This window comes from Puntigrus tetrazona, chromosome 24 (genome assembly GCF_018831695.1).
Source record: "Puntigrus tetrazona isolate hp1 chromosome 24, ASM1883169v1, whole genome shotgun sequence".
In the NCBI taxonomy this organism is placed as follows: domain Eukaryota; kingdom Metazoa; phylum Chordata; class Actinopteri; order Cypriniformes; family Cyprinidae; genus Puntigrus; species Puntigrus tetrazona.
Window position 1 is genome coordinate 9,341,425 of NC_056722.1, and position 123,371 is coordinate 9,464,795.

Sequence of the window (123,371 nt, forward strand, 5' to 3'; positions counted from 1 at the left end):
AACCGTTATTCGGGGCTGCGTGAGTGCAGGTTAAGGTTAATAGTTACGTAAGGCTCGTTTTTACTGTTATGTAACTCGCTGGAAAGCACGTTGTCATTTTTCGTTCTCAAGCGAGACGCTTAGGAAAATAAATACGGCTGACGATGAAACGAAGAAAATCATTGATTTGAATCGCACTTTCGCGCTTAGACTGGGTCTCAATATTAAAACCAGCTAGTCTTGATCAAATTAAACGCTAATTTTATTCTCTGCTTAACTGAAAAAGCAGCTCATTATCAAATTATTTAGTCTTCCTCACTGAGAAACTATTTTGGTTTCCGAGCAGGCGCCAGGGCCTTCGATTTATATTTAATATTTTTTATGTCTATTTTTTGTTTTGCCCCGTTCAGATTCATTTTTATATTTTTCGTAAAGCGTCATACGTGTATCGCTTGTGACAATTCATTCAAAGTTTTCACGAAAGTGTTTGTGTCCAAAACGACGCAAAAATAAAAATAAAAATATTCACGGCTTTATCGTTTTACGTTCTGTGCGCCTTTAACGTGACGCTATTAGACGTGTCTAAATAGATGCCTTTTTTAAAATAGCTAGTTTGTCTTAAATTCAGTTTTGAATATTAGGGTTACCAACTGACAAAAACAGGCACTGATATCTTATTTAACGGTCGTATCCGTCAAATAATCTAACACAGCCGCGTTGTAATGGCGTTTGTCCATGGGTGTGATTGTGCTTTTATTTTCTGGAGGGAAATAGGAGTAATGAGGATAACAGGCGAGCGAAACGACTTCCTTCAGAAATGTGCATTCCATCGTACGGATCAATACATAACACTTTCTACTACTACTCTAACGGTGCATGAATGAAAATGTACCAGAACGTTTGAATAGATAGAGTGTTAAATAGAGTCGAACAATTCATTTTATTACCATCATTCACATATCTCAAAACCTAATAACCCGTGGAGGGAGAATATGAACATATTTCGAAAAAAAAAATCACCTCCGACATAATGCATTCCGCGTTCGCCCCTACTGTTTGATGTGCCAATATGTTTATATTTTCCCGAAGTCGGTATCTCCTCCTGTCGGTGGGCTATTTCTCACGCGCATGCACGCGCGCGGCGGCCCGCTCTCGCGCACACCCCCAAGAGGAACGTGTAAACACTGTGGCGTACGTCGCGTTTTCCTTTAAGCGACTGGGTCGTCGGATCGCATCTAAAAACAAAAATACATCCAAATGGCCGCGAATTAGAAACACTGCGACGCTCGATTCATTAGTTTCGTGGCCTCGGGGCGCAGTTTAAATTTGCACATGCTAATGATCTCGTGTTATCCGAGACACGCGCGCGAAAAGTTGCACGCAGGCGTAGCGGGCTACTCCTAATAGCGCGGCCCGCGCGCTTGCCCGGACCCCCCTCCTCCCAGTCCGTAGGTAGACGCTACCTTTCTCGTTCTGGAAAACTTTGCGCTTTCCGAAGCTCGGTGAAACTCGCCGCTTTTTAAACGATACGTCGTTTAGCAGGTTTTTAGCACCCAGACCGCGTCTTTAGCAGTTGGCGAAATCTGCTCTGCGAGAATCGCGCGCCGGCTATATTAAGGTCGCCCGTGATCTTGACGTGCCTAATGGGGCGATCAAGCAAGTCGCAACCGAGAACAAAAGCCCAAACAGCGACTCTCGTCTTGGCCCGAAGTCCCTTCACACTCCTACCATATACCAAGCGTAATTATATAAGGCCGTGACGAGAGTTAACTAATGCAAACTATTTAAACGAGAAGCGAATCCGTCACGATTTGACGTTGCAACGCGTTAAAACGCCACTCTGGGGGCCTAATTTTCATTCAATAACGAGAGGTACAAAGTGAAATTAAATGACTTCGAAAATAATTCGTCCTGCTGAATCAAGAGGGGCGAAATGTAAAAGCAGGCGCCGGTTTTACGCAGGGCGGAAGTGTCATTTTGATTCGCGCGATTCGCGTTTCCTCCTTTAAGCGTTAAATCCCAACTCTTGTTAACGCCGGGGGTTACCGTCGTCCTGGTTACGCCGCGGTTTAGTTTAGTCTTTCGAAATTATAAACAGGTTAACTTGTGGGGTTACCTCGTCGGGTATTTAAAGCACAGTCGAGAAATGAAGTGTTGAAGGCATTTTTGTTTTTGTTGTACGTTTAATTCTTTAATGTTGTACGAAAAGTAACCAAACATTATTTTGTAAACTAAATTTTACATACCCTACGAACGCATTTTCCATAAATACCGATTATCTCTAACATGTGTTACCGGTCCTTTACATGCGGATAAATATGGAAAATTGAGTTATATACAAGTAATAATTTCTTGCAGTTGCCAATGCAGCAGACAGATAGTTTTATATTTTATCACTTACATAAACAAGATTGACACGGAGCTTCAGGCTTTCACTACACGGTTTATCGACATGACATTAAATAACAACAACTGTGTGCTACTCAGACTGGACTGGAGACGAAATGTTGCACTGGATACAAAAGCACATTAATACTAATCGGTTAGGTAAACGTGTAGACTGTGGTAATACTGGGTAATTCACATTTGGTACACATAAACTATAACATTCTTTTCAGTCAAGACTATTCATCGCAAATATTCGTAAAACCATCTCATTTTCCATATATCTAGGGACCACGTTTTTTCACAAATTCCCTTAAACTGTATTATGACTATTTACAAAATAAAATATTACATTTTGAACTAGGCGAATCTTTATGTACAAAAAGAAGAAGGAGGAGAGAGAAAAAAAAAACAAAAAAAAAAAAAAAACAGGCTGTGACCTGCTGGTATAGCATGCAATTGGAGTTCTGTGCAGTCTTCCGAAAATATGAAGGGGAGAAAAAAAAAAAAAACAGAAAGAAGAAAATAAAATTAAAAATTAAAAAAGCTGTCGGGAGCGTCGCACACCCAGTCCATGCGCAGCTCTCTGCGGGTTTGAGAAAACCTTTTCAGATTCTTCACATTGTGTGTGTATGTAGGTCCACGCGAGAATAGGCTGACTTTTTTTTGAGTCTTGGTTCCAAAGCAGTCTTAATTCTGCAGTCTTTTTGAAAATATTTACACGTACCATTCGTTAAAATTTGACGAAAGGGTGCTGTGGCTGCTCGTGTGGTGAACTGTGGACGACGCTGGTGATATGGAACTGCTGCTCTGGTTTTCTGTGGAAGGGGACACGATGGTGGGCGGCGTGGAGGACTCGTAGCCGGAGCTGGCTGCCGGGGAGGGTTGGGATCCTTGAGACGACGACTCGTGAACCTGAGTCCAAGGCGAACATAAATCAGTGGAGGTAAAAAAAAAAAAAAAAAAACTGTAATATCACACACGCGCTTCGTAAACGCCATCGCCGATATTCCGCCAGGCTGCGTTTAGACGCGCGCTTGGATCACGGCGATGCTTTTTAAGATCAAAATCGCGTTTGGTTTTTTTCGCGCGTGCAACTTCATTCTTCAGGAAATTAAAATGAGAGGCAGCAAATGAGAGCGTTTTTAAATTAACAAGAGCAACAAAAAAAAATTGCAAAGGTAAAATAAACAATTTAAAAAATGTAAGTGGGATAAATAGTGCGTTGTGATTGTTACCTTCATGTGTTTCCGGAGGGAGCTGGGATGTGTGTAGGATTTATCACACATTTTGCAGAGGTACGGTTTGTCTGAAGTATGGACGTGCATGTGTTTCTTGCGGTCGCTGCTGTTCGCAAAGCGTCTGTCACAGCCTTCAAACTCACACTTGAAAGGTTTTTCACCTAACAGAAACAGAGCAAACATCTCTCAAAACACGCATTTTAGGAGGCCAGCGCGTTTACTGTTATTAGCGGGGTTTTTTTGAGATGCATAAACACAGCAAATGAATGCGATTAATATAAACGCGTATATAAAAAAAACCCCGGGCTCACAAAAACATCTCTTTAAATTTCGCCCGATTGTTTACGTTGCTTTGCTGTACTTTTACATGTTTGATCAGCCGGGTGTTATATAACACACATCGAATGCGAATAATAATAATAACACTCGACAATTATCGATAGGGCAAAGAAGCATATAAGGAAACAATTGCCAAATAATATTAGCGTTGTTTGCTTACCGTTTCGAGTCCCATAATTTCTACACGCAAACGCAAAATGTTATCGGTAATGGATATGCGTGGGGAATGCTTTTCTTACCGGTGTGTGTTCTTTTATGGATTTTCAGATTTTCCGATCTGGCAAATACTTTTCCACAGCCGGGGAACGGACACGGAAACGGTTTCTCTCCGGTGTGCACTCTGATGTGATTCACGAGTTTGTACTTCGCTTTAAACGGTTTCCCTTCCCGGGAACATTCTTCCCAAAAGCAAATGTGATTCGACTGCTCCGTTCCCCCGACGTGCTCCACGGTCAGGTGGGTCACGAGCTCGTGCATGGTGCTGAAAGTTTTGTTGCAGGACTTTTTCGGATTCGTCAGCTGCTCCGGTTCGACCCATTTGCAGATGAGCTCTTGCTTTATGGGCTGTCTCATGTAGCGAAAGAAGGCCCCTGCCCCGTGATGGGCAGCCATGTTCATGTTCATGGGGCCGTAGCCGTGCAGCTGCGTCGAGGCGTAGTGCTCGGACCTGGGGCTCGCGACGTGACCGTATTGCTCGGCCCTGCCGTACATGTCCCCGGAAAAGCCCAGGCGCATCTGACCGTTCACCACGTTGGAGGACGCGTGCGTGGCCGCTTGCTCGTGCAGTCCCGGGAAGAGCAGGTGCCCGGCGGCGTCGGAGTGTCCATGCGGTCCGGCGAAACTTCCAGCGGCGGAGGCGAACAGGCTGTGCTGCGCGCTCGTGGCGTCTCCGAAGCCTCGATTGCGAAAGAGAAAGTCCCGAGTGGAGTTGAAAGCGGCGGTGGAGTACGAGCTGACATGAGTGGGGTGATGATGGTGTCCCAGGGCAGCGGCGGCGGCGTAGCCCGGCGCTTGCGAGGAAAACGCCGTTTGCCCGGAGCCGAGGTCGTGGGAGCTGTGGTTGATTTTAAAAGCGCCCATACCGTCGGCGAACGGATTGATACCCAAAGCCACTTCTCTATCTGTAACTTCGCCTGTTGAGTGATGTCTGGTGGAGCCGAAAGTAGTCACTCCAATGGTGGGATACTGTGGTCCTGCGTCCAAGAGCATCTTCAGTCTGCAGCGGAGGAGACTGAGAGAGGAAGAATCTCTAGCAACTGTCTCTGCTTGCTATTTCTCTGACTCGAGTCTGTGCGAGGCGAGGCGAACTCCGATCCCCTATTCCTATTTACTTTTAGTGGAGAGGAATTTCCCTCTCCTGCTCATCCGATGCGCACGCAAATCATGTGCAATATTGTCTTTTGCGGTTTATCTTCCTGTGGCGCAACTTTCACCTCCTCAGTCAGGCGGTGAGCTTCAGACTGATAGTCGCAATCATTCCTGCAGATAAATGAATTGAAAAGACAACACAGTCCACCCCTGATGAATGGGGAAGGAGGGGGGCAGCACGTGACCCCGTGCTTGGACCATCATTGGAGAGGGCGCACTCCCCCTACTAACATTCACTCACCAAATAACAGCCCGCCATGCCTCAGCATCAGTGCGATTGGTCGGTTTACATCATCAATCTATGGGATTGTCGGGAGGCTGCTGACTGTGATTTTGCTCTGGATGTTGAAATTCAGAAAACAGAGTTTAGTGAATGCATGGCCGAATAATAGCTTTTGTCCTTAGACGGAGTGCTTCCACGTTTGGCCTACTTACGTGGAAGCCTGATGCTCTGAGAAGAACCTGGCGCGCATCTAGTAAACACCGGCTGAAATGTGATGCGCAGCCCGTTCTTGGAGGTGTGGAACTCGTGCGTTTCCTCCCGAAAAACGTGATTTTACCGTAAACGCGTGCGATTAAAAAAAAACACACCTCAAGTTGAAGTCGCTGGCTTTTAGTAAAACGCACGCACAAAATCGCCAACGCTACAAAATATCAAACATACAGATATTTATAAAGATGCTAAATGCAACGGATGCATGATGGCCATTTCACGTTTGGTTGACTTTCTTTGCATGCATCGCTTTAATGAAGTTAAAACGCAAAACGCTTGTATCCTACTGTCGTTGGAATGTAATAATTGCTTTGACATTCGCATTAAATATTTTAAACGAGAACCTCACTGCCTTCCAAGTATTTTTTTCTTCTTCTACTTCTTTCTTTCAAACTCGCCGCACGCTTTGCGCGCTCAGTAGGCCTTCCGCAGATGCCTTCAAACTTCAAATAATAGATTCAAACCTGCGAACGAGGTGTCTCTTTCCGTTATTCATATTTTTAACCTATGTTTTTGAAAGATTAAGGCCGTAATGTATCACCCTTGTGTGTGTAAAAGTTGTGGGTTGTGGAAGTTGTGAAGTGGGATTTCTCTCTGCAGGAAACTCCGGCGGCTGGAGTTCAAAGCCGCATGAACAGACGAACCATTAAAATATCATCCAGACTGCAGCCTTCAGCTCTATACACTCCCAAACTCCTTCCAGAGAGAGAAAGAGAGAGAGAGAGAGAGAGAGAGAGAGAGAGAGAGAGCCAGGCGAAGCTGTTGAGTTGCATGTTTGGTCTGAAGGACGTTATCTTTATAAAAGAAATCTGGACGGTATCTTCAACAGGTGAAAAACGGTAAGAAGACTCGTAGCGCGGGGACGAAATAAGTTTTGGAGGCTGGAATCGTTGGAAAATATTTACTGAGCAGCATAAAAAAAACTAGCAATGTTTTGGCTTTGTTCATAAACAACAATTAATACCTTAAAAACTGGACACATTTGAAAGGGTTGGTGTAATGTGGAATAACGCATTGTTTTTTATTCATTTAAAACTTACTTGCTCATTAAGTGGCATTATGTTTAATTAAAGCAATTCAGTTATATTTACTAAAACTCTCACAATGGCAAGCAATTCCCCCCAAGATCGTTTAAAATAATTATTGTTAAGTTAACAGTTGGAGTTGCCGACATTTCTTAGAATTTTGCTGCATTGGAATTTTTAATCAATACAGTGATTTGGAACTTTTATATATATATTTATATTCCATCGCCTTTCTTGTAAAATCAAACTCGCTTTATATCTCGTAACACGTTTTCCCCTCCACCCAGCAAAAAAAAGTAGCTGAAAATAAACTTTTCGTTAGGCGCTTAAGAAACGCCTGAAGAACGCGACATGGACCCTGAGCCCCAGCCGCCTGACTAACGTCTTCGCTATTTGTCATAGTTTACGCGGTGTTTACTTATTTATGACACGGGTGGTGTGGTTTTGTCACTAGAGGTCTGACAGATCAATTCATGGCCTTTCTCGAGGGAATACCGGTTTATTTGCATCGATAATTGAATGCATCTCGACCCCGATTAAAACAAAGCCGCCTAAAGTTGAGGGAACGTCCGAGGTCGCGCGCTTTTATTAATTTAATAGACTGCAGTTGTGGATTTTCAGAATAAGTTGGCGCGTTATAGCAATGCGTGGACATAAGACGATCAACAGTGGCCTTCAGATGAAGTTGTGTTCCCGTGAAATGCGATTTAGGAGTCTTGCAATCCAAAAAAAAAAACTTTTATGTTATGTCACGTATGTCTTTCTGCGCTCCCATGCCGTATCCGTCCGCGTAAAACGCACTATATACCTTTAAATGAAGTTACTAAACAAAGTGAGCTGGGGGAGGGGGTGTTAACAGTTTCCATTTTTCATCCAGACATATGTGCACCAATATAGTCTAAATGTTGCCTCACGTATAATCCAACGAAGATCAAACTGATGATTTCTGACATATATCCTATACTAACCTGCCTGACCTTTTTTTTGGTAATCTCACCCAACACTTCCTATTTGCGTCCGGCCGCTCTGATTGCGATAAAGCTTCGAACTGTTGCAATTAAGCTAATAATTCCGTATTCGAATCCTGCATTTAAGCGCCTTTTGTGCAAAGGAGGAAACGTTCCATTCACCAAAAACTTCTTTCACCTCCTCGCCGTGATTTAAACCGCTGTGACACAGAGCCTGTTTGGGGCTTAATTCGCTGCATATTGGAAAAATACGTTCAATGCCACGCAAAGAAACAAACAATAGCCTTAAACTTTTATTTACAAGGTCAAGCGGTTTTAAGTAACATGCTATGCTACTTTTTTGATTACTTTATAAAAATAAAAAAAAGTTTCAGCTTCCAACATGCACACACACACATATATACATTATATATATATATATATATATATATATATATATATATATATATATATATATATATATATATATATATAACCATGATTGTGGAAGATAAACATATTAAACCGCACACTTTATTAGATGTAATTATAAATAGATAGCTTGCATGTTGTTGTGAAGCACCGCACTAAACTTTTAACTTATGTTAGACCTTGTGGAAATATGATTTACATTCACCGGCCATATATGATAATCCAGTTTCTTTTCTCGTAAGATTAGCATCCGCGCGCAATGCCTCCTTCTATGCAAAAGTTCAAAGAATGTTACTAAAACTCTTGAGCCTGTTTTCACGAGGTGGCCACTGTCCATTTGCTTTCAACCTTTCCACACAAGACAAACGCAACAGCCGGTCGCGCTTTATTTATAACAGGTGCACCGTCGAACAGCGCGTTTATTAAAAATCGGTAGGTAATCTGCCGCGATCAGCTTTTTACGCACGGGGAAAAGACCGGATTAGATCCGCATTGAGATTTTTTTTTATTCAGCAGCTACTCTAGCTATTTTGCCAAGACTTCTCCGCTGCCCCGTACACTTTTGATGAAGCACCACCTCCTGCGTGCCTGATCCGCCGCCGCCGAACAACCGAGGCCGAAAATTACCCCCGATCATAACAACAGGTCTTTTGCGTTTTTTTTTTTTTTTTTTTTTGCCTCTCCGGACAATAGGCGACCTTCGCGCTTTTCACAAGACACCGATCCCATGACGACGCAGAAGCGGCGTTAGAGGGGAAAAAAAGGAGGTGTGAAAACTTTTTTTTTTTTTTTTTCTCGACAAAAGGGTTAAACGCAGAGAAAACGGAGCCCGGGCGAGGCGCGTGAAACTCGCGAGCTTCAACTTCGCACTGACCGCCGTTTCGGACGTTTTTGTTGCGGAGCTTCTTCGCGCGCTCTCTGTAACGGACCGCCAGACTGAGCTCGCGTCGCATTTTATTTTTATTTTTTTTGCGTGAAAGGCCATTGTTGCGGTAAGCTGCTAAGAGCTCGCTCGCCGGTTTTCCACAGCTGTAATATAAAGAAAGGTTACTTTGCTTCGATGTAACTTCGAGATTGCAGTTAAAAGTACAATAACCTTTGCATAACAAAAACATTTTTTTTCATCCGCTGCCTGAGGCTCGGCGCATGCGCGCTCTCTGTTTGCTGTCACTAAAACATTTTTCTTCGCATTGGAAACTGTCACGAGTGACGTCAATCACGGAGCTCTGACCAATTAGAGCGCTCGGTGATTGTTTGGCTCCACGGGCTGCAGCGCCTACCATGAATCTCTATTCAGTATATCAAAGCGTCCTGCTGCTGCCTCTCAACCGAATGGGATTCCACGTAGGCACTGAGATAGCGACTAAACTTTAGGGGAAGTTTAATTTTTTTTTCCGTCTTCTGTATTCTTCAAAGCGATTAAAATATATTTGTCATCATCATTATTATTATTTTGCCTGCTGTCAAGTTATTCTAAAATTAGGAGTAATGAGCGTGGATGCTTTGGGAAGCCCTGTGATGGACCCCGCGTTTTCCAAACGGAACACGACGCTGAGATTAGTTGACTTGGCAGGGGCTCACCACCATCACCATCATCACCACCATACCCCTCAGAGCGTGACAGGCTTCCCGGGGTTCAGCAGCCATCCACACTCAATGGCTCACTCGCACCCTGGGGAGATGACTGCGGAACCCCGCCTGGGGCCGAGTCCATTCGGGCCAGAACACATGGGGCACTCCGCGGCCCTCAAAATCAGCCCAACCCATCATTATCCCCACCACCATCACCACCACAATCATCATATTGCAGGCCACAGTGAAGTGGTCTCCAGTCAAACGGGAGCTTTTGGCCCGGTGCAGGCGGCAACGGTCCCGTACTCTATGTCTCACACGGCCCAGGCGCTATCCGCAGGTAGGGACTTCCTCATTCGCCGAGATTTGACAGCTCAAGCCATGCCCGTGCTGACCGATCAGACTTCTGGTTCAGCCTCTCACCACGGAATGTTTGTCTCAACAACAGGTAGCTATCCGGGACACTATGGTCATCACCCCGACCCTGGGAACCATACGCTCTTCCCTGGACTTCATCACGAGCAACCGTCTACCGGAGCACCAGGTGGCCAAGCCTTGAACGGACAAATAAGGTTAGGAATACCTGCCGAAATGTACGTTCGGTCTGATCATTTGAGTCAAGTAGCGAGCTCCAGGGCAGACCCGTTCGCCGCTTCTCCTCTGCACGGATACGGCGGGCTCAACCTGAACATGAATCTCAGCGCGCACCACCACCACCACCACCACCACGGAGCCGGCGCTTTTTTCCGATACATGAGGCAGCCGATCAAGCAAGAGCTCATCTGCAAGTGGCTGGAGCCGGAGCACTCGGCGAAAAAACTTTGCTCCAAAACTTACAGCACCATGCACGAGCTGGTGACGCATGTGACCGTGGAGCACGTCGGAGGACCGGAACAAGCGAACCACATCTGTTTTTGGGAAGAGTGTCCGCGAGAGGGAAAGCCGTTCAAAGCGAAGTACAAACTCGTGAATCACATCAGAGTGCACACCGGAGAGAAACCGTTCCCGTGTCCGTTCCCCGGCTGTGGAAAAGTATTTGCCAGATCGGAAAACTTGAAAATACACAAGAGGACGCACACAGGTCAGTGGCTTGATTTCCAGTCCCTTAGGACTGTTCGGTTAAACGCTCGTAAAACTCCTCCGTCACTAAAGACGTACTGCAAAAGAAGCTGAATCGATGCACGGCAACTGGTTTATTAAAATACGCTTTTGAGATTGACTTAAAAATAATACGTATATATGTATATATGCCCATAAAGGATTTTCGCAGAACAGCGTCTGCATTATCACCGCTGTCAAATGTCATTTGATGAATTTGAGTATTCGTTTACGCCAACAGAATATGATTTCAACCGTTTAAAAAAAAAAAAAGAACATACACAGGTGGAGCACCGCGTTACCGTTTCTGGTTTACTTGCTTTTTTTTTTTTTTTAATCAGGCGTGTTGTAAAAATAACGCACCCCTCACTTCGTCGGATCGCTTACAGCTTTGCGACACATCCACGCGTTTTGGGGCCTACCGGGTCCGGTTTGGTCGCCTGACCAAAATAATAACGCTGTAATGATAAATAAAAGACGTAGCGGCGGGGTGCTGCTGCCTTACGGTAAAAAAAACAAACTCTGAATTATTTCTATTCCGCGTTAAATCGTTTATGGACGTCATCTGTTTATATTACAATTACTCTTGAGTTGTACGCAAGCATTTATGGTCACGTTGCAAAGTGCTATAAGCTACTCCTTTGCTACGTTTTGGAAACCGCAAACACTCGTTAAAAAAACTACAGCAAAACAGCACGTTTGTTCAAGTACTCGGTTATCCCTTCGGAACGATCTACAGGGGTATGGTAGCATTTTAGGCAGGCTAGTGTCTTGTTTTGCTTACACTGCAGCTTTGTGTGTGTGTGTGTGTGTGTGTGTGTGTGTGTGTGTTAGCCAGTTAGCCTACCCTTGCTGACTAGCCTTTCCCTTCCTAAAGCTGGATTTAGAAAGAAACCGTCCAAAACGACTGTCGTTAATTGCACCGAGGGACATCAGACGTGCAGTCTTTCGCGTGCATTTCCGAACTGCAAGGAAGCATAGAGCGCTGGCAAAACTTGCAGATGCAACAAGTCGGCATCAAAGTTCTGAAAGAGCAAATCAAACGTGACTTAAAACGCGCGTGTGGCACTATATGCAACATACGACTGAAATGCATTAGGTTTCGTATTATATTGTTATTAATATTTATGCTTTGTGGGCAGCTACGCGCGACTGGGAGACTTATTATTACTTTTTATTCATTTCAGGTTTGGCATTTGTTTATTTATTTTTTTTTTGCATAGAAAGTAACGCCGCTACGTGTAACGTTTCGCTAGAAGCTACATCCAGGAGAACGGTTTCTCTCGGATTCTATGCGTAGCCAGGGTTGTGTGTTATTATTTCCGTGCTACATTCCCCAGGGCAGCCGGGTTATTTTCTTGCTTGGGCGGTATTTGAATCTTTGGTTATGGATATGGTTTCCCAAGGGTCTCTTCCTCGCTGCTTTCTTGTAGTACACTAATATTCTTGATTGGCTTTCTCGGCCCAACAGCTGAAGGTCAAATTGATATTCAGCAAGCAACTGTAATTAGACAGCAGCAATTACGCAGTCTTATAAACTCCTGGAGCTTATGTCCTTCGGAAATAAGCGTGATGTGATTAAATGTAATTAATTCAAACATTTCTATTGCCTGGCTGCCTTCTCCGGCAGCTATTATGGTTACGGAGGGACAGGCCTAATGGCGGTTTAGACGGTGGATCAGATGTATTTTATGAGATCTTTCCGCTCCACATTCCAAAGGTAAATGAAACTACTAGGAGAGCGCGCGGCCTTTAAAGAAAGGACGGCCAATAATCTGTAATTGTGAAAAGAAATCATCGCCGTCTGAGAGTCCCGGTCGCGAGGGGCCTGCCACGAGAGCAGACAGAGCAGTAAAAAAGATAATCGCGATATCATGGGGCCCTCGTGACCCGGTTTAGCCTGTACAGTCGAACCGACGAGAAGGGCGTTTCACTAACCCGCACTGATCACTGTCACAAATGTTTTGTTGTTTTAGGTGAAAAGCCTTTCAAATGCGAGTTCGACGGCTGCGACAGACGGTTCGCCAACAGCAGCGACCGGAAAAAGCACTCCCACGTACACACCAGCGACAAGCCGTACAACTGCAAAGTCAGAGGTTGTGACAAATCGTACACGCATCCCAGCTCTCTGAGAAAACACATGAAGGTGCACTGCAAGTCTCCACCTCCGAGTTCGGGTTACGAATCGTCGACTCCGTCCCTCGTGTCTCCTTCATCGGACTTGGGACGAGAGCCAGCTCCCTCCGCGCTCTCCGAGCCCCTCTCGTCGTCGTCCCAGCCGGCCAATTTAAGCGAATGGTACGTGTGTCACAGCTCGGGAGCCAGCGGCCCTCAGACCCCACCCAGCGGCTCATCCACGCCGGGCCATACGGAGGGGCCAACGTACGGCAATCCCGAACGGAGGGACGCCTTCTAGCAAAATGTAACGTCCTTTTGGCAAAGTGACTAAAAATGACATCTTATCTCGTTTGGACGGTCCGCTTCGGACGCCTGTGGAACTCGGTTCTAGAGTAGGCTTGTTCACTTTTTACTGCCTTACTGAAGGATGCACTGGCCCTTTGACAGCTAATGTCACTGCCCCCAACCACCAATCGATATAAAACACGTCCCGAGTGTCTATGTTTCCCAATAGTGTACCTCACCGTACGCATGTCACTGTATTATTTTTGTAAATCCCGCTTTGATTTCAATATCTTTTTAATTTATTTTTCAATCGGTAAAGAATTTCCTTTTTTGTATCATTGAACCAAAGTGCTTAATTATTAAACCTGTACAGCTGTAAATGACGACGTTTTAATGTCCACGTGTGAACAGTAATTTTTTTGTAAGGTTTTGTCTTTCGGCGATTTTTAAATGTTTGCTACTATACTTTGTACAAAATTAATATTCGGATTTCATAACGACGCAGACTCTTTCCTCTTTTTGCGCTTTCGCCAGCCAAGCCGATTCGACGGAAACAGCGTTATTGTATTTGATATGACGGTTCATTTATGATTGGTCATTAATCAATGTGGTTATTTTGTGATTTTGTAAAACCTGTCAGCAATCCGTTTTTATGAAAAAATATGAATTATCAGAAGAGACCTTAAAATGTGTACCGAAATGCCTTGTAAGTTGTCAGTATTTTGAATAAACTGTGTATGATGCAAAGCTAAAAGATCTCCTACATTACACTTAAGTAAAAAAAAAAAATTATTTAATTCAATTACGTTATATTTAAATTAAAACGCATAAATTATCAGAATATGCACGTTCCTAAAACGACTTAACAGTAAAAGCAAATGCCATGATAGCAAACGCCAGCCAACTTAAAATGATTTTAATTCTCTTAGCGAATCCCTCAGCGATAACTTGTTTTATATCCTTTTGTATCGCTTATACACACAAATATACTCCAGCTTTACACTCCAATTACATGGGCAGCAATTGATGAAAGAGTTGCATATTTTCACACAGACTTCAAAGGGGCTTTTATACAAAGAGACATTTTTTTTCGCGACGGTGAATCTTCATGGTGAGTTAAGGTTTCTATAGCAGAAGCCGAGTCAGATTTAAATAGTATGGGCTTCGGGGCTGTAGATTCCGTTTTGTCAGAAAGAACGTAATATTTCCTCAGAAGAAAGAAAACTACGAAAACGCGCCTTGACTTAATTTAAACGGACATTTATTTGTTTTTATTTTCTTGGTTTGACAAACATCGAGAGACCTTGTGGAAATAATTGTCAACAATTGTTAATTTTTTTAACTTTTACAGTAAACTAACAACTTGTGACCGGTGCGTATCGTATTATTAGTCAGGCGAATGCGGGAATCTACTATATCGAGCAGCCTCATAACTTTATTTGTATCGTTACGTTCTCTGCCGGCTTTAAAACGTCACGAGTCGTATTTGCTCAAGTGTGTGTGTGTGTGTGTGTGTGTGTGTGTGTGTGTGTGTGACTGGACGTAGCGCGTTTAGCTTTTAAACTTCTTTGTTGTATATAGCGTAAAATAAATAGAGCGGGAAAGCGGGAGAAAGGGATAGCTCGGTCTCAATTGAAGCAAGGACCTTTTGAAGTGTTTTTTATTATCAGGGGGATTCTTGCGTGTCGTCTAAACGACGCCGATGACATGGAAAGGCCTCTCCGCGTCACCGTCTCGATCGCGCGATCTTTTCAAACGCGTTTCGACTTTTTCATCCCTTTCAGCGGAACGAGAAGAGACGAGTTTGACCAGAATCAAGTGCTTCCAAGCGATATAAACCGTCGACGGGCCGCCTCTCTCGAGCCTGGAGGGCGCGCGCGCTCGTCCGCGTGCCGAGCTCGCAATTAAAGGGGACAGGACAATGTATGTTTCTTTTTCAATAGTTCCTCTCTTTTTTTGGAATAGTATCGAATCCGCTTTCCGTGTTCTCTTTCCGGTTAGCCAACCGCTCTGTAGTTAGTGGGCCTATAAACATTTGCATCCAGCAGCGTTGAACTGTTTTGGAAAACACGATTACACATGAGGAATTAATCATTTCGAAAAAACAGCCTTAAAGTAGCTAGTTATAGCGCAAACAGTTTTCTTGTTATTCTTATTATTAATAATAATAATAATAATAATAATAATAATAATAATAATAATAATAATAAACAGGCTGTTGCTGCTGCTAATAATAATAATACAAACGAAACACTTAGAAGTGTGTATTGAAACCACTGAAACACAAGACGCTTTCGTTTAACTAAAAAAAAAACTTCAAACTAAAAGTTCAACTATAGTTTATTCACTTTTCACAACATGGCCTAACTATGAATTCACATTCTGATTACATCAAGCAACAGCCTGCCTCTGTAAAGGAAGTTAAAAAAACTTCTTTGTTAAATGCAAGCCAGGGCTCATTTGAGTGTGAAATATAATTTCTTTGTGAAATAATTGAGGCGATAATCACACTTCCGGAAACTGTCCTGCATTATTTAACAAAGCTCTTTTAATAGGGGATTAGCGGTTCTCTCCACACCATTCAACGCTCTATTTAATGTCATAATTACATGACAAGGGCTGACTGGAATTCGCATGCGAAATGACAGGACAGGTGCAATGACAAATAAATAAATATATAAATTAGCCGATAACACAAAGCAGGTTAAAATAGAATAGGCTACTTTTAGACCTCTTTGCCCGCCCCCCCGCGCAACCTCCAGCTCACTTACACTAACTAACCCGGAGCTGGTTTTAGAGACTTGAACGAGACTTGAACGAACGAACGCTTGCTGGCGTTCAATAAATAAATAAATAAATAATGCGCGTTTTGTAAGGCTCGGCTTTCACGGTTTTGATTTCTCGAGTGAGGGTCGCGAGGATTCGGTTTTGGCGAAATAACAAGAAACAAGCAAAGCCAAGACAGGCATGGTTCGTGACGTGCCTTATACACGAACACGGAGAGCATTTTAAACGTTCAGTTTCGATTGTGCGTACGAATTATTAAATATTATATAGAATGAACGTTTTTTAAAAAGTGCTAGGACGCCCCGTTTATTTATTTATTTATTTAGTCGTGGCGCATTTTTTAAAATGCAAAGGCACGGTATAATTATTACGCGTAATTACATAGTAACTACGCGTGTATATGCTGATTATAACACAGCTACTCTGCTAAACTACCCAACAGGAGCCTCCTTTAAAAGAAGCATCAAACATAAAGTTTCAGCACCTGTAAAAAATGATTCCATATCGTTTCGATCCGTCCCAAACTTGAACTTAAGGCATCATGACATCACTTCCTGCACCATTACGCTCGGAGGTGGAACGGAGCGGAGAAACGCTACCGGACTAAATGAAAAGAAATAGCGAGAAATTACTAATAAATTGGGTAGCCTGATTGAATGCGCTCCTAAATAGTCAGATTACCACAGCCTTCTATTCGGCGGCGCTGAGTTATTGTACTTTCATGGATGAAGGACTTTTTTCTCCAGTGAGAATCAGCCCCTATAGTTAGCAGAGTGAACACTGATCTCTAACAACCTTCAGATAATGTAGCAGAATGTACCGCACTACTTCGCACCTGCGCTCTGAATGGGAACCTTCTTTCAATGTAAGATACGCTTGTTGGCCTTGAATCTCAAAGCAGCTGCTTGAATGAGCCGAGCGACCCGTGCTTATTTCGCTTCCTTTGATCTCTGATCTCTCTCTCTCTAATTTGTTCGTATAGTCTGCAACAAGGACTTTCTATTTGCTATTAAAACATTAGAGTCTATAAGGGCCGCGCGAACGGGATAGACGCCGCGCAAAGCAGCGCGCCACGCGGGGAGCATCCTTCGCTTCTACCCAAAAAAAAAAGAAAAAAAAAATGATTTCGTGCATTAGTCGGTTTCATTGCAGTTTTATTTAACGTCAAAGAGAACACGCGCTCCCTAAACATTAAAGCCAACGAAAAGCTGATCATTTGCAAACCCCACCTGACTGCTGATATAAGAGAAAAGTCGCGCTTTTCTCCCCAAAAAACACTTTAGCTCCTTTAAGTCAGATGCCACGCTTTACCTGTTTTTTGCTTGCTGGTATTTGCTCCAGCATTTTCACGCGCCCAAAAACGCAAAGTGTTTTGCTTCGCGTTTGCCTAGTTACGGATGTTTTACTGGACATTCGAAAAGAAAATATTTCCAATATTGCTATTCCGAAGGGAACGCCTCTATATGGCAAACGCTGTTAACTCGGTTGGGTTTCCGCGTATATTACAGTTTAATTCAACGCGCTGCGTTCGGAGGGGGCGCGAACCGACGCAGAAACGCAAACAAAAGTAACCAAATTAAGCGAATTTCCATATTTTCAGGGCTCCCCCGCGGACGGTCCACCTTGATCTCCAGATGCCTCGACTGAACGGTCAAAACTGTGCTGGCAGCAGGCCGCGCGGTCTCCGAACACGACGACGCGAGAGGCATCAATCAACGCAAGCGCTCCGGCGTTACGCGATAGGGTAATGACGATAATGAAAAGTAAAAATAATGAAATCGTTTTTATGGGAGTATCAGATTTGTTTAAGTGGGCCATACATCATCACCATGGGCAAATGATAATGAATTGCAGAACGTGCCCTTCAGCGATTAAGTATTTCTGAAATATAATCTATCATCTCGGGGTTCATATTTCATATCGCGAGCGACTTATGAGGCGGTTTTGCAGGGGAAGGGAAAAGGGTAATAAAGTTTTGAAGGCGGAGGAGGAAAGCGTCCTCTCCAAATACGCGTAAAACGGGGAGTTCGAACAGCAAACGTTTATTAACCAAAGCAGGCTTTTCCTCATCTGGTTTTAACTCATCTAAACGGGCAGGAGAACGCTTCGGTAAAGACAAGCCGCCACAGGTTTCACTAAGCGCGCGTTAACCTTTCGGAAACAAATTATGTTATTATGATTATTATTACTCTTTCCCTTCCGTTTGAGCCGCCTCGGCAACAGGTTGTAAAATGGTTTCGGATCGTGCAACTTTCCGCAGGTGTCAGGTTTCAGGCGTCTGAGAGTAACAGTGGAGATTGACCTCTGGTCACCTGAACGGGGCGCGAGGAAGAGCCTCGCGCGGGAACTCTGACACCCGCCACGGAACAGATCAATTTACATCTGAGGTAAAGCAGTGCACGGGGGGCGGCAGCCAGCTGACCGGAATGGGAAAAAAAAGTGGAATATGGAACAGAACAGTGTAGGATCATATTTATAACGCCACGCAGAGACGTCAGAAAGCGCGCGTCACTGTAACGCGTTTCAGACATGCAAATGCGCATCCGCCGGCGTGACGTTTTAAGTCATTGCTTTACGTGCACTATTTCACACGACGTCTCGGAGATGGCGAAGGCACAGTTTGAGCAGGGGGGGATAGCTCGTGTGATCACTCTAGCAGCAACACAGACTTTGGGTCATTTCTTCGTCTCCCGCAGAAAAGACATTACGCCTCTCGTATTTACATACCCTGTAATATTTGTCAAACATTCATAAATTAGAAATTAATGAAATGTTCCGCGGCCCTCCGAGATCACTCTAATGAACATATGGAGCGTTATGTGAATTTCTGACACGTCTCTGTTAAGTTTAATGTCTTCTGCATCATCACGGTCTATTAAACAGACTTATATCTGTGCTGTCAGTGACTATATGACCTGCTGAAGGTAACAGCGCACGATGAAACCAATGACCCACAGCCTGACAGGAACAAAGAGCTGCACGACCTGCTTTACTTATTTAGTGATGTTTTTGTAAAATAAAACGAAGCTATTTTATACCTTAATATCTGTGCTTCTTAGAAGTTTTTAATTTAGTTGTTTTTACTCATTAAGGTATATATATATATATATATATATATATATATATATATATATATATATATATATATATATATATAATTTTATATATATTTTATACCTTAATATCTTATATATATATATATATATATATATATATATATATATATATATATATATATATATATATATGTGTTTTTTAATTTTCACATATATGAATATGTTGTTTTTACTCATTAAGGTATATATATATATATATATATATATATATATATATATATATATATATATATATATATATATATACCTTAATATTTTATATATATTTTATATTTTATACCTGAATATCTGTGCTTCAAGTTTTTAAGTTTCTGTGCATATGTTGTTCTTTACTCATTAAGGTATATATATATATATATATATATATATATATATATATATATATATATATATATATATATATATATATATATATATATAATTTTTTTCTCAATATAACGTATACGTTTATTGCCTTTCATTTTATTGCAATCAAGCGTCTTTTGCTTATTAATAATTCGCGCGCTGTTTTTATTTATTTATTTCCTCAGCACATTTCCTCCGGACTTTTCGGAGGTGAGGCTCGGAGTGAAATGTCAGCAGCCACCTGCGTGTTGTTAAAGCGCGTCTCTTGAAGGGGGTGTGGATCAATATTAATCACCGGCGAGTAAAGTGTCATTCAAGCGCGGTTCATTTCCGCTCCGGCATTCTTTCTCTCCTCCTTTCTTTCTCAGAGCTACAGACGCGTGGCTGGGCTTCCAACATCGACTTTTCCAATTAGACACACACAAGACAAGTTATCTCGATATATGCACTCCCGCGCTTGACAAATGACACGTTTTCAAGGAAATTTAAAGGTGCGGATAAAAGAAAAAAAAAAAACTTTTTCCGATGCAGGCTACTCATCGCGATGTTTTTTGTTTTTATCAATATGACAACTTTTTTCTTTCTTACTCATTTTTTTGGCAGCAGCCACATTTTATTAAAATAAAATGACATAAAAAGTGCATTTAAAAAGTCATTTTAAACATCATTAATATTATTATTTTAATATATGACATCCGTAAACATTTTTGATTTTTTTACTCAAATCTAGTTTTAATCGTGCATTTCAGAAACATTTCCGCTAGCACACGCTGCATCTAAACGTCTTGATCCCGACACAAAAGCCGATGATCTTTCTTTTTTTTGAGTCTAAAATCGTCATAAAAAGGGCAGAATTATGTCTAAGCGAGACTTTTCCCGTCGTGCACGAGTTAATTCATCAAAAGGAAAGTTTCTATAAGATTTTTTTTTTTCTCCCCATATAATGAAAGATTTAAATAATAAGTCGACCACTGTGACATTCTTTGGACTTGGGCTATTTTTCATAATACTCTTTTGTGTTTGCCGAGGAAACTCCGCAGACGAGGACCGGGGAATAGTCTGAGTTTTTCCCCCATTATTTGCACAGATTCAGTGTTAACAGCTAGTTAAAATGTGTAGTTTCAGACGCTGGCCGTACCAAAGAAAATCCTTTTTTGACATAAAAATGTCTTGAGAGACAAGGTAAGAGCTGCTTTATTTATTTATATACATAAAAAAAAACTAAGATCGCAAACATGGCTGGCTGATGACAGAAAACGCGCGAGACTCGAGGCAAAGCAGAGACTAATACGAGCGTTCTTGTGACGGACCGAGATGATTTCCTTTTGAACATAATTAACTATATGCTTAAAATCAATTGTTTCCCGAGCCCAGTGAGGGTCCGTGGCTGCAAGCAGAGAGAGGCCTATTTTTGCACGTGTGAAAGCAGGAAGTAGCTCTACCTGTCATTCATTAAGACGACACAAACTCAATAGAGAGAGGGGAAGCTAGATTGGACCTCCTCGTTATACCTGCCGCGCAATTAGTGTTACTTGTTTCTTTAATCCGTCTGTCTCCTCACAGTTATAATTGAACTTGCGGAACGAAAGGGAGGAACGTAACTATCAGAAACAGATACTGCTAATGCAATGCAGGGCATATTTGATTCATATTTTACTAGACTATAAAAGAGGGTACTATATCATGCAGTTCATATACATATACATATATATATATATATATATATATATATATATATATATATATATATATATATATATATATATATATATATATATATGCAATGCAGGGCATATTTGGTTCATATTTTACTAGACTATAAAATAGGGTACTATATCAGGCAGTATATATATATATATATATATATATATATATATATATATATATATATATATATATATATATATATATATATATAAACGCCAAGATCGATCTTGATTTTTGTAAATAATAAGATATAGACTCCATAAACTCTTCTTTTCTACTGGACGCAGAGTACAGTTGCTTGGTCATTGCTTTCTTCTTCCTCGTCGTTAGCGGTCAGACAGGCAGATAGGTGTACTTTATTCATCAACTTTCAGTTTAATTTCCTCCTTTTCCAGCGCCATGCTTCAAACGTTACACTACGAGAGATAATAAAGCGGTGCCCCGTCGACCCGTAGGTGAATCAGCACACACTTGAACTGGAAAGGGACTTGACCTTTGCCTTTATGTTGTGCTCCAGTGTTTGTCTAAATGACAATCGGTCTTTATAAAGGACGCGCGCAGTCCTGACACCTCCTTTTCATCAGATGGATGTTCGCACTGAGAATGAATCCCGCGGATGTGAATGGCTCCTAGATGTTTGTAAACGTTTTTGTGTCTGGTCTCTGTTTTCAATCAATATTAAGACAGTGTGTGCTCATCGACGGGGATTTTTTTTTTTTTTTGGCTGCAGGGTTGTTTGATACACGTGTTTAAAATGCTTATAAAAATAGCAAACATAGCAGATTACAGCTGATGTACGAAGACATAAAAAAGAGCAATGGCTCAAAATGCTAAACCCATATATACGGTGATTATGATTATTATTATATGCATTTATAGCAAAAAAAAGCGTGCGCTTATTTAGTGTGGTGTCCCCTTTAAATGGGAGTGGACCGAAGAGTTCCTCTAACGTTCTAAAACGAAAACGAAGCACGAGGTGGGTTCTAAAACAACAGATTCGTAAAACACGATAAACTCGCGCGCGTTTATGTAAGTCCAGTCATTATTTGTCGTTTTTGAAGAGCACAGATAAAGTATAACAGCTGAGGATCAAAAAAAAATCTTAATTTAATAAGCAGCATATTTTGCATCGGGAATATTTGCAGAATGTTTGAATAGCGCGATTAGACTCTGCGTTCCTTTTTGGAAAGAAGTTCAGCAGCAAGTCATTAATAAGATCTGTACATAAAAGTAATATTTGCAGATTTGTTCAGAAGTTCAATTGCGACAACGTAAACGTTTAAAACGTTTTTAATGATTAATACGTTTTTTTTTCAACGTTTCGTATTGTTTTAAAGAGATGCTGGGTTTAATAACGCATGTTTAAAAGATAGAGAGATGGAAAGAGAGAGAGAGAGAGAGAGAGAGAGAGAGAGAGAGGTGGTGGAGGAAGGGAGGTTACTTGATGATTGCTCATGTAATTCAAACGGAGAGCCATGAAAGTTGACACTAGACACATAAAAGCCGCATCTCGAAATTAATGCACGGTCCATATTAAACAAGCTGGCCGACGGGGACCAGAAGAAAACCTCTGGATTTCGGGATCCAATCAAGCCATAATAAAAGTTCATTTTGACATTACGATTGCTTTTACGTGTCCGCGCTTCATCTTAGATGCGCATAATAACTATTCTATAAAAAATTCTTAAAACTGTATGACATCAATCATCAATTATCTGGTTTTCCGCATTGTCCGGTAATATTAAGAACATCTAAAAGCCGGAACACAAAAGCCTCCTTCTCTCCATAACTTTGTTCTTTTCACTTGGTAGATCAAAGAGCTCCAAAATTGGTGTCCAGGAGATGAACATTGTTGGGGTGACACGATGACAATGGGGAGTGAAAGTGTGCTGGAGCAGATATGTCAATGCTGGAAAGAAAGAAGCCGGGAAAGGGCTCTTTTTTTAATTCACGGAGCATATGAATTTGCCGTGGATTACTGAAGGAAATTAAGCGTTCCGCTCGCGCGCGATTCCCCAACACACCGACGATATAGACGAAACATTTAGCCCGCTATGGAAAATTAACGATTTTTATGACGTGCTTACGTATAGATTTCCAAAGGAAAGAAAGGAAAGGGAGAAAGAAAGAGGCCTCCTTCAAGTCCACATTCTCTCCAGTGTACAGAACCTGCTGCTCCAACAAAGAGTCGAAACGTTGAAAAGCAGCTGAAGTGACTAGAACGTGGACATCAACAGAATAAACAATATTTGTATTCATTTGAGAAACGAGGGGTTTTGAACAACAAGACAAAACCGGGACAAAGGCAAAAAAGCGACCATGAATGCTGCCATTGTCCGGGGCTTTGAGATTCTGATTCACCATATCATAACCCCCGCGACGAAGAAAACATCAATATTCCCAGGGAAAGGAGATGTTTCTATGGAAAACCGAAGAATTTTTTAGCGCGTAACAGATCTGGTGTAGAAACAGGAGGGAGAGGAAAAAAAATAATAATAAAATGAAAGAGATCAAAGGGTGAGCTCTCGGGAGCGTGGATGCGTCTGTGAATCAAAGATAGACGATGTTGACTTTTAAGTACTTGGCAAGAATTGGAAAGGCGCCTGAGCCCCGTTTCCAGGACATTCTCCAAAGAACAGCCAAAGCAGTCATAGACCCTCAATGGAGAAAGTGTGAGGGGAAGAGAGAGAGAGTAGTGCAACTGTATACAGATTTAAAACTAAAACACATTTTCGGGTAACGCGCTAAATGCCGTCGCGTAATATATAGTGTCATTTTAATCTAAATATAAAAAATAGGCCGAACCTGCAAGTGGCTAATTTAGCAAATCTTATGTTATTTAATCGATTTAATTCGTCGAACTCAACCAGCGTGGCGATTTTTTTTTCCTCCAAGGCGCAGATAAAGGGTTTGCGACACATGCGTCTTTAATTCGTTGCTAAGTAAACAGCGCCGAACCTTTTGTCGGACCACAACAGCTGCCCGGCCCACCATTGTACCGAGATAGACTGACCGCGGCCAGCTCAGTGCACAAGAACAGAGAGGGATGTTCAGCCTTCACCTCCTCCGGTGAAGAGACTGTCAGCGGCGTTCACAATGTCTTAGTAAGACAGCCCTCCGGGAGAACCGAGGCGACGGAGGACCGAGAGTTAGAGCGCGCGCGAAAGAGCGGCCCGTGTTAAACGCCCGGTCCGAGTCGACACGGTTTGCGTGAAAAGTCAGTGAGTTATTGGGAAAAATGTTAGAGGGAGCATTTAAAATATGCTTAGAAACCAAAAAAAAGTATGTGGGCTCGATCCTTTATGTTTAAATAATAATTAATATTTTTTTATAGCTATTGCATATAATAATGACTTTTAATTAAGCTTAGATTTTAAGGAGGAAATCAATTTTAGTTATTACACAAAATACCGATCCTCTTATAGCCGAATAAAATGTGCTGCAACGCATATATATCCTCGTTTTCTCGGGACTTTGCGCTAATGCTTGATGAGGTACGAGAACACTCGGTAATGCGGTTCGGTGAAAACAAACGCCAACAAACAAACACAAAGTATTTTCCATGCTCAATTTAACTGCCTGACACGGTTTCAAGAGTTTCACGGGGAGATAAAAGGACGGAGTGAAATCCTCAGCTGCATTCAGCATGAAATATACTGAAAACCGGCCAGCTTTGGGAAGCTGCATGTTTTTTGCCGGCTTAAAATCTGTTCAATGTGATCAGATGAGATAATAATGACGCTGTACCTTATTTCAAATAAACCACAAGGTGTAATGAGAATGACAACAATAATCTTAATTAATTACCCGGGGTGTCTGTACATAATTAACCCTGTTATGGAGACGTATTTGTGCCCAAAAGCGAGTTTAAACTTAAGCTTAAGCTTAAGTCTCCAAAAACCTCCCTTTGCGGTATTAAAATGTGTAAATCTGGTATAAAAATAAAATAAAGTTTTTTATAACTGTAAAAAAAAAATCCTTAGCTTACAAAAATGACTATTATGTGTAAATAAAACCAATACAAATCTACAGTAAAGTCTCCATTTAGATATCTAGGCAAACTTTTTGGAATAAGCTGTAACTTGTTTCCACTTATGCGTGAACCTATCAAATTATACTTTTAAATGGACTTTTAAAACAGTCGTCTAATTTTCTCTTCTGAAATAAAATTATAATAATGTCATCAAAAAAAAAAAAAAAAAAAAAGCATGCAGTCAGTCTACCACAGAGTGCCTTCGTGGCAGTGGTGGGCGTAGGAGCTGGTGGGTGTTCGAGACTTGTGGGCACAATGAATAGCAACAATCGTGCGCTCCCTGAACAGCAGTGACAGGTATACTAAAGCTGTGATGACTTGTTGAACGTTGTTGTGCGGGTTTTAGAATTTACGCTGATGGAGAAGACGTGTGGTGCCTGGTTCCGTATGGCACTCCTCAGGCGCGCCCCGCTCCAGCCAGGCCTGGAATGGTGCCCCATGCAGGGACTGGAGGTCCACGCACGACAGGGGAAGAATACGACCCTGTTGTTTCAGAATGGCCTCTTGATTTATGCTCGTCACAGTTTAAAGGGCTTGTCATGTCAGCAGACACATAGGTGTTGACAGCCATACTGAACTGACTTGCGCCCATACTGTTATAGTACTGTTATTCTATAGTAATGCTCATTGCAGGGTGTTGCTCAAGTCCAGTCTAATTCCCAGAAGGCAACTTATTCAAAACAACACACCGTCTAATGGAAAAGAGTGAGGTTGAGCTGCCAACTTTTCGTCACACGAAGCGCTTTTGTTCTTTGAATGCAATGCGATTTTTATAATTTCGCTGGAGATATCGTTATGTTGTGAACGGCGTGACCATTTGACTGCCTCTAGAATGGAGACATGCACGAAACCGAATTTCTCGCAGAAATATCTTGCCATCTCTGTTGACTGTGCATTCCAAAGGTCGTAGTCCAAGAAAGCTCACAGCATTCGGAGCTGCTGTCTCAGCCAAGTCAGCGTTTTTCTGAGACATTCAGTTGCCCCAAGATGCACATGCTACTCCTGAAACTAATGGATAAATACGAAAGTGAGATTTCCAGTAACGGATTGCAAAACCGCGGAAGCGAAGTTGGGCATGTAAGCAGAAGAGAAATAATCTTAGATGATCACATGTGTGCGTGCCAAGCTTCATGGATGGCATCTCATGTAGCGAATGAACTGCTGACTTCACGCATTCAGATTTTGTTGCACTGATGTACAATTTTGTAATTATATTTTATATTTAAAAACGGGTTAACGCTGAATTAAAAACAGTTTGTTAATACCACACATTTGAAACTATTTAAATTACAGTCTTATTATCTGGCCAAAATATTGTAAGTGCTGTATGCGAGAACACCTACCACACGCCTTTACAGCTCTGAGCTCATGTGAGCTTAAAGAATCTGAATGGTGTTATACAATTCCATGCATTTATAGCCCAGGTCATGTTGGCATTGTGTCATTATGACACTGTCAATCCGGCTGTAAAAGTATGCACCCTGAGGTGGACAGTATATCAAAGTGCTATGTTTGACATTTACAGAGCAAGGTAGTATAATCGGGCCTTATGCGATTATGAGCCCCAGTATTTATGCAGATGTATAATGCCTCATATAACCTGGACAAGTCGGGCTTGCAAATAATGCTTTACTGTTTGATCCGGCAGAGATGGCAATGAAAACGTAAGGGAATTACAGACCCTTCTGTTTGTAGGGACACAAATCGTAGAAAGTTTATCCCGAATCAATGATTTGCACAAACACAACACGTGTTTCAGTGTTTTGCCAGACAAAACAGCTCTTCTAGCCAAGAAAATCGATTCTTCAGTCTAAATTTCGTTGTTACACTCTTAGTCGTGTAAGAGGCCCACACTATTAGGTTTTCATTGATTTTGCTTTCACTTCCCAATGCCTCCTGAAGTCAGTAAGCGCTTTTTGGCATATGAAGCACGAGATATGTAGTTTGTAAAGAGGGACTTGGGGGATGGGAGTTGGGCTGGTTTGTATGGATGAGTGGTGAACACATGAGGGGGTCAGTAGGGGCCAGTCCTTCCTGCCCTCTTCTTTTCCCGCTCAAGGGCCCCCCTCGCTGGTGGGAACAGCATGATGGGTATGCATGGCTGCCATGCGTGGGCCCCTGCATCTCACACATGTAAACCAACAGGCCGTGGACCGAAGCCTGAGAGAGGTTTGCTTTATACGTGGTGCGCCAAACATGTGTTGCGGCCAAAGTTGCATCAAAGGTCAGGGAGCTATGCTTTGAACACTTCAAAGCCTTAGGATGGGACTGTAGCTTTTAAGTTTTATGGCAGGTGTAAGCAGGGGTTGCTGACCAGCCCAGGGTGGTCCGTGCCCTGGTCTGGAGGAGTCAGAATGGAGGGGTAGGGGGGGTCTGAAGCCTGGTTGAGCAGACTGTCCGAAACATCTCTGTGCGACAGGGCACATTTGGAGTGTCAGAAAGGCTGGAAGACATTGTGGACTGGCTGGACAGTGCAGACGTTCACTTCAACAGTCTCTGGTTTCAAAAAGTCCCAGCAGGGTACAGCCAAGGCCTGTGCCTGTCCCGCTCTGAAAGAGATACATTAGGCTCAGGGCAAGCCCCGCTGCTCTTCTCTCGCACTGGCTCCAGTACTGTCGGCACACAGCTAGACTCCGGCGAGTTCACCAAATTCGGCATTCCCTGACACTTCCTCTTGTTTTGTGCCATCTAGAGTGAAGAAACGTTAAAGGCTAACGTCGAAACGAGGGGTAAATGCTAAAACACGTATGCCAGTTTGATCCCTATATTTCATACCGTAGATTTTAAGTCAGTTCTTAAATTGGTTATTGAATGGGTTAAGTCTCTCAGAATGCTTTTTCAGCTGACCGAAGCTTCTCTGGACATGGTGAAAAAGCATTCAGAGCAGGTGTGACTGAGGCCTTTCACAGATGGTGCGGAATTCAGTTTAGTGGCTAAGATTCCAAAATCGTAATTCAATTTCACAATCCACATCTAAAAATATAAGCTATTGATATTTGTTAAATAGCCCCACACTTATTTATTTACTTTATTCCTGCACACCATAACTACCTCAGCACTATCAGAGATACTTTAGCTGTCATGCTTTAAAATCACCATACTAAACACGGCCAGTTTTTGCAACATAAGAGATATTATCTTTCTCAGATGCAATGGTGTTTTTTTTCACTCATCTGTTGTGACATGAAAAGTATAATGTCACATGGAGATGATTAAAAGAACATTACCTGAGCCCTGTGATTCCCTGAATGAACAGCTCTTTGCTAAATTGGTTGTTTTCTGTTCTTGATTAATTGAACTTCCAGAGTCACATTTCAGCTTGTTTTTTTTTGTCCCCAGTCATCTCTTATTATTAAAGAGAAATTCTGAATCTCTCTCTTGGAGTCCAATTAAGGATTTGCATTGTGACTATATTTTTCACTTTAATTACTGAATATAAAGTGGAGCGTTGACTTATTTCCTTATTTATCAAGCAAGTGGAGAATAAAAGAGTATTCATCAAGTAAATAGATGGCCGCACCTGTAATTGCTTGCGACAACACAAAGGAAATATGAACATCTAAACGTCTTTATGGACAGTGTAATAAACATTAAAGTAATTAAATTTAGCACAAACGACTCAGATGTCAAATATTGGGAGAAGCAAGGTGCGCTTATTCCAACGTAGCTGTTCGATATTGGACAACATCAAAATTTGGAGAGTATAAAGGAGCTAGAACAAAGAGCAATCATAATAAGCCCCCACACACTTAATCTGAAAAGGGCCATTGTTATCCAGATTGTCATGCAAACTAGCTGGCTGGAGCAATCGCAAAGTCAGTGTTCGGTATCATTAGATTCTCGCAGCCAGTAAATCTTCCCCTCCGAACCCTTAGCATTACACTGCGGAGTTATAAAAATCTGCAAGGCCTCATGGGAATTCCCGGCAAATGCGCAGTCGACGTTATTAATTCCATTATACCCCACGTTGGGAAAACAGTAGGACTCGCTTTATAGTCATGGTGGCAATGTAAAATGGCTCTTTGTTGGGCTTGCCAGAGAGAGTGTTGAAAATGTGGTTTACAATGATTCCTTGTGATAAATGCCTTGCGTGGCTTAGTAGGATCTAAACCGGACCAGGCCTCAAAGATTCCAGACAGAGAAGCAGTGTAATGCTGTTAAATCTTAATGGCCTGAAATTGTTACAATTTCCTCCGAGGCTCTCATTACTCTTGCATTCCCTCTTGTTCCCTTTCTCAGAGTCGCTGAATGCACAACAACCCAAAAGGGGTCTTCTACGGGTCCATGGCATAAGGTAAATACTAGGAAAACAGCTACGAGACCCATCCCCTAGCCGAGCGATTGTTGATGGAATGGGGAGCTCGTTTGGCTGATGACAGCAGATGAGGATGGCCTGCAGAATTTAGTTGCTCGGCTTCCTGCTGTACGCCCGATTTTCTTTGCCACTCCACACCAACTCCTTTGTGTGACCCTGCAAATATCCTCTGGGCCTGCTCATTACTCTATGCAGCCAGCACAGATCAGCACTCCGCTTAATTTGGCACCCCTGGATCTGGTCTCTTCAAAACGGGACTGTGGATGAATAAGGGAAGGCAAACTCCCTGGTGCTTATAATCACACAGTCTCCAATACATGCCATTGTGCGTGAGAGCATATTGTTCTCGATTTCCGTGTCCGGCTTGTGCGTTTTGAGGATTAGGAAGTGGCTTGTTGGTGTTGATGAGCTGATCACGTAACACTCTGGATTGCGAGGACTGGAGCAGATTGCCACAAATATGGCCTGTTTGGCTCAGCGTTTGCTAGTTCAGTTGACCAGAACAACCAACCGATGGGTACGATGAAACCCCAAATGCACTGAAAATCATTGGCTCGTTCTCTTGCTCTGGGAATCCCAACTTTTTCAAACTAATTTTAAATATTATACTACGCCTACTCCATGTGGGTCCTTGCTGCCGAACTTCGCTTTTTGTGAGTAGTCATGGGCACTGTGCCCTGGCCTCTCTGCTGGTGGCTGGCATGATGAGTCTGGGTGTGACATGTGCCTCCATCTGAAAGAGCGCAGCAGTGGCATCGCTAGACAAGAGGTGTCCATTCACGCCATTGAAAATGGAGAACCCTGCAGAGTCACTGCTCTCTTCCTGGCATCGGTCGTGGCACCAATCACTGCTGATGGCGTGGCAAGTCACTTCGGAGAACAAAGCTTTATGGGTTGAGATTTGAAAGAGAGAGCAGAGATGGGTTGATTAATAAAATGTTAAAAGCTCTATTTTTGATTTCTCTTGCTTCGTGAATATCCAGTCAGAGTGATGTCAAAAGAGTTATGTGTCTTTGTCTTCACTTGGACGAACACATTGCAGGTGGACTTCATCAGAATCAATTCCATCGCTAAAGGATAAAGATGCAACCATAAATGTAAGGAATTTCCAGAGTGGTCTTCAAAGAAAAACTCAAATCACAGAGCATTTCTTTTCTGCTTCCTGTAATGCGTCGCTCTGTAATTTTCTCGGTTATACCCGCTGTTTCTGGGTTTACATCAAGGAGCGGATCCCATACGAAACAATTAGGGAATGAATCCCAAAAAATGAATATGTCTTGAATAATCGCGAGTGGGTATTTAAAGCGCATTTGTAAATTTCCAATTGGTCGCACTCAATGGGAGACTGTGTCATTTTTTGTTGAAATGAACAGATTCACATTCTCTCTATGAGAGAGAGAGCGAGAGACAGAGAGTGAGACACATTAAAAACATGTTGATGTGACCCAACGTGTCAGATATAATTTTGGGCTTTCTGGCGTAGCTTACTCTCTGCATGATATGGTCTATTTTTGCTGGAGGTGGGCCAAATCTGTCTGTTCACTGGAAAAGTTGCAGGGATTGGGATTCTCTCCAGACTCCCTGGAGGAAGTAATCTACATTGCAGAGTCCTGGGAGTGCATGAGCTTTAGAGGAGAGGGACGTGGGTGTACATTCCTCCTTGACTGTGCTTACTCAAATGTCACAGCGCAGCCAACAAGTTTACGGAAACTGGAATTGAAATGCTGATGTTTTAATTAATAGGCAACAGGATCGTGCTGGTTTCAAAGTCATTGTTTCAACGTCAACCTTTTATAAAACCTTGCAATAAAATGTGTTAACAGCACTGGTCTAAGAAGGAAGCAGTACTAACTTGCACAATGACAGGTGTGAAGAAGGCTGACCTCTTGGCAGGATCTTGACCGATTCTTACCATCAACGCTTTCCAAATGAGTCCACTCCCAATATGCCTAGGGTATCTGGCCAAGTGCAGGTTGACCTCTGCTAACAAACAATCCTCGATAGGATGTCATTGTGCACGCTCTGACTCATGATGATATTAGTCGTAGAGCGGGATACATTAGGTTGCTGTCCACTTGAGGGTAATGAACCTTACATCGCATCTACAGGCTTGGGTTAGTGGAGCAGATTGCTCATTTAGGACTCATATAAAGCATTGCTCATTATGTTAGCTGCTAGACTCCCACAGCAAGGCAAAGATAGCTGGATGTTAACTCTTGAACAACACAGAGACGTTCATTACACAGACAAATAAGAGGTAAAAGAGCGTCAAGTTTCCTCCAAGTCGTTTCCATCAGGTCGGATGGCGGAGTGTAACTTTTTAAACTGACCATTTTTCTTGCTCAGTGCTCTGAGACGCGGGGGGTTGGGGGTTTAATCGTCAGAGTGAAATCATAGGTCTACAGATGTTTTCAAGATGTTTTTCTGTCAGTAGCAGATTATCCCCTGTAGCAAAATCTCATTAAACTGCAATTTACGGAGCTGTGCTGATGTTGCCATCAACCAAAATTAAAGGCATTAATTTTTCAAAAAGAAGTTTGCAGAAGTCCTTGCAATAAATGATATAACACTTCGAAAGACTGATTTGCCCAGGCATTATTTGTAAAAAATTAACCGGCATTAACAGAGTGAGGGAATTGGGTGTGAGTGGCTCAGAAAATGTGCAAATCCGTCCATTTAGTTGGAGAGGCGCTGCACGGAGATGTGTGTATTAGGGCTCCCATGCTGGGCCAGATGAGGGAGGAGAGGAATATGACACCCTGGCCTGGGTTATGACACAGACACATGCAGAAATGAGTCCCCATGCATTACTTTCCCCTCCATAACCAGGGGAGAGCAGCACTTTGCAGACTGCCACTAAAACTAATGTAGCACAAGATGGTATGGCGAAATGTAGACTACATTTCCAAGCCAAGGTTAATGAGGAAACTATTCAAATATGTCCTGCTTTAGCCTTATCTTTAACTAATTATGCTCTCATTCATCTACTATACCTGCGAATTTAAGTAAATGCTCACTAAACTTTACTGTTATTAACTGTAACATGTTCCCGTTACTAACTGAGCTCTTAAATGTTTACCAGCTAAAAAAAAAAAAAAACTTTTTTATCAGGTCTGTTGGCCAGATGAACTGATTGCAAGTGAAATCAATTTAATAAAAAATTGCATAGACAGACAGACAGATAGACAGACAGATATATAGATAGATAGATAGATAGATAGATAGATAGATAGATAGATAGATAGATTTTTTTTACATCATGTATGCATTTAATTATTATTATTAATATTATTAAAAAACATGTATTTTTAACTTAATAAAAATAATAATAAAAACTAAGATGATTATATGAAAAACGTAAGGCAAATAGGACAGATTAGAGTTTGTAAAATAATAATTACAAAATTATAATAACAAATCTTAAAATTATTTGAACATGAATATATATATATATATATATATATATATATATATATATATATATATATATATATATATATATATGATTGCATCAGACACATTTTTAGATATATTATTATTACATTAAATAATTAAAAGATTAAATGCTTAAGCATTATTACAGTTTTATGTTATAAAATAATGTTATAAAAATATAGAGCAATATCATGTTCATAGAAAAAAAAAATCATTATAATATCAATGTAGTAATTATTATACAAAAAAAAAAAAAAAAAACTGTTACCATTCAGCTACTCTTATAATAAAAATGGAAAAACGCAAGAGATTACTGGCACAAAGTAAAGTTAAATACACAGCGCTAGAAGTGCATAAAATAACTTGAACTGTGATGTCTTTAAACGCTTGATAATTTCAAACTGCTCCTGGCTTTCAGTAAGGCACGGGGTCCTAATCTTCACCACAGAGCAGGAAGCTCCCGGGAAGTAAGTACATGATTTATTGGGAAGGAGAGCTACTGCAGACCACGTTAGGAACGTAAAAATACAGGCAGAGTATTGTTATACATAGCCGTGATTTATACGCGCATTTATGATAGGGAAACGGCGCAATTAACATTCAAAGACTCCGGGTCTAATAAACGCACACGTGCACGCTTTTCACTTACACGGACATAACGTTCATGTTTATATCAAATAATTGCGAATTTGCGACCTTTTTCCCCATAACGCGGTGCGTTAAAATGTACAGCAAACTGGGGTCGACTCTACAGAGAAATAAATAATTCATACGTTACGATTAACGCGTGTCCTCTAAAAACATATTTGCATGAATTAACTAAATCAAAAAATAATAAACGTATAAAAATAAACATTAATATTAACCTCAATAAAAATATCAATTGTGTCCCATTTAGCCATTAAATATTTTATTATTAAGATTGCATAACGAATGCGTAACGCAATGCGATAAATATAAATTTGTATTGCTATTAAAATAGCAGTTATATTATTAGTAAAATAATAAGAGCTTGTGGGGATGTGTTAGCAGTACAGTACAAGACTGCCCAGGGTTTTTTTTTTTTTTTTCTAGCAAGTTGATGTAAATAACAGCGTTTTACGCTTGAGGGACTGTTTGGAGACGGTTAACAAAAGCTAAACTGGTAAAGAATATGAGAACGGTCTCGGGTGGATATATGTTTAATTAAGTTAACTGATGAAAAAGATGGCACAGCATGGTGCTGGAGAACTCGCGCAAGCCTCTCTTAAAGCGATGGCTCTTCTGGATTCCGCGGGCCCTTTTCGCCGGGGCGTTACGCCAAACGCGATCAGCCAAATATGAATCTTTTCCGCTTTTATTTCGTTTTTTTTCCTCCGTTTCTCCCACTCTCCTTTCCAGCAACCACCTGCTGACGAGGGTTAACTTCTCCCGATCCCTCTTCTCTCAGGAGCTCTCAGGAGCGCGCGCGCGCATCCCGAACCGGAGCCCGGCGACGGCGTCGTCGTCGTGTTTGTTTCATCCTCAAAACGGAAATCATTTGCAAAGAAAATTACAGGCCTCAAGAGAGCGGCTCTTTTGCATACTAATTTTGTTAGACTTATCTCCCGTGGACCCGAGTATACGGGGAAACCATTAGGGAGTGCGTGCGCATTCATTTGTTCCTTTTGTTCGTGAAGAACGAGCGGCCCCTGTCTCGTCTCACCTTGACGGGCCCTCCGGAGAACAATGGACGAGCCGTCTTACCCGTGAAAAGTCGTCAGTTTAAATAAACACGTTCTTTTATCAATTAGGGCCGCAGTCGGTCCGCGGTGCGTAATTCGTTTCGATGTACATTTTTATATGGCGACCGTATGGCTGATCCGGCTCGCGAGAAATATGCAGACCCCACATTCAATTTGAACAAGAGGTACACAGACACATATTTTTTTTTTTTTTGGCGGACCATTGTCTGGTTTGAGCCCCCCTTTTGCACCGCTGAGGGCACTAATGCCACCTCCACCAGTCTGGGACCACCGCTCACCAGCATGGAGTCCAGGCAGCTGTAGCCCTTTAAAAAGATCAAGCCTAATCTCGCTTTTAAAAATCTTATTATTATGGTGGGAAATTTGGAGAGCGACGGCTCGCAAAAATTATTTTCTAAAAAAGCAGAAGCCCGCAAAATGAATGCAAGTTATGGTGTTATGACAAGCCGCTAACCAAAATATGTTTTTAAAATGACATTTTTAACGAATTATATATATATATATATATATATATATATATATATATATATATATATATATATATATATATATATATATATATATTGCAGTGATATAAATTAATCATTTCATGTACTTGTATTCCCTGCAGAAAACCAAAAGAACAAAAGAATTCACATTATCAGTAAAATGAGATCATTTATATACACATAATAAAAACAACCATTCCAGTTAACTTTTTCACAATAATTTCTACTATTTTTTATTTCGTCAGGGGTTTTATTTAAAAAAAAATAAAAATAATAACAAGTCATTTTATTCAGCTAGGAACTGCATTAATTCGAACGAAGAAAAATGAAATACGGTCATTTTGATGAATTAAATTTTACCTCGAAATGCAGGCTAAGCTAAAGTGAACCGCGTTTGTTTCTTTGCTAATTCTTTACAGCGGCGAGGAAGTCCAATCAGGTGTCAGGATGCAAATAAATCAAGAAAGAGGACCAATCGAAATTAATTCACTGTGCAAATGTCGCGAGAGGTCACTGCGACGGTCGGAAAGGTGAACGTTTGCCAACGTAAGTTACGTTACATTTCCACATTTCGATTAATAGTATAATCGTCTAACATGCAAAACAGAAAGCACATAACACTTTTTTTTTTTTTTTTTTTTTTTTTTTTTATTTTGCTTTTATGTCTGTACGCTTAGCGCTTAGGTCTGTACTAATTGTTTTGCAAACACTGTAAATATCTTAATAGCGCGTGTGCGATGAGCCACTGATATTTAAATTCGCTATTTACAGTAAAACCTCTTATTTGCATTGCATTAGTTGATTTGCAGTGTGCACAAGAAATAAAACGGATGCATTTCCTTTCACAACGGTTTCTGTACTGAGGCTGTTGATGGTAAATTCAGAGAGAGAGAGAGAGAGAGAGAGAGAGAGAGAGAGAGAGAGAGAGAGAGAGAGGCGGCTGGGGGTGTTTTTTAAGTGGCCACACAGGGGGAGAAATCAAAAGAGATTACCAGCAGGTGGCGGCAGCATAACGTTCCAGCTGCCCCACCCCTTCTGCCTTCCAGACCGCTGAAAGCTCATGGCATTTTCCAATGATTTATCATATTTACCTATCCAAATTATTCACATTTCATTGTTTAACATCTCCGTAGCAAAATCAAAAGCAGCCATGGCTAATTTGTGCTCTTACGCCATCAGAAACCGATGGTGTAAGCTATCGAAACATCATTTCACCGGTCGGGCCAAATCAGACACTATATATATATATAGACAACATGTCACTATATGCCGGGTTATGTACCCCCAGACATTTAGTAGGTTTAAATGCACAGAGGAGCAATTCAGCAGTCATTGTCTTCTGACCTCTGCTGCGACTTTCCCGTAGTTACGGCGGTCCTGATGCTGCGCTCAGGATGCGTCTCATCTCCATCAGCCGGGCCAGCTCTCTGCAGGTCCGGCGTGCACGGGATGGCCAACCCACAGCAGGTAAACGGTGTGGCATTTAAGACGTGATGTATGAGGGTAATTAACAAGACAGGGCAAGAGGGAACTCAGGTCACTGCGCATTTTAGAGAAAAGCGTGGAGAATCTGTGACATTGGGTTCTTTCACTTTCTCCGATCAGGCACGTGGGCACGTTTTTGTTTCCCAGACTGCGCTGGTTTGAGTGTTGGTAGTACTACACGTCTCTCTCCCACACACTCAAGATTCCTGCAAATCTTTATTTGACATATGTGCTGCTTATCAACACGTTTACAGACAACGCGTCGAATCACACGTCTATTTCAGTTTTTGGTCCCTTGATTAGTTGCAGGAGATATTAAACATATGTTATCGCTCTCCTCACCCTGACATGGTGTAACAACAGTAGAAGGTTGGGGTTAATTATGGAGGTATGGTGTAATAACGAGTTCGTGGTCCTTTTGTTTCAGCGCCTTCTGATGGATTGACAGGAAAGGTTGTCCTCATTCCGGCTCCTTTTTTAGTATTACTGTACAATATCCGTTCCATCTCCAGAGATCAATTATCTGTAGACTAGCTGTACATCTCGTACGGAGCCCCGAGGTTGAAAGCTCACCATATGTGGCCTGACAGTTAGGTTTTATGTCACAATATTTTCAAGATCGCAGATTTAAACAGATCGGAGCGAACGAAGGTGAGAGTGCAAATATTGCGGCGAGGACGGTACAAAAGAGCAGTTTATTGAAAATTAAGCAAAAGCCTAATTGCGTCGAAAGCCTGTTCGCTTCCCGCATCCCTGATGGACCGAGAGGACAGTGTGTCAAGAAGATTAAAAATGGAGAGTGAAGGAAAGAGTGGAAATGGGGGTGCCAAATGAAAGGAAATAACCCAAAATTTAATAATGTGCCGGACCACCTCTTGCGCGAGTACAAGCGTAGCATCTGTGTCAGATGTTGTTAATTAACGTCAGTATGTTCCTCACCGGCGCTCGGCTTCCTGTCGTCCGCGCGGGGCCGAGCCCGGTGTCGCGGCGCACTCGCACAGGGGTGATGTGTATGTGTGTGTTGGGGATAGGGGGGTGCTCTGGTAATCCCACTCATTAGAATTCCAATCTGTGACTCGTCGAGGGACCGCTTCTGTTGGGGACCACCACAGCAACTTATCAATATGTATTTTCTCTCCGTACCCCTCCTTGCAAGGCCACGATGCGAATGATGTGTGTTTTGCTGTTTGTGCAATTACAGCTCCAACCCATGGCCATCAGAAGGATGACACAAGATGAAGAGTGTAAATTTAGGGTCAGTGTCTTGGTAGTTGGTGTGAGCCATGTCTGTCGTTTCATTTAAATTTACATTCTGCTGTTTTGGTCTTTACAGTTTGGTACTGACATTTTGGGTTAACTGTATGTATATATATACATATACATATAACAATAGTAATACAAAAACTATGTTGTCCATTGACAAGGTTATTCAGCCAATGAGGCACATTGATTAGAAATGTCAAAACATCTTAAACTACAACAACAAACCAAATTTAGTATCATTTAACCCATTGCGTAAATGCATTTTATTCCATTATTTGATTGAAAGCCTACACAAAGACACTTTCATTTTGCTTTAAAATGAGACAAGCGCCATCACTTATTGCCATATTTATCATGCCACTCATATAAAAGTACTGACACTTGTATCATTTTTGCTAATACTGATTGATAACTTCTCATGCTGAGCCAAAGACAGTCAGTTATGAATTATTACTTCTGAACAAGTCAAACAGGTTTTGATGAAGCAAGAGTTTTCAGCTAACTCTAAAACAACATAATTTATCCTGTCAGTCATTGCGATCAAATAAGAGACATTAGCCATGACAACACGCTCTTGATTGATCTATTTCAGAAGTTTATAAACCCTGATAATTCCCTCGCATTTGCAATCGCTACGAATTTTAAGTCAGCCTCAATGATTGATCGCTCGTTTTAGGATCAAGAAAACAGCTAGATGCGCCTTTCAAAGTAAGATTACAGGCTCGGAGACACTTTGCAGTCAGGTGAAGAAGTTTCTTATTTCATCTTGAGCGTTACAGCCGTACTCGAAGTCGCTAACGTGCACCTCAGCTGGCGGTTTACTCCTTAAGTGTTTCTGGGTACAAATCAGGAGTTGAAAGTCAGTAAATTATCTTTAATGCTGGCAAAAAAGCAAGAAAAACGAATAGGCTATTTTCTAAATGATGTGGTGCGCAGTCCTGCGATCATCAGGATGTTGTAGTCGCCTCCCTGTTGATCTGATAATTTGCCGAGCTGTGCACCTGGTGAGTCTTATAGAACGGCAGACTCTGGAGGCAGCGCTAAGCTATGTTATATGCATGAGACGGAACATCTAAAGACCTGCCGCTGACAGTGTTTGCATTAACATTCCATTTAGAGCGGAATAAAATCAGCGTGGAAATGGATCGAGGATGGTACAGGACCAAGATGGCTTCACTGTACCGTCAGCCGTGGGCAGACCGTGCTTTAAAATGGATACACTCACGATGTGATGCTTCTGAATGGACTACTGTAGTTCCTCCTCGAGGGGCCTGTAACCCTCAGCCTGGGACTGATGATAAAAGCCGAATGGTTGTGGCTAGCAGATGGTGGATGGGTTCGAAACAGAGACGAGAGCGAAGGGCCCCCAAAGCACATAAACGCGACTGCAAACTGGGTGCTTACGAGTCAGAGCTTTCCTTCTGTTTATTGTCGACGCTTTTTTTTTTTCCACACGTCTGTCTCGTGTTGGTATACAGTCATGGCGGAGGTGATCTCTTTTTTGGGGGGGTGGTTTTGATACGGCTTGCCAAATGGATGTCTGTCAAGGCAAGCCTGGAATGCGTTTCGGAGCTACGCACCTCAGCACTAATTTTAGGGTTGGGGACCACAGAGTGCGAGCGTGCTGTTGCCATGGCAACGGACGACTAACCGCGCGGTGCTCTCTGCACTGTTGGCCCCTCCCGATCATTAGCCAGACCGCCGCCGGTTCATACCGTATCTCTGTAATCCCCATCATGAGTGCCATCAACCTAATTGTACACTAAAAGTGATGCACTTATTTATGTCTAATTGCCGAGCTCGCCACGCTTTCGTAATAAATAAAAGTTCAAGGTAAATGTACAATACTATTAATATCCTTTCCAGCCGCATAATTTCAGCTCATCAGCGCACCTTCCCCTTGGGAGAAATGTTTTTTTTTCTTTTTTGGACGGAGGAAAATCCAGATTTACCGCTGTTGGACGCCAAGTTGAGTCGTGGTCGAAAATTCGTCATTTAATTTAACAATGCGAAGTAAATTAGCGCTTTAATGTGAAAATATGTTTTTAAGATCGTGCATAAACCCTACAAGGAGCAAAGGAAAGCAGCTTTGAACGAAAAGAAACAGATTCTTCCATTAGAAGCCAGTCATTTCGCAAGCAGCCCTAGTGATATTAGCAGTCAGGCTGCAGATAACCGCCTGACTCTGCTCCCCATCATTCTCCTTTTGTATTTTTAGACGCTCCTTTATGTGAGAACAATGGCTTCCATATCAAACATTTTAAATGATGCTTGAAATACCAGTCACTTGACTTTGATGTCACAGGCAATTAAATCCGACCTTCCCCTTCCCTGTTAATAACAGCAATCTCGCCCAGTCTAGTACCTAATTAATATGTGCTATTTGTCACTTTGCAGTGACACGTGTATTTCAAAAAGAGAGAGCCGTGGAAGGATAGTGCTGTTGGAAGGGACCTTCTCTGTTATTAGAAGAAAGATGTCACTCGCTCTTGTCTTTCTTCGTGATCTGCGCAGTCTTTCCTTCTGTCTTGGGCTGCCATTTTGTGGGAGAATGCCACAAGACAAGCGTGTGGGCACGGATGTGTGACACATGATGTCTTCAGCCATTTCTTATGTCTGGTGTGTGTGTTCTACAGTGTTTGTAAACACGTTTAAAAAAAAATGCTATCCATTCAGTTACATTTGATCTTAGTTCACGCTAAGGCTTTTATTCTGCTGATAACAATAAAATATTAAGAAGTATTCTTGGTTAAATGCTACTTAACCTCTGCTGAATAGTTTCAACTGTACAATACTGTACAGAGTCGCGCTCACAATAGAATTCTCTGGGCCCTAAAATTATTAGCTCACAATAGTTAAAGGATAATTGGTGATGTCATACTACTTGTAAAGAACTCAAGGCATTCTTATTATAATTTAGTAATTTAAATGAGTCAGTGGGAAATAGTTTAAAATTCCTAGAGATGTATTTACTCTTTGTATTCATTTTAAAAAAATTTAAGTTTCAAGAAAATCACGATTTGAAAAATGTTTTTTCTGCATTTTTCAAGATAAGGGAGATTTTCAAATGTTTCTGTGAAGTTGCACCACTTGACGTGTTATGAAAAACTTGAAATCACGGCAAAAAGGTCAAACTGTAACGTTTAGAGAGTTATTAACTGGGAAAAAAGAAGTTTTGTCTGAAGATGCATTTAGTAGTTAGCATTAGCATCTGTTCTCAATGTATTTTAAAGCCGGCATAACACCCCAAATATAAGTTTCACCTAATCTCACGTTAATCTTGAGTACCTATAGAGTAGTACTGCATCCTTCACATCTCCAAAAAGTTTTAGTTTTATCATATTTAGAAAAGAAAGATGCAGCTTTACGATTCTCTCTGAAAAAAGCAGAGCTCCTGGAGGTGTGCCGTGTGGGCGGAGCTAGAGAGTGACGAGCACTGGCGCCAATTGCCAACAAAACAAAGACATTCGATGCCGACTTTCAATTTGCAGTTCTGAGTCATTACGTGATCTTTTATAGTTGGGACCAACATTGTTTTTAAAACTTTGTCCATGTGTAGCATGAGAACAAGAAACTTTTTAACAATGTAAGCAACTCTAAATGTGCAAAAATGCATGTTACCCCACCTTTAACTATGGATACCACAATAGTGCAAGATGCTTCACTGCCATATATCAACATGGTTCAGCGTATAATCATAAGTTTAACTATGCTGATACTAGTGTGCTTAAAAGACGGTTTACACAACAATTCCCTTATCTGCCCAACCCCAACACATCACCACCCAGGGTTTTCTCCATCATCAAACTTTCACTTTGTGAATCTTCTTGCTTCAGACCTTTTTCTGCTTCTTTGTTCATCCAGGTACTCGTGCCTGCTGGTAAAACACAATACATAAATATGTTTTGTCATCTAATTTTAATTATGCACAGTAACAAACAGCACTATGCTAGCGTGTCTGAAAGGAGCCAACCGATAAGCGTGGATTCTCTACTGTGTTTGGTTGCACTAATGTCAAATCATCATATAATTAGAACACTGTTTTTAAGTACCCTTATGAAAATCAACCATGGTTTTAAAAGTGTAGTAGCCATGCATTGAATCTTATTTGTATAACCGCAGTTTTACAAGAAATCACGGTTAATTGCAGTCACCGTGGTTTAACTTTATCGACAACCGTGTTTTTTTGCTTTTTGGAGTAAAACGAAGATTAATTTCTGCGAGGGTAGCTACAGCCTTATTAGTACAACCAAGATTAATTTCCATAAGGGTAGCTATAGCCGTACTATTAAATAACACACATTTTCTTCATCAGGACAGCTGTACCAGACTCACATGTTTAACTTTTAACCCTCGAAATATCAACATGCTCAAACATTCGTACAACCTCACTCAAAGAATGTATATCGTTTTTGGTAAATTCATATTCATTTGTATGGATGCCATACACATAACCCCACACCTAAACCAACCCATCACTCAAAGGTCGTACAAAAAACGTATATATTAATAGAACGAAACAATGAGTCACATCAGTTTTTACAAAACGCATTATCTTAGCCCCATGAAAATTACTATGGCTTATTTAGGTTTTAACATAGCCATTTTGGCTATGCATTAATATTAAACTTTACAACTCTAGACAACCTAAACATGATACTCATGTGCAATATCTTTCTTCGGAGAATGATCTGTCCTGCCTTTGATCATAACAGACATGAATTCAGAGGTCCATAGCAAAGGATTTGTGTAAATTAAGTTGATATAAGCCCCTAGATGTATGGACAATTAGCATAATCCACTCATGTGACAAGGTCTATCACGATCGAGGGAAGTCAGACGCAGTAATGTGAAAAGCACGCTTGACATTCATTGGACTGTCTCTTTAATTAGAGCCACGTAGCGTGTGCGCGAGCGCGTTTGTGTGCGTGTGTTGACAATAGCAATTTCGGCAGCAACGCAGCAGGTGGTAAAGCAACATTGTGGACAAAATCAGTGATACTCCGTCTCGGAGATGTGACCAATAGACTCCCACAAGTCCTCGCTTGAGCGGATCAAAAAAAGAGACATTATAGTTGGACACAGGGCTTTGAGATGATCAGTTTGAGGCAACAGTAGAATTTCAATGAGCAACACTTGTACAGCTTCCATACCAGATGTCATTGTGGTCACGGTCAAGAGAGTGTCTCATCTGTTCTAGCCTTTTCCCACTCACTTTTTCTCACTATTTCTATCTCTTTTTGTCTCTTTCTTCCTTTGCCCATCCCCGCTCACACATGCGACTTGCCCCATGCCGCTTTCCGCCAGAAACGGGCTGCAAAATGCTGCCAGACTCTCACATCTGTGCTGCAAATGAATAGTTTCCCTGAGCACTGTGACTCAAGGATTCACTTGTAAAGAATGCGGTTTTTATTGGATGAACCGACTAATGTACCATGCAGTGTAGTAGCACTAGCATTTTATGCCACATTGGTAGAGCCAATTAATTTGCATAATTTGGTGTGCGGTTGCCATGACTCTAAGGAAGTCACGTCTGCTCCACGTGTTCTGATCGATTCATCATTCCCCGCCATTCAATTAATTACATTTATGACAAACTGAAGCCTCTGCCCACCCGTAGGCCTCCGCGGTCGTCCTGTGATATTGCAGCTTCGCCGGAGCCCTCTGATTTACGAAGCACCTTCGCGCTGCTCCACGCCTTAGGCTGAATAAAATTAATATTTTGTTTCCCATCTGGAGGACTCGGTAAAATTAATGAGGGAAGGAGGCCCGTAGCTAGAGCAGGACCCGGGATCAATCTATCCGTGCATGTGCTTCTCGATGTGTGTCTGTCTACAACGGTTCTCTGTGTACTGGCGTTTTGGACTTTTTCACTCTGAAGAACCTTGTTTCTTTCTTGCGTTTGATTGCGCGCAGACACAATCGTTGAAATAGAAAATGGAGATAACCCAACATCTGGAGTTCACAGGGTAGGTATTTAGGTCTGAACACTGTTAGCATTCAGGGCCACTTCATTCTCTTTTTTTGTACTCCCGACAGTTGCAGAAAGAAAAGATTCCAAAATAAAATGGAAATTTTTAACCGGTTTAGCTTCGGGACCCAGATTTTAAATTGGGAATCACGTGGTGACCCAACACAGTATCAAAGGTTTTACCATAGATGCTAATTTGTTTGTTATCTAAAAATATCCAATGGTTTCTTGCTCTTGGTAGTCAATAATTCATACACTGTAGTCAAGACAACCATTGTTGGCGGTTTTTAAGGACAAGTCTGAAACTGTTGGCATCTACCTAATCCAGCTAGGTTTAACCAACAGATGATTTTGTGCCAAAACACTGTTGAACAGTTGAATTGATTTAACCGGGCCCTTCACTGTTTCCCTGCTGTACGTCACATTATTGGACCCACTGATTTTAAGTGCATAAAATAGACTTTTATGTAATAAATCTGAAAAATCTGGAATGTGACTGGACGAAAGTTGTATATATTCACACCTGTGACCAGAAATCATTTATACAAGTCTGAGGTATTGCATACCAATAAGATATAAATGTAAAACTGATAAACTAAATGTCTTGGTGGAAGAACTGTTTATAATAATTATTAATTTTAATTGAATCTTTTGTCATATTGCGGTTGCAGGTGTTTTAGAACAGCTTTAGCGTTGGCGCCCAACAACACCCACTGACTGTAGTAAAATCACTGAAACACATGGCCTCTCGTGGCTTATTGCTGCTGGTGATCAACGTCATTTATTGATTTGAGCTTTTGTGTTTGACCGGGCCTCTGTGTGAAACGGCATGTTAAAAAGCTCTCTATATGCTAAACTCCTCTGTAAATCAGTGTCTGTAATGTTTTTGACACTTTGTATTGACCTCATTTACCCATCACGTCAGTCATAATAATTAGCCTTAAATGTTGATAAATGATGATAAATTCCCCTCAGTGACATCGATGAATATTAATGAAAAGGTGTTAGGTCTTCGTTTCAACGCCAGACGTTTCTTTGTCAACACATAGTGGTGCGGCGTTACATCGTGTTCTCCGTGAGATGATCACGAAGTGCGCCCAGGCCCCATTTCAATACAGCCTGCATTATTTACAAGTTAAAACTTTTGTTTTAACGTGCAGGGAAAAGTGTCGTCATCTATATGCGTGTGGAAAATGTCATTGAAGACAGTCGTTCCACAACCAGGAAAATGACTCTCAATACACATTTGTGCAATGGTGGAAAAGAATACATTACATCAGATCATTTGATTTTATTTATCCATTTGTGGCCTCGACGCAACTTAATGTTGCATTTGTGTCACTCATTTAATGAGTGAGAGGAGATGAGAAAGAGGGACAGAGCGGGAAAAATGATGAGATGGATATGGAGAGAGCAGCTGTAGGGGAGATGAGACCTTCCCACAGAGCCGTCCCTGTCCAATCAAACGGACACACACACACACATACACACGTGCACACACAAACTGGATGCTGTCCCTCTCAAACGGTCCCCTCTTTTTCCACACACACACACACACACAGTATCTAGTGAAGGTGGTGGTCGTCGCTTTGAAGTATCACTTCAATTACGGGGTTTAACCCCGCAGGTCAGCCCTTGATTATTTACACAAAGCCGGTGTAATTCTGTTGGAAAGCGTCGCTTTCAGAGCTATTACAAAGCAGGGCCGAGCGCTGGTGGAATATGTGTCACATCTTTCCCCTTCTGCTTTTGACCTGTGTGTGATAGGGTTAGACTGCGTCTGAAAGGCTGCGTTCTCTCCACCTGCCAAAGCACACACACCAATTACACCCATAACATCTATACTTTAACAAAATAAACCTCGCAAAATTGTTGTTGACTGGCCTGAAACGTACTCCCGCAACAGTACCCGAATGAAACCGACAAGCTATGCGAGCTCGATTTCGCTGCATTTGGAAATGTGTCAAAACCCAATTTGTAAGTCGATGCAAGATGCATTTTCTGCCCGGCCCTCAAGGGGCACAATAGATAACTTAGATAGATAATCTTAAGTGTATCGTGTTATTTGATATTAAATTTTAGGTTAATATAATTTAAAAAGTACAAAATTGCAGATTCATCCTCACAAAAGTGTAATTACAAATAGCTTTAAATACATGACATTCAGCAGATTATAATATAATATTAATGTGTATTTTAGTTTATCATAAACGCTTGTCAGTACATTGGGCAGTACACTTTTTTCAAAAACAATAGAAGTAATTACGTAAAAACTTAATTTTGCACTCAAAAGGCTAGTTGGTATTTCCATAGTATGTGAGTGAAAAGGTCAGTGGTCAGCTGTTTGGTTACCAGGGGTTTATATGTTGCACAGAAACCAAAATTAATTTTACAATTGTCTGTCAAATATGCATACATGTGCGACATAAAATAAATGAATGCACAGAAAAAGCGCATACTTGTCTTTTTCAGATGTGAAATCTATAAATCGCAAATGGTCTTGAACTTGCGCACAAATGAATGGTTTCAGCTCTCTGCCTTGTAAACGAATCCTAATTAATATCATTAACATGCAAACGATCACCAGTCGTTATCCAAATTCTTTAATTGAGAACAATCGAGAAGAGCTCATATGTTCAAAACCTGCAGTACTCAAACAAGAAAAACTGCGTTCATCTGATGAGACCTTGACGTGAAGCTAGTTTTTACGAATATGAGCGTTGGCATGGATTTAAGCATACATGCACTTTTAAGATCAAATTTGAGCCTACGCTGTATTTTAATACATATTTGAACCATAACACATCGTAATTTAAATGCAATTAATAAAATTAAGCATCCGAAATCATTACAAAAGTTTTCACTTATGCAAATGTAATTTGAAAGTATATTATTTAGTTATTATACTATTATTGCATTATTATTACTGTTAGGTTAATTGACTAACAACATGTTTATGACTGAATTGGCATTCTAAACTCATGCTCTTCTTACAAAAATAATCTTACAAAGGTAGATAAATCTAAGCTAAATTATGCAAACTGTTGACGTGTTTACTTCATTTAATTCAGATTTCTCTTTTTGCACAATTGGTGGAGAAGCAAAAATTAGCTTGTTTAATAACCCGGTTGACAGTTTAATTAACCAAGCATGGTTAACTTAGTAGTTAGAGCTAAGCTAGGTTAATTAAACTTCCAACAGGTTTACAGCTAGCTACTCGGATACTGTCAAGGTGGAGAAACAGTTTGAAAAAATGTTCAATTGGATAAAGCTAAACTAATTTAATCAATCTGCCGACATGTGAAGTGCTATAGCCTAACTAGCTTAACATTTTAATGAAAATTGTTGTTTTCTACAATCAGATTTGTCTACTGACATGGCAAAGTAACAGTTTCCTAAAGCTAAGTTGTTTAAAATAGTTAATAGCTAAACACTTTATTGCAGCTTGTCTCACCAGTTGGTTTGTTTTCACTTTCTGAGGAACAGTTTGAAGAATGCTTTGCTGAGCAACTATTGAAAGGTCTATTGATAGTTTTCACATGGCATCAGACCTTTATAGCAATGCCCACCTGGCGGGTTAAACGAAGCTTTGCTCCACTGACCGCCGGTTATTTTTACGCAGATCGCATTAGTAATCGTGTTGTAAAACGCAGATATTAAAAGCCGGAATTTGTAAACACCTTATTGACGATGTATATTGCGTACAGGCAAGAAGATCAACTCATGATATAAATGCAGTAGGCAAAGTTTCTCGTTAAATGGTTTCCCATAGAAAACCATTAAAAGGAAAACACTTAACCCTCAAGTGGATTGCTTTCGTATTCCGGCCTCATCTGCTTGTCTATATGAACTATGCATTATTAATATGGTGGATACCAAATTTGATTTTTTATTATTACAGTTTTAAACATATTACAGCACTTTAAGTGTTCCTACAACGTTTTGTCGTGCTGTTTAGTGATCGAAATATTTCCGCGGGGGCTTACTATGGACTGCAAATGGCCAAAACTACAATTTTGTTCACATACCTTTGATTGTTATCTAAATATTTGCGGCCGACAGGCTAGTGATGTTTTTCCCTCCAGATCTTCGAACCGGTCAAGTGACCGAAAACTACGAGCGTACAGCTACCTGCATGATAAGTGGTTTGACGTCGCTGTCCTTTGAAGGAAAGTCTGCCACCCCCGTTGAGTCCTGGGGTTTGTCACGGTCACGGCCCGTAACAACCGTCGTGTACATCGAGTTTGCGTTCTCACTAAACATACGTTTCTGGCTTAATCCACAATAAGTGTTTTTTTTTGTTGTTGTTGTTTTTATTTTATTATCAGCGCTCTTTAAAATTGATCTAGTGCATTGGTATTGAATAATGGACCGGGCTGTGTGTACTTACCCTCTCTATGATTTCTGAACATCTCCTCACAGCTGGGGACAACCTATTCCCCACTTTTATTTTTCATGAGGACAAGAGAGAGAGAGAGCGTTGATGGCCTCTTACAATACATAAAAAAAAGAAAAAAGGAAATAAACGACTTTCTCTGTTAGTTTATTCCGTGTTAGCTCACCCGCATCAACTCGAGATGCGAGTCAAACAAATGGACGCCGTCACTGAGCGGAGGGATCCGTCTTGCTCCCTCATCTCTCCTTCTTTTTCTCTTTATCTGCCTCTCTCTTCATCTGTTCCTCTCTTTCTCTCCCTCTTGCATGCTCTCGTGGCCACGGAAGTTGTAAGTGGCAGCTCAGGTGGAAAAATGTTTTTGGAGTAAAAAATGTATTCAATAAATAGCGGGAGCAGCATGGGGTCGGCCCAAGTGTGCATGAAACGGCAGTTTGGAGATTGGAATAATGGAACGGGAAGGGTGATGGAGCATGAGTGTACATTAAACAGTGGAGCTCCACACCCGTGACAGCCAGGCATCCGCTGGGAATACAGCCACTAACTATCCTCATATTCTTTCAATTTCGAATAACGGCCTCCACTTTCATCAGGGTGCTTTTTTTCTCCCCTTGCCCTCATCTCTTTCACTTTGTTCAATTGTATTGGTGTGAATATTGAGAGAAACCTCGTTGTCATCATGAAATCGGAATGGCTCCGTGCTGCTCTGGGTTATTCATGTTTCATGACCCCTGTTACAGTGTTGCGGTGCGTTCAATGTTCTTCGGCACCGCGGAAGAAAAAAAAACACAGTTGTGAAGTCGTTAAGACTGCGAACGCGAGCAGCGCGACGCAACAAAACGAGATCGCACGCATTAAAATCAACGAAGCTATCGACGCTACAAGCGCCCTTTGCGATGTGACGCAGCTTACAGTTGAAGGATGCCATTTTCTTTCTATCTCTTTTTTTGTTTGTGCTGCCATTTTTTGACGCCACAAATGGATGAAATGAAATGGATGTGGATGATTGTGGCATACTTTGCTTCTAATCTCCTTTCTGCTTATCCACAGTTGGGGTTAATAGTTAATATTATGAGTGACAACTCTACTATCAAAAAGTTGGTCTTAACTGAACTTAACTTTTCAAAATAATAATAATTCTTGAATAAACAAAAAAACAAACTGTCCCATTATGAAATTTCTCTCTCTCTCTCTCTCTCATATATATATATATATATATATATATATATATATATATATATATATATATATAAAAATATTTAACCCTCAAAAAGCTATAAAAACAAGGTAAAAATGTCCTGAGCTGAATTCAGTTATTTTCATCAAAGAAAAAATTATGCAAAAAGTTTTCCATTTAATAGATTTCCATTTCCATGTTCAATATCCAAAGTTCAATATGCAAAAGTAGCAATAATTTGAACTAAAGTTCATATGTGTTTAGGGGAGCAATTTTAATTTGCAGAGAAAATATCTGTGATTCTTGGGATTTTCACTTTTCCATTGATGCCTTCTAAATAGATTTCACAAAAGACACTAGTATCAATTAGTCATACGCCCGGTTTCATAGACAGGGCTTAGCTTAACCCAGGATTAGGCCATAGTTCAGTTAGTTCAGGCATTTAAGCATTCATTTTTTTTTTACTTGGTCTGACAAAACAAAGACACTGACATGTTTTAAGATCAGTTAGTACAAGTTATTTCAGTTGAAACCCAAGATTTACGTTTTTGTGATGGACTTGGCTTAATCCTTGTCTGTGAAACTGAGAGATAGTCTTTTAGAGCACAAGATTTATTCAAATCATCACAACACATTTTATTGTTTTAAATAGGACTGTATTATAGGATTATTGTATTAAATTATTGTATATGATTTATTATCTATCTATCTATCTATCTATCTATCTATCTATCTATCTCTCTCTCTCTCTGTATATATATATATATATATATATATATATATATATATATATATATATATATATATATATATTTATTATTATATTATTTATAGTTTTTTTATCTGATCATTTTCTCTGAGCATGGCCTGATTCTAAAAGTGTGCAGCTTCTTCATCTTCAAACTGCAATCAGGCATACATGTATGTGTGTAGATTAAAGAAACATTGTTTCAAGCATCTCTCACTGGCTCTGACACACACACACACACACACACACACACACACACACAAGCCACATGTTCATTTAACACCTTCAAACAGAACAAATCTGCTGTCTGACCCCCTCTCACATTCTGAATGTTTATGCATAATTGAAAATCATTATGTAAAACATTTAGCATTTTCTAGAGCGCCCTTTGTATGTCACGGGGAAGAAACACTTAGACAGGCATGAGTCCTTCATTTAATCATCCGTCTCTCTGTGGTCCTCACACTCTGTAATCTGACTGACACAATAAAGGACATTTAGCCCTTACAAAGGCCTACCAGTCAGAACGCCTGCCCTGCCTCCTTATCTCTCAAGTGCAGCCATTACCACGGCCTCTTCTTATTGGATACGAGGCATCATTTCAAGAGCATAAGTGTGGGATCGTCAGGCATAAAATACTGCCTTTCCACCTTGCGAATGTCCTTTACCTCAGAGGGTCAGGAGACATCGCCACAGACCTCCTTTTGCTTCGTTGGACGTGTTTGGTGGATGCATTTATAAAACGACTCGCACGGCATTCAAGCTACAGCGGCATCCGAAGCCAATCTACCGATTGAAACTCGCCTCTACGCTAGTACAGCAAATAAAATGCTGAGTTACAAGACAAAGACACAATAGTTGCATGATGAATGGGGCCTTCCTGCTCAGAGAAACACAGCAAAGCTCTTCAATTTGCCGCATCTGCACCGTTTCAATAATTCATGGCGTTTGGTGGCATTTTAATGTTTTATAAGTAAATTGTGTACTCTTATGGAACACGGAATGGCATTTCATTCGCAGCTGTTGGGTGTTCACTTTATCTTTCATAAACAAGCTAAACACGGATGCTGCCGTAATGCGTTTCTGCACAGCCTGTTAACCCTTCGTTGTGCCTGCCTGCCTGCCTGCATCAGTCGTGTCGTTTTTTTTTTTCTTTCTTCGAACCCATTTGCTTTCACGTCCTTGCTCGGCCTCCGAAGATAACTCGCCGTTGACGTCATTCCCGACACGGGGCCACGGTGCGAGCAACTCCATGTGAATGCTACAATTAGCAACCACCGTTTTTGCAACTTATCATTTAGGATGTGGCTAAAGACGATAAAAAAAAGCACGAAAGGGCACGACGTCTGCATCTCCGTCGTCTTCGCGTTCCACCGTTCCATCATCTGCGTTTGCGTTCAGCTCTGTGACTGATTATCATTACCTTTTCTTGCAAATATCTGGCTCATTACGACTAGCTAGCTGCCAACGCGAGCGCACCAAGCCCATCTCTCTGGGAGAGGAGGAGAGATAGGCCCAGCCTAGCCTCTTGCATTTGGCTATTAAACACAATGAATGTGCTGCTTTGTTATTAACATCTGTTCATCAGGGATGGAGGCTGGATAATCACCCCTCACACCTTCTGTTTCTACACTCCAACTCCGGCAATCACGACCATCATTTGGCAGCTGGTTGAAGCCACTAATGTCTCTCTTTCCCCTACATTCTCTCATTTCTCTCTCTCTCTTTTGCTCATTTCCTACAGCTTGTTTTTCCCTCCCTAACCCTTTTATCCCGCTTTCCCGTTCTCGCTAACAATGTTTACATTCAAAGATTTTCATCAATGCAAGTTTAGTTCAATCCGAGCGCAGATTCTTAACGTATTATGTACTTGTAACACCTCTTTTTTACCTCTGGACGTTCCGTTTATATCTACAGTGGTTGCGATAGATTCATTTTCTCTTAAATATTCTCAAAAAGTTGTCACCTTCGAGTTGAAATGGAAATATCGTAACTATGAGAGTGGCCAAATATGTATTAACGTAATAAATCTTGTTATATGACTCTAGAAGACTTTTTTTTTATGTTGTCATTCAATTGGGCCTTCAGAAATCATACTGATTTGCTGCTCAGGAAACATTTCTGATTATTATCAATGTTGAACATATTTGTGCCTCTTCATAATTTCGGTCTAGTTTAAGATTAAATATATCAATACTTTTATTGAAAAAAGTGCCATTAAATTGATTCAAGTGGCAGTGAAGATATGCGTATGTATCACAGATTATTTATATTTAAAAAAAATTATATTCTTTAACTTTGGACTTATCATGAAATAAGTTAAAGTATCACGGTTTCCTCAAAAAATATCATGCAAACAAGGTTTTCAGTGTTGATAATAATAAGAACCATAAGTAATAATTGATCACAAATAACAACTGATAATAACTAAGCAATAATTAAGATCATGTGACACTGAAGACTATCTAGCATCATTCACAAAAAATAATTAGCATTTTTAAAATATATTTCATAGAAATCCACTATTTTAAGTGTATTATTTATTTCACAAACTAATGTTTTTTTATCAGTTCAGCCTTCTTTTACAAAATATATATATATATAAATAACCAAAAAGACACTTTTATTTTAAATATTTGACCACTGGTGTGTATATAAAAGAATAAATGTGAACTTTTTTTTTTACTATAATACACTACATACTGTACACGATTGACACAATTAATAATTGTCATTTGAATTCGAATTTTGAAAGATTTTTTAGTTATTTGGTTTTATTGCTCACAACATGCCCGTCCGTTGTTTTGTTCAGGATACTTCAGTGACGTGTTTCCAGCCTGAATGCGTGACACACCGCTCAACTTCTGGATGCACTTGAAGGCAGGAGAATTACGGTGAGTTGCATTTCTATTTTTTTCACTTAACATGCAATCAACTTCAAACGCTGCATTCCGCTGAGAATATCTATATACTCGTGCATTAGATAATTTGTAAAAATATTTCCGCACATGTCAAAACTGCCGTTTTAGCGTCAACGTTATCTGGGCAGCTTGAAGCCTTTTCAGAGAAATTGACTGAGTCAGCAGACTAAGAAAGTTAGACATCACAGCAAGACATCTCAGTGCGTAACTGACAAGCTTGCCTTTCTGACATACTTAAAAATAATAGGAAAAAAACGTCTTAGCAAAAGAGACAAGAGTTAGTGCTAACGTAACATATTAGCTACGAAGCCTTTCTTTACCAAATGATTACACATTTCTAGATTCAAAGTTGTCTTGCATTTATCTTTTTGCTCATTTAAACTTTGCAAAGCAGTGTGATTCCCAGAAATTCCCTTTTTTTTTATTTAAGAGCATTTCTTTATTCGTTTATTTATGTACAGTACGCTTTTTCAGTTACGATGGAAACAAACCGTTGGACCTCACCACCAAATATTTCAGAAGAGCGAACTGAAAAACAAACTTTTTTTTTATGACACATTTCCATCTCACAGATGTTTTATATCATAATTGGTGTGTTGATGTGACATCTCAATTGCTTTTTGGATCGTGCCGAGATTTGAACCGGGACATTCTTTGGCTGTAACGTCCTACATCCGCTACGCGCGCACAGTTGGCCTGACTGTAAGTAACTTGTCTTTCTGATGGCGGTGAGCCGTTAGATTTACTGATGGGGTCTGCGCGCCTCTCGCTGGGTGGTGGAGCTAAACTTGCTCCGCTGCATCAGCCGCAGATGTTGTGAAGAGCAAAGCAGCTACAAGCGTGTGCGCGGCGTTCAGAAATGGAGAGCGATTCCCTCTGAGACGCCAGATGACATTCGGGTCAATTTAGCAGTTAAATAAGAGTGAGTCCTCTGGGGGATGCTTGTTACAGTTATTTCCGAGGTACTATTCACAGCGTTTCTCCTTTAATGCCAGCTATAGCAGCAATGAGTAACCAGCCTCGAGATTGAGTCGTCATGGGTTTGTAAATGTTTTAACAATGTTTCTGAGCTGCATGAATCAGTTAACACGGGACGGAACGCGCTTCTGTGTATGTCTTTTCACGCATGTCTGTCTGTGGTGTGTGTGTGTAGCTGCGTTACGCAACTTTTTTAACGGTAAAATGCAATTGGTCAATTTGCGCATGTACGTTCGCGACTTTTTATCCATCGTTGCATTTTTTCTAATGAGGTAAAATTACATCTCCTGTAAATTAATAGAACAAAACGCATCTGTGTTTGCATTTAATGCCGTATACAAATATAATGTGGGGCGAATATAAAAAATGTCATCTATAATAAAAACGGTAATATAGCAGTTTAACATACAACACTAATACAACAGTTCAGAAGTTTTGAGATCAGTAAGACTTTGTATTGCTTTTAAAAAAAAAAAAACTTTTATGCTTAGCAAGGCTGCATTTGATTCATTAAAAATACAGTAAAAACTGTGAAATATTATAGCAATTGAAAAATGTATTTTAATATATTTTAAATTGTAATTTATTGCTGCTTATTTATTTACTGCATTTATTTGAAATACAAGACACATTGTTGATATTTTTGTCACATTTGATCGACTGAATTGCTGAATAAAAATAATTCTTTAATAGAAAATTCTTACAAACCACAATTACTTTTATTAGTAGCGTATATGTATAACTCTATATTACAAAATTATACATTAAACTATTTCCTAACCTATATTTCACATTTTGAGGACTTTACTGTTGTTTAAAATATAAATAATACAATACTAATAACCACAATATTACCAAACGTCTTTCTAAATGGTGTTTGAATATGGAGACATTTGTGGATTTACGTGTCGTGCGGCCTACTACGGTTATTTATTTATTTATTTTTTGGTATGTTCGAATTTTTCGAAAAACATACGACGCGTGTTGTGTGTTCACGCTCATGCCAGTGCGCGCAGATCGTGGGCAGATCCGAGAGTCGCCCAGCGTCAGCTCCGGCCTGGCTGCTTGGCGTTCTGCTCCTCCTTCTGTCATACACAGGAAGAGCTTGACTCCAGCATCTGTGTCTCCGTTCGTTATGTCTAAATCAGCACTCTGCGCTCTGACAGAGGACTGGAACAGAACATAATGTCTTCTCCCTTTGTGAGGGGCCGCGGCGGCCCAGCACCCCGTACGAGTGGGGGAGCGGAGGGAGGAAGCCGTTCTCCGAGGACGTTTTCAAACGGCTGTCAGATCCTTCCTCCGCCGTTCGGGAAACCTGCACCATGCACCATGCTGATTTGTCACTCAAAATGGCTGACATGGCTTGTTATTGTATGAAAGGTCGTTTTTTTTTGGGGGGGTTCTCTTTTTTGACTGTTTATTTTTTGCCGGTTTTACTTTGCACCAGTCTTGCAGAGAAAGGCAAAGAGCGCATGAATCTCATGGGTGACCATATGCAGGATGACTGCAGCGTTTTACCATATGTTCGTAGCATACATGGCGTGCGGGGGGGGGGCTAGTGTTGCATGATGGAATATGAGGCGGATCTCGCGTGTTTAATTGTACATATTCACATAAATGGTTATGTATCATGCGATGCTTTCTAAAAACTGCCTCGTGACACATGCATGTGTTTATGTATGTTGTGCGGTTAAACTAGACAAAAACAAATTTGGCTGATTTTATTGACATTTTTACAAGGTGTAACAGTATTGCAACAGACGTGTTTCATAGGCTACTGGCTTTTATTGTAAGCCTTTACAAGAATATATCATTTTAAATCTCATCAAGAAACAATAACGTCTCTTTGTGTAATAAACAAACCACTGGCATAAATCTGCTGTTAGTGTGTAAGCCTATTAAAGCAGTTAAACATACAGTAAAATTCAAGCATAAAAAGTATAATACGGTATTATTGAAGTGCTCAAATAATATATAAACTGTAAACGTTATTATGATGTAGAGATCACCTACTGGTATAACTGTATAATAAAAAAAAACATTAATCTAGTAGTTTAATGAGAGTGTATGTCAAAGTATAAGCTGTTGGATGAAAGTATATATCTAGTAAATTAAGAGTATATGTTATATTGCAGTATAGTGTAGTTGGGATACAGAAAAAAAATAAAAATGAATAAAAATAGATTGGAAGCATAATCAAAGCACACTTTTTCTAAAACAAAACGTGGGCCAGTTTAATTCCAAACAAGTATATTACAAGAAAGAGTAAAACATTCGCTGCTCTCAATTAACACAAAAACAAAACATTTTGTCACATCTGTTTTAAGTTTAGCAGAAATGTCTTTTATTTTAAAGTTTGTCATAGTCATAGCTGCATGCCATATGTCGTAATTACCATAATTCCGGCATGTCAACATGTGACGTACTTCTTGTGCATCTTACACTATCAAATGACCGATTCAGATTCATATGTGATCCTGGACCACGAAACTTAATGTCAGTTTTTTTGGCGTGCTTTAAAAATACCCGTTCTACTTACGGCTGGTTTTGTGGTCCAGGGTCACATACTTAAGAGCTACCTCCCAGGACTGGGAACAGCTCTGAGTAGAGTTGCCGGAATTGTATTAATTACGATATTTCTCGTTTTGCTGTGATTCCTTGTCCCCCCTTATATGAAATCGCCATGTGCTTCATGTGTCTTGGTGCAACTGGTTCATTGTCTTCATTACTTTCAGGTGTGTCTTGTTTAGTCATATTGCCCTAGTCATATTTAACAATAAAACTGTACATGGGTTCTCAATTCACCATCAGCGGATAAAAGCGCATTGCATGAATCCCAGCGCATGTTATATGATCAGACATCGGTTTAGAATTTAAAATACAAACACATTTTATAGATTTTGAGCTAAGCACACATTCTACAGATTACAGCAATAATTTCATGTTTATAAGTCAAAAACAACTTTTTGTGTTGCAATAGGCCATCTTTCATCTCTATCGATCCTCTTTTCTTTCTCGGAGACAGCAACAGTAAAACTTCAACTAATAAAAGCGCTTTCACAGACCAAGTTATTATTTATGCTTTTCCAGCCTTGCGTGTGCGAAACTCAGCGTTTGCATATTGTATGAATATGTGAGTATATATGTCCTACCCCCGTTGTTTGTTTGTGTTCCTTTTATAATTGAAAAATGTCGACTCAGATGGTCTCCATCTGTTTTGTGAAAAGCAGCGTGACCACAAATAACCATGACCTTTTAAAAACTGCTCATTGGCACTGAGGAGCTCAATCTGAATAGCAAATACACTTCAAAAGTTCGACAGATGCTGGAAACTAATTACGGCAAAAGAGGCTCCAGTTATAAAACAAAAAGCTGTACAATTTGTGTCTGAACAGGTAAATGAAAATAGTTCAAAATAAAATCACTGGGGTTTTGTGGTTTTTATTCTCAAGTGTGTTAGCTTTTATGCAGTCTCTCGCTTAGCCAGACTTTCAGACTGACGGCAAAAGGATCGCTTTGAATGGTCAATGCCCACCCAAGAAGCCATTAGACTAAGGCGACCGATCACGTATCGTTTTGTGCCGCGTCACGTTTAGGTACGTGGAAACGTCCCCACGATAACAGACCAGTGTGTATCTTAAAGAGTTCATGCTGCGAACTTTAAATATTTAATATACTTTCAAAATCTAGCGTTTAGTTGATCCTGATAAGCGCTCATTGTCACAGCTGTAAACATGGCGGCTTTCTTCTTTCGTTGGCGCCACCGCATCGCATTAAAGCATGTGACACGCGTTTACTGGAAATTTAGTGGAATTCGACCAATCAGATTGGTGCAAACTCCTGAAGTGTTTCCAGTTTCGCGCGCCTTACACATCAGACATTCAGCCAATGGTTTGCGGGCATGACAAACGAGGTTGAGACTAACTTATATGCCAATCAAGTCTTAATTTAGTCATCTTCATGTCATTCCAAAACCATAACACTTTGGATAAGATACTTTTCTTTGGTTAAACTATTTTAAGAAATATTTACTGAAGAGGTTTGCATCCTTCTCGGTAATACAACAAAAAAGGGTCATATTTAAATGAACTGGCTTTATTCAAGTGAAAAAAATCTACCGGCAAAACTTTTTTCTTTTCTTTTTATCCCCAAAGAGAACTTTAGACATTATAGCAGAATAGACAAGACAGAACATAATACAATACAGTAATAGTGATATTACTGTAATACAAATATTTTTGAAGAGAGAAATGGTTTTCGTTAGAAATTGCCGTTGTTGACTGTTACAATTACGTTACCACTTTAGTTTTCTTTTACAGCGTTAAGTCCTCTTCGATAACTATAAAGAATACAATAATAAAAAATCATTCTCAGAATTAAAGAATAGCAGGGAACAGAGAAACAATATAGTTTTTTTACCCATCTGATACAAACAAACATCGGCAGCCAATCAGAATCCATCCTGCTATAATGAGCTTGAGAATTTAAAGCGGCAGAAACACATACACTTAATTAAACAGAAAATATAATTTGCTGGTGCGTAGGCTATTAACTTTATCTTTATAGTTATCGTGCTTGACGTGAATGGGCCTTTAAACGTTCATTCTGATATCCATATTGGGCCACATCGCTAGTCTGGATTTAATCAATTAGGCCATGCCAATAAAATCGCAAAAAAAATTACGGAAAACTATCTTAGATACTGCAGACTTCCATATCTGTCACTGACTGCTAGCAAATAAAAAATCATGGCTTACAGCTGTGACGTAAACTAAATTCTATATATAAAAAAATAAATAAATAGGAGATGCCCATTTATAGCACCTACAATTTCAACAGGATGCTTGTCAATACAAGAATGAAAACTAAGCACTTTAAAGGGGTCTTTAATATTCTTTTATATTCAATATAAAGCAACTTTTTAACATCCTCCGTAAGTTGATTTCCACACTACTCTGCATTTCCATAAACAAGCTGTCGGTGTTTGACTTTTACCTCCAAATGACCGTTCTTCTTTTGCCATGCTTCACGAGCTTTGCATTTCCCTCCGCTTGTCCAGGCTGTAAATTAGATTGTTTAAAAGTCATTCTGCCCACCTTAATTGACATCGTTTCCCTCACATCTTGACCTAACTGCCCATGGCAATGTTCATTACCCCCGTTTCTCTCGCAGTCACTGCATTTCACGTGTATTCACCTCACATCTCCCGTCAGTCGCCCCCGAGAGAGGAAAAACCTCTCCATTACTTCTACATCTCATCTCAGACTTAATGGACAGCATTCAGCATTTCACTCTATTCTTTTTCCATAACATCAACATTTGCCTGCCTGAAATGGATGCTAAAATATAAAAATAAAGAAAACAAAAGCAGATGGTTCAATTTGCCTGTAGTGCTGCACTGAGGTGTTAAAGCAATGCCCTTATGTGCTTGGCTCCCAGTATCAAGAGGAAACACGGGCGAAGCCGTAAACACATACACCGGCGGGCCCCGTTCCTGTGTCACGTGGATAAACAGGGCCAGATGAGAGAGATGGATAACAGGGAGCAGATAGATTTACCTCAGGCACTGCAGTGGCCTGCTAAACTCAGGGGGGGTCCTAAAAGAGTGTGTCCTGTCTTCGTCCAACCTGAGAACAGCAAGGGGCTAAACATGTTCCACCTCAGCGCTTCTAGCGTGCTAAGAGAGCCATTAGAGTCAAGACACGAGCGCGAGCTAAAGAGAAAAGAGACGGGACCTCGGGCTGGCGGCGGTACAAGCCCGAACTCGCCCAGAGCGCCGCGAGAGAGAACGACGTAGAGACTAAGAGACTTCTTCGTGGCCTGTTGGAGTTGACCCCACCGCGGGAGGCCGCGTAACAGGGGGGCTGGAAGTCCAGTACATGCCATCAAAGAGAATGAGAGAAAATGAATACCTCAGCCAAGAACATTCACACTCACTCACACACACACACACACTCAGACATGTTAGGTTTTAACACACATGTTGAATGAATGTTACTGTGTGTTTGTCATGAGCGATGGCTTCCTCTTCTCAGGGATTCAGCATGGGGCCAAATTCTGTTGTCTGTTTGGATTTGATAGATGACTCCTTGCAAACAGGAAACAGGAAATAAAGCATAGTGCAGTCAGACCAATCATACCAAACACTCAGAATATACAGGGGTCATTGTGTGAAGCGGATGCCTTTTCCATTTCCAGAAGGGTATGTTTTTTAGACTGTTGAGCAAGTTAAAACTTTTCACGAAGAATGTCTTAAGAGTTTTCCAAAAGTTTAGGATTTCTGCTTTTGTTTCGATTACATTCGTTTTAACTTTTCAAATGATTGCTTTATAGTTAGAACTATTTTTGCATTTGTGATCACTCTAAAAGATATTTATTAGAAACATTTAATGCATTTCTTTCGGTATTCAAGAATGTGTATTATAGCTGAAAAACAAGCACAACTCTTTAAAAGTGGTTATTTTCCAGTATTTTTGAATTTTTTTAAATCTTCAAATATTCCATTAGACGAATTGAGTGCTACTAAATTACATTGTGCCATCTCAAAGCAAATTTAAACACATTCACAATTAAATATGAATTCAAAGGTTGACAGTTTGACAGTTGATTATACATTACTAGCTTTGTCAGTGTCATGACTAAGGTGGTTATTAGAGGTTTTAATGGTGATGTTTCTACAAATTCCAAATTTTCAATAGCTATTATTTATTTAGGTAATTCTTGTTTTGAAGTGTCCTTGTTACACGTTACGTTATTATAGTAGTAACAAACAGTAAAATACAAGCAACTACTCCTAAACCTATGTTCAACGTATCGTTTATTAATAGCATTCATTTGTGTAACTATTCTATAGCAAGAACATCTTAAAATACAGTCCAACCTTTGTTTACTATACACGTCATCTAGAGGTAAATATTAATAAACTCTTAATTTGCGACTTATTAATAGTAATAAGCAGAATAATTCATTGTTGTGTCATTTAAAAGTATTAATAAACAGCCAATATGCATGCTAATCAGGATTTAGATTATAGTGAGAACTGGCCCTAAACTGAAGTGTTACCAAAAAGCGTAACAAGCAGTTTTTGTGGTTTCATGATCTCCCTATTCAATTAGACAGGACTTGCATAACCAAAATAACTGCCTGGGGATTTACAAATATGGACGCCAAGTAAATAGACTTTCCTTAAAAGGAACTTTAGATATTGTAAAGGGCCATTTCATTTTGGGTCGTTATAGTATTGGTCTGGATTTTATTTCAAGGACGGACCAATTTAGAATCAATTATAAATCTAATGGGTTGCCAAATGAACAACATCCTCAGCTGTCTAATTAGTCAACTTGCGACCCTTTTCATTTAAACTGATTCTCTCTTGAGCCTGTGTTTTGGTTGCCTTTCGGGTCTGAGGCTCAGAGCCGACAACTTGTAAACTTTTGTACGTCATTCATTTAAAAGCCTCAATGTTTCCAATTACTCAAAACAACAGCGTAAGACTTAACCGCCCCAATGACATCTTTTTTAGATTTCCTAACCGCATACATAGTCGAAGCACAACCAACACAATGTTCTTCCGCATGAAAATAGAGAGCCAAAATTGACATTGTGTTGCTTTAAGATCATGAAAATACTAATTATTAATGTAACAGGGCTGACATTTTAAGCTGTGAAATAAGTCACAGACTGATAAATGTTCACTGGTAGCCAAAGCAGGTCACTCAAACGGTGAAGAAAAACAAAAAAGGGGTAGAAAACTAGTTTTTCAGTCACTCTCACTAGGGTCACTGTCCTGAATGTGGGGCTGTAGTGTTGACCTACCAAAGGTCAGCTTCAAAAACTCACATTAAAAAAAAAGCTCCCAAGCACAAAGACTTCCCTGATTCTGTGTTGTTGACTTTAACACACAGTGGCCCCTGGCTCCTGAACCCGCCGGCCTTGAGGGAGGAGTCCAACAATGTTTCTTGAGTGAAGTTCTCTCAGCAGGTGGAACTTCAAACAGGTCTCAGACCAGGGCCACCTCTGGAGGCCGGCCAGGGATCGGATGGCTGTTGTGGGGGCTGTCCTCGGTTTGACCCGCTGAAAAAAAATGCGGGCTTGTTCCACACAATTGCAGCTCCCTACTTTAAAATAACACCATAACGTCCGGGAGGGTGCGCCCTGAATCGTTGCCCCCTAGACACAAACGCCCCGCTTCATTGGTTCCTGCCTTTGAAAGAGAAATGCTTGAGATGAATCCGAATGTGTCGGAACATATGTAGACCAGGACAGTGTGTGAAAGTGACGTTCGTGACGTCAGAAATGAGAGATAGTGAGAATGCACCAGTGTCTTTGATCTTAAACTGTTCAATTTGGTTTATTGTTTGTGCTTAAAAATCCTAAGAGGAATATCAAATGCACTAAGTTAACGTACTTTAAGGAAGGCAAAGATGTCCATGTAGGAGATGACCATCTGTCTTTTTTAGGTATTCTGATTCATGACCCAAACTTGACCCTTCTTCTCTGACAGAGTCATCAGAATGAAAACATCCTGCAGTGGGGATGGCTGTTCAATGCCTGAAACATGCTCAGGAACAAGGCTTTCCATCTTACTGGCTCGATTTCAAAAGGCCCAGCAGAATGCAAAACATGTCTTAAATGTGCTGAGCAGACCAGGGTAGACAGAACAGCTCAGTAACTCATCACTGTATCTGCTGGATCTTCTAACTTTCATCAGAGTGTTAGTAGAGTATTAGTAGATTGGTAGGGTTAGGTTTAGAATAAGTTGACATGTCCTTAAAAAAGTTACCTATAGTCAGTAGAATGTACTTTGGGAGATCATCGCAATAAAGAGTTAGCAGCTAATAGTCTACTTATACTCTAATTACAGTTAGTTGACATGTAGGTGCAAAGTTACTTATTGTCAACAGAATTTTCATAAGAAACCTTTAAAATATAGTGTTTCTATCATCAAAATACTGCATATCTTAACTGTTAACAAAACTAATATGTTGATCTCTATTACATGAATAGTAGCTGTTGTATAAAAAATAGAGTTGACACTAATGATTAATCATGATTTCTCTGTTTAGAAATAAAATTAAACAGTAATAAGCAGTCTTCTAAATGACTCAGAAATTAGTGCATTACATATATAGAACATCTCCCCAAACAACTATTTTAAAACCCCCATTGTAGACTGTCCCAAAGTAACTGTTTATCTGATTTTCCAACCCGAAAATTTATTTTATACATAAAGCTATTTATTTTAAAGTATATATTTATTAAAAAAAATATTATTCTGAACGTGACTGTATCTATTAAACAAATATTTGCTAAAAATGCGTTTTTAATTAGTTTTCAATGTATGTAAAGCTTTGGAAAATCTATTTAAACATGAATCTTAACACTACAAGCCTATCAAAGACTGTGAATCTCTGCCATTCTGGCTTCATTTTCATTTGTGTGGAATTGTACCCTGAGTGAGGTCCATAGGTTTTTGTCAGTTTTAGTAAAAAAACAAAGAAACAAACAAACAACGAACACCCTTAACTCGATTTAAATGTGCAAATGAAAAGGCATACTTATAAGATGTAGAATCTATTACAGTGTGCGGTGTGCTGCTATGATGAAGGAAATTCCAACGAACACAACATAGCCTAATTTCTTTCTAATTCAGCCAGATCAGCCAGTGCGTCTTCCAGGGAACACAAAATCCATTTAAAAGTGCGCGGATATCAAAGGCCTTATACAAATGTTCTCATCAAAGCAGTCAGACAAAGAGAAAAAGACTCTGGCGTCCTGACTGTGATAGTGCGTTTCATCAATACAGCAAAAGAGGAAAAGAGGACGCACACGCTCATACATGCATGTTCTTTATGTTAGCAAATTGCATATTTTCTTGGAAAAAGGAATATGAAGAGAGATAATGACTGTGAAGAATAAAGACACAATAAAAGGCCATTTTATTGTGATCGACAAGGAACCCATTTGAGATGATGCAGTGAGGAAACGAGGAAAGGGAGTGAATGCTATTTGATCTGATGCTGATTATCCAGCAATTTGAATTGGTGATATGAACTCAAGATAATCTTCGGGGGGCTATTTGAAACAGGGGAGAGGGGGCGTAGTCCCGGATGAAAAATGTCTGGGTTTCAAAAAACACAGCAGGTACGTAGGTCACCCTGACTACCATCTCCGGTCCTGAAAGGCCTCGGCATTGTGAAGGACACCGGTTAGCGAGCAAAGCACTGGTCATTAGAGCCGGCCTTTCTAATCCAATCCTGGAAAACTCACCAGGCCAGCTCCAAGCCTAGGTTGTCATTTAAAGTCCCGTTTGTGCACACCAGAGGAGCTCTGAGGGCTCAATTGGCCAAAATTGCTCCTCTGGAGACTTCTGACTTCTGAACGTAGCTGATTTTGACTTCTTTTAGAGTTCCAAGGTCATTCAGCTGCGACGGGTGACTCGTTTTTAGGAAAGTTGTAAAGCAGTCTTGGCTTGAAAAAAAAAAAAAAAGGCCAGTTTAGACTGACATGAATTTATGTTGGTTTGGTGCTGGTCCACCACCATAGTCAAAGGCCTTTCTGGTTGACTTAGATGACCAAGAACAACTATCCCGTAATGTATCTGAAGATGAAACCAATCAAGGAAGAACATAACCTCAGGTGGTCAAACTCTACTTTTGTTCGGCTGCTGGTATCATGCAAATAAGGCTTCAGCGTCGTTGGATCTTATAGGTTCTGCCACCCTGGTGAGTGTTTATGGCTTTGTGGTTCTGTGGCGCTAGTTAGCTTCCAAGCTTCATCGATATCGAGTCAAGAGCAGGTGATGGTTGAAGCAGCGGCCTGATTATTTTTGCAAAGTAGATGGTGTTGAAACCAATCAAATGTGTCAGACAAAGACAGTGCTACATCCTCACCTTCCCATCCTGTCACCAGTACTGTTTTAACCAGTGGAAAAAATTGTTGAAGCACATTTTTGCGTTCAATTTAGTAGCTGAATTAAAAAAAAAAAAAAAAAAAAAAAAAATCAGCTGTCAGCCCCACATTACTTTACCCATCCATAAATTCAAGAGGCGAATTATCGCTTGATAGCGAGCATGTGGCTATTGAGGGACAGTGCTCTTTTTAATCGCCCTGCAGAACAAGCAGTCCATAAAGATGTCAAGACATTGTTAAATATTCATGGAGACAAATGAAGTAATGAATTAATGGACACATGAGTAATGGCCGGCTAATGTGATTAGAACAGACAAGTAATGCCCTTTGCCAGATCAATCTAACTCTGAGCATTAACCTGCAATATATCTTCTTCTCCCACATCACTGTGATTTAAACTGCGCTCTGTGCGCTGGAACGCCACGTTGAGAAATGATTCCACAAAACATACTATTACTTTATTTTGTAAACTTTGTAGAACAGCTGTTACGAGTTATGCATTTTAGACTTTTTTTTCTCTCTTTATGGCACAATGCACGCTGTTTTAATTGTGAGGTTGCTTTAAAAGTAAAACTGAAATAAAAGAAAGAAAGAAAGAAAGAAAAGAAAAAGAAAGAAAATATGACATTCATTTATTCATGAATAAATAAATACATACACTGAAATAACTATTTTTTATAGTCTTTGGGTGTGTGTGTGTGTGTGTGTGTGTGTTTAGTCTCCAAAGACTAAATGAGACTTTTATTTTAAGATAATTATTATTTGAATGCCGAATGAATGAAAATAAATGAATGACAATTCTATTTATAGGAATTATATTCTAATATAACATAACATATAACATAATCTAATATTTTTTAATATATTGATTTATAAAAAGAAATAAATCTACACACACACAGATAATATATATATATATATATATATATATATATATATATATATATATATATATATATATATATATATATATCCAAATAACAAGACTACAATTTTATTTAAATAGATTATTTGAATGAATGAAAGTAAATGAAAATTCTATACTAATTCAATTCCATAATATAATATTACATCATATAATCATATTTTAATATACGTTTTAAAATTAAATCTAAAAATAAATATGTGTGTATATACAAAAACAAAATTATTAATACTTCAAAACCAAGAATCCTTTCTTCCTCCCACAGGGGAATATGTGTGGAGGACCTTAGACACTCTGATCAATACACTGCTCTCAAACGCACTCTAGAGGTTAGCAGTGGTATTACAGAAGGTCTTTTTTTCCCTTGAAATGCTATCCCATAACCCCACAAAGGGGTTGGACAACGATACCCCAGAGATACTTGTGTTTATGAGTTTGCGGTGCGCTCGGGGCGCTAAAGTAAGGTGAAAGTGATGTGATACATGATGAGTGTTAGAATTACACGGAGACTGCAGAGAACGAGATAAATACGAGCAGGATGGGCAACACTGCGTTTTATTAGCGAGTGTCTACGGCTTTGATATAGTGTGTCTGCGGTCGTCTCTCGGTTTAAACCCCCGTTCCCCTGTAGCTTTATTAAGCTGGGCAGCTGAGCGCTGTCTGTTCCTCAAACAGACCTCCGCACCCCCACCTCACACACACACACACACACACACCCTGAGCAGCTGCACACACTATCTCAGTTTTGCCCCTCGCTTTGAAGTTCACTTTGTGTCCCACACCGATCAGGGCCACAGGCAAAATATCAACTCCAGTAATGACACAAGCAAACAGCGAGAGAGTTTATTTACATGGGTAAAGGGAAAGACACTTGTTTGAAGGCTTCAGAGAAAACAACATCCCTGCATTTGGACACAGCGGGGCTTCCGTCTGATTGACTGAGTGGACAAAGTTCTCGTAGTTCTCTTTTTGTTCGACGGCTTTTGAAATTCTCCCGGTCTGGGAATGGAACGCCTGTGGCAGAGGATGATAAATTAGAGGTACATACATTTCCCCACCCCAAAAAAAAAAAAATCAGTCGGCGCACGGCTCTCCGTGACGAGATTCTCCGAGATGCCGTAAAGACGGACGGCTCAGATTCATTTCCCCAAAAAATGAAGGGACAAAGAAAGTGTCACGCTCCGGAATCATACATTCATAGGCAGAACGGCACGCTATTGATATGGTTCATCATGTCTGCGTCGGCGGCGTAATATATAGCTTTATTTCACTCTGTGAGCTAATTCCGGAGAAAATAACGTTTTAAAGAAACACTTTCTCTCGTCGTAAACAATTCGAACGGCTATAATGTGTTATGCTGTCGAAAACGCAATCATACTCGATATGCATTCATTGCGGTCAGACGTCGGAACTAAATCGCGAATATTGAGTGAGAAAACGTAAATGAAAATGTGACATTATTCAAATGATGCCACTTTAATGTACTTAAATCTAAATTACCGGATTTCTGGAAAGCTGTCATCTCGATATAAATGGCTCATGAAATTCATAACACACCTCTGTGTTTATTAATGTTTATATACCTCATCTCATTTCTCCGGCTTTTATATAGGGTAAACAAATGCAAATCATTACCTTTCGTTTAATATTCTGTTTAAAATATCTCTAAATGTATTCCCGCGTTATTTTTTATGGACACCTCATTCCGCAATTGTTTTTGCAACTACGTGTCGACTAACTCTCGTTAGAGTATTACTAGACTGTTAGGTTAGGGTTGGTAGAGTAAGTTGACATGCGCTTGCAAAGTACTATCGAAATGTTGTTTATTAACCTCCTCTGGTCCCAGAACCATAAAGTGCTTGATGTCCTCTATAAACATTGTTCGAATGGCTTGTTGTAAATGGGAATGGGGGACGACACATGCTCCGAGAGCGCTCTTAACCTCCGCTTATGTGAAGTTACTTATAGAATGTCCTGAAGGTAAGTGCACAGCGGTGAAGACGAGCATCACAGTCGACTGTACCGGAGTAATCTCTGCACTCCACACCTACCACTGACAGGAGCGAGACCTCAGGAAGACCTCCGGACCTTTAGACAGCAGAGAGAAAGATAAGGTGCTTTTCACTGCGCACGTGCATAGGCGCTTATTTAAAGGGGTTTTATTAAACGCTATTTAACCTGTTCGGAAACTGCAAGTTCATTTAAGCTGCAGAGCACACACACACACACACACACACACACACACACACACACACACACAAATGAATTAGCAGAATATCTGAAATGCCCATGCCATACAAATGAACGAGGACTATGAAGCTCTAAAGAACAAAGGAAAGCAAAAGCGCTATATGAGGGCCAGTAAATGGTTTTATTATATTCTGTGTTATTTTGGGGTAAGCTATTCTATTCAAAAGGCAACATTTGTTTCTTGCCGAAAAATCAGCACGTATGAATCATTTCTGAAGTGGAACATTCAGCTTTGCCATCTTGGGAATAAATATTATTAGTATATTTTATCAAATATATATATATATATAATTTGTATATATAAATCTGTGTGTGTGTGTTTATGTATATATATATATATATATATATATATATATATATATATATATATATATATATATACACACACGTGTTTGTATTAAAATATACATTATAGATCTACACAGTACACACACATTTATTATTTATTTTACTTTTTCACTGCTTTAGACAGCACTTACTATATTATATATATATATATAAAAAGTATAATTTATAAAATAATTTTAGAATAGTGTGGGGATTGACCATTTCTGATGAATCGATGTGGATGTGCATATGGCTGTGAATATAATTTTTACAACGAGATCAGTAAGCAAACAAAAAAACTGAACTAAACAAAAATTACATTTGCGCGGTAAAGACCACTGCCATAAAAAGATACAAACAAAACTTAACTGACATGTTTTTGAAAAATACCCAGTGACTAAGTACGAAGCACGCAACTGTTGCTTTAATTGTCTCTGACTTTTAAAACCCTTCAGGAATACTCCAGAATTCAAAGAACTTCGCGAAGACGCTGCTTATGCGATCTGCTCATGTTCCTGTAGGAGCAGAAGGACAAAAGCTCTGGGAAACACCTCATCTTCAGCATTGAACTTTCAGCCCTTGCTCAAGAAATCCTCAGCCTAGGCCTAATGGCTTTTATCATAAATATCAAAGCTGGAAAGGTTATGCTTAGATGGATACTTCTTTTTGTCCTTTTTAGAGTGTGTTTGACTGATACTGCGCTCAGGCTAATAGACGTGGCCTGATGGAAGAGGTTTTGGTGCGACTGCGTTAACAAGCAGGTTACATGCGGAGGTAATGCAGCGCACATGAAATATCAATGCTCATGTAAAGGTTACTTCAATATAACTTTGCACTAATGCAGCTTTGTCTACGTGAGCAAGCGGCGAAGGAAGACACTACACATGGATTTCACGCGAACACTTTCACTTCTGGTCGACTGTTTTCATGCACTTTCACCGCTTCTGATCTATGACGCGTCATCGAAATCATTGATAATCCATTATTAAGCCTTCATCGACTTAGCATGATACCCATCAGCGTTGCCGTACCCCTGTCAAACCCATGTACATAATGACTTTATTACATAGCAATAATAAAGCAAGCCGTTCCCTCAGGGAAGCGCTCCAAATTAAATCAATACTTGACCCTGTGTCTATTACTCACCGTGACCGATCTCACGCGATTCGGACGACTGCTGCGTACGTGTCCCGAGAACCGCATTTTTTTTTTTTTACAGGCTGAATTGCCAGCGAACAAAAACAATACCTTTCCCCGGACTCCGGCTCCCAGGTGCCCATTAGCGGAGACCTTTGGGGACGTAGTAAAGTCTCCCGGGCAGGTCTTTCTGCCGCATCGAGTAAATGGGTCATTAGAGATGACACTAATGCATGATGCTGATTACCGGCCACACGCTTCCCTGCCCACCGATCCTGACCACACGACACCTGACCCCTCCGCCGCTCCGGCTGCATTAGGGGTAAATGATGAGGAAAAAGACGTGACCTTTCGGTGCGCGGCAGAGACTGACGACGTCGTGAGCGCGCTCGCCTTTCCGCACGATGAATGACTTGTTCTGAGAGTTTGTCTTGAGTTGCAACTTTAGAGGATATTTTTGCAGTGGAATAATGATATCGGCTTATATTAGAAGGCCAATTAGCAATGCGCTATTGGCATTATTGAGCAGAATGACACAAACGATGACTGCCTTCTGAAGAGTTGCATCTTTTGAACGAGAACTACTTTTTAAAGCATTAGGGTTAGGGTTGTAGAACTATTGTTTCAACAGGATAGCCAGAAATAAAGGTTTCAAAATGAGTTTTCCTTCTTTGTGATGCAAAAAACATTAAAGGGTTTTCAAAAGAAAGAAGCATTTTAATTAGCATTTGATATGTTGAACAACAGTTTTTTTTTCCACCACAAAGAACATTTCCTAGAATTGAGAGATTCCATGAGTGTTAAATGTTCAATGCTGGTAGACAGCGAAAACACTACATGAATTTTAAAATCTAAAAAGGATGGAAAAACATCACACACTCAACATCTTTTGTAGGAAAAAACTGGCCGTAACACACTGAAGGACTGAGGATCATTAACTACCAGACTTTAAAGTCATTCCAATCACAACAAACCATTCCAAATATGGCTCAAAATATCAAAAAGTAGAATTTTGAATCAAACTGTATGGAAGCGCGTCTGAAGTAAAAAAAAAATCTTTGTGTATGTGCTATATGTGACCATGGACCAAAAAATCAGTCATGAGTAAAAATACATTGTATGGGGTCAAAATGATTGATTATTCTTATTTGTCAAAAAATCATTAGCATATCAGGTAAAGATCGTGTTCCATTTCCTACCGTGAATATACTAAAACCTAATTTCTGATTATAATACGCATTGCTTAGAACTTAATCTGGACTGCTTTAAAAGTTGATTTTCAAAATAAAGTGTTACCAGGAATGTAAAATTAACGGTAACACTTTAGAATAGGAAACATTTATTCACTATTAACTATGACTTTTCCCTAAATAAACTCCTAATTTACTGCTTATTAATAGTTAGTAAGGTAGTTGTTAAGTATTGGGTAGGATTGGGGATGTAGAATATGGTCATGTAGAATAAGGCATTTATATGTTCTTAATTACTGTAATAGGTCTGTTAATAAGTGAATAATTGAGACCCTAAATTATAGTGTTACCAAATTATTAAAACTAAATCCTAAAAAAGCTAAATATTAATATTAATACCAAATACTCATAAAAATGCTCATAACATAACTGCTAAAACAAACAAAAATTTCAGTAAAATGTAAAATAGCTGATTTAATAAACCATGTATTGGTTTACTTATTGTAAGGATGAGATAATGATTGGGATGCTAACAAACAGGAATCTAGCAATGTATTTTAAATATTCCAGGATTATGAAAAAAATATATAAATAAATAAATTTGGATATTCTGGTTTAAAGTGAGGCACTTGCAGTGAAGCTGAATGGAGTAAACGTTACACTGTTTCAGCAGTGTGGCAACAACACAAACAATATGCACATTAACATGATTTTAGTGGTGAAAAATAACTTTTTCTCTGTAAATGACATCAGTGTCGTAACTTTTTTGCCACAACAATGTACTGCCCAAACGCCAAAATGACCATAAACTGTTAATAACAATACCTCAGTCATTACACAAGTTTAAACGGCGACAAAATAATACAAGCGCTTTTAAACAAATACAAACCGCATGTTCCTTTTAAACACTTATCACGCTGCAAATGCCGTCGAATGAGCTTAACTTATGTTGAACTTGAAACGGAGACACGCATCACTTTTAATCTGAAAATATAATATTTCTCTTTTTTTTGAGCGAGCGCGTTTTTGCGAAGTGTGTGAAGAGGGTTTCTGTTGATGCTTGTCACACCTACTGCGCGTCGGGCTCCTTGACCTGGCTCTGAGCGAACGTGCAAATGTGTGTTTGTGTGATCGAGAGTGTATTCGTCTGTCAGGAGAATGCAGTCCGACAGGTGATGTGGGTGAGTATTCCATTAAGCTGATACAGAATACCTTCCCAGCATGCCTCTGCCTGCGTTCCAAGATCAGGCCTGTCAAAGCCAGGGGCCGGCGTGATGGAGCGCTCCCACTATGGTGCATGCCGCCCTGGTTTTCACCCGTGCTCGACCGCTGATGCACCACCACTGGAGGCCAGCGGACCTCACAATGTAGTCCAGATGTAGAAGTGTGTACAGTAGGATCATGGGAGCACGCCGGCTTCTACCTCAGGGTCAGGGGAGTGGTTGAAAGCAGATTATGATATTATTTCCCCTCTGTCCTTGACTGACGGCCTCAGGAGATTGCGCTGTTTCCATTACAGCTACAGCACTTACGCCAATTTTTCAAGTCTGTCAGGCAGTAACATGTTGTGGCCAAAACTTCCCCAGCGGAGGCCTGGACTGACCACTCAGCATAAAGAAACATCACAGAACAAGACTTCAAATGGTTACTTAATTCTCATAGTCTGCTTTAGACATTCTACTAACTATAACTTGCTTTGTAACTACACGTCTCCGTAACTACAATTCTATAACTCTCATTAGCTTATTAGTAATAGAGTTAGGGTTAGGGAAACTATCGTTAGCCACACATCTTAAAAATAAAGCTTTTCAAAAGAAAGAAGCATTTTAATTAGCTTTTAATATGCTGAATAACTGTTTTTTTTCCCACCACAAAGAACATTTGCTAGAATCGAGAGATTCCATTAGTGTTAAATGTTCAATGCTGATAGAAAGCTAAAGGCTGGAAAACACTACACGAATTTTAAAATCTAAAAAGGATGGAAAAACATCACACACTCAACGTCTTTGTAGTAAAAACTGGCCGTAATACACCGAAGGACTGAGGATCATTAACTACCAGACTTTAAAGTCATTCCAATCACAACAAACCAGGACCTGCGAGACAAATGAAGACCGTTCCAAATATGGCTTAAAATATGAAACATTTTTGAGATACTCCAACTGTATGGAATCAGCGTCTGAAGTAAAAAAAAAAAAAATGTCTGTAACCATTCCCTATGCAATTTTCCATTAAATCTGTCAACTCAAATCTGTCAACTTTTTACAGTATTACCAGACTGGTTAGAGTTAGAGTGGAAGCAAAGCAATCAGTTAGGTTTAATATATATAACAATTAATATAACAATTTTAAGGAAAAAATGTCATGCAGCTTTTGGAGTAAAATTTTAAAAAGCTTTTTGGATCTTGCAAAACCACAGAATGTGATGTCACAGGGTTAGTTTGCTCCATCAGCAAGGGAAACAATCCAAGCTTTTTTTACTTTTTGAACGCACAAATGTTATTTTAACACATACATTTTGGTTTGCACCATTATATGGATGAATATTCAACATTGAACTGTTGAATCACTAAGTTTTGATCCTGGTAAAACAATGAAACATTGTTTTCATAAAGCAAGGCAATGTGATGTAAACAAGCAACGCTTCATACAATATCGTTCATGTTGCATCTTATTGTTATGTCATCTTATATCTTTCAGACATATTTGCATTACAATGGTTCGTTCACCAGTACCGGTGCATAACATTTTATGATCACCTATGAAAGCAACTAGCTTACCCGCTGTTAACAGGATTCTAAGTCTAATCACGTATCTGATCGAAAGTTTATCATTCTCTTGTGTTTTCAGTCTTGTCAGTTTAAACAGTGTTTTAAACCACTGAAGCGTAAGACAGCTTGAAAGAGACTCACTTGCTGTAAAAGCATTTCCGTGAACACGCACGAAAAAAGAAAGCTCAGACCACGCACAACTCTCTTTCGTGTCCCTATCAGCAGACGTGCACAAAATTATGTCAGAATGCTAATTTTGAAGAGCATCCTCATAAATGCGTTGTTTCTGACTCGCTCTTCACCCCAAACCAACGGGTTCAGGACTTCTTCCACCCATAACGGTAGTAGCTACCGTATCGGCTTGAATGCGTAAGCAGTTGGACTTATTCGGAGCCCTTTCAAAACAAACATGCGTTAAAAAAAAAGATCTGCTTATATTGCATCAATGGCCAACAAAGCAAAGCCAACCCTGTCACGTAAAGCTTACACCAAAGGTTGAAGTGGAAAGCAGTTTACCAAGTAATGTAAATGTAACCTACTATGTGTATTTCTACATTTATTTATGATTTGATTGGAACAAAATCAGAGCACGCTTGTGTTGAGGCTGAAATACGCGGTTTGCGAACTTCACAATGGCGCCACGGTGATGACAAAATGTTGAAAAATGTTATTTTCTTTGTGTACAAAAGGATCCTCGTAGCTTCGTAATGTTGAATCGCTAATGGCAGATGGGATATTTTTGATACTTGACAGTGTTCATTATGTGGCAGTCAATGGAAATTGTGTTCCGAAGACGAACAAGGCTTTTACAGGTTTGGAACGACATGGGGGGGGAAAGTGATTAATGATAAAATGTTCATTTTAGGGTGGAGTAACCCTTCAAGATAGCGTGTTGCAATGTAATTACGGTCGGCAGAACGTTTAAAATGGACTATCGAAATAAAGTGCTGCCAATTCTGCCAGAGGTAGGAAGTTTTTATCTTTCGTGCTTTTGCAAATCGCTACAGCGCTGAACGTCGACTCCAAATCGTTTTATTGAAATGCAAAGTGTATTTATCTTTTGTGAGTTTAAAAGCTCCCGAGTTTATTTTGTGCAATTATTGTGATATTAGTGCGAGCGTTTCCCTACTAAATGAGGTGGAGCAGTTTTGTTTATGCTAAGGGAGAAATATTAATCTTTAATACTTCGCGTGGGATGGGGTTGGCAGATTGACCCAGTAAGAGTCGTGTTCGGGTGGGGTTGGGGGGTCTCCATGAGAGATAGAGCTGTGCTTTCTGACAGATGTAATAGTCGAAGTGATTTAGCCGCTAAGAAGACAACATACTCATTAGAGAGCCATCCCTCGAGACCGATTAGAGCAAGAGAGACACAATAGCAACTTGGGTAATTGATACCAACTTTCAGCTATGACACTTATTTAATGATTTTCCAGACAGTCGTGAAAAAAAGAAACAGGTATCAAATGAACGGCGCAGTGAGATGTTTTTCCTCGCAGATGTTTGGAAATGAATTTTATAGAATTAATACTATCAAAGAGATTGTCTTATCAGAGGGGTGTACCCTCGGAGAATATTGCATCTTAAAAATCATATTAGCCCCATTGTTAGCCTCATATTTGCATATTGCTGATTAAATGAGGAGGAAATAGACAAGCTGTCATCTTCGGATTGTTTTATGATTTGGTAGACGTGAGTTTATCATGCATGGTCATGAGACCGAAGCGAGATCTGAAACAATTACGTCTCGATTCTCGGCAATCATTGCGTGTAATTGCTGACATGGCCTACGATAAAGTTGGAACGAGGACGTTATAAAACAGGAGGGAAGCACTTTTACTCTTATTGAACTATCAATATTTAGATGAACTCTTAGATGATTTGCTCTGTTAAAACATGCCGTAGGTAGCAAACCTTTTTGATTTGCGCTACCTCCAAGATACCTTATTTTGGTAAAAAAATCAGCAGTCATCACTTATGTTTATTAACCAGTAACTATAGTGATATAATGCAATATAATTCCAAATTAATCAACTACGTTTTTGCTTAAAAAGTGAACTTATTATGCAAATAATGTACTTTAAAAGAAAATAGTGCTACTGAATGTACTAGTTTTAAATAATTAGATGCATATTATTGTATTACATTAGTTGAACCTCATACCGCTTTTTTGATCAGCTTAGAACTTAATTATATTTCGATATGTAATTTCCTAATTACTTTTATATTATTTTAAATATGGATACATTTACTGTTGAATGTACTGAGAATATAGAAACTGAAATGTGCTTTATTTCATTATTTTATTAGTATTATTATAGACGTGCAGTTTTAAAAAAAAATTCTGTGATGAAATATCAATGGGACATCAAACTATGCGCAGTTCCACGTAGGGTTCAACTTTGCGATAAACACTACAAGGTCAAAGTAAAACGAATTAACCAATGAATTAAAAAAGTGTTCGAGCCGAGCTACTGTCATGTTCAAAACTGCGCTACTTTAGTTAACTACTTCTTAACACCGCAGGACAGATTAGCGCAACACTACGACTGTTCTTGTAAATAGGCTAATCTTTGGCTACTTTACGTCCTACCACGAACCGTTATGGTCCAGTCGAGCTTCCTTCCTGCGCCAAAAGTGAGCTCATCCTGCAGTATGTTCTCCTCAATGTAAATAAATATATTAATGCTGGCATTTTCCAAAATAAAAGCCACCCGTATTACCATGTGTTCCCCTGGCAGGGTAAGTGTTGGAGCTCATGCTTTGGGATTTGGGTTTGGTACAGTTCTCACCGCAGCGGGAGACTGTGGCAATCCGGCTGGGTGGGTAATGATATCAGATGCCTCTCTTCACAACAACAGGTGCCTTGGCATGGCCACTCTCCACCTCCACGCTGGGGTAATGACATCAGCAGCGAGCGCTGTTTAATTATAGTCCTCTAGAGCTCAACCCTACAACACCCGACAAGTGCGGCCATTTGAACTACGGTTTTAGCATGCTAAAATGTTAGCATGTCCAGATCCCGCGCGTTTAGTGCATGCTTACTGCATTTAACCTCGAAATCAGTCATTCTTTAGCTATACATTTAAATACAGGTAACTAAATTTGAATATTTAAACTACGGCTGAGGTAAACGTGATGTTATAATTACCGTAATTACTTGATGACAGCCAGACAGAATATATATTTAATTCTAGAGTGTATTTCTATAGCAACACTACAGTGGGGGAAATTGTATAGGATTTATTTTTAATAGCAATTTCTGATTGAAAATTGTCAGTTTTATAGTTGCATTATTATTATACTTTTTTTTTTTTTACAGTAGCACCCAAATGAATCAATGTAGTTTAAGAAATCAGTAGACAAATCCACAATACAACAAGTAATGCATATTACTAAATAAATAATGCATTTATAGTTTACATAGCAGGACATTGCATAATTATTCAGCTCTGTGCTATTGCTATATTAAAGGCTTAGTCCTTTAGATATTTTGGATGAAAACCAGGAGGCTTTTGACTGTCAAGGTCCAGAAAAGTATGAAAGACATCGACTGAATATTCCATCTATCATCAGTGGTTCAACCGTAAAGCTATGAAGCAACGAGAATACGGAAAAAAAGCAAAAATGATCACTAATAATTCAGCACCATAGCACCATTTTGGAGAGTGACAAACTGTTATAGGAATTAATAAACATAAATATTCCAAAATACTGCTGAGGTATTGCTTAACTACATTTTCCTGTGGAAGCCAATGCAAATACATTATAAGAAGGAGTAATTACAATAAGGTATTAACAAATAGATCCAGCTACTCTTCAAGTTACTAACAGATGACATTTTGCAACCATTTAAATGAATACAAGGTTCACGGCCTTTCCTCCAGGAAGTTTATTTCCAGAACATGCATTTCCTTTTAAATCGAATACGTGCGTCACTCAAAAACGAAAGCCTTTAAGCTACACCAGTTACTGCTATAGCTGTTCGTTTGGTTCGTTTGTGTGACTAAAACATATTTATGTCCATCTTTGGGACAAAGTGAATGCAAAATGCATTAAAAACGATAACGAGAAAATGAACACGAATTGTACGATTGTACAAACAATACAATTTCTTATAGAAACTGAAATAAATTGCTCCTGCTGTGTTTCCTACTTAAAGGCTGCACATTGATGCCTCCTGAATTTGTATTAATATTTCTAACAGCATGTGATAACAGCATTTATTAGCATTTAGTTACTAACATTTAAAATGTGTAGTTTTTCCAGGAAAATGGTGCAGCATAGCAAGTTGCAATTCACACTTTTGCTGTTAATAAGCTAATAACTATGAATTTTGCCTTGATAAACTCCTAATTTGCTGCTTATTACTAGTTAGTAAAGTAGTTTTTCATTTGAGGTATCGAGTAAGATTAGATTGCAGAATATGGTCATGCAGAAATGCGCTTAATAAGTACAAATAAACAGCCATTATGTAAATCATAGGCATTCCAATAAGCAACTAGTTTACAGTGAGAATTGGTCTTTATACTAAATAGTTACCAAATAAAGGATGACGTCTTTTTCATGTTGTTCTGATTTCCAATGTTCTCTAAAAATACCAAAACTATGGTTAATACCTTCAAATAAATCGAATGTGATTTTAATTTCCTTGACAGACCAAATATGGCCACCTTCAGTGTCGGCTATTAAATCTACAGTCTGTACCCTCTTTCCTCCCCATCTCCATTTTGTTTCAGCGTTTTCTCTCTGATATTAGCTGGAAAAGCAGGAGGTTGTTGTCCGGATGCGCAGGGGGTCGTGTGACTGTGTCTGTCTGTACGCTGATGGCTGCTAATCCCTTCAAACAGGCCGGCATGGGCCAGACATGGCTGAGGGCTACAACGGAGCCGTAATTACACACGACCTTCCATTATTGCAGCGATGCAAGCAATTACAGTAGCTGTGCCTTTTTACATGCAAAACAGCCCAAATGAGGGACACAATGACAGCGGATGAGACAGGCTAACGGCAAGGCTGGACCGCCGCCATGCCTATATACAGCTTCAAGATGTGCAGCGAATACATAGCGTGTTGAAAAAGAAAAATGAAGTAGAAGCAACTTTCACTCAGAAATTGCTGTAAATTTTACAATTACAAAAACGCAGCAAGTACCATATTGAACTGAACATCAAAATGATTTATATTATACATATACATATATATATATATATTTTTTTTTTCATATTTAATTAATTTTTTTACATTTATATAACATTTTACAATTTATATGAATCTCTAATATATATATATATATATATATATATATATATATATATATATATATATATATATATATATATATATATATATATATATATATATATATAACTAAAATAATTGTAAAAAAGTTCAAAATTATTAAAACTTTAAAATACAAGAATAAAAACCTAATTAAGTGTATTACATTATATAATAAACACCATACTTAATATTAATTTCATCGATACTGATTCTAACTGGCTGAGCATTCAACATTTATCCTGATATTAATTTTTAAAAAAAATATTTATAGAAATTGCTTTTTTAAAAATGATATTACCATACTTTTATTAAAGCAATAAGACCACATTATTCTTTACCTGTTATAAAATCGCATTAACGAACAACCTCGATTAGCTCATTAACCTCTTTTTGATTTATTCTATCCTGAAAGACCAAAGCTAATTTCCTCACTCATAAAACTGTGAGTTTACATAAAGAGGTATCACTGAGAAGCGAAATGACTTGATTTAGTAAATTTGCTGCAGCGAGGAGGGAAGTGCATGTGTCTGTGTGTGTTTATGTGAATGTGCATGTGTGCGTGTGTGTGTGTACGTCTGTGTACGTGTGTATTTAGGCGCAGCATTTGGATGACCATATGGAACTCTTCGTGGCGCCAGGAGACCATGCGGCTTGGAAACCTGATCACCATCTCCCTGGTGACAGCTGGAGTCTTTACACTATCAGAACATTTGTAGACTTCTAATTTGTCATAACCACCTCCTGTGGCAAAGAAATATGCTGCAGAATTAGGTAAGAGAGGCTGAAATTTAGAGCATAAAGCAGGGTACAGCGAAAGAAAGAAAGTTTGACAGACAGTGCGTGGTTGCACGGAAAGGGAATATAAATACGACAGAAGAAAGATATATTCTCAGTGCGTTCATTCGGATGCTCCGCTTCTGTCCGTGTCTGGGGTTTGGTTCGGATTCGTTTTTTTTGGCATATACAGCTCTGATCGATTTCATTTGTTTTGGTCTGAAGAGCAAAAGCCGTAGAAATATACGAAACCCAGTTGAAACGGGATTTGATTGTTTGGTCCGATTGGAATTCTGTTACTTTTTCCCGTTTGGAATATGGGCCGTAAAACAGTCTCAAACAGTGAACAAATGTGCGAACGAGTCAGCATTTTTGGACCTAGTGTGAATATCTAAAACGTTCTTTCTTGTGCTTTCAAGAAAAAAGAAAGAAATTCCAAAATGTTTATCCTCTCTTTCCACACTCACCGCTTAGTTAGACGGAAAAGCCATCATCTAAGCATACATAAAAGATGAATAAATAATAATATGATATGCTTTCAAAAAATATGTGAACTGTTATGTTCAATGTTAATTGCATGAGAAAGTATTACGTCAGATTGTGTTTTTATTAAATGGAATTAGCTGAACTTTATATTGCTCTTTTTACATTGAGTAAAACATTATGCAATTTAATAAATGCATATATTGTGTTTTAAATATGGTTTAATATACTGACAAGCTAGGGTAATCATGAAAGTCAACATCAAAATAAGTGAACTTCTTCCAAGCATTAATAAAACAAACAAATTATTAAAATGCAATGACTTGATGTATTTTCTTTTTCATAAGGGTTGGCACTGTGTTGCTGTTTAGATCATCACTTTAGTAATTAGTTAAAGCCAATATTAAAAGAAAAAACGGATGCGATTATGAACAGTGAGAACCTGCGGTCCTAAATATCTGGGTTTATGAGCATTGTGAACAAAGGCAAAATAACAAGCACTAAAGGATTGAATCAATTATTTAGCTATTGATAGAAACATAACAAGAAAGAAAAAATGCTCACTTGCCCGTAGTCTGAAATCTAAAGCATGTCAGCGTATGCCAAACAAAGGGCCGAGGCATGTAGTGTCCCTCAGAGAAAAGCTGTTTCTCCAGGGAAGACATGCTCACCTTTCTGCCAGCTGGAATATTTAGCCAGAAAGCAGGTCTTGGCCTGGTCCTAATTTTACCCCGTGCTTCCAAACATAACCCTCCCCCTAGCCTCTCGTCACGTACAATCACAAACTGTACGTGCACACACACACACACATGCGCGCACGCACGCACGCACTTTTCCAGGCATACGTCAATCACATGTAAGCGTTCTCCCAGTGCTCCTCAGACTGTTTTGAGATGACATGTCTGTGAGTAAATATCTGATTAATATTTCATGCGGTGATGTTTTTTTTCCCTGGCTTTTTCACGAGCGGAACATCATGTTTTTGGCTTTCCATTTGTCTGAATAGAGCGTGTAGCTCTTATGTTCATCAGAGGAAACACGTCTCCTTACTTCACGTCGCAAACTCCTGAAAGCTTGGGGACACAATGTTTTTGACATTGTTTTAAAGCTAATGTTAGAGAGGAAACTACGGAAATTGAATGCTAGCTTATTTCTGAAATAGTATGTAGTATATTATGAGCACATACTATTTTATATTACTATATATAACATTATGTATGTTCTGGTACCTACCATGTGTTGCAAATCAAAATAAAGTGTAACCAAAAATAACCCCCATATAGGCGGTTATATTTGGTTAAAATTAGTTTGATTCGTCTTTGTTACAGTGTAATTATACATTTAAACATTGATACATGTTGCTTACTATATGGTTAGGAATAGTGTTTGCTTTAGGTTAACTTGCATTTAATTAAACATGATTTTGAGCTTTTATAATAGTATATACGTGTAATGTGTAACAAAGTCACCTTAAAATAAAATGTTGCCTTTTTTCATTAGTATTAAATAAGCCAAAAAAATAAAAAGATTCACCCAAAAATGAAAATTTGCTGAACATTTACTTTCCCCCAGGCAATCCAAAATGTAGAGGTTTTTTTTTCTTTCCAGAACTACAGCAGAGAAGTTACACATTACACCACTAGCTCACCGATGAGTCCTTTAGGGTGAATGGGTGCCGTCAGAATGAGAGTCCAAACTGCTTTTTTTATCCTCCAGTTTTCAGTTTTTATTAAATTTGAACTGTTGCTTTTTGCTAAAAAAAATTTTGAAATATGCACTGATCAAGCGCTGCTTGCTTATTAAAATGGTCCAAAACATTTCTAAACAAATATTTTGCTGGATTTTACAGCAATGCTATTACAGTAAGTCAAAGTTAAACCAATTAAAAGATTTAGTTTTTTGTCTAAATGCTTCCATAAAAAATGGTTCACCTTTCTGTTTCACAAAAGGTTCTATGTGGCGAAAGGTTCTTCAGATTATAAAAAGGTAATAAAGAAATGATTCTCCTATGGCATCTATGTGAAGAACCTTTACTTTTAAGTGGTGTGGGTTACTTGTTTTTTTTTTTTTATTAGCTGTTTGGGCGCTAATTCTGCTGGCACCCATTCACTGCAGAGAATTGGTGAGCAAGTGATGTAATGCTAAATTTGTGTCACAACTAACAACAGTAGACGCTGTTTTCTTCTACACAACATCTTATATACCGAAGATCTAAAAAAAAAACAACTCGAAATGCTGGATAATGGTGGAAAACCATATAATCAACACCTAGAACTTTAATAGCGAGGACTCTGAAACATTTGCTTTAATGGACATTAGCTCCAAATGCTTCTGCTGAGGAAATGTTCTCTCTCGTTCTGTGTTCAGAGGGGAAATGGCTAAATTGCACTAGTAATGCTCTTTAATTCTGATGGCCTGAGCTCTGCGGGCAGTCCTTGTATTCTCAGGTCGACTCTTTCCTGGTATTGGTTGAATTAAGTGCTGGCGAGCTATCAGTGATGTCTGACTTACTGTGCCATTACCTCAAAGGAGGTGAGCTTTTGTGCTTTCACAAATATTCAGTTCATTCACGCATTTATTTATTACGGAAACGCACGCATAAACTGAAAGAACAGGACATAAATAGTGGTCCAAAGAGTTCCGGATTGGAAAGTGACGCGCGAGAACAATGCGGGCTGCGGAAGAAGTACCTTATGAGACATCGGAGAGGGTCCTAATAACCGCGGCATCTAGCCAAAGTGCTATGCAGAGAGAGAGATAAAGAAAGCCTCGCCGTTCGCAGGCGGTTCTCCACAGAGATAACTGACTTATTTGTGCTATTTTCTCCACAAGCCTTTCTTTCTGAACCTCAGACTCCCACGAGGCTTCAAAGCTAAAATAAGGAAAGTTAGGTACTTATGTTTTCTTCAACAGAGATAAACGCAGCAAAACCACGACAAAACGTCTTTTCATTAAAGACTCTTCGAGCACGCACGGTGGGAATTGTTCTTTTTTACATCGATTTCTCTTTTCTGCTGATTTCCAGACTGCTATTATTTCTGTGCGCAGGTATTCGTATGTAAAGTGTACATGCATGACAGATACTAAAACATATCATTACAATGTCAAAATAATAACATATATCCTTTTACAGCAATCCTCTGACAACTAAATGGATCTGAAATCACCTGAATCTCTCTGAAGGCATCGCCACAGGTGACCAGGTTCAATATTCGGATACATAAATTCTCGAATTTAACAGTAAGTGTGTCCCAAGAACACATTTCAAACGGTAACAATGTATTAACTAGATCCCTCTCTGCAGATTATGAAATCTGAACTCACAAAAACGTGTGAAATCTAACCAGCACTTGTTTAATTGGTCTAATTTATTAGAAATACAATCCTCTAAATTCAATACCGTTGAGCCTAAAAGGATCCATAATAAAGTTGTGCACGAGTATGTTATCAGTACTTATTTAGATATTCAACGTAGCGACCGATACGAACGCTGTCGAGATCGCATTGATATTTCGCAGAGGATCGTGACTTTGTGTTCTTGGTTTAATCTCTCAGACTTCAGGGAATGACTGACTCTGTTGCTGGGTAGAGTGCATTATCATAGTTTCTTAAAGAAAATGTTGGGGAGGGGGGGGGATCCAAATGCTTCACTTTAGCTGTGCCTCACAAAAGCCAGAAGGAAAAAGTATGAAAGAAAGGCTCTGAAAGGAAAACATTCGGTATTAAGGGAAAAGCCGGGCCGACTGTACCCGTGATATGTAGTAGTGTAAGAGGAGAGAAAGACAGCTATGGATTTTAATCCATTCGTCGATAAAGGTCACTACTCCAAAGGGTTTTATTTCTCTGCCACACATCAAAGTGTAAATCCGCTGATTGCCGCCGCTGAATAGGGAGACAACAAGGCCGGGTTTGTGGGTCGTTTCTATGGCGCAGTGTGTGAGGAGAGAGCCCATAATGTGCAGGTTTTCTATCAGGGGCCCCCAGATCAATGGGCAGCCTGACCTTTGCATTGTGTTCCCGGCTTTGCCCGTGATGTCATGCCATCTATCCGCCGCTTCTCTTAAAGGGCCGAGAGAAAAGGAGGCACGGTCCCACACTGTCATCCCACCACGAGATTGAAAAGATGGCCGCGAGTCATTATCTGCGAATATAACCACCTGAAACCACAGAAACGCAGATTAAATGCGCCGGATTATCGGAAAGATGAGCCCTGGCCACGTTCGTCGAAACGTTCCACCTTAACGTTATGACAAGCGTCGAGATATTAAGATGCAAAGCGCGCGTTTGAAAGCGCCTCGGCGCAAGTCGTTAATCAAATAAAGCCAATGGCCTTTTTAAGATGTTTGTCAGGGATTGATCTGCCTTTTGAGTTAATATACGGCGGAGCAGAACTTAAGAGGATAAAAGGGGTGAGCTTCTCATTGTTCCTCGCTGAAAGCTCTTCTTTGTAGTAAAGAGGGCCGATGGCAGCTGGTAGGGTCCTCTCCGCTCATTGAACATCGAGAACTTTCTCAGAGTGGCCAAGTGCATTGGAATGGAAATCTAAAGAGGTAGGCGTGAACCATTTGTTTAGTCATGTTTGTGTTTGCTGTCAACATGCCTGTCTGTTTTGTGGGGCTGCCGCTTTTGGCTTCACAAAACCAATGTGTGTGTGTCCACCCTTTTCAGTCGCGGACATAATCGAGGGGGATCCGGGCAGGGCCGTTGTGCGGAGGAAACCTCGACCGAGCCGTCCGCGACAGATGTTGTAATTGCCAGCTGATGGATGGGCCGTGGAGGAGGTCATTACGGTCGGAGATCCGGGACGAAGCGGGTGAACCGACCGCTCGGAAAAAAGGAGGGAAGGGCCTGCGACACGGCTGGACAACCAGACCCCAGACGTCTGTAGAAGATGAACGATTCGTAATGGGTTCGGGATGCCGGTCACGGGACGGAGAATGGTGCGGGATATGGTCAGCCCTCGAATTAGACACACCCTCCCCCTATTGTGTGCAGAAAACACACTACTTATGCAGCCTTTTATGTTGACGACAATTATCACGCTCGAGACTGCGGTGACTGAAAGAGTCAGTTAGTTACCCATGAAACTTAAAGAGGTGTTTTAGACACTTAAGTCACACTTAAAACTGTCTGAATGTCATTTCATTAGATACCGAACCAAGTGGTATCTACTTTGAGAACTTTACTTTTCAGAGCCATTTTTGCATTGACTTGTTGACTTGGTTCCGCGATTTTTAGTGGACTCATGAAGTCAGTTCTCCTCGGGTTCACGCAGGCATCCTAGCAGTGGAACTACGTGTGTTAATACAGTACATAATTAAGAACACGAAACTGTAACAAGTTTTGCTCATTTAAGGTCTAATAAACTATTTACTTGACAGCTCTAGTGACTAGCGATTTTATTACCACAAAAATGTATTTAGATTTTTTTTTTTTAAACAAAGCACAAAACTAGGTTACATTTAGGATATTAATAGCACAGTTACAAGATGTAAAAAACAAAAAAAAAACACAAAACCCAAAATGTTACAAACATCCGCGTAAAGTAATATCCAGATTCTTACAATGTAAAATTACTTTTATATAAAATGATTATTGGATTATTGAAGTTTTACAAAAAAAATATTACTTTTTGCTAATATTACTAGCAATTTTTAAGTGCTTTTTTCTACATCAAATATCTTCTGTGTAACTTTTTTGTCATTACAATAATCCCTTCAACCCAAAGTGATCAAATACATAAATAAATAAAAACAGAAATAATATTAATAATAAAGAATAAATTAATAATAACAGAAATAATAATAATAATAATAATAATAATAATAATAATAATAATAATAATAATAATAAGGTAAGTTTGAAGCTTCTCATTTTTGTTTTTAAATCATAAAAAAGGCCCATTTACATTCTTTGACTATTTTGGATTGAAAAAAACCCACAAAACATCAATACAGATGTCTAAGTTAATTTTTAAACCCAGAATATTCCTTGACCAAATGTTTGATGGGCCTGCATGTGTCACATGTTAGGTATAAACTAGGTATAAATATAAATACATATAAAAGTAAAAATCGGTGCAAGTTGATGCAAGAATGTATGAATGAATGAAAAACAGTGTACAGTGTAACAATCCTCTCTCCATTGTTCTGTAACAGGACGCTTTTGGAACTTTCATGTATCCGAAACGAACATTGTTCCCAATTAACGAAAAGTGCAATAAACCCAAAGCATCTGTTGTGCTCTTAACTCTACTCTTCATCTTAAAAGAGCGAGAGAGAGAGAGAGAGAGAGAGAGAGAGAGAGAGACGGGGAGGTCTATTCTCTGGGGGCACATTCAGGGTCATTTGAGTTTGTGTCACAGTTACACAGGGTGTCACTCCACACCAAAGTGAATTGTCAGTTTGTTTATACAAGCGGTGGGATTGCGTAAGATGTTTGCTCCCCCTGAACGCTCCCCAGAGGTCAATTAGGACAGATGAGCTTTTCTCCACACAAAGGAAACTGGTGGCCTTACAGCAGTTAGGGGAGGCACATAATTAACAGTTATAAAGTACTTTGGTTTGTTAATTGAATTAGTTAATCCTTTTTTCAGTGATCTTCAGCTGAAGGGGGGCATTATGGGAGCTCTCTTGTACTGTCACACACGTGGCGGCTCGTCTTCGCCCGTAAAGCTCTCCAATGAAAACAGAGGTTTCTAGAATGCCATTCAGAGAAAAAGAAAGGGAACTGAGGGAAGAGAAAGGAGATGATGGCACAGTTCTCAGCCAACCTTAGATAATTAAAAAGAAAATCCTGTTGCGCAAATGTTGATCTTTCGTAGCTCAGCAGACATAATGGAGCTATATAACACACACACACATATATATATATATATAAAAAACATTATAAATATAACATTACATGCAATGTAAATGATAGCATGAAGAGTATAGAGCAATACACTACATGAGAAATAAAAACAACTGTTCAGTATGTCTGGAGTCTGCTTGGTGGAGAGCAGGCCTTAAAAAGGATGTTTAAGGAGGCTTAAAGTTAATATATTTAGTATATTTATTTAAAAACTTTTTTTAAATGAGTTATGAAAGTCTGGGTTTAAAAGTGTAAATTGCTACATATACATTTTATATATATATATATATATATATATATATATATATATATATATATATATATATATATATATATATATATATATATATATATATATATATATTTTTTCTTAGGCAATGAAATAATTTGCCCACAGATTTTGTAGCATTATCAAGGATGTTCTTATATATATAAAATTCCTTTATTTATTTATTTTTGTAAATTACTGAATTAATAACTATATGAATGTATTATAATCAGAACTGATGCTTTAAGGTAATTAAACCAGCCTTAATGTTGGCTTGCAGTATTTGGCTTTACAATACACTTAACTGATGGACAGGAGTAAGGCCAATTACTTCTGCGTTCTACTTCAGTTTTTATTCTGATGGCACCCATTCACTGCAGAGGATCCACTGGCAGGGACGTGACATGTCAAGTAAACATATCTTTACATTGTTTAGAGCATTAAAAATAATGTGCTTTTTTTAATGATTCATAAATTATGCTATGGTATCATGACTCGATTTCTTAAACTATAAAAAGACATAAACTTTTTGGTTTTTTTACATCATCAGTACATTTTTATTACTTTTTAAAATGTTAATTGTTTTATTTATTTAGTTGTTTAACCAACATTGTATAGAGATTCATCTAGAATGTTTTGATATACAATTTTGATTCCTGCAGAATGTGTGTAAAATGGTCATAAACAGGATTTTTCTAATTTTCATATCAATGTGGGCAACATACGATAAAAAATATGTGTAATAATAGGGGTAATCATTTTGAATTTCATAATAATATATAATATTTAATGGAATATTGAAATAATTTATTCCCCTATTCAACTCCCAAAATGCCTAATAAACATTTTTTTGAAACCCCATAACATTTTCCTAAGATTTTGATTTATTACACACAATTAAACAATGTACATTTAATTGATAATTACAAAATACTGTATTCCCGTATTATTAAAAGACCAAAGAGAGATCCAATCACTGGGTATCTCTGAAAAGTCCTGAATGTGTTCTGTACAGGACTTAAAACTGTGGCACGGATAGTCCCAGAGAAATTCACTAAAATATAACGTCCTCATATGAGGCTAAGAATATGTTGCTGCTTTTAGTAATCAGATCATTTTGTTTCAAATGTTTCAACCTGTCATCGGTTACTATTTATGCATTAGATCCTACCAGTTAGAACATCCATTATTTATTTTCCACATGCGTAAAAGCTTATAAATCACTTGTGTAAAAGCATAAAACACAGAAACTATACAAAAAGCGAGTTTGCCAAGAACCCTATCAGATTTTTCCTCTCATGTCACAAAAGGAACTTTGAAGCTGTCGGGCCCTCATGTGATGCCGTGTCCTCGTCCCGACCCCCCTCGGCCCCTGTCTAGTGCACACTATCCCATCACCTCGTCTTCAAAAGCATATCTCAGCGATCCCTTGACAAATTATTCAAATGTGCCCGGCTAGCGGCGCACTTTTTTCACAGCTCCACTTGAGGCACAGGTTTGAACGAGTGCATGAAATCCTGTGTAATTTGGACGGTGGCCCGCCGGCCCCAGAACCTCAGTCGTAATCAGCATGCCACATGCTCGTACCTGGATCCCATTACACCAGCGTTCACTGTGTCCATGGAGACCTCCGTCTTCCGCCTGTCTGTCAGGTGATTTCATGGATGCCTAGGGAGGAGAGGTGCAATCTTTGAGAAAATAAATAAAATAAATCATCTGGCCTCAAAATATGCATAGTGAATAACATCTTAGGCCTCTACGGGTCAACCTCGGTCAGTCTGCGCGGCTGGGGGGGGGGTGGTTTAAACAGAATATCAACACCATTAGGGATGTCTTGCGCCGTCTTTATGCTTATGTAAATATTTGCTTGTTGTATTCTTAGCACCTTTATATTAGTTTTCGGCGCATTAAGCGCGCATCACGAGCCCAATTCACCCCGTCTGACAATTGAGTGGCAGGGGAATTTGACGTCTTCACACTTCCTGTGCTGCTACACCTCTGACAATGGCTATGATTATGAAGTGTAATTTCGGGTTAGTTCCTATCAGAGCATGTGCCGATGCCATTAGCCACGTTATTTCACTCGTCTGTGCAACATGGTGTAGGATATCCGGGCTTGCTGAGTAACATTTGAGTAACAGAATAATACGAAAGCCTGGTCGGGATTACCTTAAACAGTCAGATTACCATTACCTTTGTAATGTTGTAATGAGTCAGGCACATTCAAATCAACTTAACATTGTACATTTTTCATACTACCAGTAACTTATCAAATGATGTGACGTTGCACAGTACATTATTGCAGATAGCGGTAGTCTGACGTTGCAACGTTTTCTACTCGCCTCATGGCATAGAGACACGAAATATGTACCAACAAGTACATATCACTGGAGTTTCCAAAAGAAATGGCTGTGAAACTCATGCTGGGATATTTGAAAACTGGCGATTTTGAACGTTAGCATCACACATATCCAGCTTCATATCTATGAGTTTTCGTAGACGGTAGGTTATACGGTAGCTCACGAAATACAGAGATCTACTTCTTGAGGAGCTCTGGTTCCAATTTCATCTAGCTATGATTCAACAGCTTTTGGCAAAAGCCCATTTCGATTCTGAACCACCACGATACGTACCCATTTCAAACACGTGCCAGGGTTCATGTATTGAACCCGTGTTTTAGCACATTTCATTTTTTGAAATTGCGGTTAAATGTGCAGCAAGGTTGAACATTTTATATATCAGTTTTATATACCACAATCAATCGGTCAATAGTTAAATAGCCAAGCTGTGACGCCAAACAGGACCACAGGGAGACTAAAAAATACAAACTGGAATTGTAAGACAAACAATTAAGAGTTGCGCAAAAAGATAAACAAATAAAGCTAATTGCAATCTTTTATTTAAATGCATTTTAATTCAAATAATAAAATCAAAAATTTAATAAAATAATAAATAATTAATAAAAATTGCAATAATACTTTAAAGATAAGTATTTATTAAAATCTAGTACAACAGTAGTACGACAGTAATATCAACAATACTATTTTTCCCAACGTTAAACCATTTGAGCTTTCACTTTCTCCGTTTATCACGAAATAAATACACGCAATGATAGCTGAAGTGATATATACTATAAAATATACTTCATTAAATCACATTTGCTATTTGACTACCACATATCGATTTTATTTCATTATTGTGCAGCCTTAGTCTGCTGCATCATTCACGACAATCACAAAAATCGGAAACGCTTCTTCATATAACACTTACGATTGCAATCTGCGAATTCTGCGCATTTTCATATGCGTATGTTTTGCAATATTCGATATGTAATTAAAAGTAATTGCATTTCATTACGTTCATGCTGGGATATTACGATTAAGATTAAGATAAAGATATTAAATTTTAGCAATTAGTATTCTATAATTGGATATATTTTTAAAGAAACCATCCCATATATGTTTGCACACTTTTCCTAGAGTAATGTTCGTGGCATAAAATGTTGCAATCACCGATATTCTCCTGCATCTGCTAAACTGACGGGTTGTTTATTTGCTCAAAAAGAGTGAGAGGGGGAAAAATAGACTATTTCTGATTGCATGGTAATCATGAGATTTTTCCCGACTCTCTCCTTGGTGGAACGGGTTAATTAGGCTAAGCGTAAATCACTGGCACACCTGTTAACGTCGCTCGTGTTAATCTGGACTACACACACACACACACACACACACACGCATACATGCACACGCACTGACACATCACACGTTCCTCTAACAGGCCCAAATTAGACATCACGCAATTAAACCCACCTGTCTCGCTGCACAGAATCTGCCTTTGCGTCTTCAAATGAAAGACTCAAGAGCACTCAAGTGTCGCCTTGTTTATCAATGTCATTTTTTCTGTACACACTGTACACAGATTGTACATTAGAGATGCCCAAGTCATTACTCACTATGAATCTGTGGTAAATTTTGTTGACTTAATGCAGCTTCCGAGTGAAACAACCTATTTCTATTTCCATTTCCATTTTTAATAAGGAATGTTTTTAAATGGTTCTTTCGTTCAAAAAAACTCATTTTTGTTTATGACATCAGTCGGGTTTTCTAAGCGAATATGTGGCCGCTTTGAAATTAACTGGTAACCGTGTAGTTAACTCGAGTTTGACATATACATTAGTGTAGTTACTGAAAGGTTATTTATATGGCAATGTTGACAGTGTGAATACATGCGGCTTGACTAGTTTTTGTTGTTGTTTGTTTTTTGTACAAAGTTTTCAGTTTTTTTTTTGTTTTAGGGATATAATGTGGATTAGTGTTAGGTTATAGTATTTAACTAGTTGTATATAAACAACAGAAGTCTATAATGTTTTCCGATTTAGATAGTTAAGAACATGTGTATTTAATTGAATATGTAATATTTTTTGATGAATTTCATATTTAATATTCAAAATACATCATAAATAGTGCAAATAGACAATAACATCATCAACTTCAACAACAACAATAATTTTGTGGCAAAAATATTGGGTTAAGATTAAAAAAAGTCAATGAATTAATTAATCAATCAATAACTGCCTTAGAGGTGTCCTAGAAAAATACTAAAATGTTAGAATTTTTAAAGAAATTTTAATAATTTAAAATGTAATGATAACAATAGTAATAACAACAACTTCAGGGAAGTGTCGATTAGAAAGGTAAATCGAATTAATAATTGAATGCATGAATGGGCTTAAATGATAATCATTAAATGATCTGAAATTTATTTACAATAAAATTTTGGTAGCACCTTATTTTACAGTCCTGTTCGTCACGTACGTACTACATACCTACTGTAGTAATTACAATTACAACTAGGTATCAACCCTGAACCTACCTCTAAATCTAATACCATTATGTAGTTACCTCATGTAGTTACTTCATATTACCGGTACTTTCTTGAGGAAGTACACTGTAATTACATGTACTGTAACAAAGTGCATTTATGCATGTAAACATGGAATAAAGTTTAATGTTGAACTTCACACTTTTTAACAATTCACTTCTCCAGTGAGGTCGGGTGTCTTGTGTCAGGGATTTTTGAACCCAAATGAGATGGCATGTGAAATGAGGGCCCCTCGGTGACTCCTACTGCGCGCAAAGATGGCAGACGGCAAGAGTCCTGAAAAATGTAATTAAACGGAGATAAGATTAATACAATCAGCGTGTGGAATGACAGAAAGGTGGTGTTGTTGCAGAGGCATAGGAGGGCCCCAGGCCTGAGTGGAGCTTGGGCCCAGCGAAGGGGAGAGGGGTTTAGGGTATTGGAGGGCTGCTGGGATTGAGCGCCTTCAGGTTGAGGCAGTCCCGTGGTTTGAGGGTTTAAATTAGCGGTGAAAAGACAATCCCCATTAGGAAGGATTAGGGGCCTGCTGGCAGCTGACGGGGCCCAGGCACCAAAACTGGCAGGGGCATCTGTCGCACGGCACCCATGGCTACATGGCTAAAGTCAGTCACAGCTAGCAACCTTCTAAAGCACAAACAAACACATCAACACAAAAAAGCACCAAAAAAAAAAGAAAAATCTATGTTATTGTTACATTTTACCTTCCTCAGACCATTGGTTTTCACTACTGTTTAAAATCTGGAGATACTTCAACGCGAAATTTAGCCTTTGTCATTATTGACACTCTTTTTATTTATTCATTTATACAAAATGTCCATTTATAGTTGCTAAGAAGGAACAAAAACATGATAAATCATAGTCCATATCGGATTTGAGGGCTCTTCTTAGAATATACCTCACACGCAACTAAGAAACGTTGCCAGATAATTTGTACATCACCGTATCGTAGGACTGTTAAAAACGCCTAAATCCTGCTTGGGCTCCTTTATAGTGTGTGACAATGTCAGGAAGGTTTTGTGTGTTATTTCTTTTCGCAATGATCTGAATTGAATAATTGCACGTGAATGTCACAGCAAACCTGTCTTGTTGTAAGCAGGCTTTTAGGGAGGAACTAGCTAAAAGCAATACTGCAAACTTAGCAACATTTTTCAATAGTTTCATATTTCAATCATATTTTCAATGACTGTAACTTTTCCAATAACAGTGTAGCATGACAAAACAAATAGCTACATGGCTACATGATAATGTAATGATAGATTATTTTAACAAATTATGTTAATGGTATATATATGTGTGTGTGTGTGAATGTGAATGTGTGTGTCCCTATAATAAATAAAACTAAATAAAAAAATATATAATAGATCCAATTACTGGGTTAGGGGCTTCCTCAGAATTACTAAAATAACTATTTTTGAATTGTTAAGGAATGAGAATTATTAAATAGTTTCACAATTGCGATGACCATTTCCAAAATTTCTGATCCAAATAAACGAAAGTTGCATTTAACTTCACACTTCTCAATTGAGTTACCGATGGCAAGCTATAAATGAGGAAAACCATTCTAATATTACCAGTGTCGCAATACCAAATACAAACACAATCTTCTAGTTTTAGCAAATCATTTACATTCTATTTACATGTTTATCCAGTCCCTGTTGGATTGGTACAAATTTACGTAATACCGCTATGTATCACTGTTCTAGCAAATGAAAAGTTTATTTATTCACTTTTCATAAATCGATTTATTTAATTGAATAAAGTTTCACACTGTCGCAGCCAACTCTCACTATTAATCTGAATTACATAATGCGTTATATAACCTGCACAATTAAAAATATATTACTCGCTCAAATATTAAATTAGTTAATTTAGCTCTCTTTTTTATTATTTGTTACAGCAACGTTCTCACTAGGCTAGCTGCTCTGAATTATAAATAGCTTTTGTCTTGGCAAGTCGCGGTTCCCCCGACGCTGGTATAGACATATTGCAGTAGATTGATGCTGTGTGTTTGCTATACATTTATTTATCTATATTCTCAGTTCCCCCGCTGCTTCATTTGCCGCTTTAATTACTGTGGATGCTCCGTCGGCGAAGAGCGAACGCTAATCCACAATCCCCGCTTTATCGCGTTGTTTTAGCGAGGCTAAAAAGTTCGTTTTTCCGTTTCATCTCCTATAGGGTTCTGCTTGTCAGGGGCAACAGACAGAGGCCCACCGATTGTCATTAGGGTCCCCTCCCACCCGGCTAATTTAAAGAGACAGCGCTCGGGTCCGGAGGTGAGCGGCGGCGGGATTTTCTCGCGGGCACGACACAAGAGAAAACCGCCTGGAGTTTCTCCGACCCACCGCTAGCTTTTTGTTCCCCGGGTTCGAAAGGCAGCGGCGAACAAAAACGGCTTCAGAAAAGTGCAATCCGATTAAAACAATCTCCTTGTCTTTTGATTAACGTTTATTTGCATGATAATAAGCGCAAGACGATAAGACCGCAGAGGCCTTCTTTTTCTTCCGTGGAGATGGCGCGTTTCATATCCAGGATTTTCCTGGCTCTTTTTTTTTTTTTTTTTTTTTTTTTTTCCTTTTCGGTTTCCAGTGGCCTGTCTCTCCGTCCAGCTGTGTGGATTGTCTTAAATGTGTTGTCTCTTGCACGGTAACTCGCTAACAGGAACTTTAAGAGGCACCTCCCGCCGTAGCAGAAACCAAGATCAGCGCAGGAGGAGACGACAATATCTCCACGGAAACAGACCGATGACAGCCTCAATGTCATGGGGAGATGGCGTGGAGCATTAAAGATCACGCCGTGCATCCAGCTCCGCCGTCTACCCAACATGCATCTGTGCGCAAGAGTCCATCTCAAGCACTCTTAATGAAATGAACCAAAACCTCCACTTCATACCGTAGTTCGTTATCACCGCGGTTGCATTGTAGTGTTGCGAGTTTGTGTAGCTATCAGAACAAAGCGCTTGTGGCACATCGAGGACGTGTGTGTGTGTGTGTGTGTGTGTGTGTGTGCTGAGAGGCAAAGCGACAGGGGATTTCACCGCTTGGTATTTCTGCAAAGCTCCAGAGAGAAACATGCCTCAAGCTATCGTCATGTTACAGACAAATGAAGAAGGGGCAATGTGTGATCTCTGCAAATTTGCTCTCTCTCTCACTTTCTTTTTTCTTTCGCTCTCTTTCCTCCGCTCCCTCACCGCAATGCTTGACTCTCAAGTGGCACAGAAATCAAACAATTAGCAGGAGGGAAATAAAGGTCCTGCTTTGCCCTCTGGCACTTGTAAACATGGCAACCATGTTTGAAAATGTTGCCTTTATTACACAGGTTTTGCCTTTCTCTCGCACTCTCTCGGTTTTCTTCCTTTTGACGCTTTTCTTGTTTTTCTTTCACACAGAACTTCTTACTTTGCCGTCTTTTTCTTGTAGTCGTAATTGATTTTACTTTAAAAAAAAAAAACTGTAAGATGTGTTCTTAAAAGTATTCTTATGCTTAAGTTTGCATATGATAATGGCCAGTTTTAACCGTCCTATTTATAATTTTAAATGTTTAGTTTTCTAACTTTGTATGAATATATTTATTGCTTTATTTTATATATATATATATATATATATATATATATATATATATATATATATATATATATATATATATATATATATATTTTTAAAAAATATATAAATTTTTTTCTATTATTTTTTTTTTTTGCATTGTCCCTATAAATCTAAACTGAATAAAGTAAAAACATTACAACAAATAGCGATGAAATCTTCCAGAAAACTGCGGCTGGGCATTGGGACGGTGAATTCTGGTTATAAAGTGTTCATTGAAAGTGTACCGAAGTCTGTCTAAGTGAGTTTCTTAACTCTGGGACCCCCTCACAGCGAGGAGTTAGCGTGTACATAAAAGAGCAGGTCAGCTCTGAAACATTGCACTCGGGACTTTGAACGGGCCGCAGCTTAACGCTACACGCTGCAAAATGGACCGAGACAAATATATATATACACACATGTACAAGAGCAGACAGCGTATTTTACTTCAATTAAATTTAAGTGAAAAAGCTTTATTATTTGTTTAATTTCTGCCTATCGCTTTGAGCTCACAGGAAAGTTGATACTTTATGCATTTGTCAATTTTTTATAGAATTTTTTTTTTGTATTCATCATTAACATTAAATAAGATGCAACTGTAACCACTTTCATAAACACAAAAATAAAATATATGTTTGTAGTTTTGCAAATGCTAGTTGTTAATGTTAAATGTTAATAAAGTGTTTAAAATATAATATGTTATAAATTACTTACATTATATTATTTAAAAAATCCTTACAGCCCTCAGAGGTAAAGGGAAAAGGTAAAATGAAATATTTAATGCATATTTAAAAGCTTTGGTTTAAATTCAAGAATGACAACAAATATGCACGTCATAATACTGAAATATAAAAAAGTCTAACCAAAAAACTATATTTTAGCAATTGCATTTTCTGATAAAATACAGCAACAACAAATAAACAGTTCTATTTAATTGTTTTTAAATTTTACAAAAAAATTACCAATGTAAAAACAAAAGAGTTAAATATTTCATATTTTTAAATATTATATTGAAAATCTATTTACTTCATTTCTATTTACTTAATTTTTTTCTCTAGAATGAAATCTTTAGCCAGATATAGATCGACGGCTGCAGAATCTGACAGACTTTATATAAAGATAGATTATGTTATGCTAACTATGAAAGTTTTCTCAAGAAAGCAAAAAGGAAGGACGTTTCAGGATCACGGTGTCTCTTAATGATCCATACTAAACACATATACTGCTGAATAAAATTAGATCTGCCATTAAAACGCTGATATTATCTGACAGATTGGAGATTTCTCGCCATGGCCGTGTACGAGTAATCCAATTCCGAACAGAGATAAACTAGGCTTTATATCTCAATTTTTGACATGATAGATTATCAGCCCAATGAATATAAGGGGATTTTGGAAGCAGGTATTAGAGCAGAAAGGTGTCCTCACCCGGAACAGACTCACTGAATCATTGATCAGGGACGGCAGCGCTTTCAATCCAGTGCGTATGTGCGCGTCCGTCTGTGCGTTAGGGAGGTTTTGAGGGATTGTCTACATTACATTCCGAGCGGAGTAATAAACTGCGCGCACCTCCGCTGCGTTCGGTTCATTTTGTAATAGCTTTGATCTTTCCAAGTGCCATCGCAGAAAATACAGTTGGTCATAAAATTAGCATTTTCTGATTGCAGTTGGAGCTGCGGGAAATGCCATAAAAATGCAGATCCATCCAGCTCAAACAAAACTAAACCCTTTTTTATAAATGTCAAGGACGATTGCCGAGTTGTTTCGTAAACGTGCGTAAAAGAGGTTAGAATGTTGCACACGAAACCCACTAAACCGACTATTTCTTCGAACGAAGCCGCGATGCTAAACGCCATTTCGATTCGGTTTCGCAGACCGATTCCTCCTGCCCTGACCTCTCCGCGGTCCTCCCAGGCTTCGGCCCCGCTGTGAGCGGCCCCTAGTCAGAGCACAATGCGAAGAAAGACGCTCTGATAGATGCTCTGTGTTCTACTGCCCTCCAATGGCAGACGCTGTGCGTTTAGCCCCGTCCCGAATGCTCTGCAGCAGGACAGTTAGTTCGTTTGGCCTGGGAGAGCTGCCCGTTGGACGGCCCCGTCACCCCTTGCAGCTGGTTAGGGAGCCGAACGCAGAGCTCGATGCCAAATTCTGGGGTTCCTAACGCACGTCGACCGCGGCTGTTATGTCACCGCGTTTCCTAGAAGAGCCGTGAGTGAAAACGCGAAGCGAATGTTTGACGGACGCGAAAACCTGTGTGCTGTGGCGGTAACTGTCATAAACCCCCTCTATTCATTTAGTTACACATGCAGATACACACACACACACACATATGCTGAAACTAACGCAGACAGTATGCAGAGGCCCAGATGGCTGGTTCACAATGGCGGGGCAGGGCAGCCTTTGATAGGTTTGAGTGATTGATTTCAGGCTTGACTGGCTCTGATAGAGTCACCTCAGGAGGTGCCTGGCAACCACAGCTTCTCTCCACAACTTTCCATTGAGGGCCCGGGGCCGGCAATCACACTGGATGCCCAGCTGACTCAGAGCCGGCCCTCTTTAAACTCAAAATGTGTCCAATCCCTCAACCGCTGGTCGCAAACCTCTACTTCCTGCGCCGCATACTGCGAGGTTAGCACAAAAAGTGCCATTCACCGTAAAACTATTTATTTACTTAAAATAAATTTAAATAAAATTAATAAAAAGTGAATATGCACGCTAACAAAGCAGTACGATGGCATTTGTCACGTTAACCGTATGCGATTATTTTACGTTTTTTTAAATAAACTGTACATAAGTATGTTAATTTACTTTCATGGTATATTATCAAATTAGTCTGACAATATTATGTTTTTGAACATTGAATCATGGTATTTGCATGTTTTGTTTGTTTGTTTTGACAGAAGTACCAGTCATATCGTGGTATTCAATGAAACTTCTTCAATGAAATACTTTGGTGTCAATAATGAATAAAATGCAAAAAGTGTCTAAATATGGTAAATATACATTACCATAATATGATTGGCAAACGTCAAAAAAACTTGGTATTCTTTTGATTGCATTATATATATATTGTCAATTAAAACTGATTGTTTACCACATTATACATACATACATACACACACACACATATATATATATATATATATATATATATATATATATATATATATATATATACATATATATACACATATATACATACAAATGCAGTATACAGTATATATATAGTGATACCCAAAATAAATATTTTATTTATAGATGGTAGGCTTTGGAGTAGGCACTTAATGTAGATAAAATGATAAATATTAAAGTACCGTTACTTTTATTTTCTGTCATGGCAACATCGACTCACTGTTTTTGTTGTTATTTGTTTTTATTACTAGAACAGCATACAGTAGATACTACCAATTTATAGTATTTATGCACATGCATATTTTGTATTAATATTATTATTTTATTTATTTCTTTTTGTACATACCCAGCAACGTGTGTGCCATGGTACTTAAACAGGGTTAACATTTTTTTTTTTTTTTTTTAATCACCCTAGGGAAGGCCTACCACAGTATATCACAGTACCACAGAGTATATATAAAATTATTATTGCAGTACGGTGGTATTCTTTACATTGAATTAGGTCTGCCATGACATACAATGGTATATATCAAGTACCATGACACTCTTTGAAGAACCTTGGACTATTTGGTAAACACCACTGTATATACTTACAGCGCTAATTCAGTCCCATGACACTACCGGCTCTGTATCACAACAGAGGGCCAGACGAAGCTTTGCAAACAATGCTGACTGCAGGTCCACAGTGTTTTAATTAAGGACGAGTAAATGAGTGAAAACATTGATTCCTTGTCTCCTCAGGTTGCTGCACCTCCGAGGTGGTAATTGAAATGACACGGAGGCGGTTGGCGTCTGCTCTAACGCGGGCTTCGGGCCGCCCCGCATCCAGTCGCGGCTAACCGCGGCGAGGGCGATACGTGTGGCGGACGCAATTCCCCCCGCAGCTATCTCTCCCACGCTTTCATATCGCTCTCTTTCTGCCTCCGTGACACTCTGACAAGACTGTACAATCAATTAAGCGGCACGGAGCGGCTCTCTGATCCCCGTTCAAGGCGCCGCTCGCGAGTCTCCTTCCGCCACTAACAGGGGTTAAACTCAGCCTTCACCCAGTAGCCCGTCAGCTCAGATCACAAAGGAAGATGCATTGCAGCTCTAATTACATGCGTACGGGTCTTGAAAATCCAATTATGTTTGCACTCCTAATCACATAGCCTAATTGTACAAAGTAAATAAATCAAGGCCGTCCCTTGCCACTGCAATGGGATCACTGTACTAATAGCGCCATATTAATCACCTTGATCACATCAATGGCAGGCAGGTAGAGCTGAGCTCCGTCCCTCATTTGAATAATTAACATCTTAAAACCGTTTCCCTCGCTCTCCGTTTCCCTCTACATAACGCTGCTTTTAATTGCCCGTTTATTTATGCGTCGAAGTTGAAGCCATGCATAATTTATCAGATAGTTTTACACGCGTTTATGAAATTGTCTCGGCGAATTACAAATGTTAAGTTTATTTAGGATTAAATTTTAATGGCTCCCGCAATAGCCGAGTTTGTTGCCGAAATTGATTCGGATAATTGTGTCCTCCAGCTACAGCGCGGCGTCGGATGCGCAATTTTCCTCAAACTCTGCCGCAGACGCCGTACCCAAAGCAATTAACCTCTTTCTAAGAAACTCTCTAACGACGCGCATTTGGAGTCGTTACGTTTATTCGGCAATATCGTGAGGCTTGTTAGTCCAGGGGTCCTCAATTAGTGGGACACGATCTAAAAAAAAATAAATAAGTCATCGGTTTGTTTTGATAGGGTCAACGCGGAAACATAACGCTAATTGAAGCTAATGTGTGCAAATGCAGAAATAAACGGCAGCGCCTGATGGGACTGGGTTGCTGGTTTGGGTTAGCTGTTCCCTGAAGTGGCGAATTCTGCGTAAGGTATTAGGAGGAATTGTAAATGTGTTTGGGATGGAAACACGCATGTCGAGGTGAAGGAAGGGGCAGAGCTGCTTCGCCCGCCTGGGGAGTTTGGCATGTGCCCTGCGAGTACACCCCGTTGATTGAGGGTCAAAGTAAATAACCGGGGTTGAAGGTACCGCCCCCCTTCCCCGTTCCCTCTCTCGGGGCTCATTTCAATACCCCGCCCCTTCTCTGAGCTCCACCCACTGACACACATCCGCTCGACCATGACTCTCGCTTCAGCGGCTGCTCTATTCCGTTCAGACGCATATTTTTCCAGCAGGTATTTATCCTGTTTGGGGGTCGCTGCAAATTCAGCATCGTGCAATACACCGATCTAAGCCACTGCGATATAAAATGGAAGTGATATCCCCATAAAAGAAAAACCCCCAAAATGGAGGCAGTGATGGACATAGCAGCTTTATTTCCCGCATATGTTGGGAGGGTGGCAAAGATTTTACGGACAATAAAAAAACAACGGGTAACGATGGTCCTCACTGAGCAGAGCAAAAGAGGAACACATGATTTGCGATATAGGCCAGCAGCTCAGAAAATGTAAAAAAAAGTGCCCACATGTAGTGATTATTTTCCATTGTACATCTAACAGCTTTTATTGTTCAGGAATAAGATAAAAAAAGTAGTTGTATTGAAACGTTGGAAAAATATTTAAAGATCAAAGACGTTGAGATGTAGAAATTCACAAAAATAATATAACGTCCATAGAAAGCATGTTAAATTGAAGTAAAGTGTATGCATTTTTTTGAGAATAAAATTTTCCTGTTTTCAAATAATGTTACGTTGTCATAAAAAATCTTACTGACAAATACACAAAACAAAAAAAGTGATGAGGGGTGAAAGTGATTTGTCAAGAGATTTTTGCTCTAAATATGCATGATATGATTGTTACAGAGTTATATTTTAGTGGGTAAATTTTGTAAATCGGAGGAAATGTGTTACTTATTTAAACAGATTTTTTTTGGTCATTTTATTTTATTTTTTCCAACAGCAATTCGAAGCAGTTTTACATTCAGTAATATACAATGCATTAAATGCATATAATTGTTATAAAATTAAGAAATTAATGAAAATAATTCTAATTAATTAACGTAAAAATATAAAAAAATAAATAAACTGAATTTCTAAAGCCTCCTCAACCTAACCAATGTGTGTTACTGGTATAGATAAAAATACTAATTACAGTCATGTAAAATAAAAGAGAAAACCAAAAATGACAAAAAATAAAAATAAAGTGTATAAAAAAATTAGTGTTAAGTTAGAAACAAAAACTACATACATCATTAGAAACTGCGTCGTAAGGAATGAAAAATATATCTAATACTGAAGCAAACAACAAAAACTAAAAATACACAAAAACTCCTAAATAATTTGAACTAAAGCTGAAAATCAGACCGCAAAACTAAATAAAAAGTGACATTTGCAAAACTAGAATAGCCCTTATATGTATACAGATGCCAAGATCTTTTTTTTAAATTATATAAATCGCGCAGGACGATCCCTCATCTCCATTCTGTTCCTTCCCATCATCCCTGCTCCTATAATTCATACAGCAAATATCAATTAAACTCCAGCGACGGCTTGGGCTCGGGGTGAATAGCTGTTGTTGAAATGTGCATCGTGTGTTTCTCCTCTCCGCGCACACATACATATACACACAGACACACTAATGGCTACCCAGCGAGCGGTAGGGATAGCGTTCCTCTTCCTCTGCAACCCCCTTGGCCTCCTGCTGGAGGAATTCCCAGCCCTCTCTGCAGGTAGCCAGCCAGAGTCGAGCCGGAGAACATGTGTTTTCCTCCCCTAGATGGGTCAACGTGGGGTTGTTCATTCAGTGCTGGTGATATAGTGGCCGAGACCCGGCGCTGATCACTTATCTGAAGTCTGGCCCGGACCGGGTCGAGCTCGCTCCAGTTAGGCCTCTCCACGCATGATGGATTCCACTCAAGTATGAGAGCAGATCCAGCCAACAGACTCCTGATGGGCCAGACGCCTCCTCCCTTCGACTGTGCAACTCAATCAGTGACATATGCCAACTCCAGCTTCTGAGCTCCAATACAATTTTTTTTTTTTTTTTTTCCAAAGGGTTTGAACTTTAACCACAAAGTTATGAATTCTGGCTTTGAAGCAACAGGAGAATGTGAAGAACGTCTGAAGAGGACCGACGGACACTTGATATTCTTGTTTTTATGTTTTCACCGAGAACAAGGGAAATTGCCTCTTTCCAAACGGCGTTTAAAGGGTTTTTTTTAAGAGAAAAACATTTTGACTATGAAATGTAAAGAGTAGCACGATTGAAACAACACTTGAAATGATCTGGCCGCTATGGCTTCAGTTGTGGGATTTGACTGAAATCGATTCGAATTTAAATATTTATTCAGTATTCCTCAAGAAAAGTAATAACAACCTTAAAGGATAACTGGAAACCGATCAGATTTCTTTCAATAGCAAATTATACTTTTCTTCTTTTTTTTTGAAAAATAAGAATGTGCAAACCAAAAATCTTTATTTAAAGAAAGATTTATTATTTTTTGTAATAACTACTTTTTCTCTTTATAAAAATACACCCAGGGTGGGCAACCAAATTAAATAAAGAAATTATTATAAATAAATAAAAAATCTTACAGACCCGAACTCTTAAACAAATGTGTACGGCAAATACATAAGCCTATTAAGAAAACATTTCTTTCTTGCATATTGAAACTTTTAAACTTTATTATGTATTATGATATCTAGAGATCATATTCAGTCACTGAAATATGCAAGAAAGATCATTTAAAATATGTTTTTTCTTGATAGGCCGTCATGATATTTGGCGTACACATTTGTTCAAGTCGGTAAGATTTTTTATTTATTTTAAAGAAATGTAAAATTGTATTAGGTTTATTATTTATTTGATCAATTTGTTATTGGAATATAATAAATTTATCAAATGTGACTGTACAAGTGTTTATTGTTACGAAAATATTGATTTCAAAAACAATTATTTAGAACTGTCTCAGAACCCTGTGATCAATAAGATGATCATAAGAAGAATATTGTTAATTATATTAACAATGCGGAGTTGAAATCAGCACACTGGAATAATTTTTAAAGGATCATGTGATGCTAAAGACTGGATTAATGCATCAGATGTAATAGCTGTAATCATATCTTAGAATATTATTCATTTTACTGCATTTTAATCAAATAAATGCAACCCATATACAACAAGAGCATAAGAGACACTTAAAAAAACAACAACATTATTTTCATGTGCAATTCTGACTATTAACTATGTCTTTCGCCTCAATTTTCTGCTTATTAATAGTTAGGTAGTTGATTATTTTAGGTGGGGCAGTGTTACAGGTTCTTAATATGCACAATAAGATATTAATATGTGCTTAATAAACAGCTAATATGCCATTAACATGCACGCTATAGTTAACACTGAGAATTAGTCTTTAAAATAAACGACCAAAAAAATACATTTCCGCCTTATTCACAGACGTATTACCAATACACGAAATTTCATTTTAGCAAAGTTGTTTGTATTACATATTTCATTTGATAATGGCACCGGTAACTCATCAAAAGATAGCGATAAGCAGGCATATATCCAGATGCACGGTGCAGACAAGCGCATTCCGTATTTTAAAGATCCGACTCAGGTGCCTGGATCGCGGCGAAAGATCATTGTAATTTGTTCTTGTATCAGAAGAGCTTAATCCTATGATCAGATACAAGGAAACCGTTTTTGCACTTTAATAAGAAATCTGCATGTAAAGAGTATGCAAGATTACCAGCCTGAGACGACGTTTCACGCCGATCAGATAAAGCACAACATGGCTCACCGCAGCGAAGATCTCGCGTCTGTGACGGTACAAAGCAACCCCGCGTCGCACGGCACAGGCGACCAGAGCGGCTTTACACGGCCGCCGCCGGTGGCATCGTGTCCAAAGGGGTGATGGATCCCAAGGGGACGTCTCAGAACCCCTGCGGAGAAGCGGGACAGCTAATGCTCCCACACAATGGACCTCTCTACACAATGGAGCCGAGTGACATTTTTGTACCTGCGGCACCCCAAAATGTGGCGCACACATGGAGACTCTTGCGTCGGTGCCTATTTAGTGTTTATCAGGCGCCGCAGTGGGCTGAGTAAGATTCCCAGCGGGTGGGCATCCTCTCGGGGCCGCCGTGGCGCAGGGCACCCACCGTCGCTGAAAAGCCGAGACAAGAGATTAAGGGGGACGAGTTGCATCTCGCCCCATAAAGAGACACTCTACGGTTTTTCCTTCATTACCACTAAAGGAATAAAAAGGGAAAAGGGGAAGACAAAGTACTAATGGAGTTGCGAAAGCCACCCCTGCTCTCAGATGCACTCAGGCCGATTGTGGTGCGCCACTGATATGGTGCGACGTCCTGGTTTGGCGAGGCATTTGCTCGTATTCTGGGGCTGTCTGTGAAATGTGAGATAATAGGAAAAGAGGTGTATAAAGGCTAGAACCCTGCCCGCGAGGATTTAGGAAGGCAGCGGCGTATCCAGGGCTACTCAACGAGTGCCGCCCCACACTGTGAAAAGCGTATTTATCAACTTAATAGCAGGTGTCTGATTGAACAAGAGCACTGAGGCGAGTTTGATTAGAGAATGGTGTAATCCCCCACTCTTCTCGTCCTCTTCCTTCCTTCTCTTCTCCACCCCCAAACGCCACTTACTGGTGATGTCTTGAATTTTGAAAGATAAGGCCTCAACGTGACAGGGTAATGGCTGGTAAAGCTACTCTGAAACGGTGGCTTCTGAAAGGCTGGGATACACTACATGACTTGAGCAGATTTTAGGCATCGCACGCCTGCAGACTTTGGAAACGGTCGCAGAGAAGCGCTAGGAGTCCACCAGACCTTCCGCAGAAACACACTGAGCCAAACTCCCACAGAAACGAGCGCTCGAGAGTTATGACAAATGAAAACAATACTTGCTCTGTAATTGTCTCAAAATGTCATTTTTGGTATATTCTGACTGGACGGATTCGTAGTCTGAAGCAAGAAAACCAGAGTCCGTGTTTAAAATACACGATACATGATTTTATTTGTAAAATCTGTCAACTTAAATATGCAGACTGGCTCTTAAGTGAAAACAGCAGTCGAGCTAAGTCCATGTGAAACATTTTACTTTTTGTTTTTTTAAGCAATTTATTTATTTATATATACACAAACATTACATTATTATATGTAACGTATATAATTTCTATATTAGATTAAATGTTGTTAGTTTTTTTTCCCTATCTTACAAAACCCTAACCAACGTTAAAGGAAGAAAATTACTAACATAAATATCTAGTATTTTTCTTAATATATTAACTCACTATATATTATGCAAATATGTTTGTATTTTTTTTAAACCCCGATAAAAAAAATGCAGTTTGGCCTCATTTTGTTTTCACTATAAAAACATTATATTCTAAATCTAGTTTAAACCTAACAGGTATCAAAACATTACAATGCATTTTCTTAATGCAGCAGTTTGGTAGCCGTTATTTTTATTAACCTAAATACATAACATGCCTCTAATTTTTGTTGGGTTACACCCATCACTAGCGATATTTCAATTGTTCTAATGCACAGGTAACCCGTCCGCAACTATAATGCAACACTTTGAAATGTTTTGAGCTTGCTGAGATGTTCGTCCCCGACATTACTGGGTAATATCTGACCATGTGCTTTCCATCAAAGGAACACAGCTCTAGACGTCGAGCCAAGAGCCAAAAGCATAAAGAATGGATCAACGCAGAAAGCACCAGAAGAAAGAAAATCGCAGACTGATGAATAAGTCAGGTGACTCCATCCTCACCACTGTGTAAATGAGAGCCAATTAAAGCGGCAGCTCTGGCCCAGGTGCTCCCTATGGCTGAACGCATACTGAGAGTCCGGCCCGCTGGCAACCGTAGAAACACAGAGACGAGAGAGAGAGACCCTTGCAGAGTTTTTCGCAGCGGTGCTCCATCGAGTTTCAGACAACAGCCGAGGGGAAATGGCGCGAGGGACCGAAACTCCTAGGGGCCGCCCGTGAAACTCTGACCTTTGTCTTCTGCTTAGCATTAGCTCGATCGCTAAGTTTAGAAGAATATGATTTTAAGCCATTTGTTCCTCATATTGTTAAAGGCTCGCTCTAATGAATTGCAGGGCACTTCATCAATAGCCTTTGCAAAACATGTTATTTGTGTTCTGACCTTCAATTACCTAGACCCAACCTTGTGAGAAAGCCCTTCGTTAAACTACAGGCGCAGCGCAGAGTTTGGATTAGGCCGACAGGTTCGAGCTTTGACGCAGCTGGGGTGCAGAGGCACTGACTAATTTAGCCAATTAGACAAGGGCATGATTAAGGTGGCCAGATTGAGAAAGAGCCACCGTTGGACTTTAGCCAGGACTCTGGGGTTAGAACCCCTGCTACAGAGCTTAAAGAACTCAGAGATCCTCTAATGACCAGCAGGCGCAGGAGCAGTAATGACCCCTGAGAGAGAAAGACACAGAGAGATCATCACAATACATGTGCCCATTGTTCTTTACGTATTTGATCGTGATCCGCTCGTGGGTCATTCAACACACTGCTCTAAAGAAATTATCCGAACACGCAATAACAAAAAAAACTGGTCACACTTTATATTAGGTGGCCTTAACTACTATGTATTTAATTTTTGACATAACATTTTGACACTGACCATACGACTTAAATATCCTAGGATTGTAGGGTAAAATAGGATAAAAACAGACAAACATACATAAATAGTATTGGAAATAAATAAAAAACATTATTTGCTCTCTCTCCTATGAAACAACCATTTCACTTTTATTAATAATTTAATTTGTCCGAAGCTGGTCAATCATTGTACACTTCCCACGATGCATACCTGAACTAAACACACTTTCCATTTGATATTTTATACAGTTTTATCGCACAGCTCTATAGCATGCTCGATTGCGATGGATGCAGCATTCAGCGGTCAAATATCGTTGAATAATGAACTCCGTTGTATAATGAGCACTATGAACCGTTGTCCCAGGCAACCAGTTCCCAGCGTGTGTCAGTCACACGCATCACTATCGTCATATTAAAAATAACTTCGAATCAATACTCCCAAGTCTATTTATTAACGCATAGGCTAAGCAGCCGTATAATACCGGAATAACGTGAGGTCAGTAAGTGCCTTTTGCAAAACAAGCCCAGGCAAAGGGTTTTTACCCCTCATGCATCTATAGTGAATGAAGCTGAGCTGAATGGAATCAGAAAGCACGTCTGCACGCTATTGATTATTCCCTACCACCTCGGTGGATGGCACAATTACCTGTTCCTGTCGGAGCGTTCCCGTTCTGTCAGTGAGGCCTCATGAATAATGAAAGGCTGACATTCTGTTACTCTTACCTGCCGCTTGTAACCAGTCAAACTGTAAAAGGTGTTTATCTGCGCGCGCTGCCACTCCAAATGTTAGATATTAAAAATTAATGGGCATGATTAAGATACTTTGAAACCCTGGCAAATGGTATATTTAAATATTAAGTCACATGTAATTAAGAGCAGGGAAATATTCTTCCCTGTAGTTAGGGGCAATTATAACAATTTCCATCAAGGGATTTCCCAGCTTGACTTTTTTGTTCTGAGCTATGGTGATTAACATTATGGCTAATTGAAGTCATTTTCTTAGACCGGGGTAGTTCGCTCCCTCTTTTGTCCTGGAGGGAAACTTAGCACTCAGAGCGCTCCAAGCTGAATTTCAATAGAAGATTTCCATTTTCAACCTCACAAGTGGCCCATTTAATTGTCTGTTGGAGTGTTTCCTCCCATTAGCTGGAGAGGTCAATCTTACGTGGGGCGACACGGGCCAAGGATGCGGCCCCGGTGGCTGCCCTCCGGATAGAAAAAAAAAAGCACTCGTGTCTCTTATTAAGACCACTGATTCTTGCTCACAATCGCTCGTTTGGGGCCGTACAGCAGGGAGTTAATGTTTCTTCAAAATTGTAACGCTTTTAAAATGAACTGAATTTTAACAGTAAAACGCTACGGTAAAAAAACTGTTACAATAACTCCAATGGGACATTTCAAAATGTGTTAAAAAAAAAGAAAGTATATTGACTTTCCCAGAATCCTCTGACACTTTATTTTTCTTTACTAAAATGTCATTTGTTCTCTATATTATTTCATGTTACCTTGTTGAAATATATATATATATATATATACACACACACACACACACACAAGTTCATTTTAAATGAACAAAGTAATGAATGAGTGAATGGATAAATTAATAAATAAATGTACACTGATAATTATTTTACTGTAAAAGGTAAATATTCTCTTTCTTGTTATTTCTTACATTCGTAATGTTTATTTTGTATGCGGTTTCACGTCGTACCTATGAAAGGAAAGTCTGTCGTTTTGTGTTGCGATGTAGCCGGCCGCGGCTGTATAAGGAGGCCCGACGCAGGCTATGAATTTTCCAGATGACCACAGAATTGCAGCGTTAACAGAGAAGTGGCGTATACAAGGAGCTAATGTATCGCTAAGCTAACCGTGAGTGACACTGTCAATCAATCTGATATAGTGTTGACCACTACTGGGATCCCGTTTTTGGCCAGAAAGTCTAACATACTGTGAAACAAGTCCATTAAAGTTATGCATGATGTTTTCACAAGACATGCTGGGTAAAATACTGTGTGCGTGAGAATGTGTGTGTGCGCGCGTTAGCTGTTAGCCGTTTACATTTTAGCCTAAAACCATCAAGTTATACGATGTTCTCACCCATGATGATGGCAAAAGTTCTTCATCTCGCACCAAAACTGGCCTATCTCTGAAATCTAAACCCTATGTGTGTGTGTGTGTGTGTGTGTGTGTGTGTCTGACAGGCCTATTCAGCTGGCCTAAGAGCCGTTTTACAGACCGACGCCAGCATCGCAGAATGATCCCAGCAGTTGTCCTCTCGCAGAATGTTATTACAGAAGGAGGCAAGGTCAGATTGCAAGGATGATACATGGGAGGTGCTTTTGAAATAAGTAAGTCCTTTTTTTTTTTGCATGAGCGTTGTGTATTGACCTTGGCATTTCTGACAATAACATCCATCATGCACATGAACCCCTTCCAAACACACAACGCCAGTCCACGCTGAGGCCAAATGAATCGGATTAAGGAATAACACTGGTGGATGGATGCCTGACATCCAGCGATAGCAGAATAAACTGTCAGTTTCTCAGCCTCTCGGGTTTCACATCAGGCCACTTCATGAGAAGAACAATTCGTATTATAGTGGGATATTATTTAATTATTTATATAGCTAAACTATTCAAGCAAATCAGTCGGTTTACAAAATGCAACTTTGAGATACGTTTTTGTGAAATTTCATATAATTCCGTGTGTGTGTGTGTGTGTGTGTGCGTGCGCGTTCGTTTGGATTTATAAAGGCCTTACTGGAACTAATTCAGTAAAGAGGCAATGCAGTTTACAAAAACTTTTAGATTAAGTTTTATGAAAGTTACGTGATATCCTGTTTTGTAAATAGGGAAATAAACTAACAAAAAATAATTATAATAAACAATAAAAAAAATTGAAAAGTTTTGTAAACAATTTTTTATCTCAAAAATGTTACTTTTATGACTTTAAAAAAAATTGATGTATAAAAATATATCAAATATAAATACAGGCATTAAAAAAAATGTTTCTTGTAATATAAATGTATTTTAATAAATGCTAAAAATAATAAACAGAATATTATGTAAAAGTTCAGTGACGGTAATACTGCCACTATTTAAATATTATTACTAAATACATATAATTAAAGTATTCACCTATAATAAAAACAACTTCTTCCAATTCACATTTGTATTCATTTGGAGCGCAGTATCATTTTTGCCTCACGCTGAGTGTGTAAATATGTAAATGGACTCTGGTGATGTTAGAGGGTGTTGACAGCACATTGCAGTGTGTGTACAGTATGTCAGGGTAAACAGCACAGCGTTTGCTCGCTGCCGTGTGTGTGTGTGTGTGTGTGTGTGTGTGTGTGTGTGTGAGTCTCGGGAGAGCCAGGCTGGGACCGACCTCTGCCCGTCTTGCTGTGCTGTTTGGAAAAGTGGTGAAACTCAGAATAGTGAAGCGTTGTGCTGGCTCTGTCTCTTCTGTCTGTGTGCTGGACTGAAGAGCACATGTTTGGCACAGACGATGCACGATTAAGCTATATTATCATCTTTTGATCCACTGCTACGGTCCTGTCAGACTGAAGGAAGTTCGCTTTACAACTCTAGTAAGCTGCGCCGTGAGATATCTGCTTCGTTTTATTATTTTTTTTTAAAAATAGCACGTATAATTTTATTTTTAGGTTTTTTTAAATTAGCAAGAGCATTTCAAGCTGCATTTTATTAGTAGCACCTCGAATGTTTTCAAATAACTAAGCAATGTTAGGATAGGAAAATATTTGGCCGAGATGCAACTGTCTGGAATCTGAAAGTGCAAAAAACAAAAACAGAAACGCTAGTAGAGAAGTTTAAATATAATTTACGGTAGTAAATTTACAAAAGATCTTTACTTAATATCCTTATGATTTTTGTTAAAAAAATTTTTTTTTTAAATAATTTTGGCCTATAAAATGTACTATTGGCAATTGCTACAAATATACCCCAGCGACTTACGAATGCATTTGTGGTACAGGATCACATGACTACGATACAATAATGAGAAAATAATAACAAAATCTACAATTTATAAAAAATAAAAAAAAACGCTACTATTATGACTGCTACTACTAATAATAACAAAAGAATTATGTTTTTGTTGTGAATTAAGTTTAGCAGATTTTAAATATTAAAATATAAAAAAAGTTATTTATTTGAAATAATTTTTCTAATGTATAACATAATCATAGTAGCACAGATATTACGACTATGATAATAGAAATATTATTATTAACAGTAGTAGCTGGGTCTAAAGCAACCATAAAAAAAATGCCACATATCACAAATTTTAGCAAAAAAAATTTTTCCCCTATCCAAAATCCTATTAAATATTTTATATGTACTCATTTAAGCAAGCGCAAAAAGTGTGTAATAATATGCATTTAACACAAACCTTTAGTATAAACGCGATTTATCATTTTTATGGTGTACGCCGACTTTTTTCTCTCCATATTATAACTACACACGTATACTAAATGCCTTTTCCTTCGTGAACATGAACAATTTTGAGCTCCATATTACGTCCTGCCCTCCATCCGAGTTTGAAGAGGCCTGGACTTTCTCTCACGTTCGAGAGGAAAGAGACGCTCATTTTGTGAAGCGCTAACCGAGGATCTTCGCACTTCCACGCCGACTAAAATGGAGAGTGGATACTCGTTTTATCTCGGGGCGAGCGGGTGAGAGCCGAACCGACGAAACGTGGTTAGACAGTGACCCCTAGCTGAGGCGAGCTGAAGCTCAGCCGTCTGGGAGCCGGCCCTCGATCCGCCGCTGCAGAATTTTAATAGAAACCAAGCATGAAAGGGAGAATTCTTTAAAGGCTTCATCAAGTGTGACCAACCAGCATCAGCAGTAACCCATGTTATACAGGCCACAGTTATGACCCCCTCAAAGGGCTGCCCCGGAGGAGGCGGGCGACAGGGAGGGCCACACGCCCTCAGAAGTTTCCCTCCTCTCCCTTGAAGAACGGCTGGGCCGGCCCAGCAGGAGGCGCACGGGCCTGCTTTGAAAAATAACACCTTTGTGATCCCCTGTGTTTGGGATGGAGCGTGGTTTGCAGATGGCATAGAAAGAGCCACCGCGGCAATCTTCGGCTGAACAGAAACACGGGAGAGAGACAAGAGAGTGGCCTTTGAACTAACGCCAAAATATCATCCTCTATCACGGAAAACAAGTTGTCCTGGGAGCGGGGAATGACCGCTGTGAAGCTCCTGTGTGTGAGGAGAGCCACTGGCGCTTCAGAGGTGATTTTCCCTGCCAAATAATAACACTAATAGATAGGTTTTGTTTAAATATTCTCTGCCGGTCAAGATTTAGTGCTTGAAGGTGCATAGCAAAACAAATTTTTTTTAAATGTTTATTCGTAAAACTAATTTGCCACAAAAGTCATCATTATTATTTATTGCGGTAGCTGGAAAAGCAATGGACGACATATGCATTGTATTTTTATTTATTTATTAATTATTAATGGGTTTAACAGAACTAATAATACGGTATTAAACTTTCTCGTCAACAGCACAGTTTTATGGACAGTGGCATTCAGTTATTTATTTTATTATATAATAATATAATCGCTTTAGGCATTAATACAAAAAAGGGGCAGCAATGCTAAGTAAACAAATGCAAATTAATTCGGTTGGATATAGGGCTTCTACATAAACACGAGATGCGTACATGATTGATGTAATTAATTATTGATTTACTTTTTTAAAGAAAAAATAGTTCTCACTCCAAAATGTAACTTTATTATTGTCATACCATAACATTTTTTTTTACTTTAGCCAATGTCCAAAAATCATTATAAACTGTAGTTTGTTATTATCATTAGAAGCAGTGTTAAAATGATGGTATATTTGCATCAATAATAAGATGACGCACTGGCCGCTCTACTGACTGATGATTTAATAATTTTCTATAAAATAAGACCAATTTGGTGTACATTTTGTTTGTATATTATACTGCAATTTTATCAAGCCAAGCTGCTGTCTAGATATCAGCGTCGTCCAATTAAAAATTCAAGAAAAAGAGAGAGAGAGAGAGAGAGAGATTTAATAAGAACGGTTCTGTGGCTCTGTTTTGTCACTACAGGCTGTTCTTCACACTTATTACACTGTTTATTACACAGGCAGAAAGGAGACGCAAGGTTTTCAAAACAGCTGAAAGCATCGATACAGAAGTGTCAGTGAGCGCGGTTTGTAAAAAAAAACTAAAAGAGCAGATCATGATGTGGCGGGCTTGTGGAGTTTGTGCGGAGGTGAATAAATCACTACAGGGCCAGTCCTGGTGACAGGGCTTCCCCTTCCAGCCGTCTGGGAGGGATGGGGAGAAGCAGAGCGCTGAACTTCTAACCCCGATTCCCAAATCATTTTTAGCTGCGGCTGACAGTCGATAACCGCTTTCTGACAGCGAGCTCCTGACGGCCAGAGTTCCCGTGCCGCAGCGGGTCCCCTGCAGCCACTGAACCCTCTGCAAAGGTGATCTGCTTTTGGCTTGTTTTCCTTTCCATTGGCTTTGGCGGGCTCAGAAGAGCGCGTGTATTTTGATACTCTTCTCACTTCATTTGTAACTGTCTTTGTGAATGGATTCACAGTTTCACTGCTTCAGAGCAGTAACATCCAAACTGATCGCATTACCGAATTTGCCTTCCAGGACAGTAATATAAATATATACGTTTATACATACAATTCACAGCGGTTTCCGGCTGAAATAAACGCTAGTGGTAGTAAAGTAACCTAAAACACTAATTATAATTTCACACAAATTATGGCTGTCGTGTCGGATCCCCTTCGATAGAAATTACATTTAATGTAATTAAAAGCACTTAATGAAAACCTAGAACTTTAACAGCAAGGGCTTTAAAACGTTTGTTTAATGGACATTAGTTCCAAATGCTGCGTATATATTGTATAATATGTTATTGATGTACTAATGGAAAGCTTTAAGAAGTGCATAATTTTTTATTTATAGCTTCTAGCCTCTTAAACAATCCCTAACTTTTATTCTTTCTTTTGTATAGTTGCTGAAATATCATAAACATTCGTTTAAAAGGCTCATATGACGTTGCTAAAAATAACATTATTTTGTGTATTTGGTTTAACGCAACGTGTTTATGCGGTTTAAGGTTCAAAAAACACATTATATTCCACATGCTGTACTTTATTATTGCTCCTCTGAGCCCCGCCTTTCTGAAACGGGTCGATTTTTACAAAACTCATCGTTCTAAAAAAAGAGAGACGTGCTCTGATTGGCCAGCTATCCCGTGCATTGTGATTGGTCGAATACAGAAATGTTACGCCCCTTAACCGTGATATGATGCAGTGTCCCGGTGTGATGACACAAAAACAATAAAACCCATTTTGAACGAGGCAGACTGTCCTCGGAAAATTGGAATTGCCTCGCTTTATAAAAGCTACCGAGTTTCAAGAATCAGTCCTCCGTAAAATGTGCTGCGCTCTAATATTTGGGTTGAACTGTTCAGGAACGGTCGTAAATACTACTTAACCACTGATTTCTAGTTGCGTCCTCTTGTGGAAGCCCAAACAAAGTGGTTTAATTTCACAACACCAAGAAAACACAGCATCTCTAGGACATGGCGTTGGCGGCTGCAACAGCACTACAGCAAGAACAATAGCTCCGCCTTCTTTCTTTGCTTAAAACATTTAAACTGTGTTATGCAAATATTCCCACATCGTGACGTAGACAGGGGCGTGTTTAAATGAGCCCTTTATTGGGGTGTAGTCGACACTTAACTTTTATAAAGAATATCTTGACACTTCAGTCTTGTAACAACCCAAAGAAAAAGGAAAACTAGAAATTGCATCATATGTCCCCTTTAATAGTAAGACGTAATTCAGGGGAGAAGAAAGGTTGAGTAAATTATTTTGAAAAATGTTTGCTTTGTGCACAAAAAAAAATTCTCCTGAAGTTAAGCCACCAATGTCACATGGACAGTTTTACCTATGTTTTAATACGTATCTGGACTTCAGTTGTGTTGCCGTCTATGGAGGGTAAGATGGCTCTCTGATTTCATCTAAAATATTTGTGTTCCAAAGATGAACAAAGGTCTTAAGGGTTTGGAACGACATGTCGGTGAGTAATTAAAAATTTACATTCTGTCCGTATCTTACATAGACGATAATGTAATCAACAATAATAGGTACTTGGGATTTTAAACTTATTTTAGTATCCACCAGGTGAAAATAGTAAAACAAACTGATGCTAAAGCTACACGCTACATTTATCATAATTTCCTGTTTCCGACTTATGAAGGCGTCATTACGAGCTTGTCCCATTCAAGTTCTCCGCTGTCAGAAGCAATAAAATGTAGCATCCCATTGGTCGACAATCATAAACATTCACAGTGTAAGATAGCCGATTAGCCGACAACTCTGGAATTTCAGTCAAATACATGCTTATTTCACAGTTTATAAAACGTAGGTTCTGTAAATGATTGTTAATTTGAAGGTAAATACGCTTTACTCCACCTTTAACGACACAACAAAATAGGACTCTATTCCACCATCTTAGTTCATAGCGATCTCCCAAAGATACTTCACATTAAATGAAGTAATGCGCTTCACAATGGGTATCTTAGTTAACGAGACGATTCGTGCTGATCGTGAACAATATAACTCCACCGATTTGTGTGGTGGGTGGGTTCTAGCTTAAAAGCCTCCGATTCAAGAATTTGACAGACGTCTGTAATTCGCTACATTGCTCAACGCAGCGAAAATACGTCAAAATAGAATTCGATCTCCAGTACGCAAACCGTAACGCACTGAACTGTTTGCCAAATTTGCAATAAAAAAAAACTATCATTACAGCTTTAACCGAGGATGCTATTGATTTCGTTCGCGTTGAACCGTGCCTGAGACAAAGTGATGTAATTGCTGGAGTGTCGTAGACGGCGGCGATGTTTAAAGTTTAGCTATGGCCCGTCCAACTCTGAAATGATGGTGTTATTATGGAATTTCCCAGTCTAAAATACTAACAAATAATAGTGATGCTTGTCTAAGCAAACACTACTAATCATATGGCGTGATCTTGACGAGTTCAGATATTTAGCACAGTTCTTTCGTAGCCCGCATCTTCTGCCCACAGCTGTGAATACTGTCTTTGTACTGTTAGCGCTCGTGTGTGTGTGTGTGTGTGTGTGTGTGTGTGTGTGTTTTGGCAAGTCCGTTGGCCCCTGCTCCATTCAGCAAACTTCACACCAATCTCAGCCTCTTCTCACCCAAGAGGGACTCACAGGGCATAAATTAACCCCACAAAGACAAACAGGAGGGAAAGGACCAGCCAGGAAGTCATTTCCATCTCCTATTAGCACATGTTTTTTCATAACACAATAAGAAAACAGCCACAGTATCGAAGACAAAGGGGACTGCATGTTTTTCCCCCCCCTCACGCTATAACGATATTCTCACACCTATGTATAGCAATAAAACATTTGCCTGCTAATTCACCTGGGGACACGATATGTTACTTTAATGAGTGTCACCAGAGCCCTGGTTAATGTGTCTATGACTCTTGCAGCATTTGGGCAGAAGAGGAACATCTTACAGAGGAGGTGATACAACTTAGAAGATTCTTCATCAACCCAGCACTGTCCTACTTCTTGAGGAAATTACTCACGCAAATCAAACCGGAAACCTTTGCAGTAGCTATATGCTTACTCGTGGCCTAATATTCCAATAGCTTAATCAGAATGAGAAAAATATAATATGAAATATTGATACTGACACATTACAGTGTGATTATTATTATATAACTTTTGTTACACGCTTTTGTCATCGCATTAATACCTGTTATACAATTCTCTATAGTTCAATCTTTTTTTTTTGTTCGTTTTAAATCATTTTCCTTTTAGGGAATAAACATCTTAAACTTTATTTCAGTTGGCTGCCAATGTAACATTTCTACTATCTTTTATTTTAATATTTTTTGCTTGATTTAATTTCAGATTTATTCCAATTAACAAATGCATCCATTTTAGTTTACGATAGCATTAGCGATCCATTAAATAACGCATATTAATTTTTCTATTAAGATGAATAAATATTATGTAAAGGCCTTTACGCTAGCTTTTTTTCTTTTTCCATTCTCTCTTTTTATTGCTAAGCTACTGCGTTAAGCTAACAAACTTTTATATCACTTGTATAGCAATCAAGTATTATTAACAAAAAAATAATATATATATATATATATATATATATATATATATATATATATATATATATATATATATATATATATATATATAAACTTCAAGGAATGTTTTTTAATCTCACATGCACGGTGCAGTACAATTTTTCTTGAAATTAATTTGGATTGACACAAAACTGGTAATGTGTACAGTATTCTCATCATCACACACACAAAGCGTCACCTTTACGGTAACAAAGATCCAGCAATCATTACTCCAAGACTTAGATTTCACAGTTAGATCAGGTGAGGTAATATTGTGACAAGTAAAATGCCCTAATGGAGCCATAATACACCCAAATCATTTAAGCATTTTGCAGAGCATGTGTTGTGACATTTTAATTGTCTTTGAAAAACATTGCGAAGGCAACACTACGATTTCATTGTACATGGATGTGCACAGGACCATATGGCTGCGTACATATTTCCTCATTTCATACATGTTTCTTTTTGACATCAATAATTCCTCGGCATCCAGTAGCGTCTGGACCGCTTCCAAAGCAATTATAAAGTTGCCGTGGAAACAGAGGCCGCCTGCCAAAACGAACCATACCGTCTCCGCTCAGCGAAAGAAGACACCAAGACAAAGAAAGAAGAGATACAATAGAAAGATGAGAAATAGAGCGACAGCGTATCTGCATAGCGCCGTTATGATAATTCCCGAATGCGCATATTGTCGTTTCACGAGACCAGACTTACTCACTCAACGGAGTTTTTCTTCCTTGGGGTAGAGAGAGGTGTTGTTAGGCGCTAGAGTAATGTATTGTAACCTTATGCTAAGCTAATGAACAGGAAGATGAAGGCCCGGTAATGGATGCATTTTTACATTCATCTTTTTGAGGCTCATTATGGGGGTTTGTGACAACCTCGTTAGGACTGGCCGCCAGATTACCCAAGTGAATAAAGCGCAGAACCCTCATACGCTCAAACACACACGAACACATACACACACTCTTACGCTTTTAAAGGCGCCCAGTGACTGTGTGTTTGTTCAGCTGGTGTCTGGGTTCGTCTCAGACCGGGTGCGTAAACGCCGTTCGATCGTTACGCGACACAAACGTGAGGGAATCTTACCCGAAATGATGCCAACATACAGCGAGTACCTTGACAGCCTAATTAATAATTTATACTTTTGTTTGTCTATGCACCTGCGAATACGAAGCGGAATAAAATATTCAGTGGCACTTTGCATGCGAGCGTGCATATGGTTATACGGTTTAATGTGCTCGTACCCGAAGACGCCCATATGTTCTCGTTAGCGACACGTGGAGGGATCAATATTTGCATTCAAGCACACCTTCGCTTAACTTGCATAAATGAGCTGGGACGTTTCATTTACGTGTTTAAACTCGATCTAATTTCACGTATGTAAATGCGTGTTGTTTCGTGAATGCTAATGTACTTGTAAACAGAACTTCTCACCGACTGCTCACTTTTAATTTGACACTTTTGCGTTTTCGCTGGTTGCCCAGCTAACAGGGTACGTTCTCAGAATTTGGTTATTTGTCCTCAAAACGTCTGCACTCATAAACTGTTCGTGGAGCATTTTATTTTAACAAAGGATGAGTCAATTAATCACGATTATAATTGTTCCTCTAAAGTTGCATTCAGCAGTTCCTTAGCTAGCAATAGCATCGGTGTCATTCGTGTACTTGTACCGACAATACCATAATTCACTTCTGACGAATTCTGATTCAGCATTTAATTGTTTTGTGTAAAGTGAGTTTTTGAGCGCTGTCCAAACAATAATCAATTCACCTACTATAGGATTTTCTCAATTGTGTTGAGCTTAAATATGAAACTAAAATTCCCAATGTGCACACCACCCCACCTGCCCTAAATAGTAGCCTACTGAAAATTAATAATATCACATATAATTTAGGATGTATAGTATAATCATAGGGACGCAGTCTTGATAAGTGAATCATTTGATTCATTCTGCGACGTTAGAACCTTTTTTAATGGGAATCATCGACTCACCCATAGGCCAGGGTGAACCAAGGCTAAAAGCAGCCAAATGTATTAGCATCATAAAACCTTCTACTTTTAGAAAAGAATCAGACATGGGTATCACGTAGGCTAATACAATATGTTTTAATGGGACTGAATGCGCATTGATTATCACTAACATTGATCAACAGCGAGTTTAAGCACTCTTAAAAAAAATCTTTATAATTAATGAAGCTGTGTACACCGTGCAATTAATCTCTTACTTATGCCCGCCTTGTTTCTTATGGTGAGAGAATTCGGAATTCTGTCAGCGAACGCACGCACTGATGACTTTCAGTGATTAGTCGTGAGAACGCTTCTGATTGGTCGTGGCATTCCAAAGCTCAACAGAATTGCGTGCGATTGGTTAAAATGCGCAACACTGTTAAAACGCTTAAAACTTAATACGGTGAAACAATCGTCGTTGTTTATTCATTTTTACTTTGTTACCCACGCTCTTAACAGGTGCATTTCGTTCAATTTAGTGGCATTTTTACCACGATTTTTTCCGATAGCCACTCTTTCATGACACACACTCACTCACTCGTCTTATTTATTCAAATTGTAACTTCATAAACACACCCAATTTAATTATTCTTGAGTACCTACAAGGAAGTACTTCCTTTATTACACCCAGACGTTAGTTTTAGAAAATTTTTGAAAGAAGATACAGTTTTACGATTCCCATAAAACAGCCTAGCTTCTGGGCGGAGCTAAAGAGTGTCGACGATCGCGTTTCACTTACCGTCTCCAATCCTGAACAGTGAACAGGATCTATTTTTATCGCTGGCGTCGCTCTATTTTTCAGGATCAAATGATGTGCGAACTGCGGAATGAAGCGCAATCTTGCTCTCGCTGAAGTCGATGTACGCGCAGGCGCGTTCTTCAGGGAGAAACGCCCACACCCTTGATGACATCACGAAGAGAGGAAAAACTTTCCAAAACTTTTTAACTCAACCCAATGCCTCGCCTAGCATAACATACGTTCATTTTATCTGTTATAATACTGCGTTTAAATTAGCACTATTTCGATAAAAACAAACAAAAAAAGCAATACCGAGAACAGTTTAATAAGTAACACTTCATTTTAGTTTTAAAACAGATGGAAATGGGCTAAAACCTAATAGATCGGATCGAAGAGTTTAATTCAAATGTAAAAGTTGCCATCGTCTGCATCCTCAGCACCAGCAGTGTTTTTAGTTTAGTTTTTTAGCCTACTTTGCTGATCATTTTTAACCAGACAGGTTTAATCATAAGTCCACGCTCCCCCTGTTTGCTAACACTCTCTGACCTCATAATGTTGAAAAGTTATCGTGCCCTACCAAGTATAATGTAGGACAGCCAAAAATCGCATGCTCCCAACGTGAGTCATAGTTAAATGCAACCTATCCCTGTAAATAACTAAGGTGGCAATAGTCTAAGCATGCTTAAAAACCGTAGACAGCTGGGTGACATTGTGGACGACACAAATCACGCTGCAACTCAATAGCCTGCACGGTCGTATTTCAGTAAATTCTCTTTTATCTACCACAACAGACCTGTCTCGTTTCGTCCTTCACCAGTTGAGAAGCACTGCTTTAAACCAACTTCCATCCCGACCTAAAAACCAAATGGCATTTATCTAACTTGGCAATCCAAGCAATTCAAATTTTAACTGATTGATCGCAGGCCTTACTGAACTGAGCAGTGTTTTGTGTTTATATATTTTATGTAACATTATTATATTCATAGATATTATATATATTAGAATTATATTTTCTATAGTTAGGGAAAAAAAGAGAAAATCAATACAAAACCGGTGCTAACTTTAATGAAACAAGTTGAAAAGAAGATTTAATGCAATATTTTATAACAATGAGCACATTTTTGAAGTACATTTTCAAAATGTTTTTAAAAAAATGGTTGCGCACACACAAGTTTTTGTCCATTGTGATAAAATAAACAATTGAGGGGAAAAACTGAATGTCTTATTTGGGTCAAAATGACTGGAAAACTATATAAGATTATCCCTATAGCCTCATTTACCTTTCTGTGCATTAATTCACTAACATAGTCCCCTTGAAGGAGTGAATGAAAACAGGTGAGCAGTTTCCGAGCATCAAAAGTACTTTGCAGAGACACAAGATGCAGAAAATCATTTGGTCCCAGTGCATTTATCTTCTCAGTTCAGTGTATTTTTCAGGTGCTTTATGGGAATTAATGAGTGCACTCAATAATGTTCAGTTTAGTGTTGGACACAAACACAAATGCCTCATATAGTGTAAGTCGGGAATATGAGCCATTTTCAGACGCAGCCTTGACCTGAACCAAGCAAACCCACAACCAGATCACTCAATTGTTGAACACTTTCTCCACCGATTACGGCCGTGGTTATGTGTTAGCTCAATACTGCACTCCTGTGGCCACTGGGTTCTCATCTTTAGGTAATGTACACAAACAGTGTATCAGTCTGACTCTGAACAAGAAGAAATATGAATTTTGGACATAAAGATCACTTCAGCAGCACCACTTCAAAGGCTTTGGTCTTCTGGATGGATGGATGGATGGATGGGTCTTTAATTTCACAGATCAGAGATTCGTAAGACAATAGCTACTGCCATATCTTGCATCACAATGATTGGACGAATGGATGAATAAATGAATGAAACTGATTCAAACTAAAACAGAGCGACACTCTGCCACTTCTATTGTTATCGTCACATGCCTACGAAAAAATGACCTGAAAGCTGACTCAAACTATAAAATATTGTTAAAATGTGTAGCGCTCTGTATGTCACTTTATAGTATGAGGCCATCCCAGATTTTAAAAGCACAGAATGTGAGCTAAATTCATAATGGAAAACAAGTTTTTTTTTTTCTACTGAGATGTTTTCTGACATTTCTGGGTCACTGCTTCTTAACCTGGGGACTGGGGCTAACATAATTAAAATGAACACATGAACTAAATCAAACTACAATAATACAAATAATCCAATCGATTCTAATTAGAATCCCATAAAACATGAATTTTATGTTAAAAAACAGGATGCATTAAAATAAAAAAATGATGAATGTATGACATTTGAAGCATGACTGTACAAACTGTCAGTGCCTGCACTATATAATTTAAGGGGTGCTACTGTCGGCTACCTACCAAGTCCCGACTACCTGATTTTCGCCGAACTGGTACTCTAGCTGACCTTTTCAGACTGGCTTACAGTAATTTTGTAGCCACTGCCACGATGAGTCCGTTTACTGTAAAATGACGATCCGGACTTCACAGCAGTTTACCTTCATCTCTGGGTTGCCCACCTCTTGCACACAAATGTATCGGTTCATCAACCTTCCAGTGTATCGTGATGGAAAAGTGTTCGATTCGCAGTTATAAATGATACCAGCGGGGATCTCACCTGGACTTGTATCGTTCCATTGACCACCTTGACCAGCAGGCTACCTGTTGCGTTGCAATGACTAGAAGCTAGAGACCTAGTTTTCTTTTTCTTGTAGAAAAAAAAGGTGGTGTTTTTAAAGTACTTCTTGTTTGGTCCTTTCCACCTCATTTTTTTTTTAGCATATAAGCCTTTTTTATAAGCCATTCAGGATGCCAGCTGCTCTTTTTTTAAGCTGGTATCATATAATTTTATTTTATGATTGTAATTATACATAGTGATATC

The 123,371-nt window shown here is 39.3% G+C and overlaps 2 protein-coding genes and 1 long non-coding RNA gene across 4 annotated transcripts; 2 read left to right on the top strand and 1 right to left on the bottom strand.

The window, feature by feature from the left end:
* Nucleotides 1-2,142: 2,142 nt before the first annotated feature.
* Nucleotides 2,143-5,433, bottom strand: zic1 (zic family member 1 (odd-paired homolog, Drosophila)). Its single transcript, XM_043226554.1, has 3 exons — nt 4,184-5,433; nt 3,603-3,766; nt 2,143-3,279 (listed from the first exon to the last, which is right to left on the bottom strand). The coding sequence occupies exons 1-3, from the start codon at nt 5,151-5,153 to the stop codon at nt 3,082-3,084; spliced, it is 1,332 nt and encodes a 443-aa protein (XP_043082489.1). The 5' UTR covers nt 5,154-5,433; the 3' UTR covers nt 2,143-3,081.
* A 2,870-nt stretch (nt 5,434-8,303) lies between these two features.
* Nucleotides 8,304-14,036, top strand: zic4 (zic family member 4). Of its 2 annotated transcripts, XM_043226553.1 has the most exons (3): nt 8,304-10,121; nt 10,230-10,862; nt 12,856-14,036. In XM_043226553.1, exons 1-3 carry the CDS (start codon nt 9,698-9,700, stop codon nt 13,293-13,295), a joined length of 1,497 nt encoding a protein of 498 aa, XP_043082488.1. In that variant the 5' UTR covers nt 8,304-9,697; the 3' UTR covers nt 13,296-14,036. The 2 variants fall into 2 exon arrangements, with proteins under 2 accessions (XP_043082488.1, XP_043082487.1); XM_043226552.1 differs by having other exon boundaries at nt 8,304-10,862.
* Nucleotides 14,037-35,648: 21,612 nt separating this feature from the next.
* Nucleotides 35,649-109,859, top strand: LOC122329556. Its single transcript, XR_006247922.1, has 3 exons — nt 35,649-35,778; nt 53,082-53,163; nt 109,714-109,859. It is a non-coding gene; the product is annotated as an uncharacterized LOC122329556 (long non-coding RNA).
* Nucleotides 109,860-123,371: the final 13,512 nt, after the last annotated feature.

Coding starts and splice junctions, on each gene's coding strand:
- zic1 (XM_043226554.1), bottom strand. CDS start 5,153: ATGCTCTTGGACGCAGGACCACAGTATCCCACCATTGGAGTGACTACT. Junction 3,767..4,183: donor CCATAAAAGAACACACACCG/GTAAGAAAAGCA, acceptor TGTTTCTGTTAG/GTGAAAAACCTTTCAAGTGT. Junction 3,280..3,602: donor CCCTCCGGAAACACATGAAG/GTAACAATCACA, acceptor CCTTGGACTCAG/GTTCACGAGTCGTCGTCTCA.
- zic4 (XM_043226552.1), top strand. CDS start 9,698: ATGAGCGTGGATGCTTTGGGAAGCCCTGTGATGGACCCCGCGTTTTCC. Junction 10,863..12,855: donor ACACAAGAGGACGCACACAG/GTCAGTGGCTTG, acceptor TTGTTGTTTTAG/GTGAAAAGCCTTTCAAATGC.